General features: G+C 42.9%; 2 protein-coding genes and 1 long non-coding RNA gene across 5 annotated transcripts; 2 read left to right on the top strand and 1 right to left on the bottom strand.

The window, feature by feature from the left end:
* Window positions 1–16,601: 16,601 nt before the first annotated feature.
* LOC117047766 lies at window positions 16,602–20,433 on the top strand. Its single transcript, XR_004426760.1, has 2 exons — window positions 16,602–16,737; window positions 20,294–20,433. It is a non-coding gene; the product is annotated as an uncharacterized LOC117047766 (long non-coding RNA).
* Window positions 20,434–64,254: 43,821 nt separating this feature from the next.
* PKN2 (protein kinase N2) lies at window positions 64,255–113,370 on the top strand. Of its 3 annotated transcripts, none has more exons than XM_033151652.1 (22): window positions 64,255–64,529; window positions 83,681–83,981; window positions 88,068–88,219; window positions 89,796–89,913; window positions 91,635–91,780; window positions 91,875–92,088; window positions 94,097–94,282; window positions 94,987–95,096; window positions 98,359–98,502; window positions 98,600–98,675; window positions 98,979–99,150; window positions 99,345–99,474; window positions 100,834–100,907; window positions 100,998–101,073; window positions 101,283–101,374; window positions 102,710–102,886; window positions 104,058–104,120; window positions 104,399–104,475; window positions 108,897–109,039; window positions 109,252–109,359; window positions 110,811–110,891; window positions 110,973–111,176. In XM_033151652.1, the coding sequence occupies exons 1-22, from the start codon at window positions 64,479–64,481 to the stop codon at window positions 111,174–111,176; spliced, it is 2,895 nt and encodes a 964-aa protein (XP_033007543.1). In that variant the 5' UTR covers window positions 64,255–64,478. The 3 variants fall into 3 exon arrangements, with proteins under 3 accessions (XP_033007543.1, XP_033007541.1, XP_033007542.1); XM_033151650.1 differs by having other exon boundaries at window positions 64,256–64,529; window positions 100,750–100,907; window positions 110,973–113,370; XM_033151651.1 differs by having other exon boundaries at window positions 64,256–64,529; window positions 100,777–100,907.
* Window positions 113,371–116,069: 2,699 nt separating this feature from the next.
* Window positions 116,070–141,979, bottom strand: GTF2B (general transcription factor IIB). Its single transcript, XM_033151649.1, has 7 exons — window positions 141,860–141,979; window positions 136,971–137,077; window positions 124,933–125,066; window positions 120,806–120,952; window positions 120,540–120,669; window positions 118,929–119,210; window positions 116,070–116,531 (listed from the first exon to the last, which is right to left on the bottom strand). The coding sequence occupies exons 1-7, from the start codon at window positions 141,874–141,876 to the stop codon at window positions 116,398–116,400; spliced, it is 951 nt and encodes a 316-aa protein (XP_033007540.1). The 5' UTR covers window positions 141,877–141,979; the 3' UTR covers window positions 116,070–116,397.
* Between the last annotated feature and the right edge of the window lie 2,200 nt (window positions 141,980–144,179).

The raw sequence follows: 144,179 nt of genomic DNA, 5'->3' as shown, positions 1-144,179 counted from the left end.
CCACAGTGGAAACATAAGGGCTCATCTCATCCTGTAATTTCTCTTCAACTATATATATATATATTGTGTACACACACACACACACACACACACACACACACACTTTAAAAAGAGTCCTGATCTATGTTTTCAGCCCACATGGAAATTAAACCTAGTTTCCTAGACCCTGAAAAGCTAATTATGCATTCAATTAGAGTTTCTTAATAAAGATTAAAACTCTGAAGTCTATTACGAGCCCATATTTAATTCAACTGCCATTTTATCCATGCCATGAAAGTGTGAGTGGTAACAATGAATATAAATTATAATACATGCCACCAAGTGAATGCTATTTGTCCAAGTACGTTACTATAAAGAATTAAATTTTGCTATCGGTTCCATAATCTAGTTAAAATTGGTATTCTTTATTTGGTCTTTCAATGTAGTCCAATTTCCCTACTTTGAAAAACAAATTCTAGGGACGAAAGAAAAGAGATTAATTTATCATTAAGACTCTGCCTAATTGAAGTCAATTCTGAACAAACTTGAATTCAATTTCTGCTCATTAAATTGAATGTGCTCTGCGTTTTCTCTCTGCATTGCTTTGAGCAAGCAGCTGAGAACAAGGGGCTAACATCAAAATTATTAAATTGAGGAGATTTTATTTGGTCTTCACATGCCAGGGCCGCTTTGATGAGGAGCTGTTTTGGCAGTGAAAAGGAAACGAGAGCAGCTGGAGGGAAAATCAAATGAAACTAAGCCTTGGAAAATTGAAGAAAACGCAAGCTTAATAATATTTAATAATTAAATTTCCACAAACAATAGCGGCAAATGAAGTAATCTGCAAAGTCTGTGAACTCATTTGCATAATTGATGCCGGTCCCCTGTAAATGAATAATGAAGATAATAAAAGATGTTGCTAAAAATGGGCACAATAACAGCAAAATTTCATCAAGCCGCGCTCTCTGATTAATCTGCTCTTGCAAATCAGCCGCGAAAGGGGAACGCGTGATTAACCGCGCTGAGGACTGCGGCAGGCGGCAAGCTGCCCTTTCTCTGTGTGTCTCTGGGTACCACGGCTCAACCCTCTCCCCTGCTCTGCCTGCCTGCGTGATGCTGTTGCCAGTGAAGAAACAGGCACAGCCTGAGCACACACAAACACCACCACCACCACAAAGCCAGCTTCCGTTCCAGGAGCCATTGCCTTTTACTCATTAACCATGTTGCTGCTGTCTTCCAGATTGGCCCTGCCCAGGCAAAGAAAATGGCGTTTCCCCCTTCATCGTAGGAAGCTGCCTTATAATCGAGCCCATGCCTCTAGCTCAGCACTGTCAACACTGACTGACAGCTGCTGTCCAGGATTTCAGGTGTGTGGGGGGGTGTCTTTCCTAGACCTACCCAGAGATGCAAGAGATTGAGCCTGAAACCTTTGGCATGGCAAACAGCAGTGACTAGGGGGACCAGGTTACTCTGCTAAAATATCCCAGTATTAATGTATCAAAGCCTGGAGCCTCCTTTCCGATGCCCGAGAAGCTTCTGCCTGGCACAGGGAGGAAGAAGAAGAAGAGTTTGGGTTTGATATCCCAAAGGAGTCTCAAAGCGGCTAACATTCTCCTTTCCCTTCCTCCCCCACAACAAACACTCTGTGAGGTGAGTGGGGCTGAGAGACTTCAAAGAAGTGTGACTAGCCAAGGTCACCCAGCAGATGCATGTGGAGGAGCGGAGACACGAACCTGGTTCACCAGATTATGAGTCTACCGCTCTTAACCACTACACCACACTGGGAGGGAGGTGCGATGCTCCGGCAGGGTCCAAGAGCCCTTCTCCACCTTCCCAAAGCCTTGGGGAAGGATACAGGAGGGCTGTAGCATCCTGTCAGAGGCCTGGTACCTCCTTCCCAAAGCCTGGGAAGTTTCTGCCCAGCTTAGGGGTGGAGGCACGATGCTCATGTGCACGAAATCACACGCATGTCCATCGCCCTCACTGCTCCCTCCACTGGCTTCTCTAGCCCTAACTGCTCCCCAAAGAAAAAATTCACTGTACACCACTGCCAAGCAGAAGACGCACTACTGAGCTAAAGGTGGTGCTGTGGTCTAAACCACTGAGCCTCTTGGTCTTGCTGATCAGAAGGTTAGCAGTTCAAATCCCCCCAATGGGGTGAGCTCCCGTTGCTCTGTCCCAGCTCCTGCCAACCTAGTAGTTCAAAAGCACACCAGTGCAAGCAGATATATAGGTACCACTGCGACGGGAAGGCAAACAGCATTTCTATGCGCTCTGGTTTCTGTCACGGTGTCCCATTGGGCCAGAAGCGGTTTAGTCATGCTGGCCACATGACCCAGAAAGCTGTCTGTGGACAAACACCGGCTCCCTTGGCCTGAAGTAAGATGAGCGCCACACCCCATATTCGCCTTTCACTGGACTTAACCATCCAGGGGTCCTTTACCTTTTACTTTACCACTGAGCTACTATTGCTGCTGGCTGCCAGCAGGGGGAAGGGCCAGAATGAAGAGTGTGTGGATGGGACCAGATGGAGTAGGGGAAGAGTAGAGCATCTGCTTTGCAGGCAGAAGGTCCCAGGCTCGATGCCCGGCATCTCCAGGCAGGGATTGGAGAGAACCCTGGCTGAAACCCTAAAGAGATGCTACCAGGCAGTGTAGGAAATAGGGAGCCAGATGGACTAATGGGCAAACTCAGCTTCCTGTGTTCTTAGAACAAGCCACAGCGGCCATGTTCTCCCTCTTCTGTCAGAGGCAGTGTGCCTCTGAAGAGCAGCGATGCCTGGACTCACAAGCGGAAAAAGCCCTTCCGCACTCATGTCCAGCTAGCAGGCTTCCCACCGAGGAAGGCTATAATTCCTCATGACCCCCTCTCCACACACTGAATGAATTGTGCAAGGGCTGCTCTGCTCTGTGCATGTATGAGCTCCCCATGGTACATTCTGAATGCACAAACTCTTTTCGCAGAATGGACATTCATCAGGGAATGTGGCAGCAGTAAACAGCCATGGTGGTGGGTGGGATTAGTCCCCCTCCCCACGTATTTGTTCAACATATAGTGGGATTCAGATGGAACTTCCTAAGTGTGAGCAAAGTTTTGAGGAAGTGATGATGTCAAAGTCATAATCTAGGTCTCGTCCTCGAACTGGAACGAACGACTAGCCGGTTCTCTAAGGCTGGAATCCTTACAGATTGGTTGGTAAGTTTGGGAGCAAGGATGAAAGCAAGTTGCATTAAAACTAGTGGGGGGGGGAGACAAGGTGCATTAAAACTGCAAGGGCACATGAATAAGATTAGGTTGCAGGACTAACCTGTGCAAGACCAAGTCATGCTAATGTAGCTTTTGACATGATCTTCAGATGCTTCCTTGCTATTAGCATCAGGGAGATGTGGGTAACAATTCATGACTCAAGAAAATATTCATCATTTGACAACTTTGGGGGCAGTTTAGGCTATCAGACTGTTTAGTTGTTCAATGATGTTGTAAGCTGACAGCTGAATTGTAAAAAATAAAAGGCCAGCATATTGCATAATAACATTGTGTAGTTATTTCTAAATTAGAATGACATCATTCATTCTGCAGGAACCAGGGATATATATTAACATGTGTCCCATATAACTCCATTTTGTTCCAGAGCTTTATAACTCAGCAATACAAATTAGCTTCAGGCAGTAATGTGGCAAGTAAGGTCTCAGCCTGGGACTTAATTATTTTGATTAATTTGGGAGGAAAATAATAGTCCAATAATTTTTTAATGATATACAGAGAACTGAAAGGAAGTCACTGTGTATTCCTCTGCTTATATAACAGAGCTATATTAAACAAGGAAGCATTTAGCTCCAAACGCCCTATGAGGTTGACCCAAATATACTGTTGTATACAAAGAGGTTCTTACACAAGTCCCTTTTAATAGTGCGGGGCCAGGGGTGTGTGTGCAGCAGCCATGCTTGAAGGGTTGTAGCCATGGTAACCATTTCCATCATTTCATGTGGTGGTTCTCCAAATAAAGAACTGGGCCTGCATATGAAGATGATGGGTGGCTTTGCATGTTTTCCCACAGAAACTGAGAGAAGAGTATCATCATCACTGTGAAGTTCTGCCAAGTTTATTCCCTTAAGAACTTACACTCAGGGAAGGGTTGCCATATGTCTGGACATAACCAGAATACAGCAATCAAAAGCAGTGTCTGGGCAAAAATCGCTGAAATGTCTGGGGAAATCCCTGGCAGAAGTCTAGAATTTGGCTCAACAACTTCGCCAAAAAAAATCCCTGTAACTCAGGGTCTCACAGGACTCTTCCTTGGCTCCTATCTTAGCACTTTGCTAGCATTAACAACAGATAGCAAGTGTTTGTTTTTGCTTTCCCAGTTGTAGCAGGTATATTAGCAGAACCGGCCCTGTCATTAGGCAAAGTGAGGCAACCACCTGAGGTGGCAGATGCTGAGCATGGAGGGCAGCAGCAGACCTCTACTGTTCTTCCCAAGTTCCCCAGCCATTCGGATCTGTTGCCACATGGTCTGTTGCCTCTGATGTGGTGAAGGATGCTATCCTGCTGCCAGTGTTGAAATAGGACTGAACTGCCAATCTGGTTGGCTTCTGCACATGAAATGGGAGTGCGGTGCCTTCTTGCCCTTTGTCTCTTGCCGTAAATTTTGGGGAGCCAGCCTTGCACATAAGTGAGGATGAGTTTTACATCTCCACCGCCCCTCTACTCAAAGAGGAGGAGGAGGAGGAGGAGGAGGAGGAGGAGGAGGAGGAGTTTGGATTTGATATCCCGCTTTATCACTACCCAAAGGAGTCTCAAAGCAGCTAACATTCTCCTTTCCCTTCCTCCCCCACAACAAACACTCTGTGAGGTGAGTGAGGCTGAGAGACTTCAGAGAAGTGTGACTAGCCCAAGCAGCTGCATGTGAAGGAGTGGAGACCCGAACCCGGTTCCCCAGATTATGAGTCCACCGCTCTTAACCACTACACCACACTGGCTCTCTCAAAGAAGTTGGGTGTCAGAAAAGCAGTTGATCTAAAATCCTGAGGGCTGCAACCCTATGCACATTTATCTAGAAGGAAGTCCTGTTGAACTCAGTGAGATCCACCTCTAAGTCAACATGCATAGGATTGGGTACTATTTTGTTCTCTGTTCCCATGTCCACTCATAATTGCCTTGTGGACCCTCAAAATGATGGGAATCGCTCAGCTTCACTTACCTGCAGAAGAGCCAGTTGTTCTTGCAAAGCTTATCACGTTCCCTTTCTTGATCAGTTAGATGGTTTGGAAACCCTTGAGGAAGGAGCATGCATTTTGTAGTGACATGAGGTTGGCCAACTTCTAGGTAATACAGAACACTCAGATATGATAGGCAGATAGATTAGCCAGGTCCGGCTGCCGTAACCAATCTCCCAAGAGTTGGCTTGGCATTGATGGAAACGTTTTCCTGCAGCAAACACATTCAGTGATAGAGCCCATGCTTTGCATGTATAATGGTCTCCATTGGGCCCCAAACATCTCCAACAAGAAAGATCTCAAGTGCTGGGAAGGAGCTAGCCTAAGACCCTGGTGAGCCATTACCTGTCAGAACAGGATAACCATCAGCGAGATGGACCAATAGTATCAGACAGCTTTATATGTTCAATTGTAACCTAAGCTTGCCTGAACATTTATCATTGTGTTAGAAAGAAGATGCAGCCGATTCTTCCATCGACTCTGCCAGCCTAAGCCTCCATCAAAATGTAATTAAATTACTTAAGCACTTTCAATTTTACCCAAAGGCCTTAAATTGTGAGCATATTAATAATATTATACATGCAGAAAGATTGCCAGAGCCATTCTTTCATAGAGTCACACTTTCTGTCCCCTTTGATTTCATGGCTCTTTATTTGTTCAAGAATAAGTGATATCCTTTAGAATGAGAGACATTTGAGAGCCATGGTGACAGCCTTGAATAATACCTTTCTGAGAAGAGCGGTACTCAGAGTGAGCAATAAAGTTATCCTTAGCTGAGAAGGGGAGAACGCTTGAAAACTTCACTAACTTGAGAATCCGGAAAGACGACTGTGAATGGTATTTATTATGAAATGTGTGCAAGATTTTATTTCATTTTTTGATTGAGCTATACTCAATATTGATCCGTTATGGAAGTATAATTCTCTCTCACACACACTTCAATTTTTCTGTTCCTTTTAGGGCCAAACCACATTGTGCATTCTGTGTGTTCGGGTTTTTTGTTGTTGTTTGCAACTTTGGAAAATAGCAGCCATGGAGTGGGGCCTGAGCCACACACAGAGGATTAACCCATTCCCTCATACCACATTCCCAGCAAATCATCCCCATCCTGCTATTCTTCCCCCATGCCAGCAATGGTGTGCTTTCAAACTGCTAGGCTGAGCTCACCCCGTCACAGGGATTCGAACCACTGACCTTCCGATCAGCAAGCCCAAGAGGCTCAGTGGTTTGCACCACAGCGCCACCCGCACCACCCACTCAGAGTAGGCAATACTGAGGTAGATGGTCTGACTCAGGATAAGGCATCTTCCTATGTTTCTGTTGCCTCCCTTCTGCAGAAGCTGGCAACAGCAATCACAAGGTGGTGATGATAGCCTGCAAACTACATGGAGAACAGCCAGCGGGGTGCTTCCAGTGGCTCAAAAAAGCACATATCGGAGTTGGGAATTTGGATTTGAGATGATCTGAGCAATGCAAATGGTTGTTAAGGCCTCTCGAAGTAAAAGCTGGTATTTTAGGAGCTGCTCAGCAAATGCAGCCAAAGCCTTTCACAAACAGATATGGGCAGTGTCCAAACTAGTGAAGTCGTATCCGTTCTTTCGCACCCTGCTGTCGTCTTATCACCCAGCTGCCAAGTTCCGTGCTGTAATCATAGGCAACTTATCACTTTAATTGCTAGGAAGCAGGCTTGCTTTTTTGTGACCATTCCAACCTCTTGGGTTCGCAGCGACTTCACATCGTGCAAGATAGCCTTGCTGTGGCGTCTGCTCCCAGAGATTACTGGGATTGTAGTATCATATACTTCACGATGCCACCGAAAACAACCCTGTAAAAATGTGGCTATGCAGCATATTTATTTGAAGTCTGTGCTCTGTTATGTAGAGCACGGGGTGGCAGCCCGAGATAAAAGGTCGTAGGGAAAGTCTCCGTTCTGGGCATTTGGGGAATTTCCACAAGGGAGGAAAGCCCAGTTGCCTTTTGCCCTCTTGCCTGCACGACGTCCCTGCAGCTAGAAGAGTTTCTGGACACCCAGAAACTGTGACGCCGCAGCACAGACCTTCCAAGAGTCCCTGTTTTCCAGGGACAGTCCCAGATTTACAGAAGCCATCCCAGTTTCTGATTTGATCCCAGAATGTTCTGCTTTTCCTTAGGATGTTCCTGTTATCATCAGAGAAATATTGGAGGGTATGGAGTTATGCGACCCCCGAGGCAAGGAGATAAGCAAATATACAGCCTTCAGAAGACCTGTGTAGAGATGTTTTTAAAAAAATAGGACTTCCCTATTCCTTAATAGGCATAGTGGGCTGGGAGGCCATGATCCTAGGTGCAAAATTCTGAGAGTGCACTATCAGGCACACTCACGCAGACACTGGCTTCCACGGGGATCCCCATCCTGCCCTGGTAAAGGTGGCAGAGCAGCTCAGGCCCACGCTGAACAGGCATGGGGGGAGGGGGGAGGGAAGGAGGGAGGCAAACGGTGACCCCAGGACAGGCTGGACCAGTGCTATACGGACATTGGGGGGATTCACCTGCCAAGAGCCACATCGGCTGGTTGAGCTCCCCGCTGCGTGGGCAGACAGGCGGTACAGCACAGCCCCACGGCTCCAGTTGGGGGCACTCTGGTGGCATCAGCTGCTTGTCTGCCCCGTGCACCAGCAACCCACGCTACGCTGCTTCATCCAAACTTCTTTTTGTGCCACCTTTCTAGGCAGAGTCCAGGCTCTCCAGGTTTGTGTCCACAGTGCAATTTTATAGAAAAAGAGGTTCCAGAACTCAGTGGTGGAGCTTCGTGCTCCGGCACTGGGGGTGGAGAGCAGGCAAGGGCGTGGTGCACGTCCTGGGTGTGTGGAGCCCAGCGTGCACAGGGGCAGCCGCAATGGCACCCCACAGGGATCATGGTGCCAGGGGCAGTGCACTCCCCCCGGCCCCCTCTTCTTCCGCCAGTGCCAGAACTCACCATGAACACTTCCCTCATTTTCTAAAATGGCAATGGTGCCCACCTGGAAAGGTACAAGAACTGAGCTCCAGCAAAATCTGACTGAAAAAAAGCCCTGTATATCGGAGCAGTTTTGTTTGTTTGTTTGTTTGTTTGTTTGTCCTGGTGCTTTCCCCAGGAAAACCCATGTTTTACCACTGAATCACAATGGCAATTGGATTTTCCACCTGGAAAATCCAAAGTTAAGGTAAGTGGGGATGAGCATTTGCTCACTATAAAGTGCAAGGTTGTAGATTACATTTCTCATTCAGCTTCATTTGTGTCTCAAAGATACTTTCCATGTGGCATCCTCAAAGGTAAAAATATTAACTGACATGCTTTCTACCTTGCATGAAAAGAATGAATGAAAAAATTGAAGATCTTGACCATGAAATAACCTCATGGGTAAAGCAGTGTAGAAAGCTTTTGTCAGCACAAAGGTTAATTTAACTCCAAATTGGCCGGCTCTTTTATTTGTCCACTGATGGTTTTCCTGTTTATTTTACTTCTGTCCCAAAGAGATAAACATACCATTGGGAATATTATCCCACTCCCTGATTATTTACATCGTATACATTTCTTTTTCAAAGCAACAGTAAACAATTTGTCCACTTTTTATCCATCTACAAAAGTTCAACCGTTTAGAAAGAGAACCAACAAAAGCCAAATACTAAATCTTAAGATATATATAACCTAAGGAGCATTTGCTCTTCTTCAAGGACATATGCTTTATGACATCAGCTTTCAACAGAACATTGAGAACTGGATTTGTCCCTTATGGAACGAGACAAATTTAGTAAACACTACCTCAGCATTGTTAATTAATCTTAAAATAATTACGATGGGAGAAGCAGATTTTTGCAGCCATGCTAGCTGTTTAAAATGCCCTAAGGCATCTCCGTGCCCAGTGTAAAACATTAAAATCCCACTTCCCTAAAAATGTGTGGCTTCTCTTCAGCTATGCTAGCTAACCTTGTGAATTCAATAGACTTGCGAAAGATCATCTCTATCCAAGGTCAGCTGTTGAACTTCAACAGATCTGATGCACCCAAGCCACTTGGCAATGGTGTTGTTCTTGATCTCCAAAAATACCCCCCTCATCAGATGTCAGAGCTCTGGTGCCTTTAGAACAGGGGCGTCCAAAACCTATAACTTCTGGATCTTGTTGGGTTCCAACTCTCATCTATCACAGCCAGTTTGGTCAGATATGATGGGAGCTACAGTCCACCAACATCGATTCATGCATGTGCAAAATGAATAACAATTCACATAGCACAATTCGTGCAGGAGGATGCAATGAAAACATCATCTGCAAAAGGCTGAGGTAGGTATGGATGCCCCTATGAAGCAGGTTTCTGAGGAGAGGGTATTTCACATATTCAATGGATGTTCTCATTGTGCAATGCCCTACTGCACATTAGGATGGACGTCTGGATTTGATGGGGAAGTGTTTTGCTCACTGCTATAGTTAAATCTTTGACTGTGACTTCTTTCAGCATACAGAAGCCATAATTATGGGTTGGCTCCAGACATAACATAAGGGTTCCTTCCATGCATAGATGGGATTCCAATCTAGTGAAGGCTCCTGCTTTATGAACTAGAGACTCTCACAGGCAAAACGGGGTGAAGCTGATATCCAGTACTCCCCTCTCTTTCCCCTGAAATTCCCTTAAAAATCTTCCCCCATGCTGTTACCCCAATTCTCTGGTGCAGGTCTGAGGGCAAGCCACCCAAAATCACATCCTCCCCTTCCACCTGCCAGGGCATCCAAATCATTAAATTATTTTCTTGCACTTAGAATATTGGAATATAATGGAACCCAAGGGGTCTGCACATGGGTCACCCAGCCACCTAGTGAGCAGATCCAAACTTCTGCAAGGCTGTGGTCTCATTGGTCTTCAGACATACCCTAGGAATGGAGTTCCACTGGAGAAAAGTCTGGATCCAACTCTATGTAAACAACATCAACTTCACAAGGAATGGAAGATTTTAGTTTTTTATTATTATTATTTATTGTGTCGTATCTCCCCATATAATTCATCCTGGAACAGCCTTTAGCTAAATGCTTTGTGTATTAGTTTCCCTGTGGTATTAACTTTTGAAAAACAGGGCAGTCGTTCAAGGGCACTTTATAAACACAGAACTATAGATTCTATACCAAATTAAAACTCATATAAAATCTGCGCTCCGTACTACAAATTAACATATTTAATTTCAATATTACCTGCAAACCTGATTTTTTTTTTTCCTTTACCAGCATGGCTCTAATTAGTCATATAAAATCAAGTCAGAATACTGTAAGCAATTATTATACTAAAAACAGGAAAGGGAGCTGAATTAAAAATGGCGTAAGAAAATGCCGTATGGAAATTAACGCACCCATTAGCATCAAGAAATATGCACTGTAGTTTAATGTTATTAAAAATTCAAAAAAAAAGCTGTAACTTAAGGTCGTAAAAGCAAACACTTGTCTTTTAAAATACTTATTAATGTGCTCCGAGATTGGCAAGTGTATCGTTTCTGAGGAACACCTTGGCAGAGTTGACAGCACAGGATTCTTCTTCCTTTGAATATTGGCTCTTGCTAGAGTTGAATATCCAAACTATTATGAATGTTCCTCACTTGACTCTTCCTTAAGATCACAAATGTCCACTCTAGCATTCTACAAAAGCTTTTCAATGCATCTGTGATTACACTTCCCTGTTGCTAAGTAGCTCCTGTTCTCAGCAACATATAAGCTGACTATGAGAAAGTCATTTCTTCCGACCACCACACTGTCCTGATGGAGCTGCCTTCAGAACGCATGGGGAAATATTAGCTACAAACAATGAGGATTTTCTCTATATTTGTCTGCATATACCCTCCAACATTTCTCCAATGAAAATAGGGACATTATTATTATTATTATTATTATTATTATTATTATTATTACCCCGCCCATCTGACTGGGTTGCCCCAACCACTCTGGGCAGCTTCCAATATTTATAAAAACATCATAAAACATTAGCATTAAAAAACTTCCCTATACAGGGCTGCCTTCAGATGTCTTCTAAAGGTTGTATAGTTATTTATCTCCTTGATTAAGGGCTCCATACCCTCCGATGAAAATAGAGACGTCCTATCACATCCTCCAACATTTCTCTGATGAAAATGGGGGTGTCCTAAAGCAGGGCATTCCAGGATCAAAACAGAAACTGGGAACAGCTTCTGTAAATCCAGGGCTGACCCCGGGAAATAGGGACACTTGGGGGGAGGGAGTCTGTGTGTGAGAGTGAATGTGATGTTACCTTTCGAGTAATAATCTTTTTTATATATAAAAAAAATCTGTGCTTCTAAAAAGGCAGTTCCAAGTTCACATACCCATAACCTTTTATATCTTACTGTTGTTCTTTTTTGTTGAAAAAAGAAGGAAGAATCAAAGTATACGACATAATGTTACAATACAGTTACAAATATGAGAAAATATAGTTTGTTATTAAGACTCTTAAAGGCCTCTGATCTTTGCATCTTTGTTGTGGTCTTTTTTCTTCATCTTTCCTTGTTTTTCTTTTTCTTTTAATAAATCCAGGGGCCACAAGGGTACAATTTCTGGACGAGAAAATTGCAGAATGACTATTTAAGAAAAAGGAGAGAGAAAGAGTGACTAACAGCATCCTAAATTAATTGTGTTTGGTCTGCCTCCAGCTCAGGATTTGGGCGACAGGAGATTTTTGCTTTTGACGCAGAAATGTTGGTATCTGGGCTTACTGTTTTACTATCCAGGCTCCCTTAACCAAATTAAAATACTTAACTTTTGAGATAAAAGTATATATTATTGCCCTCTACTGGAAAGCAACAGACTTTGCCAAATAATTGTGACATGATTGCTCTCTCTTTTCCGTGGATTTTTCTCTCTGTCTCTGTCTCTCTCTACCCCATGCCTTCCATTAATTAAACCAGTGGATGGAAGGAAAAGATTAGAGGCAAAGGGACAGATCTGTCCACCCTTAGGGATGCTTTCACATATGATGCTTAAGAAAACACTTCTGCAAAATAGCATCGGAGCCATGAAACCTTTCTCCTGTTTTCCCTTTCAATTATCAACCATTGCATGCTTTCAAAAGGTTGCTTGCACATTCCAGAGTTTGACCAGGAGGGATCATATAACATTAATCGTTAAAGAACTGTGTTGGCTCCCTATACGCATTCAATCCCAGTTCAAGCTGCTGGTGTTATCTGAAGTCCTAAATGGCCTGGAACCCAAATGCCTCTTCCTCTATCAGCCTTTGCCTTAAGATTCCCGGAAGTGGTTCTTCTTCACATTCCACTGTTGGGGGAATCTCATCAGGTGGCAAAGTGGAATAGAGTCCATTTTTGAAAGGCCCCGATATTGTCAGATGCAGATTAGGGCGAAGCGACTGCTTCTGTCGCACTGGGCACAGAGCCTTAGGGGTGCAGCAGGGGGGCCCCACAACTATGATGTCCTTGGCTGGGGGGGGGACTCCATACCCTCCAACATTTCTCTGATGAAAATAGGGACGTCCTAAGGAAATGTGGGACATTCTGGGATCAAATCAGAAACCACGATGACTTCTGCAAATCCGGGACTGTCCCTGGAAAATAGGAACACTTGGAGGGTCTGCGATATTTCGTAGTAATAATTTAAAATTCATTTAATGTTGTTCTCCACCCTGGCATCAGTACTGGTGAAAGCTGACTTAACAATCTTTTAAAGTAACGAAGCAAATACTGTACAAAGGGATTGCTCCTCTGAAAGCCACAGGAAGTGAAATGGTGGTTCTGCAAGACACTTAATGTAGTGCTATATTTCCAGTAATAATTCCTGGAGTACAGACAAGGAAGATCCCCAAACATGTTTGATCAGTAGGGAAAGCAAGTGTCTCCTTTCTCCACCCCAGAGGCATAGAAAACTTCATGAAATGTCACAAGCATCCACCTAGGTATGTAGTACTGTAGAAGTGGGTCCAACATTTTACAAGTTTTCATAACAATACCAAGACACTTGAACATGAACGGCACAAATATACATATGCTTGCTATTCGTATGAGTAGCAGGTGTCCTTGGACTCTTCGCTCCCAGCACTGCTGTCTGTACTGGTTTGTAAATGCAGCTAGACACGGTCAGGCCATCTGATTAAGCAAACTTCATTGCAGGCACCTTTTCGAAAGCATAATGGCAAGAACAAAGCTCAACAAGACACCTGTCAGCTGATACGCATTATCAGAATCAGATACCACTCTTGGGCGAACGGGTGGGTCCCATTATGCTGTTGAGTTCGATTGACTTATCCGCATCTCATCTCAAGCAACTTACAGCTTCAACCTGCCTTAACCTTGAAAGAGATAGGCTTTCCAACCATGAGATACGTCGGTGCAGGGTGTTGGAACTACAGCTGCGCAAGGGTTAAATTTGAAGATGCAAGATCAAGGTGTAGTACTTGAAGAAAATAGACGTGTGGCCCACCAAGTGTTGAATTAAATGAACCCATTAAGCTAGGTTTCTCTTACAGCCTATACATAAAAGTGGTTGTTGTTGTTGTTGTTTCCAAACCACAACTAGAAATAAACAGCTGGGGATTAACTGTGTGTCATATATTTTCAGGCGTTATGAATGCAAAGTATCATTTTCTTGCGCAAGGAAGGACTCGTGTAGTTCAAATATCATGCATGCACTTTGTCTCCACTTTAGGTATGCCTACCTGGCTGTCGGACACGACTGAACGACTGAACAACAACAACCTGGCTGTTTTCTAAAACTTGTTCAGCTGTAATTCAGAAGGCCATAGGGACATACAGAACCAGGGGTATCATACGCCCCTCATTCAGTTTGAGGGGGGAAGTAGGCAGAGTCCTGTGAGCAAGAATACCCAGTGGTGGGCCCTACGGTCAAAGCCACTTGCTCCAGATAGACAGCCTGAAGCGGGCAGGAAGTTTGCATACCAAATGCATTTTGCTCTCCTGCACCAAGTTACAGCAGCTGAGCTCTGCAACATATGGAAGAACTTGCCTACTGCCCCCTTCCCCACAGAACCTGCTTCTGATCTTCCTGCCTTCACCTGGGCTGCCTGCCACTCCACAGACTGCAGACTGACCTGCTCCCTGTTCTGGATACCAATGCCTACATATGTGCTAGGAGTTAGCAGCCCAGGGCTGATGAATCACTGCTGGCATCTAGGCCAATGGCCCAAGAGCCCCGTGTCCCAGAGAAAGGCTTGTTCCTTCTCAGTGCTATTTTTCTACAAAAAGAAATGCCGGAGCTCACCGTGAGCTTCTCCCTTGTTCTCTTAGAACAGCAATGGCGCCCACCTGAGAAGTTTTGGTGAGCTCTGGCGGGGGGGGGGGAATAAAGCCCTGGTCCTTCTTGACATAGGGGTGTGTTTTCTAAGTATACCATTCATACCCTGCTAATGAAACTTGGAATGACAGAGGTTTAAATATACTGTACTAGGCTTAACCCTTTTGGAAAGATAACTTAAGGCAACATTAGTTATCTGCTTTTTACCTACTAGGTTTTGTGTCTGCCGGGATCCTCCTACATGGAGATAGCTGTAGACTATGGGGCATGCTTGCCTGAGAAGATCACAGGAGAAGAAGCTAATGATGTTCCACTCTTAGCAATCTGGAGTTCCCAGTGGCTTCTGCATCAAAGTGCCACAAAGGTTGTGGGGCAGAGGTGGTCCAAGCGGAACATAGGTCCATCTACTATCTACAGTGACCAGCAGCAGTTTTTTTCTTGCCCTATCTAGAAATGCCATAGATGGAAGATGGAACCCTCTAAGTAGAAAAAGACCTTGCAAGAGGCCCTAGACAACAGCTGAATGGTTCTATCAGTGACCTTCAAACTATCTACATTTCCACTCTGCCATGTGAAGTTTTCTAAGTTGCACGTTCTATTAATTCAGGGCAGTAACCGATCCTGTGAGCCCTTTCCATGACCTTTTGAGAAGGTGTGTGCTTTACCTATAAATCACTCCCTTGAAACTATGCATTATAGTGGAAAGCTCAATAGTGCTGGACAACTTATAATATGGGGGGGGGGGCTGAATGGAAACCTCAGGATTTGTCAGAAGTGCTAAGACTGTAGTTTGAAAACAGCTGCTTTGAGTTATGTCGTTGTCTAACACCTGCCCAGTCTAGAAAGCCAAGCACATCCAGCAAGTTATATAGGAGAGAGTGCATATTAGGTCACCTTTAGGTCACCTTGCTTCTTGACTCAGTTGATTAGTCTCACTCTCATGATGGTGATTCTGTCTCATCAATTTATTTCAGTGTTCCCCAAACTTGCGTCTCCAGCTGTTTTTGGACTACAATTCCCATCGGCCTTGACCACTGGTCCTGCTAGCTAGGGATGATGGCAGATGTAGTCCAAAAACAGCCGGAGGCCCAGGTTTTGGAAACACTGATATATTATATCCTGCAGTTCTGATCAGCTGATGGGAACAGGGGACAAGGTTCAAAACCCAAGCTGCCTACAAGTCCAACCATGCTAAGTTAGAATGTAGCATTCTTTTCAATATATATCACATTGTTTCTGCAACCGGAGTCTTGTGCTTGCAAAGCAATGTGTCAGAGGAGATGTAAGCAGCTTGAATGCCCATCGGAAGGCATTAAAATGCATCCTGGTTGCCCAAAATCCACAGTACGGCCGGACTCTGGCTTCGGCACCTGAGGCCTTGCTTGGATAGCTGCCCCCAATCATCTGTCCTCCACCCCTGGTGCGAACCACAGGAATAGCTGCACGTCTTTTACATAGAAGGGTATCTACATTGCTTCCATTCTTCCTGCTGGCTGGTTATTGCTGCACCTGTGACTTCTTAAATTAGCCACAGCTGGACTAGCTGAGACCTCTTGGCTGCCAGGCCTCAAGAGCTGCGCACAGCCGCAGCCACGGGGAAACAGCGAATGATGTGCATAAGCCAAGGAACATTACGGGCGTCATAAGCCAAGGAGCATTACGGAGGCTCAAGAAGAGCAGAGGCAAAGTCTATGTACATGCACGACAGCAAAGATTCCTTCCTTTATAACTGGAAGCTCCCAAGTACGACAAATTAATCTGGGTTGCAATTGGAGCAAGGATATTAAAATGCCAACTGAAGTCTCTCTTCTTGGGGGTTATGATTTTAAAAAAGAATCTTGTTCTTAAAAGCATTGCAAATCTGAGCATGGCAATAAAAGAGGAGCATTCACAGGCAGCTGCATTCAAAGATATGGAGGCTCTGTGCCAGGGATTTTCACGTGTGCGAGATACTCAGTCTCCCCGAGTCAAGCCATTTGAGTGGAATTTATTAGAAAACAAATACAGCAGCAGGTAGAACTCAGTTTCATGCCACCCCAGGCACAAATGCCACAGCTCACGTGATTGGCTAGGGATTGGGGGGGGGGAGATGCCCAGCATTATGACATCATGCACGGTTTGTAGGAGACATAACAATGGATTGGTAGCTGCTCAGTGTCTCTCATGGCTTTTAGTTCCATCCTCAAAAGCTGCAGGAGGAAAGGCGGAGCAAAACTTGAAACTCAGAAGAAATGAGTTGCTGACAGTGCAATCACATGTATGTCCACTCAGAAGTGAAACTGATTTGTAAAAATGTTACTTGGAAAAAAATACAAGAGAGAGACATTGCACATACTTTTGTGAATCAAGAAAATCTTTAATAATAAAAAAACACAATTAAATATAGAAGTGAGTGCTGCTATGTTTGTAAAGGCTTACTGTCTAATGGCTGGTATAACAGGGATGGCCAACATGGTGCCTCCAGGCGTTCTTGGATAACATTTCCCATCGGCCCCAGCCAGCCTGGCCAATGGTTCGGGGACAACTGGTGCTGTGGTCCAGCAACATCTGGAGAGTGTTAATGTTGGTTCTCTTTGGGTTCAGAGCTGCAGCCTGAATTAGGTTTCCAGGGGTCTGGGGAGGGCAGCAAACCAGCAGCCTGAATTACTCTTTTGCCCAGAAGATTATCGAAAGTCAAACAAATTTTGTATAAGGGGGGAGGGTGTTGAACAAAAGCGGGGAAAGGTGTAATAAAGTATGTAAAGCAAGAGAAGTAATGCTCAGCTGTTTAATGTGGCATAATTTAGGCAGGTTGCAGAATTCAGTTTTCTTAGGCCAAGATGCTCATTATCATTTTAGATTGCATAGCTCAGTTGGCTAGAGCATGGTGCTGATAACGCCAGGGTTGCAGGTTCAGTCCCCATATGGGACAGCTGCATATTCCTGCATTGCAGGGGGTTGGACTAGATGAACCTCAGGGTCCCTTCCAGCTCTACAATTTTACCGTCCTATTATTCTAAGCTCTCTCCATAGCTGCTGCCACCACCTGTTTTATCAAACACGACTATACTTAGTTACCAGAGTACATTGGCTTCCAATTAGCCACCCTTTGCTTTTTTTTTTCCTTCCTGTAGCCAGCTGCTTCCACTTCCGCTCCATTGCATAGTTCTCTGCTTCCCTCCTCTCCACAACTTCCATTATTCAATGGTTTTCATCAGCCGGCTAATAACGTTGCTAATTTGGGAGTCACTGGATCGTGCTCTTTGTCACTTCTTGCCTTCTGTGCTCCTACAAGTGAGAAGGGAAACAATGTATTTAGAGCCTCACCCCCCAAATTGCTGGTTGGGGGAGGACAAGACATAGAACCATATGCAGTCAGGTACTCCATGAAAGGGTTACTTTCTCTGCTTGAATGTCTTTTATGAAAGGGGGGAGAATCCAGATCACATTTCACGCTCACCAGAATAGCGCTTGTGAGACATTCCAGCTGCCTTCAGCCCTAACCTCAGTTTAGAATGTTACATCCTAAATTACAAGGTATGGATATATGTGTGTGTATATCCTGACATACACACACACACATACACAAAACCATTTAACAGGGTATGATGAAATAAGAACCAGCGATAAGTTGCCACTTGGCCTCAAATTACCCATTGAATGGTGGCTTCCAGAATTGTTAGAAGGTAGCCTTCAAATGGGAACAGGCCTGAAATCTCCCAGCACAATGGGACAACATGCAGACAGTAGGTTCCATCCACCAAACAGTGTCTTCTTCAAGTTTTCTTACCAGCTTAGCTGCCAGTTACTCAGGGTTACTAGGGAGGGAGAAAAAAAATGTTTATGAGTTTTCCACAACACAGTGCGGTACCAGCTCCTACTCTGATCCCAAATCTCTGGCCCGTGGCATGTCTTGGAGGAAATGACCCAGGCCTGGAAGAACAGCCAGATGCCAGCCCCTTTTCCTGGTGGACTTCTTTGCTTAGGTTGCTGCTGCTCTCACAGCTTCTGGGGGCTGGTGCAAAAGGCAGAAGTGTTTGCAAACCTCTCCTCAGTCCCCATATATTTCAACAGTGCACATGTCCGTGGCACGGTGCTGACAGGGAAGGGCAAGAGTTCCGCCTTACATGGAGATTGTAAAGCAATTCAATTCGGTTTCCATTTAAAGAACTTTCTCACTTCCCAAAATAACGCCCCATTTGAAATCTGTACTTCTCTGGAGTTCTTTCGTCAGGCAATGTGCCCAAAACGCACCGAGTTGGGTTCAGTGTGGATAAAATGCATCTATTTGTGAAAACAACATACCAATAACGCATTATATTAGAGAAAATGGTTTGCCAAAAAAAATGAATATTCATTTTTTTAAAAAAAAAAGACTTGCATCCATTCAGAGGAATTAATACTAAAATGCTGATGAATTCTCATTAGGGCCTTTTTTAAAGGGGGGGGGGACCCGCACAAACTGATGTGGAAATGAACTGAGCATAACAATGGAAAAATGAAGAACCAAAATTGACTGATTTCACTATACCTCGGGTATGTCCAAAGTCTGTTTTGTGGGCGTAATCTGGCCCGCTGGTCGGTTTAATCCAGCCCCTGTGGCAGTTTATTTCCTGGGGTAAAATCCAAAAGAAAGGTTAACAACTTTGGTCAGCCCTTTGGTCGGGCCTCCACTTCATCAAATCTGGCCCTCGTTGAAAAAAGTTTGGAGTCTGGACACCACGGCAAGCCTTAGGCACGCCATATTCTGATGAAATTGTGAGCTTGGATAGCAAACAGGTGGCCAGAAAGGTGCACCTTGGGTATATGAGGTAAAGGTAAAGGGACCCCTGACCATTAGGTCCAGTTGCGGACAACTCTGGGGTTGCGGCGCTCATCTTGCTTTACTGGCTGAGGGAGCTGGCGTACAGCTTCTGGGTCATGTGGCCAGCATGACTAAGCCACTTCTGGCGAACCAGAGCAGCGCACGGAAATGCTATTTACCTTCCCACTGGAGCGGTACCTATTTATCTACTTGCACTTTGTGCTTTCGAACTGCTAGGTGGGCAGGAGCTGGGACCGAACAACGGGAGCTCACCCCATCGCGGGGATTCGAACCGCCGACCTTCTGATCGGCAAGCCCTAGGCTCTGTGGTTTAACCATATGAATGAGCCCCTAAATCTTGATGCATTGGAGAGGCAGGCCAGGATGCAAAATGTCATGTGCGCCTGGGAGCCTTTCACTCCTGCCACCCTACTAATGCACTCATGCAGCTTTCCATATCCCCTAAAAAGCCGCTTTTGGAAGCTGGGGGAGCCAGCAGGGTGGCATTATATGAGGCACAAGGTGATGCTGCTGGGAAAGTCAATAAGCAATATGCACCCCCAATGTTTATGGAGAAGGCATGGGCCACTCTGGACTCCTGCTTCTCCTTGCCTCGTGTTAGTTTTATGTACAACCACCAGTGCCAGATATTAGTTGCAGCTCAAGAGGGCATAGCTAGAAGGCCTTGGCCATGAGACCGAGGTCTGTGCCCCTGTGGGCACAGGCGCATAGTGTGCAGGCCCCTAATGGCTGCTTAGCAAGGAGTAAAGCATGAGCGATGATTACAGACCTAAGTATATTTTTGCCCATGCTTTCTCCCCCCCCCCCCCCCGGCAGTTTAAAAACTTTATAGCAACACACGTTTTTCGTAGGTTCCGCTTTCTCTCGTTAAAACTCAAAGCCTCAAATGAACTCCTCTTAAAATGAAGCATCAACAATATACAGGCCACAGGAAGAATTAATGTGTGTGGAGATTGCCAAAGATGCTCTGGATATTGTGAAATCAGCTGAGCATCATCTCTTTTTATTTTTTATTTTCCTCCTAGGGTGATACCTAGAGACAGAGACAGAGCTGACAATGCCAGAAGATGTCAATGCCATGCAGAGAGAAGATAAATTTAGAGTGAATGATTTCCCAGTTATGCAGGGACCAACAGAGAGTTTATAATAAAACAATTTAAACACAGTTTGGAATATGACAATGGCAATTTTTCTTTGTGTAGAAAACAAACCATTACAGATCTGTGTTTGTGGCCCAGCAGGGCGTTTTGTAATATAGACCTTCTTCCGCATTTGCCGAGCAGAAGATATTTATGTCCAACTTCTCATGCAGCCTGTGATATTCTACATTATTATTTCATTTGTCTCTTTGTTATAACTTCATCTCAAATGCTGGAGGAGATGGATCATCCAAGAAGTTGTTGGGGGTGTCAGTTGCTTCCTTAGCTTCTTATATTTTGAAAATCTGCTTTTCAGATGTGTTCATTGTTGGCTTTGTATTCCTGAGGAATAGAGAACCTCAGTCCAGGCCCTCCAGGCCTCTCTAAATGGTACTCCGCCCCACCCCATGCCCCCCACCCCAGGCTATGCATCTCAATGGTCTTGCTCTGCACCCTCCTCCCTACCTAGAAAAACCAAGAACTGAACCTTCTGCATGAAAAATGTGTGCTCCAGCACTACTTTCCCACCATATGTAGAATTTCTCATTCAGATCTCCCCACTCCCGCATAATGCACCCCTGCTGGACCTCTGGCAATGCTGGATGCTACTGGTACCACATATGCCAATTCCTCCAAGATGCTCAGCTCCAAATCTCACCAGTGCTTCTCTGAAAGCTGCTAGGGACACTATCTGCATGCACTCTGCCTTTTCACACTCTTTGGCTCCTTCATCCACCTCTGTTTCCTACTCAAATTTTCTTTCTTCTTTTCTTCCTCAGGCAGCCTCCAGCTAGACAAATTCCCCACCTTCCCACAGTTGCCTAAGTCTCCTCCTCCCCTGGGTCCTTCCCAAACAATCTGAGACTACGCTGGTGTAACTGTCTTTGCTCCTCCCTCTTCGTACCACTTCTGGTTCTGGGAGACTGGGGGAAGGAAACTGGTTGCAGCAGGAGGGGGGAAACCCCTGGCTTCTTCACTAGCCTGACTCATCTCTGCCTCTGGGCCTCCCTCCCCTCCAGCCTCTACTTCTGCCTCTGATTCTGGACTGCTCTCTGCCACAGACTCTCCCTGCTCACTAAACCCTGTTACCTCCTCTCCCCAGTCTTCTCCCTCTGACCACTGATGGTCGTCCCACCACCACTCTGAGCCTTCTTCTCTTGGTAGACAGAACTACCACAGGTACATTCTGGGTTGCCTGGGAGCACGACTTCAAAAATAGGGGTGCTCCCTACACAATGTGTGGTCCTTGTTACAGCAGCAAACTGCACTGAGATCAATAGCAAAGCTGCAGCCTAAAGAGTTGCTGAAAATAAATAACTAAGGAACCATAAACGATCGCCCACTGTTAGATTTAATTCCCCCAGTCTCCTTGATAAAACCTTGGAAGGGGATGATTCAATCTGCATAGCAGACGTTATAAAAGCGTGCAAGTTGTCTGAAATATTCCCCCCCCTTTTTCCCCTTTTTATCTCTGAGTCATAATAAAACAGGCAATTTCCTTAAAAACCAGAATACAGCGTTGTTTATACATTATGGCGAGGTCTTTATTATCATTACTCTGCTTCTGCATATTAACAGAAACCTTAAACTCCAGAAGTAAACATTGTGACAGTTGCCTTTTTAAAAATGTATTTCTTTTTTTAGGCGACCTATGCAAATCTACTTTTTAAACCTAAATGACAGCAATCAATTATTCAATTTGAAATATATCGAGGAGAATCCTGTGGCCTTCCTGCGTACGCCTTCATTTACAGATCCGTTTTTGTTTTGTGTTTTAATTATCAGCTCAAATGAAAGAGGCTGTTTTTGAGTTATTCAGTTGCGAAATAATACATGTGGATCAAATACAGGACAAGATAAGCAGGTTCAGCGTTAGGACAATCTGCCCGACAGGAGCAGCTTTTGATACAATTTTAATCAGTCCTCTGGCCCCCGAAATGTCAGGGAGCTTCATGCAAAATGAAATTATCCTTTTCCCTTTGCTTGTTTCCCGTTCCAGCTAATCCCCCTCTCTCTTTATTAAACATATCTTTACCATCTGCACCGGCCAAAACGTTCGACACCTTACTGGAGAACTGTGGCCGAGCCATTTTTTTATGGGCAACACGATCGGAGCTTTAGGCACATCCTTCGGATTATCCCAAGGACAAAAGAGGATGAATAATCCATTAACTGTAATAAGCAAGCACATGTATCAATGTAACTGGAGCAAGGTTTTGGTTTCAAATGCAGAAGCCGAATCGGAGAACCAGCACATCGTCAAATGCTTACAGTTCAGCATCTCTTCCCTCACCCCACCCCGTACCGCGCCAACGTCACAATACAAGATCATTTTCATGTCCACATGCTTCACTAAACAGTACATCTGGAAGCGATGTTTCAGCCACTGCTTATCAGCCTTTTCCAGTACAGAGATGTCATTCCCAAATCTGCTACAGCCAAAACAAATGGTCCTTTGGGAGAAAAACATAAGATGTGCCTTCCTGGATCAAATCAAAGATCCGTCTGGTCTAGCGTTCTAGTTCCAACAGTGGTCTTTCCCATGCGTCTGGGAAGCTCACCAATCGGGTCAAGGGTGCCAGCTTGAATAAAATATTGCCGGGAGGGGGGCGAGGTTACAAATGCACCATTTGAATGGCAATGCCCATAAACTTTGGGAGAGCCTCAAATATTTTACTCATTGAAAAGACCAGTAAAACCACCAGCTAGGAATAGTTACTTCCCAGCGTCCAAGAAGATGAATTTCTCAAAGTGAAACTATGTGTGTTTTCAAAAGTCACTATGGGTGATATCCAACTCATTGATTTCAGTGGCTCAACAGTCTGGAAGCACCCTCAGGTGGAATCTACACACATTAAAAACACTGTGAAAATGCTTTTTTTACAAAACGTTTTTAAAAATACATTGAATTTGGCATAGCTCACTCTCACCATCTAGTGTCACATTTGTATATTGCACTTTACAACACATTTAAAATGTTTTATTTGCAGCTCTATAGCTGAGTCCTCAGTTGCTGCTCCTTGGCTCCCTGACACACCTAAATTTCTGTGGTTCCTTCATACCTTCAGTTATTTGCAGGCTGCAGGGGGAAAAACACATCTCAATCTCTGGGAAGAGAGAGGCCTGCCAATCTGCTGCCTTAGGCGGCCACCTAGGGGCAAGGCTTGACCTATCTATACCAGCGGAAGATCAAGCCTTTATATCAGTTCAGCCAAGATAGAGTTGATTCCCTTCAATCCATAAACATGTGCATAATTTAAACTCAAATACCACCCAGATGGCCTAATGCAGACATGCAGGTTAACTGTGAAATTAAAATGTATTTGAACTACTGCCCAAACTTTTCTGACTGATTGCTTTGCATTGATGAAATGCACACAGTCCCTGGGTGTTACAATTTTCAGGGGCGTCACACTGTCCTCCTGCCACTAAACAGCGCCCAAATTTGTGAGTGTACACTGCCAATTAATTCCGAGTAGCCTGCCTGAGGACCGCCTGATAAAAACTGAGCCCATGAATATTCTGAACAGTCACCAAACATCTGGCTCACGACACTTTGCACTAAATTAAAAAATGAAAATATCTGTCGGAGAATAATTTCTCCTCCATCGCGCTTGAGGCACCTAACATGTTTGCACACTGATCTGTGTTCAGATCAACAACAGGTGTGGTGCAGGGCATCAGGGACAGAGGACCAAGGGGAGTCCATTAACAACAGTCCATTTTAAAAACGTAACACCATGAAGTCTACCTGTGACCATCAAAAAACACATAAAATTGATTTCACTTAGATAACCCGCTTTCAGCCAGATTAGCCAGACAAAGAGCATCTGGTTTAAGTAAAGACCACCATGTGCCCATCTGTAGTAATGTCACATAAGGATTAGCCTCATCTGACATTTTAAATGAATACATGCAAGAGGAGGGGGAGAGAGAGTCAAGTGGAAGAGTGCAAAATAGCCCCAAATGATGGAGAATTGTTGTCAGGAGAAGGCTTTGAGGCAAGTCATGGGCTACAGTTGGCTCCAGGAATCAACCCCAATGCATGATGTAGGAACATAGGAAGCTTCCTTATAGCATAAATAAGACCATTGGTCCATCTGCCACAGTGTTGTCTACACTAACTGGTAGCAGATCTCTGTGGTTTCAGGCTTAGGGTTTTTCTAAGTTCTCCCTGGAGATAATGGGTGCCTTCTGCAGGAAAAGCAGATGTCCCACCTCTGAGCTACAGCTCATCCCGGATATGTCATGAAGTTCCCATGCATGTCCAACCCTTATTTGCAGAATAATCTCCCAGGAACCCATTTAGAAAACCAAACCAGCACCAGAATTCTAGGCTGCAGTCTTGCGGACAAAGATTATCAGCTGTCTGGGACGTAGTAGAATTTGGCAAGTTATGCAGGATTCTAAGCTGGGAAACAGATCATTTTCCAGGGTAGCAGGTAGAAAGTGGAGAGACAGGTGAGCAAGGGGGACCTGGAGACATCAACCAGCTGCCTGCCTGCCTGCCTTCCCAAAAGGACTTATCCATCTGATGCGGAGCCCACTGGGATTTCCCATAACTTTTTGGATAGCCATCATTGCCAGACCAATTAAAGATGGGACAGAAGCAGTAAAACAGAGGTGGGGGAACTCAAATGGAGGAGGCAAATGCAGCCCTCCAGACCTCTCTATCTGGTCCTATCTCCTCAGGCCACACCCACCCCTGGCCACGCCCCTCACTAGCCCTGGTTGAAGTCTGAAACTGGAGGGCAAAGGGGTGGGTGCAAGTGGGTGCTATTGTAGATAAAGGATAAAATATGCATTAGTGGCCCAGCCCACTTTTGCCTCTAGGCCTGCACATCATTGACATGTGGCCCTCAGAAAGTTGCTCGGAAAGGAACGTGGCTCTCAGGCAGAAAATAAGTTCCCTACCTCTGCATTCAAACAAGGCTAGAGAAATTACACAATATGGGGTTGGAACCTGACGAGCGTTAATAAAATTATATTTGAAATAAAGTGATTTATTATAAACATGGCATGCACTCACATACCCTCCAACATTTCTCCAATGAAAATAGGGACATCCCATCACATAATGATAATTTTACTAGTTACCAGTATATGCAACACATCTTACTGGGTTGCCCCAGCTACTCTGGGCAGCTTCCAACATACAGTGGTACCTCGACTTACGAATTACTCGACATACGAATTTTTCGACTTACGAATGGACATCCGTTGGCGGTTTTAGATGGGGTTTACCGGTACTCGACTTACGAATTTTAGATGCGGTTTACTCGACTTACGAATTTTTTTGAATTTTTCGTTTCCAATGCATTCCTATGGGGAAATCGCTTTTTTGACTTACGAATTTTTCAACCTACGAATGTGCATTCGGAACGGATTAAATTCGTAAGTCGAGGTACCACTATATATAAAAACATAATAAAACATTATTAAAAATAAAAGAAACCTTCCCTATACAGGATTGCCTTCAGACGGCTCAGGGATCAGATAACTCCACACCCTCCAACATTTCTTCAATGAAAATAAGGGCACCCTAAGGAAAAGCGGGACATTCCAGGATCAAATCAGAAATGGGGCGGCTTCTCTAAATCAGAGATGTCCTTTCAAAATAGGGACACTTGGAGGGTCTGTACTGAGTGTGCATGAAACCCATTGGAGGACTCTAATTTGACTTCTATACCTAACTAGACTATTATAAAAGGCTATTTAAGATACTTCTCCATTCAAAGACAAACCCAGCAGCGCTTTCTCCTGATCCTGGCACATGCTCAAAGCAAACACAAAATGTTCCTATAGACTGTGAGCATATGAGGGATGAACACAACATAAGCATTTTCTTCCAACATGACTTTCTAGGTTTTGGACTAAAAATAATAACACTTGCTGAGACTATGGTCTAGTGAGATTTGCCTGAATAAAGACAAAAGTTTGAACACTGCCAAATGCAAAACAAAGACTGCTTGCTCAGCTACATAGCACAGCACAGCGCGCACCCCCCCATTGTAACTAGGGTGAGGCGTAGGAGGAAGTGCCAGAAGGAGGGCAAAATCAAGGGACGTAGCTCAGAAAGAAAGAAGGAGATAAAAGAGTAAAAGAGATAAAAGAGTAAAAAGAAAAGAAAAAACCCAGAACAGTCCTCAATTTCCAATTTTAGAGTTTCCGTTCCAACTGAACTGTTTTCTCTCCCCCAGGTCCTTATTACCTCTCCCAGACTGCACCCCATTGTGCAAAAAGTTGAGGTCCTCAAAGTGTCAGCCCACAAACCGGGAGCCAGGCCCTTGTAGCACTGGAGGGGTCAGAGGTGTCTGGAGCTGTAGGACTTGGCATCTCAGGAAAGTGGGTCTATGGTTCTGGTTCACTTGGTTATTGGAGTCTGGGAGCTTCAGTAAAAAGGTAAAGGGACCCCTGACCATTAGGTCCAGTCGCGGACAACTCTGGGGTTGCGGCACTCATTTCGCTTTACTGGCTGAGGGAGCCGGTGTACAGCTTCTGGGTCATGTGGCCAGCATGACTAAGCCGCTTCTGGCAAACCAGAGCAGCGCACAGAAACGCCGTTTACCTTCCCGCTGGAGCGGTACCTATTTATCTATTTGCACTCTGACATGCTTTCGAACTGCTAGGTTGGCAGGAGCAGGGACCGAGCAACGAGCCCACCCTGTTGCGGGGATTCGAACTGCCGACCTTCTGATCAGCAAGCCCTAGGCTCTATGGTTTAACCCACAGCGCCATCTGTGGCACTGGGAGCTCCAGTATTGGGCATAATATCAAGTACTGGGTCTTAGGAACATAGGAAACAGCCTTATAATAAGTCAGACCATTGGTACATCTAGCTAAGCATTGCCTGTGCGGATTGGTAGCTGTTCTCCATATTTTCTGACTCTCCCAGCTCTGCCTGGAGAGGCTAGGAGATTGACCTTGGGACCTTCTGCATCCAAAGCACATATTCTTTTAATAAACCAAGGCCTCTCTCTAAGAAGTCTTTGCCAATGGCATGAGCAGCATGGACTCATCCTCTGTATCGAAATCACAACTGGGGTCATGACAACTGCAGTTGCCATGTCAATTATGCTTAGGGCTGGGCGATATTTGGTTTCCAGCTAAACATCACAATAAACCAATATATCACAATGTCTGAAATAAGGATGGAACTATGTAGAGGTGAATGGGGTAACATCCAGGTAACTGCTACTACTTAGGGGTCTAGAAGTGATGCATTTTTACTTACTTTTAACATATTGTTACAACTGTTAGTTTATAGTGCAGGGCAACAGAGGCAGCAGGAATCATGAGAGAAGTGATGACCAGCTTCACAGTTTTTATCATATCATGATTTCTTACCAAAAACACACACACACACACACACACACACACACACACACATTGTTATTTGCGATATATCGCTATGTCAAATGTAGGAGCCAACTCCGAGGGGCTGAGGTCTCCTCAGTCCCCTCCCGTAATAAAATATTTGAGGGGGCCAAGCCCAAGTTGATGGAGCATTTCCATACACCCCCATCGTTCAGCCTGGACACTGAGGTCCAGCACCGAGGGCCTTCTGGCAGCTCCTTCACTGCGAGAAGTTGAGCTACAGGGAACCAGGCGGAGGGTCTTCTCAGTAGTGGCGCACGCCCTGTGGAATGCCCTCCCATCAGATGTCAAGGAAATAAACAACTATCTGACTTTTAGAAGACATCTGAATGCAGCCCTGTTTAGGGAAGTTTTAAATGTTTGATGTTTTATCACATTATTATTATTATTATTATTATTATTATTATTATTATTATTATTATTATTATTATTATTATTTTGGGAGCTACCCAGAGTGGCTGGGGAAACCCAGCCAGGCGAGCGGGGTATAAATAATATATTATTATTATTATTATTATTATTATTATTATTATTATTATTATTATTATTATTTCCATTCAAATGGTATGTGTGCTGCAGCATACGATCAATTAGGCAGCTGGGGCTTACCTCCACCCCCACCCCCATATTTTACTCAAGTTGGCACCCCTGGTGTCAAAGATTATGAAACTGTTATCACGATGTGAACTTCAAAAGTGATTTTGGATGATGGATCAGTACATTACCCCAACCTAATCATGGTCTCGATTCATCATTGTGGGACAATTGACTGGCTTTACCCAGCGGTTTTGCCCTGCTTTCGATACAAACATATATATATGTAGGATCTACCCTAAATAATTTAATGCATCCCTTAGGAGTGGTTTCGCTCTGTGATAAGGTATAGCACATCTCGGTACAGAAAACCCATCACACATTTTAATGCCATCACGTTCCTGTTACCAGGCAGAATGACACTAATGACTACATTTTTTAAATGTGTGTGAAGCATCTTTTATAGCACATGCTGTGTTGGCACCGATGCCCAACACTGAGATGCAATTACTTTTTGTAGTTGTTGTTGCTGAGGGCCAAACTCTAACAAATTAAATTTAGAGAAGGGAAATAGGCTTATATGCAAATGGAATTAAATGCTGACACAAGGATAAAACAACACAGGATTTAAGCAGAGTGGTTCTAACCAATTGCTAAATTTAAAATTGAGGTGACAGATTCATCCGTGCAATTTCATTGCCATCCACGGAGTTAACAAAAGTTGGCCCAGTATGTTTTTTAATAGTCTTGATGCAATGAAATTAAGCAGATAATCAAAGCAAATTAAAAAAATAAATCATATATTAAAAGCCCTGCATCAAGGAAATGACTTATTAGCGTGCAAGAGATAGGGGAGGGAAACAGACACTTGTGCCAAATGTTGATCACTGACCACATGTTGCAGGCCCCCAAATCCAAAGCTGTGCCAACCCATAAGTGTATTGTCTGTAAATGCAGATCCCACATGGGACTTTGCAGACCAAGAATAAGCTATGGAATAAGCCTTAATAGTAATAATACTTAGCATTTACATATTGATTTGCCACTGAAAGATGCTGCAATCCTGCTTTCGTGGAGGTCACCTACACTGAACTCAATAGAACTTGGTTTTGATGACGCATGTATTGCACGATGAAGGGGTTTGCATCAATTATCTCAGGCTCTTCCCCCCCAAAAGCATCTATTAAAATGACTATTACGCCACCTTTCTAACAAATTTTCCAGTGGCGCTACATACATACAACAGCAATTAAAACCACACAGCAGCGTTAACCCACCCACCCCCCAATGGTCCCTCAATAAAACAGGAGAGTCAGTCGTGAGATAAATTCCAGGATAAAAATGTTTCCAAACATTGTATTTAAAAAACAGGGAGAAAAGGGGACTGTTGGATTTCTCTGGGGAGATAATTCAGTAACCAGTACCACCACCAAAAAGACCCTTTCCCTAGTGCCCACCCATCAGGTCCATCCATCAGGTGAAATGTAGCATTAAGAGGAGGCTGTGCAGATGATGTATCACCAACGTGAACTTCAAAAGGGGGTAGATCACTGCCAGTTTTTAACTCTGTGAACAGATCGCAGTCTCTTGGGAGTTGGGCACCCCTGCTCTAAACAGACATAACATCAGGGACGTGACATACTCAGGCAACTGCTGAGACCCTGGAGTTCCCACAGGGCCCTCCACTGTGCTCCCAACTAGCTGGATTTATTGTGTTGGGCAGCTGGGTCCAAGTGTCACCACTTGAATTTCCCGCAATGTCTCACAGTGATGCTATGCCAGGGACACAGTAGAACATTAAAATAATAGTTCTTCCACAGCTACATGATGTTGATAGCAGTGCTGCTGTTTTCCACCACTTCCTCTCAGGTAAGCATGTAGTTGCATACCCTCCCAACATTTCTCCAGTGGAAATAGGGACATCCTATTCCATATGCTCCAACATTTCTCCAGTGGAAATAGGGACATCCTATTCCATACGCTCCAACATTTCTCCAGTGGAAATAGGGACATCCTATTCCATATGCTCCAACATTTCTCTGAAGGAAATAGGGACATCTTATTCCATACGCTCCAACATTTCTCCAAAGAAAATAGGGACATCCTAAGTAAAAGCAGGACATTCCGGGATCAAATCAGAAACCAGGACAGCTTCTGTAAATCCAGAACTGTCCCTGGAAAATTAGGACACTTGGAGGGTCTGAGTTGGGGGTCCCTGCAGTAAGGGGAAACCCACCAGAGGGCCTTCTACCGAAGGACCCTCAAACCTGGCTCTGATCCAGGAATGGCCTATGTGGCATCTTCCTGGTGTTGTAGACTACAACATACCCTTGATCGTTGCTTGTGCTGGCTGGGGCTAATGAGAGGTGTAGTTCAATGACCTAGGAAGGGTACCATGTTGGCGCCCCTGATCTAATCTTTACAGATAGAAAACCTACATGTCAGGGAATGTGTTTAGGCAATAAACTTTCTCCCCAGTATCTAGTACTCTATGTGGAAAGAATGTTTTGTATGGAGAAGCATTCAAGCATGTGAGCATCCTGATTTGGTGCAGTCCAGACCTAGGATTGACTGAGAACTAGGCCCCAGGAGGTGCCCTAAGGGAACTCCTTCAGTTTATTCCATGTGTTAATTTTAGGATCAGTGGTGTAGCAAGGTCAGGTGGTACCCGGTGCAGAAAATTTCTTGTCACCTCCCCCTCCCCCCACATTGAAATTATTAAGAGGGGAAAATAAGATACAGTCGCAAGTGTTGCTTTTTGGTTTATTTGCTGAACATTGTGAGCCTAAGCAGCTTTGGCTTAGTGGCCCAGGAGGTCGTCTGCGGCACCCGCACATCCCAGAACCCAACAGCTGTTGGCAGCTGCCTTGGCCTCCGCAGGCTGCCTCAGGCGGCCTCAGCCCCTGTGGCCTCTGCAGGCAGCCTTTGCCTCAGTGGGCAGCTTCTGCACGCCACTACAGTGGCCCAAAAAACCCAACCACTGCTAGCAGCGGAATAAGGAAGTCAGCCTCAGCAGCATCGGGAATTCGGCCTCAGCAGCATCAGCCCTTGCCTTGCCTTCGCCCCGCCCACAGCCTGCAGCCGATTGGTCAGCTGGGTTGGGGGCGGGTTGATGGTCCCAAGGCAAGGAGGGTGGCATCAAGGACCCAGGAAGTTCCGCCCATCTCACGGAGAGAAGCTTCAATAAGTTAATTTTTTTAATACTTATTTTTTTCCCAGTTTGTCACCCCCCTCAGTGGTGATACCTGGGGCGGCCCACCCTTAACGCACCCCCCTCCCTCCGCCACTGTTTAGGGTTGCTATATTTCAAAAAGGGGAAATCTGTCGGGACACAAAAAAGTTATTGAGTCTTTGTAGAAGCTTCCCATACATCTGGATTTTCCCAGAACTTTCAGCACTTTCCACCCAGACGCAGTTACCAATGGCCGAATCCCAGCTATGTCTGGAAAATTCCAGACATATGGCAACCCTAGTTTATTTAGTACTGACAATTAATATTGCTATAGGACACAGTGAGAAGAAACCCTGCACCACTGCCACCTCCAGCCTACCCACTAGGATGGGTATTTTGCTAGTAATTAGAGAATAATCATCGGGGCCATCCCCTACAATTAGGCAAAATGCAGAGCCGTCTTAAGGGGATCTGCCGCCCTGGCGCGGCTATCCCTCCGGCGCCCCCGCCATGCCGCCTCTCCGCCGCCTCCCTCCCGCGCTTGCCGCCCCTTGGGAGGGGGGTGGGCGAGCGGGGGGTGAGGGGCGTGGCGCTGGAGCGGCGCGGGGCTCTGCGCGCCCTTCCAGCGCTTCCGGGATGGGAGGCGAGGGCGGCCGGCTCGCGCTCCGCGCGCAGCTGGACGGCGCGGCGCTGCTGGGCAGCTCGCGCTGCATCGGGCGGGCGGCCGGCTGCGCGCGGGAGCGCGAGCCGGCCGCCCTCGCCTCCCAGAGCCCCAGCTGGAGTGCTGGAAGGTCGCGCAAAGCCCCGCGCCGCTCCAGCGCTCCAGCTGGGGCTCTGGGAGGCGAGGGCGGGCGGCTTACAGCCCGCCCGCCGGCGCGCGAGTGCCCGCCTGCCCGTGGGGGCGGGGGCGGGTTGGGGAGGAGGAGCCCGGTATGCCGGCGGGCTCGCGGGGGCGCCCCTGGGGCGCCCAGCGCCCTGGCGCACCGCGCCACCAGCTTCTATGGATGAGACGGCTCTGGCAAAATGAGGCAACTGTCTCAAGAGGCAGGTGCTGGGGGGCGGGGAGTGGTGGTGAGGCGCTGGAGGGCAATGTTGTACCTGCGGGGAGGATGCTGTCTCATTACCAACACTGAATTCAACTGATGTTCCAATTCACTTCCGTATGTGAAATTGGTGGAACGGGGGGGCATCTTGTTCTCCGCCTCGGGCAATCATGTATTAACTCACTCCAGCTGCAATTTCATTTCATTTGTTCATACCTGCTCATCCATAAAATTATAATTCCTTCTTTCCCCAAAGTTCTTCCAGTGTGGTGTAGTAGTTAACAGTGGTAGACTTGTAATCTGGTGAACCAGGTTTGCATCTCCACTCCTCCACATGCAGCTGCTGGGTGACTTTGAGGTAGTCACACTTCTTTGAAGTCTCTCAGTCCCACTCACCTCACAGAGTGTTTGTTGTGGGGGAGGAAGGGAAAGAAGAATGTTAGCCGCTTTGAGACTGCTTCGGGTAGTGATAAAGCGAGATATCAAATCCAAACTCTTCTCTTCTTCTTCTTCCTGACTGTCAAGATAGCATTCTGTTCTTCAGTGAGACCTCGGAGCACTTTGTCTGTAGTATAAAGACTGTTGTTGCTTTTTCTCGGGGCTAACAAGAGCGTTGAGGGGGGCACTCAGCAAGGTGTTCTCTGGTGAGCCCTTACCTATGTCCGCGACCACCCCTCTCAGCCATGGGCTTACTTAGCTGCAATGACTGGCAGGGCCGGCGCATCCATTTAGGTGAACCAGGCAATTACCTAGGACGCCAAAATGGAGGAGGCGCTGGCCAGGCTTGGGCGGGACGGGCTTGCCAGCCCCGTCTCATCCATTGGGGCTGGTGGTGCGCCGTGCCAGGGCACCGCCCCCCCCCCAGAGGCGCCCCTGCGAACCCGCCGGGCGCCCACGGGCGGGCACTCACTCGCCGGCGGCACAGTTGCTGCCACCCATGCTGCTTCCAGGCGGGCTGCGAGCCGGCCGCCCAGCCCCATCTTCGAGCGCAGTGAGCGGGGGAAGCCGGGCGGCCCCGCCGGTGGCCTCCCCCCGCCCCCATGGGCGGCTGGGTCCTTGCGCTGCCCGCGCTCTCCCCCAGACGCATGGGGGCACCAAAAGGATCGCAACACCATGACGGCAGATGTGCCTGAGACGGCCCTGGAGCTAGCAGCAGCTTCTCCGCTGTAGCGGAAAGGTGCTGCTTGCCCCCTACACCACCACCCCAGCTCCCGCTAAAGCAGGCTTTGGTGGGGGGCGGGCGGCGGGACGGGCAAGCAGCAGCTTCTCCGCTACAGTGGAGAAACTGCTGCTTGCCTCTCCACCCCCCCACCTGCTGCTAAAGCAGGCTTTGGCGGGGGGGGGGGGGCAGAAGGTGGTTCGCCTAGGGCGCAAGAAGCCCTAGCGCCGGTCCTGATGGCTGGCATACTCTCCAACATTTCTCCAGTGAAAATAGGGAATTCCTATTCCATAATGATAATTTTACTATTTATATCCCACCATAGCTGTCAACCTTCCCCTTTTTTTGCGGGAAATTCCCCTATCAGTACTATACTATAGACTATAGTACTGAAAGGGGAATTTCCCGAAAAAGAAAGGGGAAGGTTGACAGCTATGTATCCCACACATCTTATTGGGTTGCCCCGGCTACTCTGAACAGCATCCAAAATATATAAAAACATTAAACATTTTTTTAAAAAAAACCACTTCCCTATACAGGGTTGCTTTCAGTCAGCTCAGGGCTTGGATAACTCTGTACCCTCCAACATTTATCCGATGAAAACAGGGACGTCTTAAGAAAAAGCAGGACATTCCGGGATCAAATCAGAAACCGGGGCGGCTTCTCTAAATCAGGGACATCCCTGGAAAATAGGGACACTTGAGAGGTTCTGGGCTGGCAACTTCAAGCAGCCATTTTAATGCGCCACAGTGCCTCAAAGCAATGCCAAGTCAGAGGTGTGGTGGGAAATTAAAGAAAGCATCTCACAGACACAGCTCCCTGGCGCAGGGGGGCCCCAGGTTGTGGTCAGCACATGTGAGGGCCCTAGCAGCTACTACAGAGTTTTGTGTGGTGATACTGAGGCCTGTTCTCTCTGGTCTCATTCAGATACAACAAAAAACCATCAAGGTTTGTTGTTATTAGAGCAAGCTGGAAGGAGCTTTGGGCTCATGGGATCCCTTTTCTCCTTCCACACAAAGGGAGGAGATTTAAAGCTTCTGTTCCTTGTCTCTTCTAAACCCCAGTTTCCTGAGTTCAGAAGAAATGGGAAGCTGTGGTTTAGAACAAATGAAGCACAGAAATCTGGAGAGAGAGAGAGAGAGAGAGAGAGAGAGAGAGAGAGAGAGAGAAGGGGGCACGTGAGTCTGCTAACTTTTGCTCCTAAGAAAGAAGAAACCCTCTTTCTCGCTGGCTATTTTTGCTGTTTCTATACTACCCTTTTCTTCATAGATATGGAAACACCTTGTAATGCAAAGGAGGAACTGATGGCACTCTGTTCCAAAATCCACAACATTTTGAAGCCCAGAAAAAGTCGTTTGTGTGATATCCAGTATCTAATGGACTCCCTTTGCAATGGAAATTAAATTCACACCATCCAGGAACTGACCGGGATTTGGCAAAAAGCAATATACTTGTGGATAACATATTTCCATAGAAGTGAGCTAATTATAATTTGGAATCCTAATATATGGTCCAGCTGGCTGTTCCTCCTGCTGTCTGAAAGCAACAACCCCCTACTTTCGCACAATGAAAAATCATATTTTCCCCGGGTTTGCTGATTTTTGTGGGGGGGGGGGTTGTTTTTTAATTGTGACTAGTAGCACGTCAGCCTGTCAAAAAGCTTCTGATTGCTTTCCAAATGAGAATTGTGGGGCAGAGGGGAGAGGAAACAAGAAGAAAATGGCTTAATGTATATGCATTTCAGCTCTGCCAACCTTTCTCTTTTTCCCATTTTAAGGGCTGCTCCAACGCAAGTGAGGGGAACGAAAATCGGTCAAGCAAGGGTTTTGTGACTCACACGGCCCTGTGCAATTAAGAGGCCATTGTCAATTTTAAGATTGTCATAAATCCATTGGAGAATTTGAGACAATTCACAAAACAATTATGATAGAATGAAAAGTGGAGATTGCCCAATCTGCTGAAATGAAACCCAGCTCACTGAAATAAAACACTAGGAGAGAGTGAGGGGGGGGAGAAAACACCCCTGAAATATGTTGGGAGAATAAAAGGCATATGGAACAGATTGATTGTGAAGTCGCGGTCTTTTAATAATAAAGGTTATTTGGCAGGAAAGTAGAGGGATTTGCCTAGCTCTGAGTGACATTTGGCTAAGTGCAATAGGTCCTTTTTGCATCCAATTATAGGGTAAATGGGGAAACCTACCCAGATGCTCTGGGAGAACAGCTGTATTGTTTTGCCAACTATACCTGTAGCATAGCAGCAAATAAGCAAAATCTCTGCGTTTTAATTATTGGGCTGTCTGCTTTGAAACAGGATCGGAGTCGCTCTGCACCTGCAAGGACAAATAAATCTGTATAATTCACATTGCAATTTGATGTACAATATTTCAGCGGCTTCCAGGAATCGGAGCATATTGCACATGCATTTATTTCAGAAGGATAGCAAGCTTTTTGGACGAAGGAATAAATTAGCGACAATAGGCCAATTTCTGGTTCCAAATGCAGCCGTTGTTAAATCAAGTGCGGCTAACACAAACCACTGAGACAATCAGCAATTTTGGCGGAAACAAGTTGGTTCTGGAAAACCTTTGTGCGCATGTGGGAAGTGTTAGACCGATAATAACAGTTATTTCTGGGGTTTAATTCGCATAACAAGGGAGGGTTACCAGGCTAGCATTTAGAACTGCATAGCACATTCTTAAGCATGCTTACTCCAAACTAAGTCCCACCGAGTTCAGTGGAGCCTACTGCCAAGTAAATGTGCACAGAATCAGATCCTTATGGCCTTCATCTGCATCCCATTGGAGAACAGTCTTACTTAAGGTCTCAACGCTCAATGAACACCACAGCATTCTTGGTACTTAACTGGAGCCAGAGTACAACACAGCTTTGTCACAGAATTAACATAAGGACACAGCCTCTGGCCTCCTTCAGGAGGAAGGGTGGGGTACGCATTGAATAAATAACAATGAAAACAGATTATTGATACATCGCAATGTGCATCATTTACAGTTTCACATCATTTACAGTTTCACAGAATAGAAACTACACAGACCCTCCAAGTGTCCTTATTTTCCAGGGATTTGTTGTTGTTCAGTCGTTCAGTCGTGTCCGACTCTTTGTGACCCCATGGACCAGAGCACGCCAGGCACGCCTATCCTTCACTGCCTCCCGCAGTTTGGCCAAACTCATGTTAGTAGCTTCGAGAACACTGTCCAACCATCTCATCCTCTGTCGTCACCTTCTTCTTGTGCCCTCCATCTTTCCCAATATTAGGGTCTTTTCCAGGGAGTCTTCTCTTCTCATGAGGTGGCCAAAGTACTGGAGCCTCAACTTCAGGATCTGTCCTGGGATAGTCATGGTTTCCAGGGATAGCCCTGGTTTATTGCCTTAGCACATTCCCTGACATATAGGTTTTCTATGCATAAATATTAGATCAGGGGGTGCCAACATGGTATTCTTCCTAGGTCATTGAACTACATCTCTCATTAGCCCCAGCCAGCATGAGCAACGATCAAGAGTATATTGTAGTCTGCAACATAAGGAAGATGTCATATAGGCCATTCCTTCATCAGAGCCAAGTTTGAGGGTCCCTTGGCAGAATGCCCTGTGGTGGGTTCCCCCTTACAGCAGGGACACCCAACTCAGACCCTCCAAGTGTCCTCATTTTCCAGGGACAGTTCCGGATTTACAGAAGCTGTCCTGGTTTCTGATTTGATCCCAGAATACATTCCCTTCGGACGTCCCTATTTCCATTGGAGAAATGCCGGAGGGTATGACTACATGTCACTTAGGGGGCACATAATACATCTTCAGCCTCATATACATCTATCACTTGATGCTTCTAGACTAGATGTTTGTTCTGAAATTATCATTTTTGTTCGCTCACTTTTCACAGGGCTTCTACAGAAATCGTTCTCCTATGCTTTCCCTGTGTCCAAGCCAGCAGACCACAGGGGTGGCAGCTGGTCTTTCTAGATCCCCAGGGCTTGCCCTACCATTAGGCAGAGTGAGCTAACCCCCTCAGACAGCAGAACCCTTGGCGGCAACCCTCTGTTGGAAGGCTGAGCTCTGTGCACAACGTAGCGTTTCCTGCACCTCCATAATTAGTATGCATCCTCATGTGCAGCAGAGGACACTTTCCGAAAATAAGGTTCTACTGTCAGCCCAGCCAGCTCCTGTACATTGAATGATGTGTTGAACCCACTGCTTTATGGTAGTGAGATATGGGCAACTTACACCTACCAGGAACAATGCCTCAATGCCTTCCACGTGCACTGTGTCATGAAGATTTGGGGCTTCACATGGCAGGACAGAGTCTCAAAGATGTGCTCTGCCAAGCCCACATTCCCAGCTTGTTCCCACTCCTGTCTCAGCAACATCTATGTTGGCTTTACCATGGCAACAGAATGGAAGATGGCAGGATCCCCAAGGACATGCTCTACGGGGAGCTGGCTTCAGGCACCAGGACCGTTGGCAAACCAACTCTGTGTTACAAAGATGTCAAAACATGAAGAAGAAGAAGAAGAAGAAGAAGAAGAAGAAGAAGAAGAAGAAGAAGAAGAAGAAGAAGAAGAAGAAGAAGAAGGGTTTGGATTTGATATCTCGCTTTATCACTACCCTAAGGAGTCTCAAAGCGGCTAACATTCTCCTTTCCCTTCCTCCCCCACAACAAACACTCTGTGAGGTGAGTGGGGCTGAGAGACTTCAAAGAAGTGTGACTGGCCCAAGGTCACCCAGCAGCTGCATGTGGAGGAGCGGAGACGTGAACCCGGTTCAGCAGATTATGAGTCCACCGCTCTTAACCACTATACCACGGAGGCTGGCGATATTAACCCCGCCATGTGGGAATCCCTTGCAGATAACCACAGCGCCTTGAGATAAATCAGTCAGGTTGTATATCCACAGCAGTGGCCAGAGGAGGAATGACCACAGAGAGAAGAAACGCCATGGTGCATCTGCAGCAGCACAACCAGACACCTTCATCTGCCCCACCTGCAACAAAACATGTCTCTCCTGTATCGGTCTCTACAGCCGCGGCACGAGCTGTTTGACTTCACCCACAGAGGCTCACTCCTCCATTGTCTCCCAAGACAGACAGATGCCAACCATCAAGCATATGCCATTTCACAGAATGATCAGAAGGCTATCTGTGCTAGATCTGTGCTGAGAGTAACAAAGTTTTACATGGGAATGTGAAGCAACAGTACCAAATTCTGTAAAGTTAAAGAAAATTCAGGATAGGCTATGTGGGCACAGACATCCCATCAGGTACCCATATAAAATCTAAATGCTATTGACTTTCAGTCACGTTAAGAATCAATTGACCATGGAGATGCCATTGAGTCCTCCTGCATCTGCCAAGGGAGAAATATAATTATGACAGCAAAATATTCATCACACTCACTGCAGTAACACAGACTGAGATTTTCAGGGGGCATTTCTCCCAGAATAACTGAAGACACTTGAAATCCAAGCAGTTTTCCAGATAATATTTTTTTTTTTTACCCCATACTTTCCCCCCTTATATTTGTTCCTATGGTTTATCCAATTTCCCCAGCAGAGATCACATTTTATGGACGGCTACTGAATTGGAAGAACAGGAACCACACAGGAAGAATCCAATAACAGAATGATTTGAAGGGTAAAGTAGAGAATTGTTTAACGTGGCGAGGTGAAATTCAAAAGAAATAAGTGCTTAACCCTGTAAAAGGAGAAGTTGCCACAGGGGGAAAACTAGCAAACTTAAACAACAATACCTGTACATGCAGACTCAGCTCAGGCATGATGGTAAGCCATAGTTTAGTGTCACAGAAATGAGCCTGCTTGTGCTTCTCCCCTTATCCTCCAACATGACCATGACCATGAGAGAAAGATAATAAATTTGTTCTTGCATCCTAAGTAGGCCAAACTGTGCTTAGTTTTTTTTTAAATAACTTATTGAAACAAGCCAGGTTCAGACCATGGTTTCTGATGCTGGCTTCCTTCAATAAACCATAGTTTAAACTAAACACAGTTCCTGGCTCGAATATAACAGCAAACTATAGTTTGTTGTTGTGACATTAGAGGAAGAAGTGGGAGTGCTCATGTCCAAGCTTGAACAAGTTTGTTTCCCTAATTCTAAACTATGGTTTAGCATTATGCCAAAAGTGAGCCATTGTCTCGGCAATTTCAATTACATCTCTCCCTCCCCCTGCACAAAGCAACTTCACTAACAGACATGTGGGTTGGCAAACAGTGCTGTAATTTTCCAATGTGATCCTAAATCTGATACCTGATGAGTCAAAAGTACTTAAAGTTGCGAGGAAAAAATATGCATAAAATATTGATTTCATTAAAAATGTTAAGGACTACTTAATCCAACAGCATTTTATATGTGTGCATATTTATTTCCATATTTGCATATCTGTTTGCATATATCTTGTAATGATGGATGTTAATTATACTTTTAAAATCATTTATAAATTGTAACCAAGCCTGTTGTATGAATTTGGGGCCGGGGGGCAAGGGGGGAAGAACGCATTCAAGTGCCATTAATTAGAAACTGCCATTTAAGGCACGATGAAGCAGCAAACCTCATATCAGGAAAATATTGAACTCTTGACAAATAAAAAAAAACCCAGCAAGAATTATTAACTTGGCTAGCTCATTAAGTGGAATCTCGCAAGCAAAGCAAAGCACTAGGCATTTTTAAGTACCCTTCACTGTGCTCAACAAAGACTGTGGAGAGTCAATACTGACCACCAAAAACGTTCAACTTTGCTGTGGGTTCACCTTGATGGGGGGCGTCTTTTGTAAATAAACTGGGGGAGGGCACTGGGAATTTGGAATAATCCACAAGGGCACCCTTCTTGGGAAAGTTTAATGGCAACCGCTGCCAAATGATGTGAGCTGAATTACACGACAATTGGATTTGAAAAGAGTCTCCAAGCAATTTTAATAAGAAGCATTAATACGGTGTCATATCTGAAGTTGTTTCCAAAGGAGCACTAAGAGAAGCAATTGGTGACAGGCAATCACAGCATTTGATTTGTTTTGTTTCTCTATCGTCCACAATAACTGTAAGCATCAAACAAAAGTAATGAATTTGGATGCAATCCTATGAGGGCAGTGGGGCTTTAAGTAGGGTTGCCGTATGCCCAGATTTTCCTGGGCGTATCTGGAATACGGTGGCTAGCAACAGTGTCCGGGTGAAAATCGGACAAATGTCCAGGAAAATATCCATTTATGGCAGTGCTGTTTTTCCATAAAAAGCTCAACAACTTTGGTCAAAACTTTAAAAAGCTCAACAACTTTTCTTTCTGGATTTTCAGGATAAGGCAAATCCAGCATACATCTCTCCCAGTTTGCAGAAAGCAAACATCCTTGAAGGAAGAGACCAGAAGCTGCTGCTATGCTCCTCGTATCTAAAGCATAGTTTGGTTTCGCGTGATGTGTAAACCCAGGTTGGTGGTTTTCTCCCCAAACAAACCATGAGTGTTAAACCAAGAACAAACCTTGGCTACAGCTAGGAATGGAAGCAAGTGTCATTTTCTGTTCTGCCCTGTATTAATCCCATGCAGCACTGTTTCCCTTCTGCTGCAATTCGTCTTCCTCCAAAACATATGTATGTTTGCCTCACTGTCTGATGTGGTGAAATTGTCTCAATTCACCACGTGATTGGTCCATTCCAGGCAATAACCTTCCTCTACAAACACGCAGGTAGTTGCTTCTGTCATTGAACTCCTGTTACCATTAAGGCATTTGTCTTGATGTTCGACCAAAATCTACCCTCCTGCAACATTAGCCCATGAGATCTAGCCCTGACTTCTGAGTTGGCAGAGATCAAGTCTTTGCCCTTCAAGCATTCAAGGTATCACTGTACTACCTAAGAGGAATCATAGAAGTGAATGAAAGGTCTGGATTCGGGAAGCTGGGAATGGGATAACAACCCTCTTTCCTCCTATTGTAGTTACAGCCACTGTACATTTGCATTCTAACAGCAGCTCCGAATGCTTCTGTGGTGTCTCTGCAGATTTGCAACAAGCTGCATTGCTGCTGTCAGCTTATAGTGTAGCGGAGACATAATGTCATGGTTAAGGAGTCCCTATACACCTGTAATGAAATGATGTTGTTCTCATGCCGTATCTTAGGAAACAGTATCCCAGCGCTAGTTTAGCACTTGACATATCGGAATGACACCATGCTGACATTTCATTTCAATGCACAGAGGGGTTCCCGGACCATGCGCTCGAGACAAACACTGGCAGGTTTCGGAAGGGAGCAAAAACCGAAGGCAACTTGCCGTGGCTACTTGGTTCAAGCGGGCCTAAACCATGAGTGTGAAATAGGGGTCCCTACTCCCGAACCAAATATATCACTTTGTGTTTTAACAGCACTGCAGTGGCAATCCTTTTGGCCACTCTCCACTCACACCTGTGGCAGACCCTCCAAGTGACCCTTTTTTCCAAGGACAGTCCTGGATTTATAGATGCCTCCCCAGTTTCTGATTTGATCCCAAAATGTCTTGCTTTTCGGTAGGATGTCTCTATTTCCATTGGAGAAATGTTGGGGGTTATGGAGTGTGCTGGTCCTGTGGGTTACCCGAGAGGCGAGGTCCAAGTCCGGTCTGTGGTCAAAGGTGCAACGTAGAGGCAGTCCGTAGTAGCTGAAACTGGGTGCAGGGCAGGGAGTTGGGCAAAGTCAGGAACAGGTATGCAGGCAGGGAACCAGGGCGGGTCAGGAGCTCAGGCAGGAAAACAGGACGGGATTCAAGCAGGAACTGGTCGCCAACAATGTTGCTCCTGCAACTTGGGGCTGGGGCTGGCCGGCTTTTATCTGCCCTGAGGCATAGGGCGGCCCCAATCCTCCGGTGGCTCACCTCTCCTGGCCTGGAGGCGAGCATTCCTCCTGCGGGAACTTAGTTCCCTTTGCCTCTCTGCCCTGAGCCTCTGCAGCTCAGGAGAGGCTGGAGGGTTACCGGACCCAGAGGCAACCTCAGCTTCCCTTGACAGGGCTGAGAGTGCAGCACCTGCAGGCAATGGGTCTTCCATCCCATCAGGAGCCAGAGCAGACTCAGCAGATGCCTGCACCCGAGGATCCAGCACAGGTGAGGACCCTTCAGACTCAAGCCCTAGCCCCGGCTCTGCTGGTTCTGGAGGCGGGAAATCCTGTGCAGGCTGGGATCCCTCAGGTTCAGCATCTGAGTCTGAATCCCAGGCCATCACATGGAGTTACCTGACTCCCAAGCCATCTGAAGACAGCCCTGTATGGGAAAGTTTTTATGTTTAATGTCTCTCTCTCTCTCTCTCTCTCTCTCTATATATATATATATATATATATATATATATATATATATATTGGAAGCCACCCAGGATGGCTGGGGTAACCTAGTCAGATGGGTGGACTACAATAATAATAATAATAATAATAATAATAATAATAATAATAATAATAATAATAATAATAATAATTGAAATGTTGGGGGATAGGCCAGGGCGAAGGCCTCTTATATACCTGCTGGGATTGACAAGGCATCTGACCCTCACCTGACCCTCACAACTCTCCTGACAGGTGATTTGGTCTGCAGCCACAGTGTGGAAATAAAGGATGAGATTGCCCACCAGATACCAGGCACTCTACTATTCAAATTAGGCCCCAGTGTTTTTGTTACAATCCCCTTCTCAATTAAGCAATCAATTTTAATCTAGAATTTAAATTCTCAAAGCTTTCTTATTTGTTAATTTGAGCAAGTAAACTACTGCTCTCACTTCATTACAAACAGTATTTCTACCTGCAACACACTTGAGCAAACCTGCTCCTCTTCCTTTCACAGATATTTTGTTGCCATTTGCAACTGTAGCTGCCTCTGATTAGTTATCATTTAACTCTTTGGGAAAATAATTAGCATCACACGTCATGTGCATGGAAGTTGCCGAACCAATTAACCAACTAGGATTACTGTTAATAGCACCAGTTTTCCTATAACGATATTGCTGGATAGTTTTGATGAACTGCAAAAGCATTTTTATTTGCTGCTGTTCTGGGCTTCTGGTGCACCAGGGTTTACACCAGCATAATAGAGTTGGCTAGGATGCCAGAAGGGATACAATTTATGAGCTTTCTCCATTATCTGCACAGCAGGGGGTGTTCAGTCAACAGTGCAAAGGCTGAGCTGAAGCATTCCCTGCTGGTTACCTGCTTTCAGCAATAGGGGGTCACTGTTTGGTAGTACCCAATTGGTTAGCTGTCAGATTCTAGAGCTCCCTATTGGTGGCTCTTAGGTAATTCACAAAATACAAAGTCCATTCATAAAACACAGTGTTCATTCATAAAGCAGTAACATAAGTCTCCATTGCTACACATTGGGTGTATATTTCAGCAGTTGAACGTACAGGTTTATGGCCATGCTGTAGTGTAGTACTTATGTGACTGTGAATAAAAGGTGGCTGGGCTCATTGTTTCGGGGTTTGGGGGAAGGACAGTTGACAAAACTGATTTCCAATAAGGCGCCCCCCTTTATTTCCATAACAAGTCCTTGAGTCTGTACTCTGAATAGTGACACCAGGGGCTTAGAAAGTGCAGGGCTTGTCAGTCCAACCCCTGCACAGTCTCATCAGGGCTGACCTTAAGGCAATTGGAGCAATTTGGCCAAATTGGGCCCCGCATGCCACTCCTGAGGGGGGGCCCACACCAGGGCAATCTACATGGATTTTATTTATATCTATAAGATTTTGCAGACTTTGGCTGTGAATTGGGGCCCTACAAAAAAAATCAAGTTGTGCCCCACTGCTTCAAGTTGTGCCCCACTGGCTAGCCCTGAGTCTCATAGTTGCTGGGCCTTAGTTGCCCTGCCCTTGCATGAAGTATTGGGTTTGAAATTTTGGGAGAGGGGAGACTGCGGCACTGGGGAGCGGGCAGGCTGGTGAGGCCCCCTAGATTTAGAGGCCCCAGGCTTTAGCCTACTTAGCCTATACATAAATCCGGCACTGGGGACCAACAGTTCCCTATCCCCACTCTAGCACCTTAGGCCTTGCAAGACCAGGGTTGTGTGTACTGTATTTCACAAGCTTTGCCACATGGACTGTGTTCTTCAGGGGCTCTCTTCAGGCTGCAATAACCACCTGCAATGCAGGAATATTTTGCCAAATACGGGGCTCAAACCCACAACCCTGAGATTAAGAGTCACATGCTCTACTCACCCAGCTATCCCAGATGGGTGACTAAAGTAGACAGTCACCTTTCCACCACAGAACTCGATTACCATCTTGCCTTGTGCTTGGTAGAATATACACAACACAAACTCTAACCTGGGCTGGAACCTTTGGGCAAAGGGAATATGGTATATTATTTCATAAAAGCTTATTTCAAATGACACTTAATTTTATGGGGGGGAAGCTATCAGTATTCTAAAATGCCTCAAAGAGTGAAGGAGACCATTTTGCACCTTCATTATATCTCTCAAACCACAATATTAAAGAGACATTTGCTTGGTAGTTTTAATCATCCATCAAGCATGAAAGTGGATATTATCCACTTCATAATGATTTGTGATGGTTCTGAATCAACCAATATACCAAGAACATGCAAATTAGATGAGCCATAGATTAAAGTTTTGGATATGTAATGGAAGAAATCAGAGCAAAACAGTAAAGTAATAGCATGAGATATATGGGGAAAATAATGAACCAATGAAATACAAGTGTGTTCTATAAAATTCCATTTAACGATCTTTCCAGCAACATCTGCAAGTATGAGAGAAATGTTATATGAGAACAGTAATAGATTAAAGCCTCATAGAATCAAAGAGCTGGGGGGCCAAACAGAGTTGGAATCATGGGGGCACAGGACCATAGAGTTGGAGGAGCACAGAGGCCAACCCTCTGCTCATTCAGGAAACCCAGAGCTACAGCATATCCAATGGATAGAAATCCAACCTCTGTTTGAAGCCTTCCAGTGAGGGACAGCCCAAAGCACAAACATTGGTACTAGTGTTGAAATGTACTCTTACCACAAAGTAGTGTCTACTAAAGTTAAATGGTGGTCTACCCTCCTGTAATTTACACCCATTAAATCTAGTCCTGCCCTCTGAGGCAGCAGACTTTGCCTTCTTCTATGTGACATCCTTAGTGCCATCATTATTTCCCCTCTGTTTTCTCTTCTGTATGCTGAACCTACCCATTTTCTACAACCTTTCCTCACAGCCTGCTGCAGCTGTTATCTGCTTGACGTCACCACAAGTTGCGTCGTGACATAATCATGTGTAGAAAAAAATGAGACTTGCATGAACTGATTGAAGGCAGATGTGGTGGACAGCCTTGTATCCCTGTGCACATCTGTGCTACAAATATGAAGTGGAGAAGGTCCATAACTCAGCAGTAGAGCATCTGCCATGTTCACAGGAGTCAGGTTTAATATCCGCTATCTACAAATAAGGTTGGAGAGGTCCCCTGTTTAAATACTGGAGAACCACAGGTCAGGGTGGACAATACTGATTCTGAATAAGGCTGCTTCCTATATTCCTAAAGGAATCAATTATCAGGGCTTCTAAGTATAAAACCTCTGGATTTATCATAGAATGGCTCCAATTAGAGCAAGCGCTCCAGTTGGAGAACAGCTTTTACCAAAGGTGTCATGGACTTTGAAAGAGCACGAATTCAGGGCAATAAGGAGAAACATGCTAAGAGGAAGGCACACTTGGCAAACCCTCACCATGTTCAACTCCTGCCCGGAAATCTATATCCCCACTGTGGAAGGACGTGTGGATTCAGAATTGGCCTACACAGTCACTTATGGACTCACTGTTAAGACCAAGTTCATGGAAGACAATCTTGCTTGGCTACAAGTGACTGCCAAAGAGAAAGAAAATGCTGTATAATGGCTCCAACTAAAAATGCCCAGGATGTACACACACAAAAATGAAATCCTCTGCAGTCAGAAGTGGTATAACCCATTTTACATCAAGACTCTACCATTTTATTCTTCTGTCTGTGAATATGAAGCTACACAGTAGGGGGGAAGACACAGAACCCAGTTGCACCTCTCTGCTTAAGAAAGAGGAAATACTCCAATCAAGCCCTTTAAAGTTAACAATTGGAAAATACTCTTGGTGTGGCTGCTGTGCTCTGAACATCTGCTGGAAAACTCTAATATCAGTACAGTGCTGACGGCATCAATCAGGTGTCTTCAGAGATGCTTCATTTGATTGTTTAGAGAGATGAAAAAGTAAACAAAGTTAGCAGACTAAGCAATTTCAGATATGTACAGTACATTAATCAATGTAGAATGAACAGCTTTTGACTTGGGGTGTAATGGGTTAGATGACACACTCTAAAGAAATTGACAACAAAGGCCATCCTGTAATGATGAACCAAATATCACAACTGCTATATTAAAAGCAGTGTTGGAATTTTTTAAAAGCTAGTATCTTCTTGTAAGGAGGGGGAACTGTCTACAAATTTGAATTGGTTGTGAGGAAAAACTCACGGAAAGCATATATATATATATATATATATATATATATATATATATATGACCTTGAATGTGACAAAACTTCACGGAAGGGTCAGGTTTATGAAAGAGCTTCCATTTAAAGTTATCTGAGTATTGCCTAAACTGGTTTTCAGAATGAAATACTAGCTGAAGTTTGTATTTACTTCATACACAATCACTTTAACCTTGCCATTTGCACAGCAGATGTCTTCTTTCACAAGACTACGGAAGCTATGGGCTATAAATCTTTATAAGATAAGCTGTTCATTCCTTGTTTGTCAAAATGCTGCAAGGAACTGCATCAAAGAAAACAATTGCCAACTCGAGGCAAATACTAAGTGCTGATCGCGCAGTCCTCACTCGGATGCAGCGAGTTTTGCCTGAAAGAAATATCGTGCATTGGGGAATGCTGTAAGAAAGCCTCAACTTCATTCAGTCATCAAGGTAGCACATTCCCTTACTGGAGGAATAGGGGACATGTCCAGGAGTTGTTGAACTCCAATTCCCATCACCAGCCCCAGCCAGCATGGGATAATTGGGGGGTGGGGGTGGGTTAGGGCCACGGTTTCCCATCTGCATTTCTGGGCCAGTACACACAAATGCAACACACCATTGATTACCATTGTGCGTAAGGTGGAAATTGTGTTTTTGCTATTTGAAGTGGGTTAGCTCATTCACACATACAAAACAGCACCCCTAGATGCTGCAGTCAAAGTCCTGGAGGTTCATGTGTGAACCTGGGGCCAAACGGCTTTCTGCTGGACTACATAGGACAGCACTTTGTTTGGGGAGCTGTAATCTCGTATAATTTTGGGGTGTTTTTCCTAAAGATATTGACCTTATTAGGGAACAGAGAGCTGCTGAGATATACTCTGCCTTTCTATAAGCAACTACCTATTCGAATGTAAATCCAACCTGGAACATCTAAGATTAAAATGGAATTGAAAAGTGGAGTTCCACGCTGAAGTCCACATGAAACTGCTAGATTTATGACTTAGTAGCAATGCATGTGGTGCGGCAGAGTTGCAGACCCTCCAAGTGCCCCATGGACGGAGTTACAGAAGCCGTCCCGGTTTCTGGTTTGGTCCCAGACTGCCCTGCTTTCCCTTTGGATGTCCCTATTTTCATTAGAGAAATATTGGAAGGGAGGGAATAGTACACCCCTCTTTCATCAGAGAAACGTTGGAGGGGATGGAGCTGTGGCACTGCCCTTCTGATGCTGGCATCACTGCTGCTTACAGAGTCAGGGCTCGGGTGGGGAAGGAGCACACAGTTGCTCTGATGGGAGTAATGCGGCCAATCTGGTGCTCCCATGAGTGCAACCACATGCCCCTCTCTAGGCAAGCAGCAATCCCAGCACTGATGCAGGAAAGTGACTCTGCCTCACCACACAAATTTTTACTGGGCTTATTAACAACAACAACAAACAACAACAACAACAACAACAGGCTTCAGTGAGTCTGTTGGATGCTAAGCAGATTTGGATTACTGTAATGTGCTCTACATGGGGCTACTTTTGAAGGTGACTCGGAAACTACAACTAATCCAGAATGCGGCAGCCAGACTGGTGACTGGGAGTAGCCGCCGAGACCATATAACACCAGTCCTGAAAGACCTCCATTGGCTCCCAGTACGTTTCCGAACACAATTCAAACTGTTGATGCTGACCTTTAAAGCCCTAAATGGCCTCGGCCCAGTATACCTGAAGGAGCGTCTCCATCCCCCATTGTTCCGCCCGGACACTGAGGTCCTCCTCAGAGGGCCTTCTGGCGTTTCTCTCACTGCGAGAAGTGAGGTTACAGGGAATCAGGCAGAGGGCCTTCTCGGTAGTGGCACCCGCCCTGTGGAACGCCTTCCCACAAGAGGTCAAGGAAATAAACAACTATCTGACTTTTAGAAGACATCTGAAGGCAGCCCTGTTTAGGGAAGTTTTTAATGTTTGATCTTTTATCATGTTTTTTGTATTCTGTTGGGAGCCGCCCAGAGTGGCTGGGGAAACCCAGCCAGATGGGTGGGGTATAAATAATGAATTGTTGTTGTTGTTGTTGTTGTCAAAATTGAAGTATTCAGGCATACAAACTGTTGGGGGTGTAAGGTCACTGAAGCCAGTTTAATAGCATGATCAGGAACTGTTTGGTAGTGACTTCATTTGGCAGAATGTAGAAAGGTAGAAAAAACAACCAGTTATATTTACAGGATGCCAGATGACATGACACCCCAGCTCCTTTGCCATCCTTGGTTATTTTGCCAGCACACAATTGGCCTGAGATAAATGCACATAATCAGGGCTACAAAGAGACATTCTAGCCTCTGCAGAAGTTGACAGATTTAATTTATCGAGTCCTTGGCTGCTCTGTTGTTTCGCAGTGTTTTTAGATAGTTTTAAACGTTGCTGTCAGTTGTTGTTGTTTTTAATTGGAAAATTTATTAGTATTAAAAGACAGTATAGATTTTTTTAAAAAAAGCGGGGGGATTCAATGTGGTAGTCACGAGATGTGTTCAAAGCATGGAAAGCCGTAACCTTGCCTACAACAGAATAGCAATGTGTTAGAACTAGCCTTTCCTTCCTTGGTGCCCAGCTTTTAACATATGAGTGTTTTATCATTGGAGCATCTAGCCCAGCAGCCAATAAGCCAGAGGTTCAAATCTCACCGCAGTTTGATCTTTTATGAAAGATAGCAAATACAGTGGTACCTCTGGTCACGTACTTAATTCGTTCCGGAGGTCCGTTCTTAACCTGAAACTGTTCTTAACCTGAAACACCACTTTAGCTAATGGGGCCTCCCACTGCCGCTGCGCCGCCAGAGCACGATTTCTGTTCTTATTCTGAAGCAAAGTTCTTAACCTGAAGTGTTTTTTTTCTGGGTTAGCGGAGTCTGTAACCTGAAGCGTCTGTAACCCGAGGTACCACTATAGCCAGAAATTTGGGAGAGGGATAGTTCATCATTACCAAAATTCTCCACCCACCAACTGTTCCCATCTCTGAAGTTTACTCTATATGAGTTTTGTGCCTCAAAGGGAAACACTTGGAAAAGTTCTCTGGTTTTCCTACTCGGGTCAATACATCTAACCAAGAATTATGTGCCTTATCTGAAATCAAGGCTATATCTACCTTCCTCTCCATAGCTAAGCAGTTGGTTATTTTATCAAAAAGTGTCATTAGATTAGTTTGAAGGAATTGATTGTCGGCTTGACATGAATGATTGAATGAACAGACAGTGTTACTTATCACACAGTTCTTTGCAAGTGGACAGCAGCTGGCTTTCTAATTAGGTGGCCTGAGTGCTATGCTTGGAATTGAAGTTGAACTGATTCGAAGATAATTTAGTGGTGCTCCTTTGTTTTATGCATTAAACCTGCTCTCCATTTTAATCCCTTGCAGGGTGGAGAAGCATCTCTTTCCCCCCCCCCCAGCCCTCTAAGACAGTTTTGTTTTCCCGTGATTGTTATTACTAATGGGCATCGACTGTTGGAAGATTCCATTCCACCTTTAGTTGCAGACATGGGATTGTTACATGTCACATGTCTGTTTACATTCCAGCACAGTTTGCTGGTGTAAGCGGAACTTCTGCTGTATTGCTTTTGTTTTGTCTCTCCCAGAAGACGGCAAGGAGAGGCGACATGTTTCTTTGTGTTGATTTATGTTTAATAAATCCGTAGTTCTTAGAACAGTGATACCTTGGGTTACATACTTAATTGTCTCCGGGGTGCTGTTCGTAACCCGAAAAGTACGTAACCCAAACAGCGATATCGCTCATGCACAAAAGTGCGATGTTGTGCTTTGCGCATGCACAGACTGTGCAGACCGCTTCTGCGCATGTGTGGAACACACGTGGGGTGAAAAACACCTCCGGGTTACCGGAGTATGTAACCCGAAGCAGACGTAACCCGAGGTACAACTGTATGTATCCACAGGCCTCAGCTTCTTCTGTTTGTGCTCAAGTCTGGGAGGCTTGAGTCACTGATTTATGTCGGAGCCAGAGGTCGATGGATCTTTGCAGCGGCATGGCTGAGAAGGAGACGATCCAGCTGGGAGCTAGCAAGCTGGCCTTTCGACCCCCGGACAACAGTATTCTGTGAAGAGTATAGGCACATTCTCAAACCTTTCCTGTTGTGAAATAAATGTATCTACTAAATTAATTGAAACAAAACAATGCAGAAAGCTCTCCCAATGAGCGCAATATCCTCAACACCACTATCTAAACCAGGGTTTCCTAAACTTGGGTCTCCAGCTGTTTTTCGGCTACAATTCCCATCATCCCTGACCACTGGTCCTGCTAGCTAGGGATTGGGAGTTGTAGTACAACACCTGGAGACCCCCCATTTGAGAAACCCTAGTATAAACTTAGTAGTGCTGTTCCACAGCTTTCTCATGCACATTTATCAAAAGCAACAGATGCCATGACCCAGGACCTTGCAGCTGAGGACTCAGATGAGAACAAGCTTCAGACTACTTCCTGAGGGAGAATAACCACCAGGACCCCCCCCCCAAGCAGGACACAGTCCTGTCACCATCCTCTGCCTCAAAAGACGAGTCCTTTGCAGTACCTCTGGTCCCAAAGTCTTATCAAAGATAAACCTTGCAAAATAAGGGAAGGTCCCTTTAATCAGCCAGCCAACTCTTTCAGAGAGGCGGAGCCTACCACAACTCAAGCCTTGTTAGCCAACAAAAGGCTTCAGACAAGCCTAGCACCCCGCAGAGACAACTTTCCTGCTGCCTTAGTAGGGCTCCTTGGAGCTCTCCAAGGTCCTGATTTTGGCTTGTGACTGGACATTGCCTGCTTCCTCTGTTGGGCTTCAGGTGCCCACAGAACTGGACAAGAGGCAGTGAACAGCATGATCCTATGCATGTCTACTCAGAAGTAAGATCCACTGAGTTGTGCGTGTAGATAATGGTGACCTCAGGCTGCAAACTGGAATGCTTTTCTTAGTGGGAAAGCACCATCGAACATAGAGGGATTTCTGCATGGGGCTGCCTTTATTAAAAACTGTTTGAAAACTTTGATTAGTGCACAATGAAGGGGGCAGAGTTTTGACTGCCCCTGCTCACTCAAACTACATTGTCAGGTTCCCACCCCCCAAAAAATAAACCTTCACTAGTTGTTCATTTCCAAGCCCAGCCCAAAGCCCCAAACAGTTTGGAAGCCAGAAGGTGCATCTCTCTTTATATTATACTGCTGGGATAGCTCAGTTGGTAAAAGCAGGAGACACTTAATCTGAAGGCTGTGGGTTCGAGCCCCATGTTGGGCAAAAGATTCCTGCATTTCAGGGAGTTGGACTAGATGACCCCCGTGGTCCCTTCCAACTCTGCAAGTCTATGACTCTATGATTCTCGCTAGATCAGTGCTTTAAGATCAGTGGAAGGGGCTCTGCACTTAGGTGAGGCTCGTTTGGTGGTGACATGTGATGGAGCCTTCTCTTCTCTGTTGTGCCTTCCTATTTGCTCCCCTTACTGCAGGAGCAAGCAACCTTTCCCAGCCCAACGGCTGCAGTCCCTGGTGGGCAGTCTTCTAAGAACTGTAGGTCAATAGTGGGTGTGGCCAAGGACATACACTGGTTGCAGCTCGTGAGGTTCTTCCTTCTGGGCCACAAATTCTCTTCAGAGGCATCACACACACCAAGGAAACAATTTGTGTGGCTTATGTTGGAACAAAGGAAGCTGCCTTTTACCAAATCAGACTGTTGGTCCATGTAGCTCAGTATTGTCTACACTGACTGGCAGCAGTTTTTCAGGGTTCCAGACAGGGACATTCCCAGTCCTACCTGTAGATGACAGGGGCTGAACCTGGAACTAAATAGCTGTCCTGCCTCTGCACTGCAAGTCTTCCCCAACTATAGAACTAGAAACATCCCTGAATAAGCACACTGTGGTTTTTAACAACAACAATATAGATTGCTTTACTGTAAAGATCTTAAACGTTGCGGATATGATATCGCTGAAGTAAAATAAAGTCGTACCCCAGAAGTTGAATAGAATCCGTTCCGGAAGTCTGTTCGACTTTTAAAACGTTCGGAAACCAAGGCGTGGCTTCCGATTGGCTGCAGGAAGCTCCTGCAGCCAATCGGAAGCCACAGAATACGTGTTGAACGTTCGGGTTCCAAAGAACGTTCGCAAACCGGAACACTCACTTCCAGATCTGCGGCAAAACGTTCAACTTGCAAGGTGTTCGACTTCCGAGGTACGGCTGTGCAGTGGACGCTCGGGTTGCGGACGTAATCCGTGACGGAGGCACGTCCGCAACCCGCAGTGTTCGTATCCCACAGCGCCGCGTCTGCACATGTGCGTGATGGAATTTGGTGCTTCTGTGCATGTGCGAAGGGTGATTTAGCGTTACTGTGCATGCACGAGCGCCGAAACCTGGAAGTAACCCATTCCGGTACTTCCGGGTTCGGCGCGGAGTGCAACCCAAAAGAACATAACCCGCAACATTCGCAACCTGAGGTATGACTGTATTATGAAGTCATGTTCTTTTTAACAGGTCATATTTAAGCACATGGTTATGCCTCCTTCTGAAATAAGTGCTTATCTCTGACTGCATGCACACCATACACTTAAAGCACATCCTCCCTGCAAAGGATTCTGGGAACTGTGCTTTGTAAAGGGTGCCGGGAATTGTAGCTCTATGAGGGTAAACGACCATTCCCATTATTCTAGGGGAGGTACTTTAAATGTAATATATTTTATGGTGGGTACACAACCTTTGTTTTGATGGGGTTTTTTTTCATTTAGGCATGATGGACATTACATTTTAAAAAAAGTAAGTATGAAGTTGATGGGTTTTGTACAGAAAACAATTCTGCATTCACAAGAAATATGAATGAATGACATCTATAACAGGCCTTCTACTAATTAAGTAGACTAGAAATAAGTTTTCTACTTATTCTGGTCAGCTATCCCAAACTCATACATACCCACACACCCCACTGGCTTATAACAAAAAAACAAATCTCAAAGCTGCTAATGAGAAGAATAAAAACAATTAAATTATAAGTACAATCAATTAAAAGCAACTTTTAAAATCAACAACATGCTAAAAAAAACCAGATTAAAACACCTGTCAACAATCTGCATATCTGGATAGGCTTTTTCTTAGCGAGATATAAACATACCAAAGAAATTATGAATGAGTGTGGCAATCATACTAGTTCTGTGTCTTTAGGATTACTATATAACTGGAGTAAAATTCACACATTTACCAGCTGACCACTAGATGGAGCAATTTCATGTAATAAGTAAAATCTTCAGCATTTCAAACCTGAACACTCTCCCAGTACTAATTTTTCCCATTTAAACCACAGAACATTGCGAAATGTCTGTCCTTACAGTACAAGGAACTAAGAAGTCAACATAAACAAACTACATTATATAATGCCGAAGTGGTTTGTTTGTTTGTCCGTTTGTCACTGTCAACACAGCAACAGGAACAGCAAGAAAAGATAGATTTTAAAGTACTCTCATTAATAATAATAATAATAATAATCATAATAATAATAAAGTGATTTCCCCATTTGATTTAGCTTCAAATGGGTTTGTGTACCTACATGTTTCATAAATTTAACAAGACCAAAGCCAATAACCAATGTTTTCAATGTTGTTACATACCCGCTGATATCAGATTATCCAACTGCCTTTTAAGTCACAACCACTTTATTCCTACAAACCCCCACATATTGTCTTATTTCTGCTAAATATCTTGCTTCGGAGATTTCTACTTCTTTTAAAAAATTGCATTCACATTTCTACCCAGCTTTTCACACTATACCTTCCCCTTCTCTATTTCCACCATCAAGCAGAGGACTCAAAACGTCTACTGTTGCCCTTTATGGCTCTCTCTTTTTAAATTAATTAATAAATTTATATTAAATTTTACATTTTATATTCAACATATGAATCATATGAAAGAAAATGCAATAAAACCTACCCCATGACTTCCCTCAACTTCCCCTTCTGGTTCTTTAACTATTTGCTACTTCTGCTTACTGTAATTTTATCTTATTTTTCATCTTTTAGCTGAATGCTCTTATATTCTTAGCATTTTTATACCAAATTTCCTTCCAATTACATCTTACATTTAATTAATTTCCATATTGTTATCTCTTAAACTTTACTCTTGTTTTCTTAGTTGTACTCAAACCCTGCTAGTGAGTCCATTTCTTTACAATATTTCTGTAGCTATAACATGCCATTTGTAGCTCATCTGAGCCGATCTGGGTCAGAAGACTCACAGCAACCATCCCTGGAAGATCTGGAAGACTCTTTGGTTCTGGCCCTTTTGGTCTTCAGTTGCCACCACTGATACAGCAAAGCTCTTTTTTGTTAGATCCTAACAAACTCCCTTCTCTGGTGACAGCTCCTGAGCTGATCTGAGTGAGCTGCTCCCTCCTTTGAAAAGGAACACGATGCTCACACGAATGGTGGCATGGTACCTGAAATTTGCAACATGATAATCGCAGAGGTCTGGGTATCAAAAACGCTGAGCCCCCCCCAATCTATTTTTAATATATATTTATGATTTTCATTTTACAAACAAACAAACAAACAAACAAACACAAAAAGGAACAAATTATTAGATATATAATCATGTTTCAACTTCCCTCCCCCTCTTTCTGCAGTTCCTTATAGTTATAATGCTTTACTGCATTTCAAAATTAAACCAATTTATTATTCATCCCATATGATCAGTATATATTTTATACCACTGCATGTTTTTACGTTAATCCTGCTAATGATTTAAACTGTTTACAAAAAAATTGCAAATATTCAATAAACGTTTTCCACTCTGTATTTAAAAACTTTACTGTCTTGGCTTCTTATTCTTCCAGTAAGTTTTGCCATGTCTGCATACTCCAATAGTTTTTGTTTCCACTCTTCTTTAGTCGGGATATGGTCTTCTTTCCATCTTTGGGCAAATGTGGAATGAGCAGCCGTGGCTGCATACATAAATAAAGTTTTATATTGTTTAGGTAACTCTGGTCTCATAATCCCCAAAAGAGCCTCCCCAGCTAAAAGAATGAGAGTTTGCTGGTTCTCCAGTTGCTCAGAAGCTCCAGGTTCAGAGGCATTCTACCACAGAATTCCAACTGCTAGAAGGCACATAACAGGAGTGGGCTACTAACCTCCTGCATTGTGTGCTTCTGAGCTTCCTGTAGACATCTGATTGGCTCACTGAGGTAGACGGGCCTTTGCTCTCTGATCCAGAAAAGTATCAAAGTGTTAAAAGAAGACTCAGTGGAAGAATGTTGGGGAGTAGAGGAGTGTGATAGAGTCTTGCACATGATTGGCAGACAGGCGACCGTGTCTGTTGGGAATGAAAGTTGGAGAGATGAAAAATGGAGAGGAAATGAAGAATCAGAGAGAGGGAATGAGAAACGGGAGGGGAAAATGAAGAACAAGGAAATAGCTTAATGGAGAACTCTTAAGGAGGATAGTCATCCAGGTTAAATTAGGTTATTAGAAACTCGTTTTAATTTAATGAATCACCTACCACAGAAGACTTAAGGCAGCTTCCAAACATATCCATAAGAACAACTAAACATAGCTAAGATAAAACAATACCAGAAAAACAACAACTAAAGACATGTTTAAAAACAACACACAGTAAGTTTCTAAAGCATAAACCTTTTCAACCCAGCTGGAAAAGCTTGTCGAAACGAAAATGTCTTCCGTTGTTTTCAGAGAGTATGAAGAGCGGGCACCGCTAGGAATTCTGTTCCACAGAAAAGTGGCAGCCTCACTGAAAGTCCTGCTCTGAATTACTGCGCAGCAGGCTTCAGATATTTTAGAGACTTCTGCAGAACTTAGAGACCCACTGGGTATATAACAGATAAAGCAGCCTCTCAAGTAAAGCCTAATACTGTATGTTCATACCAATCCTTGAGTTTGGCCCCATAACAGATTAGCAGCCAGTTCACATCCTGCAGACAATTTTTAAGAATTCTGTTTAAAGCGACTACTGCTTCTAAGTATTATTTTCCAAAAATAAATGTTTTAGCTAAATCTGTTCTGGTTTGGGTACATTATACCAATAGTACATCTCACTCCACGTGCCTTGGGTAGTTATACACCTGTGTTGTAAAGCACTTACAGTTTTGGTTGGGATATAGGGCGTGAATAAATTGACCAAACAAATAAAATCTATATATATAAAACCCAAGTGTCTCTGCGTCCAGTCCCTGTGTCTCTGGGTTTGCGCTACTGAGCATGTGCCCCACGGACACAGGGATTGGAGCAGAGAGACAATCGGGCCGGGAGCAGCGGTGGCAGTTGAAGCGGCGGTTGAAACAGAACACTGGCGCTCCAAAGGACAAGAGTAGGCTGGGAAGCCCGGTTGCCCTGCTCGACGCCATGAGTCCATCCAGCACCCGCCGCCGTCTCCGCAACATGGCGCGCCGTATCTTCAAACTTTGCCTGTGCGATGAGAAGGTGGGAGGGAGGGAGGAAGGAAGGGTGGCGGAGGCAGAAGCCGCTTCCCCTTCTCCTCCCCACCCACCTCCCCCACGGCAGAGGGAGAGCACGGTCAGTCTGCGCGCTGGGCTGCAGGGGTGGGAAGGGGCCGGGGCTGGAGGGGCGGGCTGGGGGGGCAGGATAGGCCCAATGGGCGGCGGAGGCAGAAGCCGCTTCCCCCTCTCCCCACACACCTCCCCCGCAGCGGAGGGAGAGCGCGGTCAGTCTGCGCACTGGGCTGCAGGGGTGGGAAGGGGCCGGGGCCGGTGGGGGGAGCGGCCTTCTGTTGCTAGGGCCGCAGAGTTGGGTAGCAACGGCGAGGAGAGGCTGGAGGGCGTGCGCCCCGCGTAGCAAACGCGGGGTGTGCTGGGAGCTTGCCGGGGCCTCCTCTACTCCACGCCTCTCCTGGCCTTGTGGGGGCAGCGGCCATGCAGGGCTCCATGGTCCTTCGCACGCAGAAGCTGCTGGGGCGAGTGATCCAGAAGCCGCCCCTCACGGAGCGCCTTCTCAGCAAGCCCCCCTTCCGATACCTGCACGACGTGATCGGGGAGGTCAGCCTGGGCTCTAAAAGGGGGGCACAGAACGGGGGGGACCCGCGGAGGTAACATTAAGAAAACAAGTGAGTTTTACAAAAAAAATTACCACATATGTTCTAGCGCCCGTTATTTTAACGGGCTTAAACCACTAGTACTTGAATAAGAATATACCGAGGGAGAAGACCACAGCTATCTGTACCTCAATAAGGACTGGCAGTGGCTATCTCCACAACTATTAAAGGAATTCTGGTTGGTCTGCCCAAGGAAAGGTTGGAGTACACCTTTTGAGGCAGAGTTCTAACATCTGATAATGGACATAAAAAGCATATACTAATGGGGGGGAAACATGAAAAGGGCATTGTATTGGGGGAAACGGCTTGCAAAAATGTGTACATTAGTCAAAACTGCATCAAAAATATGCTTATTGGGAGAAAATTGCACCGGCGAAAAAGGCTGGAGGATTTTCACGAGGATCACAAATGGATGTGGAAAAGTGGAGAACTGAATTCAAGAATGGAAAAAATGAATAACTTAAGAGAACTGAAACTAACAGAATTCTCTGTCCCTAGCTCAGAAAAAAAATCCCTTGCACCCACTGTGATCATCTTTGAGCACAGAGAAGAACAGAGCAGCACCAGCCCTTCTCTAGCCAAAACAATTGTGTGGGTGAACTTGAACACAGCACACCCCTTGGAGAGGGCTTGGTCTGAACCTAGTCCTGTGATGATGTGATATATTGAAGGAGGCTGAGTAGAATTCGCCTGCCACTGAGACAATTTTTTTTGGGGGGAGGGTATTTTCCCCTTCTTATTGCCCACTGCTTTTATTATTATTGCAGGTTACCGCTTGTCTAAACAACATAGTGCAACAGAAGAAATTATGTCCCAAAATAAAACCAGTAAGCTAAAAGTGCTTGGCACAAAATCTGAAGCCAATGCTGTGTTTATTACCCATAACTCAAAACACACTGTCTTTTGCAAGCAGAGTGCTTGGGTTTCTGCAGTTTGCTGTGTCATCCCCTTCTGCCACTGCCTCACCAAAACAAGTTTCCCTCTTGCGTTCCAAACCTATCAGAGCTTCCTGGTTGAACTGACCAGAGTGCCAAATTTCCACTGGCTCAGCCCTGCCAGAAATTTGCCCACTGCCTTAGTCTGAAAACACTTTCAACACAGAATAGCTCTCTTGATTTTGAAGGAGCTCCCAGGAGAGCTGAAGACGTTGATTTCAAATTCCTTATTAAAACCTACTTCTTCATGAACTCTCTCTGTGTGTGTGTGTGTTTATACATGGCAGCACCTAATTTTTCCATCTTTTAAAAAGCATTTAGCTATGCCTTTTTCATGTTTCCCTCCTAAATATAACCGCTTCCAAAATGCGTTAAGAGTTTGAATGCCACGGCCACTTTACTCGTGGAAAGTTAGTAAAAACTCAGATCTTTGCAGAAAATAGCCTTCCTTTAAAATATTTCCATTATCAACATTTGCCTCAGACTATTCTTCAATGAAGGTAAATTAAGAAGATTAAAAAAAAAAAAAGATTCGGGGGGGGGGGGTATGGTGTTGAGTCAACATCCTCCACCCTGTTTTCCATACCTAGTGAGCATGCTCCAGCTGACTGGTTTTCAACTCAATTTCTACAGCACCGTCAGCTTCAAAAGACAACCATGGGAGTGAAGGCTGCAGAATGGAACCTCTGGAATCAAGGTACCTCGAGAAGGAATAAACACTTAATTTATCTGAAGGTAAAAGTTTATTGTTCTTCACTAGATAACATGTTGTTTTCCCGTCTTTTTAAGAACTATTCTGTTGAAATGGCACTTCTTTTCTCTGTGTTATTTCCCATTCTAGCCAATATCCAGTGCGGGAGGGCAGTGAATCTTTTTGCCAGCAGTTAGTATTTCTGACATGTTAGCCCAGGGATCAGCAAACTTTTTCAACAGGGGGCCGGTCCACTGTCCCTCAGACCTTGTGGGGGGCCGGACTATTTCGGGGGGGGAAGGGGGGGAATGAACAAATTCCTCTGCCCCACAAATAACCCAGTGATGCATTTTAAATAAAAGCACATATTCTGTTCATGTAAAAACACCAGGCAGGCCCCACAAATAACCCAGAGATGCATTTTAAATAAAAGGACACATTCTACTCATGTAAAAACACGCTGATTCCCGGACCGTCTGTGGGCCGGATTTAGAAGGCAACTGGGCCGGATGTGGCCCCTGGGCCTTAGTTTGCCTACCCATGTGTTAGCCCCATCCTTGAAAAGGATTCAGTAGCATCAGGCGAAATGGCCAAGAGAAGCCCACTGAAACTATCAGAAACTGTGTGATAGGAAAAGAGCTTCAGGTGACAAGCGACTAATAAGTCTAATAAATGAAATGAATTGTAAAGAGCTGTGATAGCAGGGCATCTGTCTTGCATGCAGAAAGTTCTAGGTTAAATCCCTGGCGTCTCCACATAGGGCTGGGAGAGACCTTTGTCTCAAACTCTGGAGAGCTAAAACAAAATAAAAAAATAAAAAAATTCCTTCCAGTAGCACCTTAGAGACCAACTAAGTTGGTATGAGCTTTCGTGTGCATGCACAATTCTTCAGATACACACGAAAGCTCATACCAAGAACAAACATAGTTGGTCTCTAAGGTGCTACTGGAAGGAATTTTTATTATTATTATTATTTTGTTTTGACTGTGGCAGACCAACACGGCTACCTACCTGTAACTGGAACTCTGGAGAGCTAGATAGACCAATGGTGTATGACACCTTCCTATGTTCCTGAAATCTCCAAGGCCTTGGAGAATCCTATCTGAAGGATATTAAAGGCTGGAAAAGGTTAGGAGAGGTGCACAGGGGTTGGGGGGCATGCTCCCCCATGGTGGCCTTTCTCTTGTTGGCTGTAGTAGCAGGTGGAAAAATCTACAGCAGCATATTTCAGGAGTGAAGCACTTTGTGACTTTGAATTCCGCGAGGGGCCTCATCCTCAGGTCCTTCATTGACATCAGTCTGAAACTGGTGAAGTTACAGGAAGAAGAAGAAGAAGAAGAAGAAGAAGAAGAAGAAGAAGAAGAAGAAGAAGAAGAAGAAGAAGAAGAAGAAGAATGGAAGAGGGGTCATGTGCCATCAGATAAAGATTGGTTGCCTTTTGCTCATGCAACCATTGCACACAACCCAGAATTTTGGTATTCATCATCTCTGGAAACAGACTAAAGCCATTATTTGCATTAAAAAATATTTTATTGTTCAGCCGAATCCAATGCAGCTTTACTAGAAACTGAGTTCAGTAGGGCATTCAGATGTTGATTGTTGGATTTCAGCTCCCATAGCCAGCATTTCAAGCCCCTGGATCCTTATTTTTATTTAAATGGTACTACATTTTCCTGTCCTTGGGCAGAAAGGCCAATCTTAGGGATGTTCCATATTTTTTGTTTGAAGATCAGTAGTTTCACATTTGAGTTCTTTAGGAGTGGGTGGATTTGCCATTTGTCCAGGTAGATGCCATGTGGACCTGATGATGTGTTGTTGTTTTTTTAATGTGGTGGATTCTAATGCCTTTAAATGTAACTTATTTATCATTTACTTGAGTCAGAGGCTTCCTCCTAATTATCCAGATGGGTTCTTTGCTATCTTAATATTCGTATTACTTACTTAAGAAGTTCAACACACACTAAATGCAGATCTCAGTCTTAAATTTAAATATGCAGTAAGTGCATAACAGTAATATAGTGATAATATAATGAGGTTATCTTGGTTGACTTTAATATGTAACTACATGGGAACTGTAGTTCAACAACATCTGGAGGACACATTTGGTTTCTCCTGGATTATAGCCTAAGCTCAGTTTGGGTTTATTCTGTGCTGTAAACTAATCAATGCTGTTGAAATAATAATGAATTAGTTTTGATTAAGCATTGGTGGAGAACTTATGGTTCCCAGACATTGCAGGACTAATATCAGCTCTGACCATTGGCCATACTGGCCAAGTCTGATGGGAATTGAGAGTACAACAACATCTTGGCAGGTGTATATTCCCCGCCCTGTTACAAAGCTGATCGTTACAATATATATATTATTTATTCAGCCTGAGAAACCAGCTGACAGGGTGTGAAGGTTTTGCTTTTTAAAAAAAGAGTTATTATTTAACAGTTATCCAAATATTAAGGTATTTGTGTCGGATGTCAACAGATGTGAAAAGGTAACCTTTTTCAATGAGACACTGAGGTGAAGCAATTAAAAATCTGTATCATCATCCAGGGCATTGGCAAACAGGGGGAAAGCGAAGATAAGTTTTATGTGAACAACATTGCTATGGCTGTAATAGTGTCTTTCAATTCACGAAGGTGAGCAGCAGCAACAGCAAAATAGCAAGTTGAAAATTGTGGTGGATTTGGTCATTGCTTTGTTCTTCTGGGAAAAAAAGTTTTGTCATTTTATAAGCTGGAATTTTGTGCCAAAAGGAGAATCATGAACTGGTTGTTATGTATGGATTGTGACTAAATTTATAATTGCTCAACACTGAAACATATCAGCAGCCAAACACAGGATAATGGTTTCTTAAGAACTGGGATGTTGCCAGAATGATGAAACTGACCTATTACCTTGAAGAGGAAATGTTTTGATAAATTTTATGCTAAATTTATCCTTTACTGGAAGAGCAGAGGCAGTACATTTTTAAAAATTTCTGAGCATTGTAATGTTTTTAAACTTAAATTTAGGTTACATTTTTTCTGATTAATTTTTTTATGAATTGTGCTATTACCTGTTTCCTGATTATATATATATATATATATATATATAGAGAGAGAGAGAGAGAGAGAGTTGCATATTAAAGTCAACTAAGATAACCTCATTATATTATCACTATAGAGGAACAAGAAAAATAAGTATGGCTTGTGCAAAGGGAGGTCCTGTCTATTCTAGAGTTTAGCACGTGGATAAAGACTTAGCATGTGGATAATGGCAATGTAGACGACTTATAATTCCCAAAAGCTTCTCTCCACCCCACCCCACCCCCCAGGTCATGGGATAAGAGAAGGGCTGGTTTTAGGTTTGATGAGGTCCTAAGCTACTGAAGGTAATGGGGCCCTTTATATGTCCAGCTGTCTTTTTTCAACAAACTGTTGCTGTTTTTTTGTGTTGAATATACAGTATGCTATATGGCAAGTTGTGGACCTAATAGGTATCTAAAGCCATTTGCACATGTTGCCATGCCACCAGTCCATGCAGCATGTAGGCACCCTATATATAGAAATGAGCAAACCAGTGATATTTTAGGGAGCAGGCTAGCAGTCGGGGGTCCATTACTTACATCATAGGAGCCAACACAACACAAAACACTGTTGCTGCATGTAGGTTTTATTTGTTTTTTATCTTGTATTTTGGAAATGTACATCCAGGCAGCCCTGTTTAGGGAAGCTTTTAATGTGTGATATTTTTGTATTTGATTTTTGTTGGAAGCCGCCCAGAGTGGCTGGGGAAATCCAGCCAGATGGGCGGGGTACAAATAATAAATATTGTTGTTGTTAATTATCCAGTGGGTTTTTTCCCTTTAAATTTCTTGGGGGCCCCACAAGTGAGGGGGGCCCTAAGCTATAGCTTGTTTAGCTTATACAGTACGTAAATCCGGCACTGTTGCAAGTCCGTTTGGGGACACGCGCTTTTTTGAACTGAGAGCATCAGCTGTGAGGTCGGAGCGGAGTTTGACGTGCCGGGGTGGAAACCCTGCTATGTGACACCGGCTCCCCGAGGGCAGGGAGGGAGAAGCGTGCGACTGGACTGCCTTGTGTGGGAACCATAGCGAGAGAGCGCGAGCACCGAGTCGCCTCCCTTTCCAGGCGAGAAGTCTTCCGCTCCTTTCTCAGAACGCGCCCCGCCCCCGCCCGCCCCCGGGCTAGTCACGTGCTGCGAGCGGCCGCCAAGCAGCGCCGCTTTTTACGACAGGGTGACAGCCAAAGGGTGCGACGACGACGACGAGGAGGAGGAGGAGGGGGAGCGGCGGTGGAGGCGCAGGAGGGAGGAGAAGGAGGAGGAACCACCACCACCCTCTGGAGGGGTGTGTGGGAGGGTCGGGAACGGGAGGGCGGCGCGCGCACGGGCGGGAGCGAGCGCGAGACGCCCGTCCGTCCGTCCCGACGCGAAACGACACCCACCCCCTGTCCCCGTCCCTCCCCGTCCCCTCATGGGAATGTGAGGAGAGGGGGTTGACGCCCCCCCCTCAACCCTCGCCTCCGCCCCTGCTGCCGCCGCCGCCGCCTGAGTCGCGAGCGAGCGAGCGCCCCCCTCGGCCCAGACCCGCCTTCCCACCGGCGGCGGCGCCCAGGTGCGGAGTCCAGAGCCAGCGCACAGCAATGGCGTCCAACGCGGCCGAGAGGGAGATTTTCCTCACAGACCTGCAGCAGGTAAAAGAGAGAAAGTGGTGGTGGTGGTGGCGGCGGCGGCGGCCGACACTCTTTCCGTCGTCCCTTCCTTCCTTCTCTCCTCACGGCCAGGAAAAGCTCTTCTTCCTTCCTTGCCGCCCTTTCCTCTCCCCCCCCCCATCTCCTTTCAGCCTGGGGCCTCCTGGCCGCGGAGGTGGAGCCGCCCCCCTCCAGGCCTCCTTCCTCGGCGAGGCACACTCTGCCTCCCCGTGTCATAATCTCCTTTGCTGCTGGAGCCGCTTCTCTCTCTGGGTTCAGGCCACCTTGAGGTGGGTGGACCCCAGGAGTTTTCCTTTCCCCTTTTCTCCATCCCCTGCACACACGCCTTCCTTTTCCCGGTTTCTTTAACTTAAAGTAAAACTTGTCGTGTGTAAAGCACACACACCTCCTCTTCTTTCTTTAAAGCTCTTTCCTTCGTCAGCTTTTTAAGCTGGAGGGGTGTGTGTGAAGGAATCTTCTAACAGGAATTGCGAGTTAACTGTGCACTGGGAACAGCCCCTTTCTCCCCTTGCTGGTGCCCACAGTTGTGTTTCTTTCTCTTTCTGACACACACACTCTCCCACTTTGTGCTTACTGGTAGAGAGTGGGGAACCACTATCTAGTAACTGGGCAGTGGGAGAAAATATGAGCAGGTTTGCTTGCTTCCTTATGTACCTTCCATAGCTTCCTGACTAATCCTGTATAGAGTTGGGGTGCATTTCCTGGTTTTGTATAGGACTGGCTTGTTCATCACAGTGAATGAACCTCTCAACCTTTATTCTCCACAAAATTAGTTTCTGCAGATCTCTCTTGAATACAAGATGACAGCTCTCCCACATTTATAGGACCTTGGCATACGTTATCCATTTAATGGTAAATTTTGGTACGTTGTACACTCCTTGTATGTTGGAGTTATATTACTTACAAGTTCTATAAACTAGCAGCATGTATCCAATATTTCACATCCATGGTCAATTGGGAAATGAACGGCTCACCAGAAATTCTGTTACTGCCTAAGTGTTTATATGAAAAAGTACTGTAACATAATTGGTATAGTTGTAGATGTATCCAAATATTTGCCACTAACTGTCAAACTGAATGTACAATGGGTGGATGTCATGTGTTCTTCCATTCCTAAATATGCTGTAGAGTGTGAAAGTGACTGGAGGGCAAGGCCTAGCCTGAAAAGTACTGTATAGTGTAATCACTGCCACAGGCTGTGAAAGAAACATTGTGGACTATTTTAAACTAGCGTGGAAAACTGTTGATACAGTAGCAGCATCACCTATATTTATTTTAGAAGATTTATAACTTGCCTCTTGGCTCCAAGAGGCTTCACAGTAGCTTTACAATATAATTGAAAAAACACCTCTGATAAAACAGCAGTAATATCACAATAAGTGAGAGTTGAGCAGCAGTAAACCAACTGTAGCAGCAGCCTGCACAGTTAGAAGGGCATTCTGCAACCATAGAATCATAAGCACTTGATACTTCTATTGAGAAGGTCCTGTGTCCCTACCAACCATGCCTCTGAAGGCAAAGGAATATGAAGCTAGTCCTCTATTTACCATTATGAAAGGTGAAAGGGTGCATGAGGAAGGATGCAATCCTCAACTATTCTGACCGTTTAGGACTTTATTGGTAATCACCAGCACCTGAAATTGTAAAGGTTTGCAGTTGTACGCCAGTTGCAACTGTTAACACCAGGAAATTCTTTCCAGTAGCACCTTAGAGACCAACTGAGTTTGTTCTTGGTATGAGCTTTCGTGTGCATGCACACTTCTTCAGATACCACTGTTAACACCAGGGTTATATGTTCCATGAAGCAGGTTTCAGCCAGCATTCTGGCTGCTGCATTTTGTGCTAGCTGAAGTTTCCCAACACTTTTTAAATGAAACCCAATGTAGAGCATGTTACAATAAATTCATCCTAGAAGTAACCAAAGCATGTGCAACAGTGGCCAGACCTGCCTTTTTCCAGGAAAAGGCATGGCTGATGCATTTACCCAAGCTTTGCAACAGCATTCCTGGTCACAGTAGTAACCTAAGTATCCTAGAGCAAATTTAGGTCAAGGAGAACCCCCAGGATACGAACCTGGAATACAGGTTCTGTTCAGACTAGGTGGTACCCCGAGGCTTGGAATAGCTTCTCTATTAATTAGCAGCACCCTGTCTTTGCCAGGCTTAGCTTCAATTTATGTACCTGTACAGTTGTACCTCGGGTTACGTACTTAATTGGTTCCAGGTTGCTGTATATAACCCGAAACGTACGTAACCCGAACAACGCGTTTTGCGCATGCGCAATGTGCACAGAACGCTTCTGCGCATGCGCGGAGGGTTACACTTCCGGGTTACGGGAGTACGTAACCCGAAACGTACGTAACCCGAGGTACGACTGTACTCACATCTGATCCATAACTGCTCAAGCAATGTTTAACAACTTCTGCAGCCTCCCTGGCATTTGATGAAAAGGATAGTGCTTGGGTTCATCTGTATATTGGCAGCATCTAGTCCAAATCCCTAAACGTCTCTCCAGCAGTTTCATTTTCATGTAAATGTTGAACAGCATGAGGACAAAATATAATGCTGGGGCATCCTAGAAGCCAAAGGCCAAGAAGGCATGCAGAAATCTCAACACTGTTTTCTAGGACCTGCCCTACCAATAAGACCTTAAATCTTTGCGAAACTGCTTCCAAGCCCTAAGGTAAAGGTAAAGGGACCCCTAACCATTAGGATTGTGGGAACCAGTATTTTCCAAAAATGTCTATAGATTTGTAACACTCTCCCTTGGCCAGTAAAGCGAGATGAGCGCCGCAACCTGAGATTCGTTTGCGACTGGACCTAATGGTCAGGAGTCCCTTTACCTTTACCTTTACACCTTTCCTAAGAATGGTAGGTAGGCTAGTAATTATCCAAAGATGTCGGGTCGAAGAAATGTTTTTTCAGCAGTGGCAGAACTGATGGCATATCTCTCTCTCTCTCTCTCTCTCTCTCTCTCTCTCTCTCTCTTAAAGAAGCATTCACTACCTCTGCCAGCCATTTAGATGGTTCCCTTTGGTCAAGAGGGCATGTAGTCAGTCTCAAACCTCCAAGCAACCTGTCCACATGCTCAGGCAGAAGCAACTCAAACATATTCATCAATTGGAAAGCAGATACTGTGGATACATCCATAGTTTCTGTTCCTGAAGATGTGCAGATGTAATGGGCAGGTGTGAATGATTTCATCTGCAAAGTGTTGTGCAGATTTGTCACAGTAGGCCACTGAGGGGCTACCAAGGGTTCTTCTTTGAGGACTTGGATTTAACAGGCTCTTCACCACTTGGAACAGCTCTGCTGGATGACACTGTACTGATGAGTTGCGGTGGAAAAGTAAAATTTTGTGAGTGATCATGTCAACTGCTCAGGTCATTTCCCCATTCCATATCTATGACATGATAGTCAGTCATGTTAGCTAGAAACTACCCAAGAGCAGTCAGGAATTAATTTGGATCCATCAGTCTCCATGGGCAGACCATCCTGATAGTTTTACAGAAGGTATGAAACAATCTACAAGAGGTAGTGAACTCCTTTGTTATGGACAGTTACCTCAAAGCCTCCCAGCAGCAGTGTGTCCAGTCCAGCAGTGTGTGCATGTAGATAGGCCCATAGTTGTCATGGAGGCCATGAATTCCTGACCACCACAGATGAGGGTGCATAGTACTTGTGGTTTAATGGTCTTGATAATATTAAATCCCCCCTCTCCAATGCCATTGGCTATTACTTCCAAGAGTTAAAGTGCATGTTGATACCAGCCTCATGACAGACTTTTTGTATTGCTTTCATAGTTTTGTCTTCTTTTTTTGTTTTTCCTATGGAAAAAGTCAAAATATTTTCTGCCAATTTTCTTGATAACACATGGTGTTGCAAAAAGAAGCATACTGTGTATTTTACACATTCTGTTTCCAGAATTTGCTAGTGTACAGAAGGTAGAAAGAGAAAGGAAGCAGCAAAAAGCCAAGAGCGGGATCGAAAAAATTCATACATATGGTCACACAAGCTCCTAAAAATATGATAGCAGCTCCCAGGATTTTAAAATAGTTTTCCATAACTGATTGAGAGAGACGTGACTTTGTAGTGACATGGGTGCTGCTGTTAAAGCAAATCCAGCTGAGGTGTCCAATGTGACATTTGTTATTTCCATATGATGTGAATTAATGATTGCATGCCCTCTGGACCCCTGCCCTTTTTGACTGGTTAAAGCCAGCTGGTGTGACTGGGTAGATGAGGAAGTGCTAGCTGCTCTTAAAGAGTTGGTGATGTGACTGCACCTTTAAAAACCCACCCTGTGCCCAATGGTGTGTAAGAACTACCAGCCAGTTACCAATGCCCCATTCTAGGAGAAGGTGGTAGAGAGGGTGGTGGCAGAGCAACTGCAAGTGTTCCTGTATGACACTGATTATCTGGCTCCACTTTAATCTGGGTTTAGTCCTGGTTTCAGTGCTGAATCGGCTTTCATTGCTCTAATGGATGACCGGTATCGGGACAGGAGGAGTGCATCCCTGTTACAATTACTCTCTCAGCAAATTTTGATACCATTGACCATGGTATCTTCCTAGATGCAGGATGGGTATTGGAGTCCCAGAGTAGCATCGGGGGAGTACTCTTTGACTTCCTGGCACCAGTGCTATGTGGTTCTGCAGGGTATTGTTTTGTTTCCAGTGCTATTTAACATCTATATCAGGCATAGGCAAACTCCAGCCCTCCAGATGTTTGGGACTACAATTCCCACCATCCCTAGCTAACAGGACCAGTGGTCAGGGATGATGGGAATTGTAGTCCCAAACATCTGGAGAGCCAGAGTTTGCCTATGCCTGATCTATATGAAGCCACTGGGAGTGGTCATTAGGAGTTTTGGAGCGAAGTGCCATCGGTATGCTGATTACACCCAGCTGTACATCTCCATAGCATCTGAATTTGGAGAGGCTGTGCAATCTATGGACTAGTTTCTGTTCTGGATGAGGTTGCTTAGGGAAATGTAGCTGGGGGGGGGGCGTTACTCCTGGAAATGTCTTTGTCATTAGGCCAAAGTGATCTTAGTGGCTAGAAGTGCTTTTTACCTGCTTTGTCTGGTACAGCAGTTACATCTGTACCTGGACCAAGATAACTTGGGCACTGTAGTCCACACATTGCTAACCTCAAAACTGGATGTCTGAAGAACACTTTTCCAGCTGAGATTCAGCAAGCATCCTCCCTTTGGGCTTTCAGGAGTCTCTTGAAGACTTTTTTATGCTGACAAGATTTCTGATTTTTTTCCTGAATTGACTCTGTTTTTAAAAGGAACTTTGCTCTTTAAAAATTTAGCACCAATCATGAAGATAAGAAAAATTGTATACCTCTTTACAAGTAGTAAAAAGTTTAGAGAGAACTAGCACTATTCATGCTCAGCTGAGAACTGGTGGACAAGAAAATGGATCTATTATTCCTTTGGGAGACTCTCACTATCATGACAATTTTATAATTGTGAGCAGAGGTCACTGATTGCACCCTTCAGTTTACTGTAATACTAATACAAATTTGTCAAAATAGGATGGAAGTCCACATTGTACGGGTCCTGATTTAGTGATTTTATGTCTTTTGTTTAATGCCAGCATTTGATTAAGTCACAAATGATGGTTAACTTTTCAAAGTGGGTATTATTCAGAAAGCATATTTACAATAGTGGGAATATGCATCACAGCAGATGTAATGCAACCTGTATTCCTTAACAACAGATAGGAGATTGGGAGCACCCTGTGGACTTAAACATTTCTCCCTCATATATTTACCCGCTTGTGCAGGCATTCATCATTCTCTAGCCATTTTAGACATAGCTGTGATTATGACTATACCATCATTTTGCTAATCAAAGTTGGTGCCAACCACAATTTGCACCCATGGTTATAAATATCCAGCTCCTAAGGTGGAGTGGAGAAGCCAAGGTGTATTCGCTGTGTGCTGGCTGTATGCTCTGGGCACCTGGCTAGCATAGAGTCAAAGCAAGCTTCAAAACTCTTCCCTGTGTCCATTTAGAGCAGGGTAGAAGTTTGCTGTGGTTTGTCTCCCATTCACCTCCAGTCCCAGCTCCAAGTTTGGAGCTCCAGAGAGGAGATTGGGTTTATCTTTGACTTTGAGCTATGTTGTGTGAGGTCTGGGCAAGACCCCACCCATTATGGGAAGAGCATGGTTCTTGCAACCACAAATGTTTGGGTTGGCCAAAGGATGCCAAAATTTGTGGACCCCTTGAGCCAGGCAATATTGCTGCAGCAATATTAATAACTTTAATCTTATTTCCTGAGCACCTGGTTTACAAACCTAAGAGCAGGAAGTCTCAGAGACTTTATCCTGGTTAGAGGAAACATGGCTGCATAGCAGCATAAAGGCCAATCTGAGTGGATCTGTCCCAGGTGAAAGGAAAGCTCAATATAGAGGAGGAAGAGTTGGACGTTTGAACTTAGACATTCACCTATGACTGGCTATGGCTGACAGTCTTGATATCAGGAAATACATAAGAAAAATATAATTACTGTTACTTCATATCGCATTCCCTGTGAGGGGCAAATAATGTTATGTTTGTGTGCTGGTTGAATTATATTAAATAGAATGAAAACGTTGTAGAGGCCTATGTGTTGAGCCAGTATGTTACTTTGATCTCTTAATACCAACACTTGAGTATTTGGTAGTAATGACTATGTGGCAACTAAACCCTGGTCAGCTGAGATGAGCAGGACTTGCATAATCATGATATTTGCTACATGTAGGAGTGTAAAATGGGTGGACAAATCTCAGGCGCATTATCTTCCTTAGACTGTTTAAACATGATGTTGATGTCAAGCAATTTGAGATTGAAAATACAGTAAAGCCCTTAGAACTCTGGACAAGATTTAGATAGTGGCAGCAGCTGTAGGTTACCTGCTTCTACTTTGTCTAACATAATTTGTTCTTCCAAAATTAGTTCTTGTGCTGCATTCATTGTCATTTCTGAAGTTTCCCTGAGATTGAGTGGATACCTTGTTTGGTGTTGCGGCATGGCTTTTTTTCTTACGAATGTGATTAAAAAGTTCTACACATACCAAGTTGTATCATGCGTTTTTCAATTGGGACAGTATTCAGTTCAAGAATAAAAATACTACTTTAGAGCACGGTTTGGGAGCCTCAAGCCTGAATCAAATGCAGCTGTACAGGCCTATCTCACTGCTCCTTGGGATTCTCCCAGCTCATGCCTCTTCACTAGGCCACACCTCTTACCAGCCCTGTTCTGAGGCCTCTGAAGAGCTTTTGCCCAGATGTAGGTATAGAAACCTTGGGCATTTGTGTGGCTAGAATGTGGCTACTGTACAAAAGAAAGAGTTTCATCCATTGTTCCACCCACTGTTTCCCCTGGCCCCACCTTCCACACACTGGGAATGCAGTCTCTGAAAGGTTTTCCATAATGGAATGTAGCCTTTCTACTGAAAGGATGCCCCAGCCCTGCATTAGAGTGTATTACAGCTTTTTTGTGGATTACTATGTCTAGATTACATGTTTTTTGTTTTTTTGTTTCTATTGGTTGATTTGATATGGTTGTATTTTATAAGTTTGAAATTAAATAAAGCTATTTTTAAACTAAAAAAAGAGTGTATTACAGTTTTGAGAGAACATGCAGTTGCAGTTGCTCTGCACGCACTTGGTCCAACCAACAATGGTTGTTGTTGTTGTTGTTATTTTATTTGTACTCTGCCCATCTGGCTGGGTCCTCCCAGCCACTCTGGGCGGCTTCCAACAAATATTAAATACATTAATATTAAATACATTGTTGACCCATAGGCAGCTTCCCCACCTCCCCTTCTCTTCTACTTTCTCCATCATGCCAGAATACTCTTGGGATTTATTAAACTAAGCTTTCCTGTTGTATCCAAACTGCTAAACTGTGAAAACAAAATAAAATAAAAAATTCCTTCCACTAGCACCTTAGAGACCAACTAAGTTTGTTCTTGGTATGAGCTTTCGCGTGCATGCACACTTCTTCAGATACCAAGAACAAACTTAGTTGGTCTCTAAGGTGCTAGTGGAAGGAATTTTTTATTTTATTTTGTTTTGACTATGGCAGACCAACACGGCTACCTACCTGTAACTGCTAAACTGTGGTTTGATCTCAGTCTAAAAGCTGAAAGTCTGAGATTAAACCATAGTTTCCTGATTCAGATGAAAATGGAACCTCTGGTTTAATAAATCGTGAAAATACTGAATTGCAAAATGGAGAGAGTGTCTGAAATCATTATGTTTGAACTAGCCCTGAAACTGGATTCAGTATTTCATGTTTGATTATAAGTGACTCATAGGTCTGAAAATATTGAAGATGCGGGTGGCGTTGTGGGTTAAACCACAGAGCCTAGGGCTTGCCGATCAGAAGGTCGGCGGTTTGAATCCCCACGACAGGGTGAGCGCCCGTTGCTCGGTCCCAGCTCCTGCCCACCTAGCAGTTCGAAAGCACGTCAAAAGTGCAAGTAGATAAATAGGTACCACTCCGGCAGGAAGGTAAACCGCATTTCCGTGCGCTGCTCTGGTTCACCAGAAGCGGCTTTGTCATGCTGGCCACATGACCCAGAAGCTGTACGCCGGCTCCATCGGCCAGTAAAGCGAGATGAGCGCCGCAACCCCAGAGTCGGACACGACTGGACCTAATGGTCAGGGGTCCCTTTACCTTTACCTTTACTGATCTAACACTATATCACAGTGGAAACAATGGAGAGTACTCTTTTATTCCTTAAAAAAGGCAACAGAAATCATGAGAGAGACGATAGGTCACCCCACCTGAAAGGAAGTTAAACGTTGAAGTTTTTTTTTAATGAATTACTTCTGACAGTTAACATAAACACAGCAAGATGAATGTGAGTCAAACTGAAAAGCAAAAAATGAACATTAGGCACATTATAGAAGGGCTGGAGAGAGCACAGTCCACACATATTTGATTTAGTCCCTTGCACAACTAATTTTATTTCATGTGAAGCAATTTATAGAATAAACTGATATTTTAAAAACTTACATTGACTTCTGGATATGTTCTAAAGTTAGAAGCATCCCTGGAAAAGTAAAAGAAGTGTAAGTCAAATATGCCTGACTACTGCTGCAGCATTCTTGAACTGCTGCCCATGTAGAGCTCTGTAATCTCCTTTAATGGAGACGTGTTTTCTTTGATAGCAAAGTTTGTTTGTTTGGTGGGGTGAATTTTAGCCCTCAGATGATTCTCCTTTGGTGATTCTCCTTTCCAATTTTATTATTTTGGAAATTTGCAGCGGTTGGAAAAATTATATTAGCTTTACTCATCTTCTGATCTTAATGCTAGGATTTAATCTACTGAATTCATTTCTGATGCTGAATATTTTAAATCAAGAATAAGTTGCTATGCTATTTTAAGCCCAAAGATTGTGAATGAGCACTAATATGGAAAGTTTCTCAGGAAGCATTTACTGTATGGATTCCGGAAGGCCTCATTAGGGAAGTAAATAAATAATTTTCTATGATTGGTCAATATTTTCTGGCAGGTACTGTCAATCTTCTGAAAGCCAAATTAGGTTACCACCTTTTAATAGCTCTCATTAATTGGATCTCTGAATTGGAAAGCACTCTATACAGCTATCTGTAATAGAACTCTTAGGCTGCAATCTTATATATCAGGTTGGAAACATTTTTCAGGCAAAGCAGAGTCCACATTGCCTCATGGTCAACTTTCTTGTCAACCTATCAGGCAGGCAGAAGAAAAAGTGGGTAGAACAGTAGATCTCATCCTTTCTCCATTCAGGCAAGCAAGAGGCATTATCTCAGAAGAAGGACACATTCCAGTCAGTGGCGGAGCTTCATGCTCTGGCACTAAGGGGCGGAGAGCAGGCGAGGTGGGTCTGGCGCGTGTCCGGAGGGCGTGGCATGCCACCCACAGGGGCGTGGTGGGCATCCTGGGGGTGTGGCACGCTGCTGGGGGCATAGCAAAAAGCAATCAAATTAGATCTAGTTAGGGCCTTTGAGGAACATCCTTAGGGTTGGTAGAAAACCCACAGACATTGGCCAGAAGTTCTCCACCCTTGCTTTAGTGTGGTGTAGTGGTTAAGAGCGGTAGACTCGTTATCTGGGGAACCGGGTTCGCGTCTCCACTCCTCCACATGCAGCTGCTGGGTGACCTTGGGCTAGTCACACTTCTCTGAAGTCTCTCAGCCCCACTCACCTCACAGAGTGTTTGTTGTGGGGGAGGAAGGGAAAGGAGAATGTTAGCCGCTTTGAGACTCCTTCGGGTAGTGAAAAGCGGGATATCAAATCCAAACTCTTCTTCTTCTTCTTCTTCTTATACAAAAATTAAATCAATAGTTTTTATATGTATTGATTATTTTGTATCTTTTGATTACTCCCATGAAGATCTGTTAGCCTTTAAAACACAATTTGTGTTTAATCTACAGAAGAATTGTTAATGCAATTCTCTGCTAGTTGGGTGATAGAGTCAAAGACTGCCTTCCATTGCCAACATGCAATCAGGAGGACACTTCATGGCTCCCAAGTGTGCATAGGCACATTAGATATCTGCCCCGCACCTGACTCCCCATGTCATGTCAGTTGTGAGGCTTGTGGGTGTGGTTTAGGAAAAACTACCTTTCCAAGCCAATCTGACAGGCCGGAGGTTGTAGAGGATAGAAGATGTAAGTAGTCCCTAGTAAAAACCAGCTAGAACTTTAAGGTGAAATAAATCAGATAAGCAAAATAAGAGTTGTTTGGTCTAGTGGAGTGAGTGTGTGAACCATTTAAGAATGGGAAAAAAGGAAATTCTGCTAATAAATTTCAGAAAGGTTTTGGGTAGGTTGCGGTTAATAAAAACAAAAAAATGCTTTTGAGACCTTGTGATGCAACGACTTAGGCGAATGAAACCAGTTGTGGGTTGTCCAGTGTTGAAATGGATCTCACATTTTTTTAAAGTAATGACAATCTACAAGAGGCCCAAACAGCACCAGTTTTGATTCAGGAAGTAAGTAGGGCAACTACTGAGATACTACCAAATTGACCACTTGTTAACAAAGCAGAAATGAAATGCCTTACTAAGAAGCAAAGTCTTATTATTTGAAAGTATGCTACTAGTCCACCAGAAATGGTGTATGTTGAGCTCTCATCTGCCTTTGACCTCATTGAATGATTATTGAAAAATCTGGCAATTACTTGAGTGGATAACTGCTGTTTCCTATGCAGTACTCTAATACTGATGTTAATATTCAAACTGGACTCATGGGCTCTCAGATTCAGTATTTACAAGGTTTGACGTCACTATGTAATACAGTTGTACCCTGGTTCGTGAACACCTTACGAGTCGAACGTTTTGCCTCCTGAATGCCGCAAACCCGGAAGTGAGTGTTCCAGTTTGCAAACGTTCTTTGGAACCTGAACGGCTAATGTGGCTTCTGCAGCTTCTGATTGGCTGCAGGACCAATCAGCCGTGTCTTGGTTTCCAAACATTTTGGAAGTTGAATGGACTTCTGCAACGGATTCCATTCACCTTCCAAAGTACTACTGTATGTTGTTTATTTATTAAATTTGTATATTGTCCTTCATTTGAGGATCACAGGACAGTTTACAATTAAAATACAGAGCATAGTAACAAACAAAGAAATACCCATCAAGTAATGTGAAGGAGTCGGACGCGGGTGGTGCTGTGGTCTAAACCACAGAGCCTAGGACTCAGAATGTCAGCGGTTCGAATCCCTGTGACGGGGTGAGCTCCCGTTGCTCGGTCCCAGCTCCTGCCCACATAACAGTTCGAAAGCACTTCAAAGTGCAAGTAGATAAATACCGGCAGGAAGGTAAATGGTGTTTCCATGTGCTGCTCTAGTTCGTCAGAAGCAGCTTAGTCATGCTGGCCACATGACCCGGAAGCTGTCTGCGGACAAACGGCCTATAGAGGAGATGAGTGTACAACCCCAGAGTCATCTGTGACTGGACCTAATAGTCAGGGGTACCTTTACCTTTACTTTTAATGGGAAGGAGAGAAAGAAGCCTAATTTTTAAGTTTTAAGCTGTGCACAGGACAGGTCTCTCTCAGGCAATGCCTACAAAAACAAAAGCAAAACAAAAAACCTTGGGCTCTGTGCCCCTATTCCCAGCTGACAAGCAGGGCTTTAAATCTTGTTTTAGCTGTGATCACCTGTTTCCTGCTGGGAACAGGTGTGCTCAGTCAAGGCAGAATTGAACCTTGCCCTCCAGCTGATGTCACGGGCCAGAGATTCCCCACCCGTTGTACATAAAGGATGCAGTGCAGGAGTTCTGTTCTCCATACCTACGCACGCCCACAATTGGTAATCAAGAATTTCCAGCGCTTCTTACACAGGTGGCATGGCTCATTTCCTTTCCCCAAGGAGGTATGAGAAGATTACCTTCCAAATCTGGAGCTTCTTGCAAGCAGAAATATGGTGCTTGCCCAAGGATGGTCATATAATTGATCAGTGTTGTTCATTTTCATTTCATAATTTTCTGGAAGATCAATCAGATGATTTCAACATTAGATTGTTGCTGGCCAAGACAAGTTTGTTATCTACAGCAAGTTTGTTAGCAGCAAGAAAGTTACTCACCTACTTTTTTGACCCTAAAGAGGGTTGAGAGCCAGGCTGCCATGAGAATTTTAAAATGATATGAGGAACTATTAAATTCTGGCAATTTGTATTCCTGAATATGTTTAACTTACTCTTGAAGTGTCTTGTCTTTGTGTGTTGCATTCTAATGTGTAGTAGCTGAAAACAATTTTTAAAAATCATATTGATTTGGAGGCAAGCAATGATGTTATGTCTATCCCTTCTTTGACTTGCACAAAGTGTGGGCACATATACAGTGGTACCTCTGGTTACGAACGGGATCCGTTTTGGAGCCCCATCCGTAACCCGTGACGTGTGCAACCTGAAGCGCCGCGTATGCGCGATGCAATTCGGCACTTTTGCGCATGCGCGACGCGGCAAACCCGGGAGTAACCCATTCCATTACTTCCGGGTCACTACGGTGCGTATCCTGAATGTACACATCCTGAAGCGTTTGTAACTAGAGGTTTGACTGTACCTGGTCTGGTCTGCTAACACTCCCCCATAATGTTTGCCATCTTTTACAATCCTGATACTAAGGTATCTGCTCAAGTGCTAAACTGCTGGAGCTCTCTTTATTTCTACTTTTATCTGGTACCTGTATGTAGTGGTATAAATATCAGTCTGAGTCATGCAAACTTGCTTAACTAGCCATACCACTATTGTAAATAATACTTGCCCCATATATACATTTGCTGATTCACTTGTGCACTGGGATTTTCCTGTTACAAGATGATGTCTGTATATGACATAAAAGATGATAAGAGATCTGCATAAGCATTGACCCTTACTTCAAAATTATTTGCCTTGTCTTTGGTCATTTTTGGACATTGGAGATCCCTGTGAATTAGAAATTTAAGCACTGATAAATATTTCAGTTGCATGTAGTCTACTGGTATATGCTGGAATGATTCCTCACTTTTTCATGTTTATCCCTCTCATGTTGTAGCTGGTCATGAATCAAGGGATGTGGCCCAGTGTAAATGTAGTGCTTAACCATGGCAAAGTGCAATGTAAATGAGCTTGCTCAAGCATTGGGCTCATGTAGTCCTCCCTGTTTTCCTCAGGCGTGCACTAAAGGAGGAGGTTGAATATACCTTCTTCTGAATTTAAACTACGTGAAGTTTGTGATTACAGTAGACAAATTGTGATTAGTTTAAAGTGTAATTTATTAATATAACTATGATCCAGTCATATTTGGACTGGACCCATTGGGTCTACTTTGTAGGCATGATGAAAACTAAAGGTGACCAAATGGTTGGGTTGAAATTGTTCAGTTTCCCATTTTGCAAAGCTTCCTGAACAAGAGCAATTCAGAAGTGAATCCCAGATTGAGGATTCTGACAGTATTGGGTAAATAGAAACCAATGTAGAATCCTTTCAGTAAGGATCTACAGAAAACTTAAATTTCTGAGGTTTCTTTTCCTTTCATTCCCCTGCCAGCTCTAGCACCGGGGTAGGTGGCAGTATTACCACGGTTCATTCCAAGGTGCATATAGGTCTTGTAAGCCTATGTTGACACTGCAGCATGGGATGATGGCAATGTTGAAAAACCTGATAATTTCTAAATCAGCTAGTCCAAAAATCTTATTCCCTCTCTCTGTGGCAAATTCTAATCTACTTTTGTACCAAAGGAATCAATACCTTTATTTAAAATCAATATAATCAAGACCTTTCTTAAAATCATACCGCATGTGGTAGAAAACATTCCGTACTGCAAGGATCTTGTAAGATGAAAATATCCCCTTTGAGGGATATTTGCAAAAAGAAGTGCAACATAGTTTTCTGATTTACCAAGATTCAGTCAGTGTTTAAGAGATTTGCAAACAGCACTCTACAGATAGGTTTACTGAAAGGTTGTGTTTGTTTATCAGTCTTTGGAATATGAAAAATCAAGATAAGGAATACAGTATCTTCATTGTATCAATTATTTTCATTGATAGAAGTTGCTTTTGTAAATTTCAATTATAAATTATGGATGGCAGCTAACAGGGTCATCTCACTTATACAATGGGACTTTTCCTACCCCTTCCACAGCTCTGATGTGTCCTCTTAACCTCTGGAGTGTTGTGGTATCCTCTGGAGCAGATTTTAGTAGTGCGGAGAGAGAGCTTCAAGGGGATAAGAAGTGGTGAAAGTCCTGAAGTAACTTTGGATATAAATATGATTTTATGTTACGATGTTTATATTCTTGCAATTTCATAAGAATAACATTTTAAGCATCTAAAAATGAACATTGCAAGAAAGCATCTAAAGAAAGACTCCACAGAAAATAATATGGCTACCTTCCACAAGAGAGATGCTTGTGGAAATTCAGTGTGATTGCCCGAGTGTACTGGAAATTTTGACTTGTTTTCCAACAAGAGGCTCTCTCCCATCAACTTTTGTCAGTTTTGAAAGTAGTTTTCAATGTGGTGGGCAAAGGGATAACACTTCTTCAAGACACGTAAATCTAAAGCCCATCTGAATGTATGGACTTAGTCATGTAGTGCTCTTATCCCTAAAGCTCTAGGTTCTGTAGTAAGGTAACTGCTTACACAGTCAGAATTCTGCAAATGTAAGCATATGTGGATAGCTTTTATAACTTACAGTATTTGTCTGAATTTGAAATTTTCACGGTTCCCATTTTGCACAGTGGATGTCATAAAGCATATCGTTTCTCTGCTAGACTGTTCCCTGCAATGAATAAATTGGATAAACAGTGCAGATAGAATAGTTATCAAAGCAGTCACTCTGCTGCATTCTGTAGGATCAATTTAGGACTGCAGGGTTTATGTAGTCTTGCTAGCAGGTGGAAAATTTGAGATTCTCATTTTAAATGAAGGTTGGTTCAATTTAGTGCTGCAGTTTTGGAATCCTGATGCTTTCAATTCCATGGTAGTCTTTCTTCATCCTAGGAAGTACCACAGACTTTGATCTCGCTTCTCCTGTTCATTTTGCACTGTATATAAGCTAACACATTCTGCTTGTAAATGACTCATGTATGTGGTTCGGGGCAGGGGGGGTGTGATAGAGGATCTTGTGCTTGCAGATATCTTCCAACACTTCTTATAAGAGAGGTATAAAATATTTGGAAGGGCAAAAGAATACTAGATCTCTAGCAGATTGCTAAATGTTTAGCTTTACTTTCTGAATATATGCAGCACGGTTTCTTCTGAATTTAATAGTCATTTCAGACAATAGTATAAAATCCTACCTGAACAAAGATAAATAAAGGGATAAGTAAAATGTGATGGATATTAGAAGATGCCATCTGAACAGCCAAACCATTCAAACAATTATGGCCATTGCTCTGTATCTTGAGGCAACTGTACTTTGCAAATGATGGAGCATCTTGCTGCTCGAGTTTGGGGACAGGAGGGAGAAGAGGAAGATGATGCCCAACCAAGAGGTTTAAGGACCACAGCTAGTCTATCTGGCTCTCATGTCACTGTAGCAGTGCAAGAACGAATGTGATGTCCACCTCTCTGCAGAAAGCAGAGTTAAGATTGGCACTGCAGTCAAGATAAGTCACTAGAGTGAACAGTCACATAACATTCAGAAGCAGTTATAAACCACTTTGCTTTTACATTTGGAAGCTCAAGTCACTGTTTGGGTTCTGTGGTCAGAATAACGGATGTGAGATTACTGCTAGGGTAATCTTTTCTATATTTACTTACAGTTGCCTTTTGAACCTTGAGAATTTTATGGCTCTTGCTATATATAGTACTGCACCAAACATTCATGTTCTGTATGTTAACCAACTGTGTTGCTTTAGAAGTGACATGGGGAATAAATATAATGTTGCATTCTTGCAGCTTTCTCCAGGGTAGGTCACCATGAGAACTCTAGGCTTGTAATGGATTGTGTAAGTCTTAGGTTGACTAATTATATCAGACTTCTAGCATTTTTTGTGCAGAATGAAAAATAATAGTTGGTATTCTTTGAGAACATTGTTGGATACCTGAAACCTATGGAGACAGATAACTTTTTTTTAAGTAAATGAGACAATATATTATATTGCCAAAATATATCACCAAAATTGGCTGTTTGTGACTTCCTACATTATCTATAAACTATACTGAGGAAAGGAGGGAACATCTATGGGTGAAATTCGTTGGTTATTTGGTGAAGAGGAGAAATTTCTCTCAAACATAGTTTAATTTGAGTAATTTTTCACCAAACAAAGACATTTAGAATAAGCATTCTGAATATTACATATACTTGTATTATTTGCTACTGAACCACTCAATCATTTGGTAACACTGTGCTAGTTAATACTATGATTGTTATGCAGGACATACAGTTAGCACGTGTTTAATCTTTGAAATACTACATTAATTTGCCTGAATATATTCAGGGTCCCCCCCTCCCCAAGTTTGTTCATCTTGGATTTTATATTAAGAAAAACATTTTTATTCTAACAAACTTTTTTTAATTTAGAAATTTTTAAAAATGATATAGAAAGAAGTTGCGGTATAAGTAATTGAGATATTAAGAACATTTTTTAAATTCCACCTACCACATTTTTCACACCATAAAGCGCACCTGACCATAAGGCTCACCTAGTTTTCAGAGCAGGAAAACAAGAAAAAAAATATATTCTGAATCACAGCCTCCTCGGGAGGAGAGCAATCCCCAAAGAGGCTTGGGAGGGAAGCTGGCAGGGTGCAGCTTCAATCCTAAGCCTCTGCAGGGATCACTCTCCTCCCGCGGAGGCTTAGGAGGCTTTCCTTCTCCCCACTTTTTTCTCCCCCTCCCCAAGCTGCATAGGTCCCTTTTCCAGCCTCCTCCTCTCCATCCCTCTCACCCAAACTCCTCAGGCAACGCCTGCAATTTCTCCCCTTCACTACTGCCTCTCCCCCCCCCCCTAAAAGAGCAGACCTGGGCTCCAGGGGACAGAGGAGGCTGCTGGCAGAGCAGCGTGGCTCCGCCCCCCATCCCCCAAAGAGCATCCCAGGAGCCTTCCCTGGGCTTCAGGGAACAGAGGAGACTGCTGGCAGAGCAGCGTGGCTCCACCCCCCCCACCCCCAAAGAGCAGCCCAGGAGTACGGGGCAACGGCGCACAGCCTGCCCACTGCTGTTAAACCTTCCTGGGGCTTCAGGGGAAAGGGGAGGCTGCCGGCAACCCAGGAGGGCAGGGCAACGGCGCCTGCCCCACTCCGGCAATTTGGCTCCAGGGACCACACATTTGCTCCATAAGACGCACAGACATTTCCCCTTACTTTTTGGGAGGAAAAAAGTGTGTCTTATGGAGCGAAAAATATGGAACTTTATTGACTGGGCTCCTATACATTTCATTGCCCCCACTCCCCTGCGCCCAAATATTTGGAAATATGAGATCTCTTTTAACCCTCCTGTCATGATGAAATGTGTATTACTAATTTATAATAGCCAGCATTCAGAATGTGACAAGCCTTCAAAGATTGGATTGGCTACTCCTCTCCAAATGAAATGTGCACAAACACTTTCCTAGTAATTGATGCATGTAGTTGCTTTATAGGTTTTGCAGTGTAAGACCTAGGATAGTACAAGATTGCATGTGATCATCTTTATCTAATAAGACTCTCGTATTTACTAACAGTATGACTTTATTTATATTTACTTAACTGGGATTTGGACTCTAGCTTTTTGTGTAATAGCTGATTGTGTATGTATGACGCATTTCTACAGGAAAACACTTATTAAATGCCTAGGTTCTATGCATGTAGCACCTGAAAAGATTGCAGCATTAATCTAAGGACTTGTTTACACATTTAGTAATACTGGACTAACACCTCAGCACTTTTCAAACCTAATTTGTGCTCTGTGTTGAGAGAGTGGTTGAAGCAAGTTGAAATAAGGAAGGAGTCTTTGGAAAAATAGGGGACTCTTACTCATTTTCTGTCATCCTAGTGATAATGTGATTATGCCATTTCTGATATACATATATGGGGTGCCTGCAAAAAAACCCCACAATTAATAGTTAAATGTCTCAGGGTGGTGAAGGCATATGATTATATTATAGCATGGTGACTAAAATACCTTGTTTTTTTGATGGGATAACCAGAGACAAACCTCATACATACATGCCTCACAGATTCAGTTCTGTGAAAATAATGCTTTTTAATCTTTCTGTTTCATCATGGGACATATCTGCTAAATATGCACAAATACATCATTGTTACTTGGATTAATAATTGTCCAAATTCGCCTTTGAAACAGTGAAATCTACAAGTATAAGGTGGCAATCTTGTGCATACTTATGTGGGAGGATGTCTCTTTGAACTCAGTGAGACATCTGAGACATGCCTAGGATTGCTGTGTTAGACTATTAGTTTTCAAGAATATCTGAACAGAGTCTGAATGTTTTGCAAATCCAGTGGAACTTAAATTTGACTTCTGTTAAAAATAGGTACATGAAAGGTGTTGTGAAACTTAAACCTGTTACTTTTAAGTGTTGTCAGTCAACATATAACACTGTCATTGCCCCTGTAGTGCATTTTCAAACAAGTGGTTAGTAAAAGGCCTCTTAAAATTAATTTTACAGAGTATTGTGGGCAAAGTCGTTAATTAACTCTTGTGCTTTTTATTCTTCCTGTAGGGAGATGTGCGAAATATTCTTGTCTCTGAGAGCGTGAGCATTGGACAAAAAGTGGACTATTCGGACACGATGGTACAGCAGAAGTTGGATGAAGTAAAGGACCAAATAAAACGGGAAATAAGGAAGGAACTTAAAATTAAAGAAGGAGCAGAAAACCTCAGGAAGGTCACTACAGATAAAAAAAACCTGGCTTATGTAGACAATATTTTGAAAAAATCAAACAAGAAACTAGAAGAATTGCATCATAAATTACAGGAATTAAATGCTCATATTGTTGTAACAGAACCTGAAGATGTTACAGGTAAGCGAGTGGTGTTTTTTTAAATGGAGGTACTTAAAATCATCCTCAACATTTAACCTATAAGAGTTAGCAGTTAATTTTGTGATGCCATCCTTCACATACTTTTGGTCTGCTTTTTAAATAGTGAGAGTTATATCAGAATTCACAAAGTTCTACCTACAGATACATGCGCGTAAAGAGCAGCCACCCCCACTTTTGTTTAACGTAGGAAAGCAGCATTAGGAATCTCAGTCCATTGCTCATAATTATATTGCTTCTGCATCTTATTCCTCTAAGATGTTGCATAGTAATATGGAAATGAAGTAATTTGTAGCCGCAAATCATAGAAAATACGCTTCTTGTGACACTGCTCAGACTGTGAAATTCCAGTGAAACATTAGGTGAAACAAGAAAGGAAAATTCCTCTTGTGCTAATTCCAGTTTTCTTCTACACCTTAGTCAGTGAAAAGGAGTGCTTGGATTGAACTTCAGAGAGCCAGTATGGCGTAATGGTTAGAGTGTTGAACTAGGACCTGGGAGAGCGGGGTTTGAATCCCTACTCAGCCATGAAGCTCACTGGGTAACCTTGGGCCAGTTACCATCTCTTAGCCTATCCTACTTCACAGGGTTGTTGTGAGGATGAAATGGGGAGAAGGAGAACCATGTACACCACCTTGAGATCCTTTCACGGGAAGATACTGCTCGTGTTCCTTCTAGCCACTCATTTTACAGGTGTTTTGAACAAAATCAAGCAGAGATTAATGGGTCTAAGTACAGTGTCTCTCAGGGACATAAAGTCTCATTAAAGAACAATGTGTTTTTGCATAGACTGAAAGCTCGGCTTTGTAGCTTTCCTATTTTGTGCAGATGCAGCAGGGGGAAAGGCAAGGTATAAATAAATTTCTCCTCCTCCTCCTCATGGCCATGAGGGGGTTAGTTCTTACTCCCTGCTTTCATTGCCGTATTCTTTATCATCCCTGGTTCTCCATTGTACTTGGGCAGAGCACCTAGTGATACCTAGGTTTCTGGCTTGTACATGCTCCCCAATTTTGTTTTAGGACCTGCTCTCTTGGGAGCATAAGAAGGTATCCCCAGGACAATGACAGTGAGGCTACTTGGTGCTTCCTCAATCCCAGCAGCTGTGTTGTCAGCTGGGTGTCTTGGGCATGGAACCTCTCCATTCCTTGCTTCAGCAGAGATGAGAGGATGGCTGTCTGTTTCCCAGGCAACCAGGTCATCCCACTTCACCCCATCCACCTCTGTAGGCTCTGTTTCCTTTGTGTCCAAGCCAGCTCTTTGTTCACAACATAATGATCTAGGGACAGTTCTGCCATCACCTTTTAAGAATGCTGCTGTTTTCTTCAGGTACAAACACTGCCATCAGCTAATGGCAGTTATTATGTTTAGTTAGTGAACTCACAATCAACCCAGTGGCAGGTCTTTGGCCATTTGAGGGTTTTCTCTTGGTTGGTACACACATGAAGACTACTATCAAGTCTGCCATTCAGTAGACCTGGTTAGGATTGCAACCCAAATGTCCCCTTCAAGCCATACAGATTACTAACATATATATCTTTATATTGGTAATTACTGAGATGCATTTATAAGGAAGGACTTTGGGAAACTATTGTTCTTTTGGAGAGTGCTAGGTGAGAAAATCTACAAACCTGTTATATTTTGGTTTCTCAACTGTAACAATAACAATTTGAGAAGCTAATGTTTATATCATTTGCCAACTTTGTAGCACTTTGAATCATAGCATTAGGCTTCTGTCTTTAAATGAGCACTCCTGTTAAAAGTGCTATAGAGAATGTAGTATTTGCTGTAACTAATTCATTTTGTTAGTAAGCTGCTGAATATAATCCATATCTGAAATGCTTGTCAAAGCATATAGTCATGTTTGAAGAGTTTTACCTTGGTTACAATCCTGTCCTAATTTTCTAGGAACCTATTTCAGCAGCTATTTGAAGAGGAAGATTAGAGGAAGGATTGGCATTTAAGTCTCAGTCATGAGGTAGTTTGCTCAAAAGTGGCAGTATTGAATCAGCCATTAGGTTCAACAAGTTTTCTGTGGAGATTGAAATTCAACAACATGAAATAAATGTTCTTTCCATGTTAGCATTGCCCAAGACTTTTTAGTCAGCTCTCTGTTTTATGTAAATTTGGACTATTCTGTTGGACAGAGAAAGTGTTTTTCATATATTGTAAGTGTATATTTCTGAAAAGAACAGTTGAATAACACAAAGTACAATAAATAGTGTGGTTGTAACCAGATATCTGGTCATTCTTTGTTGGAACCTATGTTGTTGTTGTTTAGTTCTATGTCCAATATCAAACACATGCAGACATGTTTTCCAAGAAATATTTGTATTTCTTTCATGCTTCTGAGAATCAGTGGAGAAAATATACTGGTAGCAGTAGCGTGCATCCGAGAGAACAAAGTGCTTCATATTTTGTGTTTTATTTATCTCTGGATATTTGCTTGATGCGTGTCTGTGTGCACATGTATGCGTACAGTGAGAAATGGAAAGGAATAACTGGAGAGGATGTTAAAGAACAAATTTTTGGGGAAGGAATGGTAAAAGGAGGTATAGCAAATGTGAGATCAAAACAACATGGGCTAATGGATTGTATCTAAGTCATACTCTGTGTACCTCATTGAAATGAATGGATGTATGGTAATGACAAAGTCCATTCATTTCAGTGGGACTTAGAGACATCAATGTTTGGGAAATAGTTCTCTGTTTCACTCTGAATTTAAAGTGGTAAAGCTGAGGAAAAGTGAGCCAAGAGAATAGTTTCAAAACACTTTTTCCCTGGCCACAGCATTCCTTCTATGTTGATAGTATCTCTAGATGTGTGGAAGCTTTTTCAAGGTGCTCCCTGTAGTGGACATAATGATGGACACAGTTTTTGTTGGAATGGGAAACTAGTTAATGTTCAGTAAATACATAATCAGTAAACATAAGATTAAGCAAATTGTCACTGGCACCAAAATTATTGTAAAGCAACTAGACAGTTTGTTGATGCAATCCATGGATGGTTTTATAACTATAAAAGCCACAGTTAGTTCTGCTTTTTGATTACTTTATAGTAATCCCTGTGGTAGTTACTACTAATAAAAAAAAGTTTTTTAATTAGACATTCAGGCTCGCTCATGTCAACCATTCATTCCTTTTCATCAACAGTCACTTAAACAATACAGGCACTACTTTTTTTCTTGGATAGCTCTGGAGTTCTTGGCATAAGAAATGAATTACTTAAGCGTTAGGCACTGTAACCTACGGTACAACAAATAGTAACTTGTGCTTACCCATTGTAAGTATGTAGAACATAAAGGAGATTAACTGAATCAACATCCTGTAAAGAGAGAGGGGGAGAGGATTGGATACACAAATAGAAGGGATATTTTTGTTAATGGAAGTGTTTTGGATTCAGCAGGTGCTTTCATGGCCGGAAGTCTGGCAGGGCAGGAGGGGATGGGTAGTCATCATGCCAGTGGTTCTATAGTAGTGGTTCTACAGATTCCCGCAGCCCCCCAGAGCAGACGTTCTTGGGGATTTTCGATGGGAGAGTTTCATGAGCAGAATTCTGGAACTGAGCCATTATTTATTGCAGTTGACCTTATTCTCAGCTTTTACTGGAAATGCTTTTCCATTATATTTGAAATATATTTGTGAAATATACTATTTGATAAGATCTCTTAGAACTGTTATTAGTGAATGGTTTCATTTTGTCCAAGAACTTTTTTCTTAGATTATCAGTTCTCAGTTGGAGTGGAAAAGCTATATACCAGTCACCCAAGACAAGATAGGAAACATGATAGTTTGTGCCTCAGTGAGAAACCATCACCGCACTTTGACATGGACACCAGTTTGTGCAAAATACTGAAAGGTTATTACAATAGGAAGCATGGTAGATATCAGGTGTAATCTTTGGCAAAGATATAAAAGATTTCTTAATAGAAGTACTGTGTGCTTACTGAAATAATTTGGCTGACTGAAATAATTTTATATTAATCTTAATACTTTGACATTTTGCTATTTTAATCTAGCATAGATCCATTTAGAATAATTGTTGTTTGGCTTGATTATATGTAATACACAGATTGCCCCAGAACTCCAGATACACCGAACAGTGACCCTCGTTTTCCAACTAACAACAGGCTGATGGCCTTAAAAAAACAGTTGGATATAGAACTGAAAGTAAAACAAGGTGCAGAGAATATGATCCACATGTATTCAAATGGTTCATCAAAGGTAAGACTTAAGAAAAGCCAGTTAAATTTACCATCTTTCCAGTTTGCATGCAAATGGCAATTTTTTTCCCCCAGTTGAGGAAGCCACCCAGAGTGGCTGGGGAAACTCAGCCAGATGGGCAGGGTAGAAATATTTTATTATTATTATTATTATTATTATTATTATTATTATTATTATGGATCTTGGGTAAACCAGACAGTTTTAAAGAAATGCATACTTCTATAAAGAGTGCTGTGGTCATTTAGAAGTAATTCATGTTTGATCCCAATAGGCTATCATACGTGCATTACATTATTTGAAAAACAAAAAATGTTGGGGGAGTCTGCTACATTGTGAAAACCTGATATATCACTTATCTGATATGGGTAGTGTGACAAAATGCCTTGTAGGAAAATCCATCATATGCTGCATTAAAACGAAGTTTCTAAAGGCATTTTGTTGCCAAGCAAGGCATGAATCTTTTGTTCGCTGCTTGAGTACCTGCTTCTTTTGAGAAGATGTGCCAGCTGAACATCTTCTTGGATTATGGTGTAGCTTTTTATTTAAAAAAACAAAACCAGCCTTCGCCCATCCCATTCTTACACTTTGGAAGTGCTACATCTGTCCCAAGCCCAGGAATAGTGCTCATCAGCCCTAACTTGGAACCAGGATGTTGGCATGTGGGGAAAGAACAAAAGAAATGCAGATTACTATAAGTGATCTGAATGGATTGCAGAGACTGAGAGTTGGCAGTTTGAATTGCTTCCTGATGGCTCCCTGACCTTTTTGAAACTCAATTTGTAGCTTTCCAAGCACTGTTTCAGTTATACATGTTAAATTACACTGTTAATCTTACTACAGCACTTCTAACATGGAGGGAAGCTGTTTCTTCCAAGCTCCTTTCCATTACTTCGAATATTTAAAAGCGTTGTTTTCCCTTATAAGCTCTACCAGTATGTGTGTGGATAGTTTTGTCATATATTATTTGCAGAAACATCTTCCACATTCTCTACTGGCAAACAAATGCAAATGACATTATGGTGCAAGTCCTTAACTTTGGGGATCAGTGCTGATAACAATTTCAAGGGCTTGCAGAAATTCCAGTCATAAGTTTATACGGTCCACGTGACATTACAATCAGTACAGGCGCCCTTTGATGATAAGCAATGTGTTGCAGAGTACAGTAGTGCAACATTTTAGTTTTGCTTTCTGTGTGAACTTTGAATTGTTCCGCAGTACAGCAGTTCTGCATGTTGAAAGCTTCCACTCAAGTCTCTTGGGTTGCTGGGGTCTACTTTCCTATTAAAATTTATTTTTAATACTCTGCCATCTTCTGCAAGTGTCTGTGATAGGTTTAAATATATAGCAGGAAGAAATAAATTTAAAGAGGCAGTAATAGAGTATTTGATGCAAAGTTCTGACAAGTGGATAAAACATAAATTGAGGGGGGAATACAATGGAGGAGGGAAACAGCAAAACTATATGATTTCTGAATCGCCTTGAATTTGTAACAAAAAAAAAAAGACAACACAAGCTGCTGTTACTTGGGTGTCCCTCCAGAATTCATACTTTAAGAGCATCTTTATTTTCTTTTTAGGATAGAAAGCTTCTTGCGACAGCTCAACAGATGCTTCAGGACAGCAAGACAAAAATTGAAGTTATAAGGATGCAGATACTTCAGGCAGTCCAGACTAATGAATTGGCTTTTGATAATGGTGAAGCATTCAAGAGAAGAACATTCTCTAAACTGTTGATAGAATCTTGGATAGGATCTTGCCTTCCCCCTCAACCCTGGGGGAAATTCTAAATCCCCATGGTTGGCAATCCAGCCCCACTTTGTGGGAACTTCTCTGGCTTCCCCAACTCTGTCAAAAGTGGGTGTGGGATAGTGCATGCTGCTCTACATCTATATTGTTTCATCTCTCCCCAGATCTATACAGGACTCTTGCCACATGGAAAGCCCCAAATTGTAAGCTTTTCACAAATGCCTAGTCACATTTTAAGTGCCCTTCCCAGATGTACTGGCTCATTCACATGTAAGGTTAGAAAGCTAGCCATTAATAGCCTGGCTGAGTGGTGCCTTTGGCCTGCTGTACAATGGGTCATTGCACATGGTAAATTAAATTAAAATGTGACCAGGCATGCATGGTGCACTAGTAAAGGCTTTCTGCATGGCCCGTGTCCTTCATAAATCTTGTGTTAGAAGCTTGTAATGGAATATGGGCACCAGATTTCCCATCATCTGCAGCTAGACAGAATTGAAGAAGCCCTCAGTGTGTGAATTGCTGGGAGAGTGGGTCTTGTATTTTCTCCATAAGGGAGTGTAAATGAAAGGGCAGAGGATATAATTCAAAGAAGAAAAGGAGGATGGATGGATGGATGGATGGATGGATGGGGAAATGGGAGTCAAGAGATATCCATGCTGGGCCACAGACAGAAGAGTGCTAAGGAGTACAGAGAGAAGTAGTGGAGAGATACCATGAGAGTGAGCAACTGTTGAGATAGTAAGCAAACCTATGATGGTTGAGAAAGGTGATACCGTGCATAGAAAATAGAAATGGGGCTCGTGGAATAAGCTGCAGAGCAAACCAAGTTGATTGTAACAATTCGAATAAAATAGCAGTGTGGCCCACTTCACTTAATAAAAATGTAAAAGACCCTCAGAGTGAAATGAGTTGTGCACTCAGTTCAGTAGCACTAATAGAAATGTTGCAACTCCTGCCCTTTTTGCTGAGAAAATTGTGAGCGTGAGCTAAAGGTTTGAGAAGGAAATCAAGTATAAGAACTTATATGGCTGCATTAGGTAACAAACACTCAGTCATGGTTTTGCCTTACATTCACAGGCTGGAAAGAGGCTGACTGAAGTCTCAGGCTTGCATGCTCTCCTCTCTTCCAGTGTGGGCGGGAGAAGACCTTGCCAGTGTTTTGATTCAGATTCCCCTAATCTTGACTTGTCCTTGCGTGCAAGCTAGGGATTTTGAGTTTATCACAAATTCTGGCCATTTTCAAAACAAGCCAATTTCAAAGCATGGTCTACGAAGCTGCATTGTTTAACCAACACCAGCCACGTGCCAATTTGGAGATTATCCAGCAAGGTGGATATTGTCTCAACAGCCTTCATGATGAGTTGGAATCCCATGACACCATGCAGCTACCCTAAAAAATATGCTGCAGCACTAATAGTTGTTGCATGTAAAAGAACCATTTGGTCTCAGGACCACAGGTATTCCTGAGGTCTTCACATTGACAAATGATATGTTTTTGGGAATTGTAACCTAAACTTCAACATCTCACTTCTTTCACCAACTAGGCTAGGAGTTTTAATTATTTCTGGTTGTTCTGGTCAAAATGTTTAGCAGTTCTGTGTATTAAGATAACCATATTAAAAAGCTAGTTGAATGCATACTAATATCTGTGTGTGTATTTTTACCTGCAGCAAAGCCTGTTATAAGCCCTCTTGAGCTCCGAATGGAGGAACTGCGACATCATTTTAGGATAGAATATGCAGTAGCAGAAGGGGCAAAAAATGTTATGAAGTTGCTCGGATCTGGAAAAGTTACTGACAGAAAAGCACTCTCAGAGGTAATTTTAAGGGAATAAATAAAATCTGAATTTAAACAATTCTATTTCAATAATTTTCTTAGCGGATTTCTTTTCTTATTTTTTCATGAACAAGGCTCAAGCAAGATTTAATGAATCAAGCCAGAAGTTGGACCTCTTAAAGTATTCACTAGAACAGAGACTTAATGAACTCCCTAAAAACCACCCCAAAAGCAGTATTATTATAGAAGAACTTTCACTTGTTTCGTCACCAACACTAAGTCCACGTCAAAGTATGATCTCTACACAGAATCAATATAGTACACTATCCAAGCCAGCAGCTTTAACAGGTTTGTTGTGCTGTGATGTTCTTTTTTTCTGGAAATGTTTGTTTTTGTTTCTGTTTGCACTAATTGCTTAATTGTTGAGTATTCCAGTTGCTGACTAACCTCAAACTTCTGAGTAGTGGTTTGCATTTATGTTGGTTAAGAAGATTCTTGTGGTTGGTGCTTTTAAGAGGCGGGTCTTGCTATTCTAGCACAGCAAAACCCAAAGTATTTTTGTAATCGGAATTGGCAAATTAATTAATATTGGAGACTTTTAGAGTTGTGTCCAACTCTGTGTGTGCAGTGGTCTGCTTGCACAACAGGACTTCTCCTTTCTCCCCAGGAACTCCAAAATCTGCTCCAGAGCTTCCCCCAACCCTCTGGGACATACTTTGAGGGTGCAGGAGGTGGGGCACAGGGGAGAGGAGAGAGTGGGGAAGTTGCGTTGCTCTGTTGCATGAGACTTGTGGATTGCCAAGCATTGGATACAACCCCTTGTCGCAACATCTGACCAGGCAAAGGATTTCAGCCCCCCCCCCACACACACACACCCTAAGCCAATTCCTGGGACCCACAAACTCCTACTATCCACTAGTAGAGTCTAACACAGAATTTAGAAGCCCTTGATATGATGCTTTTAATACCCCCAAATGCTTTGAGAACATCTGCTCCGTTATTCCTCGCGTTACACTTTTAGGTGACGTGGGGGGTTGTGGGCTCTCACCGGTCAACCATCAGACGTGGCAGTAGAGATAAAGTATGGTCATAATCACATGCAACTGAGTTGTGATGGAAATTAAGTTTTTCCTAAAGGGAGATTTCTACAAAGCATTAAGACTTTGCTAATAACGTGAAGAGAGAATTTCAAATAGCAGCAATGTATAAAAATGCATCTCCCATTTACTTGTGCTAATGGGTTTTCTAGATTAAAGTAATTAAATATAAGAAATTTAAGAGTTAGTATTCCACAAGAATAAACGTCTGCACAGGGGTTATGGAAGTTGAGACTATATAGTCCAACAGTTCCTCTTGACAGCCTGTGTGCGTGTCTGTAATTGCAGCACTTCATAAAGAAAATAAATTCCAAGATATTTCGTATGCTTAATGAAGATCTTAAATACATCCCTGCAGATTTTATTTGCTAACTTGAAGCAGGTGTTGAATAAAAACTCTGTTCCTAATATGTTGTTTACTAAATTATTTAATAAACAACCAAATTAGAAGCACGAGCACAGCTGTTAGCTTGTGTTTCCCAAAATGACTTTAGTTTTTAAACTGAACTTGTAGCAGAACTAGCTCGTTACATACGTAGTCCTGCGCATACAATCTGTCCCTTGCCAAATGAATTCACGTTGAAAGTTCACATGTAAGTCAAAGTTGAAATGGTAAAAGTTTATTTGCATTTTTCTTACAAAATTAATGTTCCTTTTTACTGTATATGTGTTAAAAGTATAATGGGTGGTATTCAGCTAATTTTTACTCAGTGTAGGCCTATTGAAATTAATGGGTTTAGCTTAATCATGTTAATTTATTTCAGTGGGTCTATTCTGAGTAACACTTGGTTGACTATCCCCCAGTGTGTAAGGTAGCATTTCCCAAACTGTTGCCCTCTAGAAATTTTGGACTCCAATTCCCATCAACCCAAGCCAGCATAGCCATTGGCCAAGGATTTATGGGAGTTATATCCAGCAACATCTAGAAGGCCTCACATTGAGAGAGGTGATATATGAAAACAAGTGTATGTTTCGAAATGCATGGATAGTGCTGCAAAACTTGTGAAGGTGTGCCAGGGAAACACTTGATCAGGGCATCCTGCCACCCGTATATATGTATGCTTATTTTTCATGGACATTGTGTTAAGCAGCTCTTACATTGTGGCTAGCTAAAAAATAAGGTTTGTGCTATTAGATCGTCTACACAAGACTGAAAGCGTTTGAGTTATCTGTCCTGCTACCATTCATGAGTTATTTGTATTTGCTGAAGCTGGTGTTTTGCTAGGAATATGAGCCAAAGCAATCTGATCTCATTTTAGGTACTTTGGAAGTTAGGCTCATGGGCTGCCAAGATATTTTGGAGAATGTCCCCGGTCGATCAAAAGCCACATCCATTACTCTACCTGGATGGAGTCCAAGTGAAGCCAGATCATCTTTCATGAGCCGAACAAGCAAAAGTAAAAGTGGGAGTAGCCGGAACCTCCTGAAAACTGATGATTTGTCCAGTTCAGTACATTTTACCTTTGTTTTTATCTTCAGAAAACACTTTCATGAAGCCTTTTAGTAAGAGTAGATACATGTAAAATTGGGTTATTAGTAGTACTTCTTAACAGGGGTATACTCAAGCACATCAGATCATTCAGGCTGAGGTCTTGAACAAGTTTCCTGTTTCGGAACAGGACCATGAATGCTAAAAAATATTAAGCAGGTCGAAAAGTACACTGGCTTGGGAACCCCGAGAACCTGTTTTTCAGGGGTGCTGCCACGTAAGACACTGCTGAAGCACCCCAGAGCATAGCAGGAGCCCTGGTGCCAGCTTCCATCACCACTGCCAGGCACATTGGTGAGGAAAGATGGAGGGAGGCTGCAACAGCAGCAGGGAATACTGTCACCAGTGTCAAGTCCTTTATCAGCGAAGGGTTGAACCCCACTCACAATGGATTGGGAAACTTCAACTGGTGGGAGTTTCAACTGGGAGAGTGTGTCAACATACACCATTATTTAGCAAGGGTAAAAGAAGCAAAGACATTAAACATAAGACGTTTAAAATAATCGTAAACTTAACAGTGGCCATAGATTCTTGCAGCTCATAATGTTTGTATTTGTTTTTCCATTCCAGACATATAACCAGTCCTTGCATGTTTTGCTTGTTTTACTTCTTGAAAATCCTCTTAAAGTTCTAAGCTGAGTTTGTGTAATTTTCTTACAGACGAAATCTGTGCTGTTTTGAAGTTGGACAATACGGTGGTTGATCAAACTAGCTGGAAGCCTATTTCCAATCAGTCATGGGATCAGAAATTTACACTGGAGCTAGACCGAGTAAGGACCTCTTTATTGTGTTAACAGTGATTACCAACTTGGTAATTTTACGTCTATTTGTCTGTATATATACACGGAGAGGTCCTGGCTTGGATCTGAAGTTTTGTTTGTGGGGGATTTTTGCTGCCCTGCTCCTTCTGCTGGTCCTTGAAAATCCACTTCCGAGTTTTGGGGTATTACTTGAAACAGGATGTTATGAGGCACTGAAATCTGCAGCAAGGAGACTGGTGGAGGAGTCAGCAAAAATTTGAGAGGGCACTTACATAAGCAGAAGTGCATCCTATCCTATAGGATTCTAAGTCTCTGTATTTTGTAATAAATCCCCCACTATTGGTGATTTATGGCTCTTATCCGTCAGTTTCTTGAGGCTGAAGTTAAGAGCGAATGTAGACTTCAATGAGTGGTAAACAATATTTCCTCCGGTTACAGGTAGGTAGCCGTGTTGGTCTGCCATAGTCAAAACAAAATAATTTTTTTTTAAAAAATCCTTCCAGTAGCACCTTAGAGACCAACTAAGTTTGTTCTTGGTATGAGCTTTCGTGTGCATGCTAGATAAATAATTTCAATAGACCTGAAAGTAGATAGACTGGAAAACAACAAAGCTCTGAGATCTAGCTAATAAAGTTTTATAACAAGTCAAACAATTATTCTTAAAATAACAAAAACAACAAAATTCTTCATTTGCTATTTTCACAGCCTGACAGTTGTTTTAATGTGAGAGGGTGAAAGGAAACTAACATTTGGCCAATGAATAAGATTTCTTCCAAATTTAAATATATACCATATTCTTCCAGAATATTATTTTGAAAAATACAGCCCATTAATTATATATATAAAAAACATTAAATCAGTTGAACTGATTTTGAAGTTGATATCCCAACTACCGGTAATTCTTTCTTCGGTGAAGGAGATTTAAGCTAAAATGTGTGGGGTTCAATTATGGGCAATAGAAGTGTATTTTAAATTGCTTTGAAATCAGTGCTGTTTAAGCACTGAACTGAAGACTTGTTAATATTTTTTAACTTTCTGGAATGAATACGTGCCATGAAGGTGGTCTCGAGTGTTGGGGTAAATTCACACATGCAGACTATTTGTTTCCTTAGGCAGAAACAATGCAAGTTAGTAAATGGAGATGGCTTGAAGCACTGTGATAACAGAAAATTGGTCCATTTAATAGGATCCAATGATAGCAGGGGATTTTGTGGAGATTGGGAGAGCCCGTTTATATTTGTGAATTGAAACAGAAGAATTACCTGTGTCTGGTTCTCCTTCATTGGTGGTGGTGGTGGTGGTTGTTGTCAATAAACACTGACAGAAATGCCTAAAAATTTCTAAGCGGTGTACAATTATTTAAAATAAAAGCCTACATGTTCACAGTATGATAGACATGATGCAAAAGGGAAAAGCAAGGCTGATGGATGGGGCCATGTTGGTCCTTACCATGTTCTTGAGAGGCAAGAGGTGCAGCCTCCCAGTAGCCCAAAGCTTCCCTTGAGCTTTGTGGTCCCAGAGCAATTGACGTGTGGAGCCAAGTGCTCATTCTGGCAGGGAGGAGGGAATCTAGCTCCCTTCAGCTGTTCCTTCTCTGACTGATGGATGGGCACAGGCTCAACTCCCCCTCTGCATGCTGTTCTTCCTGGGAGGCAGGAGGAGCAACCTCTCGGTGACCCTTGGTCCCTGACCGACAGCAGAGGCCAGTGTGTTCTTCCCTTCGGCACTGTCGTCCAGGCTATATATTACAGAAGTTGCAGGAGTTTCCTTTTATCCGCCCCTGTGACTGCCAGTAGTAAATCATTCCATTTCAGCCTACCTAGTGCCACACTGAATTAAGCTACCTGTAGTGTTTGTTCTGCATGTATGGGTATTGTATCAAGTGGTTATGCAAGGCAAGAATTTCGCCTTGTAAAAATATATATATTTTCACGGCTCATCTTTCATAACATGGACTGGATTAGAATAAATGTTGTTGACTCTGTATGCGGGTATTTTGATAGTAGCCATTTTAAATAGGAACGCGTTTTACAAAGGGCCTTGTAATAAAACCCTAGGTTCACCCTGAGCACTGTTGCAGTTGAGGGGGGGGGGCGTGGTACAGCGGTGGTAGAACACAGGTTCGGTTTCCAGTATCTTGAGGAGGGGCTTGGATCGATCCCTGCCTGAAACCCTGTATGTCCACGGCCAGTCAAATGTAGAGAAAACTGATTTGGACAGGTTAATGGTCTGACACAGGGGTCAGCAACCTAAGGCCCATGGGCCACAAGCAGCCCATGGGGGTCGTATAACCGGCCCATGGTCCTCTGCTGCCTGCTCGGGCACCCCCACCACCCGCCCGGTTGGCTCCTGTGCACTGCGCTAAACTGGTGCGGAGCAGAGCGGGGCCGCCTTCCCATTAGCTACAGGAAGCTCCTGCAGTCAATGGGAAGCTGTGCATGCCTCATCCACGCCAGAAATAGTGTTTGCGCATGCGTGCGTGCACACACACACTCTCCAGCCCACCACGGCATCTGCGGGACCGTGAACCAGCCCAAGCCACAAAAAAACTTTGCCAGCCCTTGGTCTGATATGGTATAAGGTAGCTTTCTGTGTTCCTATGGAATGCTTCTGGTCACTTGTTAATGCCCATTCTTTTATTGGCATGTCTCCCTGGCCAGTTCATATGAAATAAGTGAAACATGTATACAAGGTCAACAGTGTGCTTTCCCTCCCATGCTAGAGTCACCAGCTCCCATGGTGAGGTGGTGCTGGGGAGGGAATGTGTACACCATTCACTTGTATGGAATGTAGCACCAAGAAACTACAGTGGTACCTGGAGTTCCGTTCTTAAGCTGAAACTGTTCTTAACCTGAAGCACCACTTTAGCTAATGGGACCTCCCACTGCTGCTGCACTGCCAGAGCACAATTTCTGTTCTTAACCTGAAGCAAAGTTCTTAACCTGAAGTGTTATTTCTGAGTTAGCGGAGTATGTAACCTGAAGCATATGCAACCCGAGGTATCACTGTAATCTGGTTAGTGCAAGGATTTACACTTGTGCGGCGGATTTCCCCTTTCTTCTTCCCCCATGCCCCCACCCCCACCCAAATCTTTTTTGGGGTTTTGCCCAATCCTCCAGATTTGGGAAGGGAATGGAGAGGGGTTACGGGGGAATTTCCATTGCACAAGCATAAACACTTGCACTTACGGAATGAGTGTGTTGGATACAATCTTTAGAATTATAGCAGCTGCACAAATTAATATTGTCTCGTCCTCCTTAAATCCCTTCAGTCACGTGAATTAGAAATTTCTGTTTATTGGCGCGATTGGAGATCTCTCTGTGCGGTGAAGTTTCTGAGGTTAGAAGATTTCTTAGACAACCAGCGACATGGAATGTGTCTCTATCTTGAACCCCAGGGTACTCTATTTGCAGAGGTAAGTGCTAACATTTTTTAAAGAAAATTATTAAAGGCCATGAATAATTTCCAAGATTCATTGTTTTGCATTTTAACACAACTTGTCTGAATTGCAGGTTACATTTTTTAATCCAGTTATTGAAAGAAGACCAAAACTTCAAAGGCAAAAGAAAATTTTCTCCAAGCAGCAAGGTAACAGATTTGATCAAATCGGTGCTGTATCTTAATCTTAGGCTTATATTCTCGAAAGTTAACTGAAAAGGATGCTGGTGCTAAACATCAGGATTTCGTGTAAAAATATTTGTTTAGAAATTGTAGATAGGGCTTTCAATAGTGAAATCTATTTGTAAAAAAAAAAGCAGGAAAATATGGAATATGTGACATGTTCAGTTTATTCATCACAAATAATAAACTAATGAATATGAATTCTCTTTTAATTATAGCTTTTGGTGATAAGTGAAAAGATTACTTGTGCTCTGTTTTCTTTATCCACAGGCAAAACATTTCTCAGAGCTCCCCAAATGAATATTAATATTGCCACTTGGGGAAGGCTTGTGAGAAGAGCTATTCCTACAGTAAATCATACTGGCACCTTCAGCCCTCAAGCTGTGCCTGCTGCAGTTACAGGAGTTGATGCACACATTCCTGAATTAAGATCACCAACTAGGTAAGTGGCTGAGATGCTTAAGCAGGCTTATATGGCAAAACTCCTGTGATGTAGAAGGAAACACAAGCTTATTTACTCCTCTTGAATTTCCTTCTTCCGGTTTTAAAAATAGAAAAGTATCAATCAGCATGAAGTATTTTTTAAATTTTCCTAAATTGTCGCCATGCTCACCAAGTGAATTGCTTTCTTTTAAGTGACTCCCCTGTAGCCAAACTGGTGTTTGAACTTGAACCCGAACCCCCACATACTCCTCCACGTGCGTCTTCCCTTGGAGAAATTAGCGAACCTTCACCTGAGCCAAAGGCTCCACCTACACCCACTCAGGCAAGACTTCTAATATAGATTTAAAACAATAGCACAAATTGTTGTGTCTAGGTTTGTGAGAAATGTGACCTACAAATAGCACAGGTTGTATTCTTGATTTGTTGTTGTGTTATCGACGTCTTTACTTTTTAATAATTGGTTGCTATGCAAAACGTTCTGCAGCTGATCTTTCTGTGTGCAATTTTCTCCACCGAGTTGCATAATAGCTTAAAGTGTTCTTATAATCGGGTCATGACCTCTCCTTTTAAATAATTGCTGAACTGCAAAAACTTGTTTGCACCATACTAGCATTTGAGGTAGTACTTGACCAAAGAAGTATTTGAAGTTAGAACTTAACCAGAGAACTGTCAACAAGCATTTAATGATCAACAAGTCTCACAGGTTTTGAAAACCCTGCCAAACCAATAAACATTTGTTAAGACTTCTTAAAAGAAGCAGGGATGGACACTGACATGTTTCACTGAGAAGGCCTTGCTCCTTGTGTTTCTTTCCTCCCTCTAAACATGGCATTCTAAACAGAGTTCCCCTAAGTCCCTGGCACATTGCTTGGGATTGTTCAAATACAGAAAGAAGTAGTCTTGTCTCCTAATAAAGAATCTTACGGTCGTTTTCAAGCACTTGAAGATCAAAGCTGTGAGACTTTTGTGGGTGAGCAGAGAGTTTGCTTGGACCCTGGGCGAGAACCCGGAGGTTGAGTGTTAAAAGGAAAACGAATGGATATTGATTTGTATATCTTAGCAACTTTGTGTTAATGTAACATTTTATATGTAACTGTGCGTTTTTGTAATATTTTGTTTAACTTGTTTGTTGTTGCTTCAGTTTTTTTTAATACCGCATAAAGATACTTGTAACATACTAAGCGGTATATCAATTAAACAATCAAAATCAAAATGTGTTCTTAAACCAGTTTTAGAAATACTCGTATGCCAGGTTGTCTTTGGCTAGGAATAATTGATTGCAGGTGTCCCAGCAATACATGGAAGAGGTTTTATTTATTTTTCTTCAACTTCATTTATGTGAGAAACATGAATATGAGTAAGGTAGCTTGTATGATAGCAGTTCTTAAACCAGTTCTTAGACCAGGTTCCTGTGTGCTGTCTCTGCAAGTCCTATCCAAACAGTGCAAGAGGTTTAGCAAATAGATATAGTTTCCCGAGGGCTCTTTTAGAAGGCATTTGAATCAACCTTGAATTCCGCAATTCTAAATTTAAGACCTACTGCTGTAACATTACTCTTCTCCAATTTCTAGCAACTTTTGTTTTTTTAAATCTTCAGATTTTTTTTCTTCTACACATTTCACAGGATGCAGAAACATTTGATTTTGAGAATGACAGAAATAATTTTGTCCCCAAACTTCAGCCGGAAATTATTTGCGAGACTCAAAATTCAAATTCTGATATAGAATATAATACACGAGAGCCCGAAGATAGAAGGTAAGTCCTCTTTTATGTTAACATGATGTATAACTCCACCCAATATTGAGTAGAAATTGTCGTTTACTTTTTAAAATTGCTGTATTTCAGAATACAACAGAGATTTCAATTCAATTTGCAAGACTTCCGGTGTTGTGCTGTACTGGGCAGAGGACACTTTGGAAAGGTATGTTTGACAGCTTCCCCCCCCTTCCTTCCTCTTAGCCCACTTCCCTTTGCAGCTGCCTGTTGCATATCACTATGTGCTCAGTAATATGCTTGTTGATTTATCACAGCTTTGAAGCAAGCTTTTTAAACGTATACACAACAGTTGCGGGTTTGGAATATAAAAATGTAATGGAAAGCATGCAAATTGAGTATTATATTGTGTTTCAGGTCCTGTTGGCTGAATATAAGAATACAAACGAAATGTTTGCCATTAAAGCCTTAAAGAAAGGAGACATTGTTGCTCGTGATGAAGTAGACAGGTCAGTGTGAAGGACAGGTGTCATTAAATCTGAATGTGCCCTAAATCCACGAACTATTGTATTTTAATATTCTGTTGAAAGCTGCCCAGAGTGGCTGGGGGAACCCAGCCAGATGGGCGGGGTATAATTTTTTTAATTATTATTATTATTATTACTACTACTACTACTACTACCACCACCACCAAGACTACTACTTTGAGTGGGGCCAAGGGCTTGTATTTTTAACATTTTTGCATAATTTATTTCAGGTCTGCAGAAACTAATTTCATTTCATAAAAAAAAGAAAATACTCGTTAAGAGGGACAGTTTTTATAACAGGGCATGTTACGATCCTGCCATATAACCCAAAAGCAGTTTTCCATGTTTCGTGTCTTAGAAGATGGTGCCACTGTTCAGAACTCAAACTCAAAGCCCCATTGATGTATAAGACTAGTTGTGCAGCTCTTTAGATCTTGATCATGAGCTGCTCTAATTGCCAGATTTTGAAACCTGATTCTTAAACACACATACTTGGAAGCATCTCCAGTAGAACATAAATTACAAGTAAATGTAGGATGACAGTGAGTGCTTGGGTCAGTAAGAAATAGTGCCCAGCCTGTCCTTGGGTTTTATGCCTTCTCTCTCTCTCTTTCTCTCTACACGAGGGCATGCACATATTGTGTAGTTGTTCGTCATTCATTGTTAAGCTGCTGTGCTTTAAAATATATATATATCATATTAGTATCATACCCCTTGCAAGAACTCAGCACTATTTCATTTATCACATATTACCAAAAAGTCCTGATGGCCTTGTGTGCTCTTGCTACCTGTGGGTCACTGTCATTACAGTGGACCCTCTGGTTACGAATTGAATTTGTTTTGGGGGGTCTGTGCACACCCTGAAAAATCCGTAACCAGAGGCGCCGCTTCTGTGCACACACGTGGCACGATAGAGCAGTTCTGCGTATGTGTGAGTGGCGAAACCCAGAATACACTTCTGGGTTTGCCGCTTTTGCAACCCAAAGATTACGTATCCAGAGCGGTAAGTAACCTGAAGGTCCACTGTATTAATTGCAGTAAGTTCAGTACTTCTGCTGGAAGCCTGCAGTTACAGTGGCCTCATTTTAGTTAGGCTTTTGTCTTGCGGGTTAGAGCATGGTGCTGATAGAGACAAGGACTTGGGTTTGATCCCCGTTTGGGTGTGTATTCCTTCATGGCAGGGGGGGTTAGACTAGATGACCCATGGGGCCACTTCCAACTCTTACAATTTTTGTGCATGTATCCCTTCTTGGAGCTGTCACCCGTGTAATGAAGATAAATAGTTGATCCAGCCTCATAAAACATTTCTGCTTTCAGCCTCATGTGTGAAAAGCGAATTTTCGAAACTGTGAACAGCGTAAGGCATCCCTTTCTGGTGAACCTCTTTGCTTGTTTCCAAACCAACGATCATGTGTGCTTTGTAATGGAGTATGCAGCTGGAGGAGACCTCATGATGCATATACACACGGATGTCTTTTCTGAACCAAGAGCAGTGTAAGTAACGAAAGGGAAATTTTCAGGCTGTGGCGTAAATAAGTTGGGTTTGGTGCTTGCCGTATGAGAGAATACTCTGCAGGGCCAATAAGAAATAGTAACACTGTTCCCCTGCCAAATGGTTGGGAGCCACCTCATGTTTCAGAACTTGGTTTAAAGGAAACCCTAGTTAGTCTTAACTGTGGTTAATCTCATGCACCCTAGCTGCAAGGGAGAGGAAATTTTGCTGCTGAGAAGATGTGCCTGCATAAAGCCACACCAGCTTATAAATGTTGTATCGTACGTCCCTTAGGCACACAGCATGCAGCTGCTGCATCCAGTTGACTTATGCTAGTGAAATCTGTGTAGAGCTAATGGAAGCCGGCAGAGCTTAGGTTGGGCTTGTACGGCATCCTGGTGGATTTAGGCCTAGGCAATTCCCGTCTGACTGCAGGGGGGGGGCGTAATTGGCTACAACAGGACTTTCAGTTGACAGGCAGTATCCTAACACACACACCTGCTTCATCAAGGGAGCTTCTATAGATGTATCAGCAGATGCTGCTTTAGCTTGCTGATAGCTGCCAGGTAGAGGTTCATGACATAGATGCCGGTATTACACTTTTTGAGGAGTACAGTGGTAACACGGGCATGCTTAACTCAAACACGCCCCCCCCCAACCCAAATCCCGGAAGTAGCGCGATTTGAGAGCTTCTGCGCATGTGCAAAGTGCGCAGAAGCGTTCTGTGCATTCAGGGGTCGCGCGCACTCCGGAAACACTTCTGGGTTGCAGGCATTCTTAACTTGAACGTCCGCAACCCGGGGTATGACTGTACAGGCAGCAACCTTTATAGCTGGTCAGACTGTCCTGTTTAACCCAGTATGGTCCACTGGGTCACAGGCCTTTCCCACTGCCTGCTGTCTACCTGTTCCTTGTGAACTGGAGAACCACAGATTGAGCCTGTGACCTGCTGCATACAAACATGTCCTCTGCTACTGAGGTGTGGGTGCTCTTTTTAATTAAAAACTTAGAAACCCATATTCAAAATAAAGTAGCCTGAAAAGACTCATCTGGTGGTACTGAACGTTGCTCTGAAGTTTTTCTGGTCGCCTGTTTTTCAAAAGTTAACCTTTGTAGGAATATAAAAAATGCAACATGTCAGTTCTCGCCTCTTTTATATTTATTTACAAACAGGTTTTATGCTGCATGTGTGGTTCTTGGACTGCAATATTTACATGAGCACAAGATAGTTTATCGGTAAGTTTGCATAAGATTTAGATTATTGTTTCATTTCACATTCTTACACGTTTGCCTTATATACCATGTTTGCTCGGATACATTAACAATATTGCCTCCTCTTTGCATGTGGCAAAGAGGAGGACAGTTGCATTGGGTGTTTACACAAACCTGCATGCCGCTTCCAAACATCTTAAATTCAGAAAGGATAACAATTTTGAGTATTTGCAGCTAATACTTTCCCCGTATAGTTTGTCTCCATTCATGATTGGAATGAGTTTTTAATTTCTTTTCTGCAGAGATTTAAAGCTAGACAACTTGTTGCTGGATACAGAAGGTTTTGTGAAAATAGCGGACTTTGGCCTCTGCAAAGAGGGTAAGCTTTTTCAACAGTATTTCTCAGTGGCTTATAATAGTGTCGGGAATTTGCAACCCACTTTTGTCAATTACTGCTTCAGATTAAAAGAGGTAGCCCCCACCTCTCCCCTCCCTGTCTCATTCTGAGTGCTGCACAGATTGTGGATTAGAGACATCTCTGCTCTCTTCCATATGGTGTTGGGGGAGGCACTGTTAATGAACATGTGAATTTCCCCCCTCTTTAAATCAATTAAACAAATCACAGATTTAGAGTAGCTCTTTGCCATGGCCTCTGGGCAGTCCCCGAAAAAAAGAGTACTGTGCCTGCACTGAGCAACATTTGGAACCTTCTGGTAAAAACCACAAAATGTGGGTTTTCGTCAATAAGGGTGCAGTCCTACTCACAATAACCTCAGAGTAAGTCCCATTAAACACAGTGGAACTTATATGTCAGTAGGCATGTATCGGATTGCATGGTAAAAAGCCTATTGTAATTTTAAAAGAATTTATTGCAAAAGAAATGAAAGATGACATGTCTTTCAAAACAGAGTTTTAAAAACTAACACTTTTTTGTGGCATCAGTTTTCATTGGCTAAAGTTACTCTCATAAACAACTTTCCAGCTAGATCAATAAAACATTCTGTCCAAAGCATTTAGAACAGCTATACTCAGTGGTTTGCCAGTGTGGTGTAGTGGTTAGGAGCGGTAGACTCGTAATCTGGGGAACCGGGTTCGTGTCCCCACTCCTCCACATGCAGCTGCTGGGTGACCTTGGGCTAGTCACACTTCTTTGAAGTCTCTCAGCCTCACTCACCTCACAGAGTGTTTGTTGTGGGGGAGGAAGGGAAAGGAGAATGTTAGCCGCTTTGAGACTCCTTTGGGTAGTGAAAAGCGGGATATCAAATCCAAACTCTTCTTCTTGTTTTTATTGTATATTCCTTTTTCTTTATTTTTGGTGGGTTCATTTTTTGAATATCACCTGCCCTTCACCCAAAGGTCCCAGCATATCATCATAGGACCCTCAGAATGACCCAGAAAGTCTTACTGAGAAAAATAAAAGATTTTTGTCACAAAGCGTAGGGTGGGCAAGGAGGGAAATCTACTGTATACCAATTACATTATTTCCAACTGTTCTGTAAACTAAGTCTACAGCACACTTACATGGGAGTAAGCTCTACTGAACTCCATGGGGCCCAACTTAGGGTCAGGCTGCAAAAAACATTGGGGATTTGCTTCACAAAGGCTCACCTGCTGGCTGCAATGCAATCTTTGCATTTTTAATGACAAGACACATGATCTTAAGAAGAGCTATTAGCATTTCAAAATGCTTGCACTTGTTTGCTAAAGTTAGAAACTGCTGGTTTGTCCTAGGAACCCCATCAGAGAAAATGGGGGGGGGGTATATAGCTCTGCTTTATCTGATCCTGTTTTCTGTGCTTTCTTATTTATATCTGTTTATTTTTTGGTATTTGGCTTAATTCGAAACATTTGAATTGGAAGTATTTGTTTTTATGTGCAATAAAAAACAGGAAGGAAATACAATTTAAGCTGTGTGCCCATCCCCTTCCCCTTTGTTGTTAGTCTGGATCCCTGCTTGCTCTGAGTAACAAAGATAAGATAGTATGTCCCATCACCAAAGAAGAGTTATTCACTCAGCTTCCTTTGGGCTGTATCTAATGCTGTCCCTCCATGAACTGCTACTTCTATTGAGGAGCAGAGTTCTGCTTATGAAAGGACTCCTTCCATGAGTGCACATGAAGGAATGAGTTAATGGAAGTTCCATTCTGAAATATACTCAGAGAAAAGCCGTCGGTTTCATGTAGTTTATTTCAGTGTTCACAGATAAAACAGTCAGTCATCGGGTGTGTCCAGCCTGCAGACCCCTCCAAGACCCAGGCTATATATCCTGTAATCATACCCTAGGTCACACCTGATAGGCTAGTTTAAACTTCCCTTCTGGAGTAGGATTGGACGGCTCCAACAGCCAATCAGATGCTACATTCTAAAACCCACCGTGCCTATTATTCCAGGATCCAAACTCCAGCCATAACACATTCACAAGTGAAAATATTGACTACGACCCTACATCTCCACATTTTAGAATTCACCCAAACCAGCTTAAGATCTGCCTGGACCTTTCATTTTATCAATTCATTCGAGTCAGGAAGGTGGGAAGAGACAATTGCCAGAGCAGAGAGGAGGAGTCGCCATAGTGTCCTGCTTTTATGAATTGGCAGGAGGAAAAGAATGGCTTCTCAGGTGGTTTCATCTGCATAAGCAACATTTGGTTCTCAATTATAAGTGGTATTCCACTATAGAAAGGAACCGTAAAAGAATTGTTCCAGTTATATCCCAAGTTGACAGCATCAAGAGTCAGTCTGTCCACATTGCCAACATGTAAATGATTTTCCTTATGCTGATTTTCCCATGGCTGCAAACCATGTAAAGAGTTCAGGGTTATTTTATCATCTCATTCCTGCCAGTATATAAAGAATTTTGCTTAAGCTGCTGATTAGGTGAGATAACCCAGGGGTTGCACCACCCCTGTAGTCTTCCAATCCTGAGCCAGGGAAACTTGAGTTTGTTTCTGGAAGTCCTTGGGATTTGCAAAGACAAGAGCCAAACAGTCCTTTAGAGCTGCAAGCCCACAATTTCCTCAGTTGCATATAACCAAGCAGCCAGGTACCAGATTCAAAGCCAAGCTTAAATCAGGAAGCCACACAAGGAATAAATGCTATACTTTATTTGGGAGTTTATAAACAGAGAATAAGAACCCTTTACCACTAAAACAGTTAAGAAAGACTAACCATGTGAAGACACTTCTGGGAATTTGAACACAGAACAAAAAAACCCATTTGAGTCATTGACCCCCCACGAGCAAGTTGCATCTAGGAATACATTATTGTTGCCATACACAACCCTCCATCCAAATGCCATTAGACCCAGGTGGCATATTTCCAAGAACTAGATGGTAGATACTCAGTGGATTTCTGCACGGACTTTGTGACCTTGATGCAGTCTTGCATCAGACACAGGTGCAGTGTTCAAAACTCCCACTGTTCTAGGCGCATTTTGTGACATACAATTTCATTAGGGCGAGCAATTTCTGAGCTCTGGGCGCAGTAAGATTTTAGATTAAAACTGCAGTGGAAGGAAAGGAGGACCTTTTTCTGCCTCCCCACTAACAGCCACTCTCTGAAGACTGGAGGAGATACCCTCTAAGAATATTGGGGAGGTGGGCAGGGGAAGGACTAGACCGTGTGAAAAATGAACATAAGATTTTAGCTGCAGTTCATACATTTTTCAGCTTTGTATTTTTGTTATAAAAAAAGCAGGCCTAGACGTTGTTGTGCCCATAAGGTGCCATTTAGCTCTTAGCTTTCATATCTGAGTTTCTAACACTGTACAGTTGGCAAGATGGAGCAAATAAATGGGATTTTTGCCATAGGAAAACTGCATCAAGAATCCTTTATTTAAAGGCAATTGCAGGTTCTTCACACTTGATAGTGTGTATGTTTCGAGTGCTAGTGCCAGTGTACGAAATGTAATGTGTGCTGCTGCTCAGAGAGAGAGGGACAAATTTTTACAACTAATTAGAGCGCCAAGGTTTGTTTCTTACCACTTGGAAATTCAAATTCGACTTGCCTACAGACAACCTAGTTTCACCAATGAAAAATGCAAGGGGGAAAAATATGCATGCCCTTTGTGTACTATCAAAATACTTCCTTATTAACAATCCAGAAGTTCTTGAATACCTGCTTCCTCTTGCCCTTCTGTAAAATTTGGCACAGAATTCACATCACACCCTTCTTAAATGAGTTGTTGCTACTGGCAAAAATTCTGTCTAGCGTATGTAAATGACATTAAGCTGTTGGCTTTTTTTAAGGGTTGAATACATACCTTGGCTTCACTGTGCTTAAGAAGGAAATCTTTAAAAGAAAAGTCATATTTCATAGTTTGCTTATTTTAGAGGCAAAACGAAATGCCTAGCATTTTATAGTGTTGGATAAGAAAATAAACATTTTCTGTAAATGCTTTCGAGTGCAAACTTATACAAGTCTACTCAGAAGTAGGCCTTATGTTCTATAGGACTTAATCTCAGGTAAGTGAGCCTAGAATTCCAATCTTAATAAATCTTTATATCTTCTCTGTCTTTCTGCAAGACCATTGTTGTTTTAAAAAAAACACCACTACAATGTTACCAGTTGTAAATAATTGGCTGAGCATTTGGAGTTCAAAACCATCAACTCTACTTTGCAATAAAAAGTGTCTATCCTTATTCAGCTTTCAGAATTTGGATGGAGTTGGCAGAACAGGCAAAAATATGCAGTGTTGTTCATGTCATTCTATACGGTTCTTGTTGTGTTAAATCCCACCAGTTTAAAAATGGAAAGGTGAAAGGCTCATAGTCGAAAAACTAAACATGTGTAATTGTTGCAGGAATGGGTTTTGGTGACAGGACAAGTACATTCTGTGGCACTCCAGAATTTCTTGCTCCAGAAGTGTTGACAGAAACTTCATATACAAGAGCTGTAGACTGGTGGGGTCTTGGTGTGCTCATCTATGAAATGCTGGTTGGTGAGGTAAGCTTCACAAAATGTAAAACGGTTTCCTTTATTCATCTGTGAAGAGCAAATAAATTTGAAAAGAGCTGCTGGGTGTAGGTTTCTGTTGAATCCCTCACTCTTTTCACTTCTTATTTGGTTAAATTTGAATAATTTTATTAAGAGAATGTATCAATGAAAATTCAGTTTCTGGAATTTATTCTTATCGCTATTTCTCCCACACCCTCCAGTCTCCCTTCCCAGGAGATGATGAAGAAGAGGTTTTTGACAGTATTGTAAATGATGAAGTAAGATATCCTCGGTTCCTTTCTACAGAAGCCATCTCAATAATGAGAAGGGTAAGATGGTACTTTTCGCAGGCTTGTTTCATTCCTTCTTAATTTGTTTAGCCACGTGTGTAAGGGAAAGCAAGGTGTTTTAAGGTCCACGTTTTTATTTGCTACGTACGTTTCTCAAGTTCACTTTACATCAAATGCTGTTTAGTTCCCAAATGAAAGTGTGGCTTGCTGATACCAGTAATATCCTAGCCTCCCCAGAAGACCCACAGTCACTCCATGGGCGACTAAACTTGCCAAGTTTCTCTGCAACTCCCACCCACCTGTCCGCCAGCATGGCTAGTGGTCAGGGATGATGGGTTTTGTAGCCCAGCAACATCCATCTTGGAGGGTCACTGGTGAGCCACCCAGGTTTACTCACTGCTAGGACTGGCACTACTTATGAGTCAGGAGGACTTTGGTGTTTTTTTACTGGAGCACCTGAGAAAGCAATCACAGCTATATAAAAAGTTAACACACCAGCTTATGATGTCCCTGGAGATAAGCAAAGCAGCAGCGAGGATTCTTTTAATTTTGTAGCAGGAACAAAATAAAAATTAAAAAAAATTCCTTCCAGTAGCACCTTAGAGACCAACTAAGTTTGTTATTGGTATGAGCTTTCAGTGTATCTGAAGAAGGGTGCATGCACACGGAAGCTCATACCAATAACAAACTTGGTTGGTTTCTAAGGGGCTACTGGAAGGAATTTTTTTATTTTTTATTTTGTTTCAACTATGGCAAACCAACACAGCTACCTAGGAGAAAGTGGTAGTTGGACTCAGTAGAGACCCTACATTCTAGATCATGGAAACCCTAGAACTTGAGCTCCTACCTCTCCTTTGACAAAACAATTGGAGACTCTTTTTTGTGTATTGGCTCTTCTCTGGGAGTGGGGATTGATTGCATGGGAGATGATGTCATTAGTCTGCTCCTGTTAGTGAGTGGTTGTATTACTAGCCATCTCTTGCAAGGGAAACTGAAAATAGTGCATGGTTTCATGCCTTGTCTTTTTAAAGAGGGCAAGTTGTTTTTTCCTGGGGTTTGCCATTGTGCTTTTTTTGCTTGTTTGTTTTATTCAGATTATTTTTGTTATTTAATTTGTTCTTCTGTAAACTGCCTTGGGACTTTTTTATGCTGCTAAAAACGGGTGGAAACCAATTATGTCATTCTTGTCATGACAGTAGCTTTGCTTGAAATATAACTTGGTCAGAACCACTGTTTGGGCCTCGGCAAACCAGCAAGAATTTTAAATTTATGAACTAATAAAAGCAAAGGCAACCATTTTGCTTTCTTCTATTAAGTCCCCAGTGCTATTTGCTGTCCTAACTAGGGAACCTGATGCGCTTTTTTTTTTAATGACTATCCTTCATATTTATATCATGCTTTTTCAAAGAACTCACATGGCTCAGGAAATTGTTAACAGGAACGCTGTGCTCCAGCAGGCTACTGACATAAAGTTCTTGATACCGTTTCAGCTTCTGAGGAGAAACCCAGAGCGGCGCCTCGGCGCTGGTGAGAAAGATGCTGAAGATGTCAAGAGGCATCACTTTTTCAGGGTGAGTGCGAAGTGAAAAGCCTGGGTGCAACCTGGGAGCAGCCAGAAGCAGGGACTTTAACTAGGTGCTTTTGTTTTGCAGTTGATCGATTGGAATGCGTTGCTTGCCAAGAAAATGAAGCCTCCTTTTGTCCCGATCATAAGAGGAAGAGAAGACGTCAGCAATTTTGATGACGAATTTACCTCAGAAGCACCTATTCTCACTCCACCCCGGGAGCCAAGGATACTTTCAGAAGACCAGCAGGAAATGTTCAGAGACTTTGACTACATTGCTGATTGGTGTTAATTCTTTTGAGACACTGTGAAATCCTAGCAGACTGGCTCATCAGAACAGCGTTCTCCCCACTCCTTCCCTCCTTTTGAGAATACCAGCTGTTGGATTGTTCTCTGTGCTGCCTGTAGCTTCCGACTTTTTTGAATCACATGAAGATTTTGGAAAAAGGACCGTTTTTATTACACGTGAGGTGTGACCTCGTTTTTGTATATCTTTTTTTTTTTTAAAGAAAAAAAATATTGAGCACTGGAAAGCGATTCTGTGCAGCTCTTTAAGCTTGACCTGGCAGGTATAGGCTGTGTTCCACTCTCACATGGGCACACTTGTACTGTATCTTTTCTCTTCTGCAGCAGAAAACATTGCAAAAGACCTGCCTTAAGCAGGATTAGCAACCAGATACTGAGCTAGACTGATAACCATCTACTCAGCAATTAGAGGGAAGGAAGGCAAAATGTGTCTATCCTTAAAAAAAAAGAAGTTATAATAATCTCCAAAAAAACATAGACCTGATAACTGTTAAGCACACTGTTGTCTTGATATTTTTAAGGGGGGAATGAGGATTAAGAACTGATGCCTTGTTTTGTAAACTTTCTATGGTATTTATTAGGGGGGGATGTTTAAAAGCCTTACCTATAGGAGAACAGTATAAGTGCTTCCATTCTTAAAAAGAGAAGATCGGTCCTAAGAAGTTTACCAAAGCATTTGCCAAACCATTTTTGCCTTTTAACTTCTATAACCAGCAGATATGAAGAATGTAATGAGTAAGAATGTCTCTGCAGTCTTAAATCAGGAACATTTCTAATGGGTGCATTCCCCCAGATGCAATCACTGTTTTGTACTCTTGGAAGTCATGTCTTTTCCACACTAACTCCATTGATATGTTATTTTAGCTAATCTGTGCGTCTAGCTATCTCGTTCATCTTACATTTGCTGATGCCATATCATCTTTAAAAAATGAGGATCTTCAGTGTATACATGCTGTGTTCATGTATATTTGGAAGTTATAGTATATTTTTGTTTCAAGCGTATAAATTAACTTTACCACTTCCTTTAGCATTGTCCAGTGGCTAGGTGAATGTATTGTTAAATCCAGATTTAATGGGGGGAAACATTTCAAGGCCACTGAATTCCAGAATCTTCATTGACAATTACTGAGAATAAGGGTTAAAGCAATATGTTTTAAGAGAATGTATAAATATTTTTGATAAAACTTGTATATTTTAAGCCTCTTAACACTATGCTGTACCTTGAAAAGTTAAAATGTCTTTGACCAGATACTGTGTGTGCTCCTTTCAGACTTACGTAGTTTTCTAAAAGGTTAAGTCTGTTTGTGGAAAACAACGTTTCACTTTCCTTAGCTTATTAAAATTGGTTTGTCATCAGGCTCATACTCAGCTTGCCCAATATAAAAAATTTGTTGTGTGATGTTTAAATCCACACAGACTTACTGCTCTGAAATCTGGTTTCATGAGAGATAAATGGCAACCACATAACCATGTGGGTTGGAGTGAAGACAGTGCTACCCCAAGGCATTGCCTGAACTTTGAAGCATATGTAACGGGTTCATTAGAATAATGTACATGTGTGTCCACAAAGAACAATGGTAAAAGACTAAACAAAAAATCAAATCATGAAATGTCTAATCTGTAATTCTTTTCAAAAAAACAACAACCAACAAATAGCAAATTAGCATCTTGGTAAAAAATGCTATTTCTCTTCCACTTCAAATAGCTGTATCACAATTAAATACAAAACACTACACACCTGAAGTTGAGTCGGCTATTCATTTATACTCCCAAATTAGAGCTACAGACAGCTGGGCCCAAAAGGGTGATTCAAATTTAAAGTCCTACAGAAATAACCCTTTTCCTCTTTTTTTGTAAGTACATATTGTACAGAAATGTTTTGTAATCTAAGTAAATCACTTAAATTTTTAGAGGCAGGATATGTTCACGCAGTTAAGCTGAAAGAAAGCACTAATTTTATTTAGTTTTTTAAAAAATATTTAGGCAAATTAAGATTTTAAACTCTAGATTGTAAATATATTTTGCTATACTTGTATGTGGCTGCTGAAGCACTTTGTAAAGAAATTAGGTTATTTTAGAATGGTACACTATGCATTAAAATGAAATGTGCCTTTAACAATGTCATACTACAAACTGTCTTGTAGTTAACTATCAAATTAAAGTTTAAATAGTGAAATTTGTATATGAAAACATGATTTACTGATTTGAATCCTATAATCTTGCTTTTTGGTCTTTAGATAAAAATTGTGTTTAGAACTTGGTTTGAATTACCCTTTTCTTTCAGGGGTGCATAAAAAGTCTCGTTTTCTGTTCCTCTGTCAGTAACCTTGTGGTACCATAGCGTCAAAGCAACCCACACAACTGCATATATAATCATTTAACAGTTGTACTGGTAGTTAGAGGGTGTGTTTTTTGCTTTAAATGTTGGCTTGGTTTCTTACACACACACCCTTAAGTGACAAATGGAGAGGGGGATTTCATTCAAGCATTGGAGCTCAAATTCAGCTGTTAATTCCAGTTTTACTTGCCTACGAAGGTTAATGCAGAAGTTGAAGTAATCAAAGCATCCCAAAGTTCTAACACAAGCCCACTCTTGATAGTGCAGTCCTTCAGGGAGGGTATGACACAGACCCACACTGCCCAGTTTGTCTGCATGGTTCTTTAAAAAAGCATGGAATGTATTCATGGACTGCTGCAAGGCAACCCCTTTAAATAAGTTGCAGCTATTACGCACCAATGTGCCCTGATCCCAAAATCTCCCTTCCCCCTCAACGTGAAAAGCAAAGGGCTCTATAGGAGTTCTTGTGGACTTCAACTGATTAGTCATGTCCAAGACAGGCAGACTGCTATTCATGGTGGTAGGAAGAGGAGTAACAACTTTTTCTGCATCTGTAAGAATGGACAGTCAAAGTACAGCACCTTAGAGCCTACAAGGCAGGCATAGGCAAACTCTGCCCTCCAGATGTTTTGGGACTACAACTCCCATCATCCCTAGCTAACAAGATCCTTCCTGACAGGATGATGGGAATTGTAGTTTCAAAACATCTGGAGGGCAGAGTTTGCCTGTGCCTGCTACAAGGCAACTACTATTGTAGTGCTCAAGCAGGATTTAACTGATATTGCAGAAGGGCTTCCTGGAGGATTTCACCTATGAAAAACCCATGCTAGGCAAGAGAACATAGTAGCAATGGACTTAGAAACATCTTTCTGACAGATGTTGTGATGGAGCAGATTGTATTAACATTTCTGATGAGGCTGGTATCATCTAAGACACTGGTTGTTGTGGATTGGATTTCCCTGCCCATTCCACAGCAGAGGCAGGGAAAGCTATGTGATGCCCCTAAGGTGACAGTCAAGATTCCAGCCTTACCGCATCAACATCAGAACCTTGTTCTAAGAATCCAGTTAAGGCTGCATACCAAGATTAAGATTTGAGATGTTTGTTTTGTTTTTTCAATGTACAGAGGCAAGGCTTGATGTTGAGCTGATCCAAGATCTACATAAACTTGTACTTCTCACCAGCTCCTCCCCTCATACTATTATGGCTTAAGAATGCTGCTGGAGCAGTGAGGGAACAAAAATAGCCCTGACCTAGCAGCCTGCAAAATCAGACTGATGGTTTCAAGGGACAAAAAGGCCCTATTTTTAATTTGCATCAGTCTATGTTTAGGCCTGGAAAGGGCAGAACTGCTAAAAGTTCTGTTCCTCATCGTCTTGAGTGGTCGGTTCTGTACTTCACACAAACATTTACTCATAACCAGGTTAACTTGAAACTTTTAAGTAGTCTTCACTGCTAACCTATTTACAAGCAGGGGTGGGGAACCCGTGGGTCGTACTACAATTTCCATAATCCCTGACTCTTGGCTGGAGCTGAGCCACAGCTGTGAGAATTTTCCCACCACCCTGTATTTCATACAGTAAGCCTGCAACTTACACAGGGCTTATGTTCTGGGGAATCCACCACACCTAAAGCCAAAATAGTGTATAGTCAAAACCCATTGAGTTCAATGGCAGGTGGGATTGCCAAAATAATGTTTCCCAGAATCCCACCCGCTTTCTGCCTTTTAATTTCTTTCCATAAATCTGAATGTACACAAGTTAAATGCCCACAAACTCTGGGCTTATGGTATGCATTGCCAATGCACACCCCTATTTAACATTTTATCATGTTTCTCAGCTGATTACATTGTGCCCCACCTTGGTAATACTAACTGGAAAAAAGTCTTGAATTAAAGTCATTCCTTGATTCTGTTTTATATGCATTACAAGATTGATACCATTGCATCTACAGATGTCAGGATGACAGTAGTAGCCTCGTGTGACCAGACTGTCCTTCCTATATTCTGTAGTAGTGCATTAGTATGCCTGGAAGTCTAGGCCACAGCCAAGGGAACAAGGAGGGTGAATCAATTTGAATTCCTCTGGCTGCTCCCTAGTTCCCAGACTGGCAAGGGTCCCTTTTAAAGTGGCTTGTTCGTAGGGTTACTGGGCTAGTCCTGTTTTAACTACTGTACTAGAGTTCAGTTAGTTATTAACAGGACAACATACCTGGGTCGTGGCAACAAGGATGGCGGAGACCGGTCTTCAGAAATCTTCCTCCTATCAGAGACTAACAGCATCCAGACCACCACAAGCAGGAGCAGCAGAAATCAAATCAGGTGAGTCATAGCTCAAATGATTGCGGAAATGTTACGCATATCATATGTTCACTCTGGATTGAAACTTCCCACAATATACCTTGCATTTAACCAAAATAATAGTTCTTCGGCAACAATCTAAAAATGCTTCAATAGGAACCGAAGCATTTCAAAAGATGATGTATTCTACAAGTTGATATTTATTTAAGACAGACACACACAGTGAAACTTGCAGAACAGTATAGGTTTTTGGAAAACAGTTTATTCAGGAATTACAATCTGAAATATTTTCCAAAAAAAACAACAACCAAGATCTCTATGAAAGAAATCTAAGTACATACAATAGGAAATTGATGGCTGTTAAATAATTACTTTCACTAATATATACATAAAAAATGCCACAAAATTGTTTTGTTTACACCTGGAATGTGTGCTCTGACTCTTCAGTTAGGCTTTTTCACATAGTTTTACCAGTTCCGCAACTTGAAGGCTCAACAGTACCGTTTTTATACATATCACTTTTAAGTCAAAATCAAAACCTCTGTGGGATATAGACGTACCCATGGAAATTCACAGCTGTGGCAGTTTGTCCACTGGGGTATCAAATTTGAAATCGGCTGGGAAAAGATCAGGAGCCCGTGGATAAATCAACCTATATGACTGCCTGATTGTAACATCAGCTACTCCGGCAATGTCTCCAATTTCTGAAATGAAACCCAAGGCAGACAAGCTGAGTTACAAGGCTGGAGCGTTTCCAAAAAAACAACCTGTAGTTTCACCAATTCTTCCTGGTGCTCAGCTTCAGACAGTGTAAAGCAAACAAACAACCTTTAAAAGTCTGCTTTCAGTAAAAATTTCAAAGCTGTTCAGGAGCAATGTAGTACTACAATAGAAAGATGGGAGAATATGATTTTGTCGGGGCAGCCAATCAGAGCTCACACTGCACTTGCACTTAGATATGGTCATTTATTACCAATCAAACCTGGGTTGAATTCAAAGTGCAGATGTTCATCTCTTAAGGCAGGCATAGGCAAACTCGGCCCTCCAGCTGTTTTGGGACTACAACTCCCATCATCCCTAGCTAACAGGACCAGTGGTCAGGGATGATGGGAATTGTAGTCTCAAAACATCTGGAGGGCCGAGTTTGCCTATGCCTTTCTTAAGACCTTAAATCAGGGATGGGTAACCAGATGTCACTGGACCTTAATGCCCGATTATGCGTCAGGTTGGCTGGAGCTGAATGGGGCCAAAGGTCCTCCATCCCTATCTTAAGCAAGCCGCATCCTGAATACCTGAAGATGCACCTTCCAACCCACAATACCCTCTCATTGGGACTGGACTTCATCAAATGGGATTTTACTCCAGGTGCCGTTGCCTTGAGTGGTGGGTGTGTGGGTGAACAACTTGCTTTCAATAAAGAGGTTCATGTAGCAATTTAGGTTAGCAGAGCAAAACATCCCTGGCTTTGGTTGACTGGACCTGCTGTTCTGTTTGTATTAGATAAAGGTAAAGGACCCCTTGGCAGCTCAGTCCAGTCAAAGGCGACTTGAGTGTGGCGCTCATCTCACTTTTCGGGCCGAGGGAGCTTTCCGGCTAGCATGACTAAATTGCTTCTGGCGCAACGGAACACCGTGACGGAAACCAGAGCGCACGGAAATGCTGTTAACCTCCCTGCCACAGCGGTACCTATTTATCTACTTGCACTGGTGTGCTATCAAACTGCTAGGTCAGGCATAGGCAAACTCGCCCCTCCAGATGTTTTGGGACTACAACTCCCATCACCCCTAGCTAACAGGACCAGTGGTCAGGGATGATGGGAATTATAGTTCCAAAACATCTGGAGGGGCGAGTTTGCCTATGCCTGTGCTAGGTTTTAAGAAGCTGGGACAGAGCAACAGGAGCTCACTCTGTCACTTGGATTCGATCCGCCGACCTTCCGATCAGCAAGTCCAAGAGGCTCAGTGGTTTAGACCACAGCGCCAGCCACGTCCCCCATCTGTTTGTATTAACTGAAGTCTGTCATCAACTGATTTTTTTTTAGCACTTCAATTATTGTTAGCTGTTTCAAAAGCCCTTGACTGATTGGTAAGGCATGAATTCAGCTCTTACAGTTTTTCATGCCCAGATGAGAGGAATCTTTACTCCAAGGATCTGCAGAGAGCTTTGGCCTTCCATGTCGTTAGAACTGAATCAGTCCACATATAAGCATTTCCATCCTTTCCCTATTTAAGGGATGTACCAATGGCTAGACAGAACTGAACACCTTACTAAAAGGGGCGATGGCAGACTTTAGAGAGGATTACAATTTAGACCACTTAATAAGGTATGTTCCTAACGCTGCATGACAACACACATATTCTGAATGTGTGTTTTTTGGGGGGGACACTTGTTACGAGTTTTAATTTTGTTTTAAATGTATTGCTTTTGTGTTTTTTATTATTTTATGTGTAAATTGCCTTGAGACCATGGTTTAGAAGGCAATTAATTATTACTATTAATTTGTATACCACCCTATACCCGCAGGTCTCAACACAAAATCACAATATAAAAACACAAAATATCTAATAAAAATTAAAACAACCCAACAATCCTCTGCCCCCCCCCCCATTTTAAAAGGGCATTGGATGCCATTCAGCCAAAGTCTTGGTTAAAGAGGGACGTTTTTGCCTAGTGCATAAAGCTGTATAATGAAGGTAGCAGCATAATAATAATTAAAAGCTCACTAAGTGTGCCTAGCTATTACAATTGTATCCTACCTTTCTTCCAGAGGTCTCAAGACAACACAGATCTGCCCCGCTATCCTGTAAAGTAGATTAGGCCAAGAGATACTTGAGTGGCCCAGCATTACCCAGCAAGCTTTATGGCTAGGTAGAGATTTGAACTTGGCCCTCTCCAGTCCTCATTCAACATTAACCAGACTGGCTCCTTAGCCTGGCAATTACTCACGTGGCTTATTACTGAGTTACTTATACACCCCAAATCATGGCAAAAGGGGGATCCTTATAGTGCTTTCTGCATCAGTGGTTACTCTTTTTCTTTCCGAAGAAATGACTTAACAGAGCTAGAATTTAACAGGGGAGGGGGGGAAATGGAAATGTTACCTTTCTGGGTTCTCTTCTCTGCGGAGGCTTGTGAAGCCATATAAATAGCTGCAGCTGCAACCGAGATGGGACTCCTCCCAGGAACCAAGTCTAATTCCACAGCTTTACGGGCAATGTGTGTTGCTGCCATCTGGACTTGCTTAGGAAGACCCAGGTTTGAACAAAATCTGGACATGAAATCTCCAGTTGTGATCAAATCCACACTCGTTTCCAAAGCTTTCAAGATGAGCTTAAAACACCGGCCTATTTCTTTTTTGGAAATTCTGGAGACAGCACATATTTCTGAAACGAGAAAACAGCAACACAAAAACCACCCAAGACATTAATGCTGGAACAGGATTACAATAAGTTAAGGATAATAATGCTCACAGTCCCTTCTCCCTGCTACCAATTAAAGCTTAACCCTCCATTTAAGTTTTCACAGCGCAAATATGTAACTCAGTCTATGTAGCCAACAAAACTGGCATCCACTTTTAAGAGAAAAGAGCTATGTTTACCAATAGTTTTCCAATGCAGGGAATAACTGCAGGTTCTGAGCACCATGGAAATAAAACTCTTTATTTGCATACACCTGCCCTTTCATGAATCTCCCAGCCCCTTCACACTATGTGTTAGCTAGTATTTCTCTTCCCACAAGAAAAAGAGAGAGAGAAACCCACAAAACAAGTTTCACTGGAATAGTATGCACATTAAAGTCAATTTGCTTTGCTGCATGTGTTTAATTATTTAAATTACATCATTAACGTATATTAGGATGCAATGCTAATCATATTCTCCACAATCCTAAACCTGCTTGCCTTTCTCACTTTAAAATTTGTGGGCCAGTTTCATCTTGGGTGGAAATTATGGTAACCACGCATCAACATTCTGCAGGGCAGATGGAAATGGCTTAGGGAGGCAGTCCTGTAAGGACATGGACACATGCCAGGCGCTGTCCAACATACAGCTATTCAAAAAATGATAATAATCAAATCAAGGAAAGAGGTGTATGATAACTATAGGCTCCCATGAAGCACAGATGTTATACTCAGTAACTCGGTGCAGTTACAGCTACCATACAGTCAGCCATATGGTTGTGTGGCTCTTAGACGGCAGTTTCTACGTTAACTCCTCCCTTTGGACTGGGCTCAGGGAAAAGAAGGTGCCCCATTTCTATACCTCAGTGTCAGGCACATGCCCCAAAACCCCACAGCCAAATGCTCAAAAACATTCTGCGAAAAGTCTTTTAATCAGTAGGGCACATGCCACAAAAAGTTGTTTTCTTCGTTTATTCTACAAATTATTGGTTTTCCTTCACTGTAGAACTGTGTGTGCTGTCTTGCACTGAACAGCCCTGATACAACATGAGCACCTCAGCACTCTTAAGCCATGTCACACAGTAACTTGTTGATAGTAACAATAATCGCCCGACTGCCCCCTTCCCAAACAGTTTGCAGGTAATTTGCACAAGTGATTAAAAGGCAAGTAAGATACAAAACACGAAGCCCACTCCTGGGAATGGCAGGTTTTGCTTCGCTGCTCTCAGATACTGAAGAACGAGGTGGCAGCTTGTGCTAGCCGAAGATACTTTGGATGATCCCGGATGAAGCCGACACTATGCTGCCCGCTTACCTTTGAATGTTCTCGGAACGCCCTCTTGCCTGCAGGCAATGTAGAGGCAAGCGGAGGCAATGGCATCGTTACTTCTCCCCTTCAGGCTCTTCTGCTCATAGACTTGCTTGAATAAATTATTTGTTCGATCCTTCAAAGCAAGCAGACAAAATTTAATTAACTCCAGGCCATTTAATTAGCAATAATATCAAAAATTCATGCGCTCATTATATTATGCTAAGTAAGTAAACGCCAGAACAATTTGAGAGAGGGAGGCATGAACTTACAACTATATTTCGGGGGAGGTTGATTCTGTCTGCCATGCTAGCGATTTCTTTGAACGCGTTCATCATCGCGCGGTCGGAGCTGCTCATGGTCCTCCGGTTTTGATACTTTGAATTCCCAAATTCATCAAAACTGGCTGCGCCCGTGCCCTGCAGAAGAAGGGTTTACAATGTGTCAGAGATAGCTGGAATTTGCACCAGATATACACAGTAAGACCACTTTTGCGCCTATGTAAGGATTCAGAGGCTACAATAAGCAACACCTATTACAACCGCTTAGTAATGAAGTCATTAGAAACAGATCACAATGCAGCCGCCTTCAGGTGGCTGTCACTATTTCCAAGTAGACTACAAACACGGTGGTCATAATGACCCTCTTTCATTCTCTAGATCAGGTTTTCCCAAACTTGGGCATCTAGCGATTTTTTTAGACTACAATTCCCATCATCCCTGACCACTGGCCCTACTAGCTAGGGGTGGTGGGAGTTGAAGTCCAACAAGAGCTGGAGACCCAAGTTTGGGAATTTCTGCTATAGATTAAAAGCACATTTGTAAAGGAACTTTTAGTGTGTTTTGCCATCCTTAGTTCAGTCGTTCTTCAAAAGCAAACATCACTCCAACTTCATGTAGTCTCATGGCGAAAGTAAGTCCCGGTTGCTTACATGGGAAGTCTCACATCAGGCCCAGGGAGGTCCAGCAAAAAAGCAACAACTTGCAGTTGTATCGAACTATGTTTTACCCCCTGGAATTAATGCACCCAAGTTAATCATGTCCATTTAGTTCAACCATTAATATAAATTTCTTTCAAAATTCAAAATGTTTCCACTGGTACAAAAAAAGGTTGGACAACCCCTGCTCTATTACGTAAATGCAAAGACTATATTGCTCGTTAGGCCAGCTGTTGCTCTCTATGAAAAACAGATGTAATATACACTGCACAACCTAGCAAAGTTCTGTTCAGCTCCGCACTTTCCAAGAATGGCTCAACGTAGGTTTTCAAACTGACTACAGTGGACTCACTTTATTCCCATTTCAGAAGCAAACACTAAATATTGTGGTCAGCAAACAGCAAGGAAATGGTGCAGAAAGAGGAAATGAGAGTCCTAACAAATCCACTGCTTCTTCCTGGGCAAACAACACAGCAAGCAAGAAGCTCACCAGAGGTGCATGTAGCAACAGAAAACGATATCTGGAAGCAGAGGAAAAAATGCTGCCCTAACCAACCTTGGTCCCCTTCCCAAACATTCCCAGATTTTGTGCATCTGGACACCAAACACTTATCTTCCATTTTCATATTGAAAGAGTTAAATACAGGGAGGGGGCAACCCTTAGCGAGGTGACTTCTGATTCCACTGCCCCTGGCGTTAGGTTTTTTCTCCTGCTGCAGGCAAGGTGGGGGGCTCTGACCCCTTGCCAAACTTGTGACCTTGACAGTCCTTTGTTGTTTGGGATCTCTTCTGTCTGCAGGGCTAGTCAGCTAAGCAGGTGACTGGTTGCCAGGCTTCCTGCGTCACCTGCTTAGCCAGCTCAGCAGAATTCAGCAGCCAGAAGCTGTACTGCAAAGTTTTCCAATATGTCTTTCACGGCCCATATTACCAAGCTGGCTGCTCTTGAGGTAAAGCCTCTATGGTACCTTCCCAACACAATAAAAGAGAGTAAGCTACTCACACAGCTTACAACTCTGCAGGAATCCTGCTTTTTTGAGGTCCACTCATCACCTACTGATACGAGAATGTTTAAGCCCTGGACAAAGCAGGAGTTAGACCTTTCCCGACTACTTTTCTTCACCACACAAGAATGAAATCTGGGCATAGCCTGCACTTTCATCTTCACTTTTGGGCAATACTATGAGGTGGTTTAAAAGGCTGGGGCTTCATGGAGTATTTGAACACAGCCATGTAGGCAGTCCACTAATGATTGCCAGACCAGTCTGCATTACAATCGTGAGAGCAAAGGAGTCCACATTTTCTCTAACATGAACATGGATTCTCACAGAAACGCTGAAGTCTATCACTGCACTACATGCCATCCTGTAAAACTCTGGCCTCTATTAGTACTAGTTAACCTTATAGCGTCCTGGTCATAGCTCAATCCTTGTTTGAAAAGACTGGGGAGATCATGGGAGAAATAAAAACGAACATAAAATGATACAAATAAAAAAATTCCTTCCAGTAGCACCTTAGAGACCAACTAAGTTTGTTATTGGTATGAGCTTTCGTGTACATGCACACTTCTTCAGAAGTATTTGAAGAAGTGTGCATGCACATGAAAGCTCATACCAATAACAAACTTAGTTGGTCTCTAAGGTGCTACTGGAAGGAATTTTTTAAATTTTGTTTCGACTATGGCAGACCAACACGGCTACCTACCTGTAATAAGATGATACACACACTTTACACAGAATAATATATAATCAGTTTTATGCTATTTTTATATACCATCTCCTGATACTACTAGTTCTTCCAGCTATGGAAACTGTTTGTGATCCGGAAAGGAAAACTAGTCAGCAACCCCCAAAATAGCAGTGACAAACATCTCAGTGATACAGAACATGCTTCAGTTCCTTTTTCCTTTCACCACACAGCTGGTACAACTCCATGTTCAAACAAGATAAAGTTGATGAGCCCTGAGGTTTACAAATCATGCCTTATGGATATGCAGGGAACATCAGTCCCTGGTAGTTGTGTGAACATGGATGTCAAGAAAGCATCGTTAGAAACTCAGCTGTATAAGCCACGGGTAGGCAAACTAAGGCCCGGGGGCGGGATCCAGCCCAATCACCATCTAAATCTGGCCCACGGACGGTCTGCGAATCAGTGTGTTTTTACATGAGTAGAATGTGTGCTTTTATTTAAAATGCATCTCTAGGTTATTTGTGAGGCATAGGAATTCGTTCATTCCCCCCCCCCCCAAAAAAAAATATATAGTCCGGCCCCCCACAAGGGCTTCAGTTATTGCTCTTGCTTCTTCCCCCACCTCACCCCTTCATCAGTGCCCCACCCGTAAACATTTTCTCCACTCTTAAATAGGTTTCTTTGGGAATGGCATAACTATTGCCATCGTTGCATAGGTTTTTAATTACAGTGTGCCCATCTTTCTCCCTTCCCCAGTTTAGTAACCTGTTAACTTTGTGTTGCGGTGGTATTAGCACAATGTATATGCTCCGTTTTTTGTTTTTTTATGTGTGTGTTTTATGTTCCTGATAAGTTAATTAAATAAGCCTGAGGGGTTACTTGGATGCTATTTGCTGGGCATCAGTTGGTTTACAGACTGGTTTATAGAGACAGATAACTTGGCTAAAGCCTGCAGATGCAACAAAAGCTCAAGACCAAATTCAGGAGGGCCATTGCCTCGTGAGCTAGGTCGAATACAGCAGTGCTAACTCCAGTGGAATAGTACTGCCTCCGGTATATCTTCAAGACCTGTGGTGGAAGCTGGTCCATTAGGGTGAATTGAGCAAGTGCCCCACCAACCTCAGTGGTTTCATTAAGCCCCACCTGCCTTTCGTCTGACAACCAGCCCAGGGGGTGGCATTGCCTGTCAGCTTCCTCCTCCTTAGTCTAAAACAGTGCTGCCCTTATAGAACTCAGCAGAGAAAATGGCAGCTCCACCTATCACAGAAGCTGTGACTTTGCAAAAAAGAAAGGTTTTCCCTAATGAGAGCCAGTGTGGTGAAGCGGTTAGAGTGTCTGTAGGACTAGGACCTGGGAGACCAAAGTTCGAATCCCCACTCAGCCATGAAGTTCAGTGGGTGTCATTGTCCTATATATGCCTCAATGTAAGTCCCTCTGTGCTCTCTGAACAACCTGTTTTGCTATACAACTCTCCCAATATCATAAATTGGGGGGGGGACCCAAATAAATTATCTACGAAAAAGTAAACAAAGAGCTGCTGCACTGGGGAGAAAAAAGGCAACTAGACATTTTGTTTTGGTGACCACAACCCAGGTCCCAAGAGCCATGTGGTGAATAGCTTTTCTATCCCAGTTTCTAACACTGTGCACGGCTTGTTTATCCCCAACTTTGCACTGCCACTTTAAGAGCAACAATATTCCAGTTTCTGCCAAAATCTCCCTGCTGCTGTACAGATCTTGTGCATTCATGCATTTCATGATTTAAACTATATATTACCTTGCCAATCATTGTAGTCAGATCACCATCACTCAGGAGAGGATTCTGGGTATCTCCAACTCGAGATGGGTCTTTGGTTGCTTTGTCATTGCTGAACGTTCGCCATTCTGACCCTACATCTATGACTCTGTCACCTGAGTATGCAAAAAGCATTTATTATCATTCTTTTGTTTTTGAAAAGTCTCAAGAGGTTCACAAATATGCATTCAGAATCATTTCGTTTACAACTGCAGCAACCAAATGGTAACATTTGGACAACATTCAGGTAATCGTTTTTAGTCGATAGTCGAGTTTTGGGTGTTGTTTCTGTTCACAAATTAGGAAGCGTGAGGCAGAACCTGTCTCAGACAATCTCTGTTCTAGCAACCCTAGTGACACTTTGTAGATGGCAAGTGAGTAATGAAGTTAACAGAAACACTTCCAAGAGTTCACAGTGGAACCAGCTCTCACTCAAGGATGCTCTCAGGGAGTGACTGCATCTGAGAGGTTAGATCAAGGGCATCCAATGTGGTACTCTCCAAATATTGTTTGCTTACAACTCCCATCATCACTGCCCAGAGGCTATGCTGCCGTGGGCCAATGCAAGTTGGCATCCAACAACATCTGAAGTGCACTTATGTTGGTTACCTCTGGGCTAGAACATGGGCAAATAACCTGCAGAGCACAGGCACTTTAGCTGGTCCAAACAAAGCTCTGTTGCACTTCAAGGCAACATTAACAAGGCTCTCTATAGCTCTGGTAAACACCTTATGGTCAGACTTACATTAACACCTGCTTATTCCTTGCTACTATTTGTTACTGGGTTCAGCAGACTGAAGGCAACACAAGGAACAGAGTTCAGGTGTCATAGAACCTCATGTACACATGAAACTTGTATCAACGGTAACCTGCAAATTAAGGTTGATATGCAACTAGAGATTTCCAGCAGCCTTATAAGAAGCTGCTGCAAGAGAAGGACTGAACAACATCACAGGAGGGGTGTTTCTCAGACTACAGTGAAACTGTGAAGCTCCCTTGTTATTTTTGCTATTGTATGCTGCATGTCGCTATTATATTTATAGTACTGAAATGTGGGTTTTTGTATATTATATTTTCGCTTTGCTATGTTATGAAAATGTCACTTATTGTTTTGCTATGTTGGGTTATTATGAAATTGTTTCATAGCGTTTGTTTGAAATGCATCCCTGTTTCTTTTTTGCTAGCTGATTTGAGCATGATTTTGTGTGTCGGAAAGTAGTTACAAATAAAATGAGGGAAGGCAGGAAGGAACCTAATTCAGCATTTAGGGACACTTCAACGATAACATGAACAGTAATGCTATAGCTAACTTGCCTATTTTGAGTTCACAGAACCAATAAAGCTGGCATGCTGTCTTTACAAAACTAGCAGATGCCCAGTTACAAGCTGTTAAACTACACCTCTATATATTGCAACAATATTCTTATTCCAAAACTGATACCCCCAAAACTTGGGACAGATCTTGGAAAACAAAACACTTGACAGCATGGCTCAAAATGAGAACATTGAAAAACAATGACCCCTTTTTGTTTATACAGTTTTTCTGCCTCCACATCTTCAAGTCCTCCCCTGCAGTCACAGACAACAAGCTTAAGAAATAATATTGGCAATTGTGTCTTCATTTATTAGACCAAGATATGTATCTGCCTTTTGCCTGCTGCTAGAACCCCTTTGCTCCCCCCCCCTTTCCAAGCCACAGATAAGCCAGGAAACCTCTAATTAACCACAGTTTCCCATTTCATGTGAACTGGGGAACTATGGTTACAAGCTTTGGAACAAACCAGGATGTTAAACTAACTTCAAGCTGGTTGACCCTGGAGGATTCCAAAGCTAGTAACCAAAGTTTCCCTTCAGATAAATAATAAATGTTCCTTTTTAACCAGATTTGATTGACATCCTATGCCCTTTTAAAATGTTGGGGGGGGGGGTTATTGGGTTGTCATTTTTACTTTGATTATGTATTTTGTGGTTTTATATTCTGAGACCTGCGGGTATAGGGTGGTATATAAATTCAATAAATAATTTGTTGTTGTTCAGTCGTTCAGTCGTGTCCGACTCTTTGTGACCCCATGGACCAGAGCACGCCAGGCACGCCTATCCTTCATTGCCTCCCGCAGTTTGGCCAAACTCATGCTAGTAGCTCTGAGAACAATGTCCAACCATCTCATCCTCTGTCGTCCCCTTCTCCTTGTGCCCTCCATCTTTCCCAACATAAGGGTCTTTTCTAGGGAGTCTTCTCTTCTCATGAGGTGGCCAAAGTACTGGAGCCTCAACTTCAGGATCTGTCCTTCTAGTGAGCATTCAGGGCTGATTTCTTTGAGAATGGATAGGTTTGATCTTCTTGCAGTCCATGGGACTCTCAAGAGTCTCCTCCAGCACCATAATTCAAAAGCATCAATTCTTCGGCGATCAGCCTTCTTGATGGTCCAGCTCTCACTTCCGTACATTACTACTGGGAAAACCAGTAGTATAATAGTATAGTTAATTAAGAGGTGTGCTTGGTAGATTGAGCAGACTGAGGTGAACAGAAAGGGCTGTGTGGTTGAGACACCCTCCAAAAGTTGCCCAAATTAAGGGTGGAATTCAACACTTTCCTCATTGTTCCATCTGCACAAGCATTCCAGACAGAATGATTCCCCCCTCCCCTCTTTTCACACTGTTCCAGGGATTCTCTAAAACCCCTCAGAACCAATTTGGGGGCCAGGCAAGGGGTAGGGCCAGGTGATATCTGGTTTTCAACATCGTGTTAAATCACCTACTAAACATTGCTATATACTGACATATCACGATGCCTGAAATAAGGATGGAGTTATGTGGAAACACTGGCTGGCTTCACCATTTCCTCCACATTGTGATTTTTGCCGGCACCTGCTCTTGTGATTCGCTGTCCCTACAGGAGGCAGGAGAGAGCTGAGCTGGCAGTTAACAGGTGCTGCAGGAATCGAGAGAAGCATTGGCTGGCTTCACGGTTTCCCCCACACTGTGATTTTTGTGTAGTGCAGATACGTAATGATTCACAATATATTGCCAGGTCAAAAAAAAATTAAACTGATATCACAACATGGTTTTGAATGATATAGTGATGTATCTCTCACCCTTAGTGGAGGGAGCCGAGGTGGGAAAGCCCTGGCTGAGCTGGTTGGGGAAATTCCACCCTAAGAATGCATTGCTTATATTTTGAGAATATAATGAGTGTGATATGAAAATAAATTAATTTGTTTTATTAATCAACTAGCAGTAGATTTGTTTATTGAAGTGTTACCTTAGCCTATGTATCCTTCAGTATTTAAAAACGGAATTTTAGGGGTTTGGCAATGAGGAAATAGATTTAAACTAAGGTTGCCTTTTAACAGAGCGTCAATTAAAACCAGTAGGCAGGTTTTGTTTTTTCATAAGTACTGAATATGGTTTTAAAATATTAGAACCCTTCAGATGCAATTTTTCACTAATCAAAAATAATCTGAGCTAAGACTCCATTTTAAAGTACTTTTATATCATACTGTTTCTGGTATAGCTAGGGTTATGCTCCATTTTGATACTATACAGATTTTGGGATTTCAGAAGAAAAGCTTAAGAAGATTTCAAGCCGAGATGAGCTTCAAAGTAAACTTTTACAACAATATCTCCTACAAAGTATTTAAATAAAGAAGTTATATATGCAAATGGAGAGAACATTCTGGCTGCACCACAAATTCCCAATGTATTTTTTAAAAAATCTGCTTAGCATAAACTGTGAAGACTGATTTGCTGCTAATGAAGTGTACTCAGATATTCAGCTGCTGGCTTGTTATCAAGACTGTAGCAAAGGGAAATAATCAGTCATTAGAAAAGAATCCAGATATAGTCGTGATTTCATAAGCCGTAAGTATGCCAAAGCAACAAGCTTCATGAAGTAGCAGCTATTTTCCAAATTATGACTCAGAAAGGGCTTCCCCTAGAAGATGAGACTTTAGAGGAACAATTAACTACTGAAACTGATCATACTGGTTGCTTACAGTGTCATTAAGGAGATGTATACTTTATGATCTCTGTCCAAGGGAGGCCTGAATACTATGATAGCAGATTGACTACACAGAGCAATATGAAGGTAGCCAAGCAGTTTCTCCTGTTAATAGTTTGAGATGGGAAATCTTAGACATGTACCAACCCTTATGTTACAGAAGCTGCACATTAGAGCCACACAGCTGAGAATGTTTATGGGCAATTAGAATAAAGAGAACACTGTTATTTTTTTGATCCCCCAAAGTGTATAAAATCTAGTACAGAGGTGCTCAACTTAATGCTTAAAACTTGAGCACAAAGTTTCCAAAGGATAACAGCTGCAAATATTTGAGAACACAAATTAAATAACTATTGATTGTCAAGAGGGTATTATTTTGAACCTGGAGCAGAAACATAATGACAGAGAAAGCTGTAAAAGAGGATCAATGGGATAGGAATGGGGAGGAGGGAAATAGTGCAACTCTTGAACCATACTTGAGATGTTATTCTTTGCTCTTACGTGTCTGCAGAGGATTTTTTTTTTTTAAGGATCAATCAGGAGTAAGATTATCTTTTTAAAAAGTGAACACAGCATGTATGGCAATGAAGGCAGGGAGACATTATTCCCCCATATAAGTTTAAAATAGGAGAAAGCATTTTCCTCTTTTGGCCTCTATGTAAATATTTGATTAAGCATTGTTCCTTCTAAGGCCTAGCAGTCTGGTTACTGTTTACTGCACCTAAAAAAAGCAAAATGTACTTGAAATTCTGGTGTTGTATAAATAGAACAGTGAGCACAGCAATGATGTAATATTTTTCCACACAAGTGGGAATGACCTATATGACTCACTAAAGGGATCTGCCCTCTTGTGAATTATGCACCATTCCTGCTTTAATGACAAGACTGTTTTGTCGCTGCCAACTCTGGCAAAGGGGGGGGGGGGGAATGTATCCCCGAGATGGCAACGGAAGTTAAACAGAAAACTATTCAGTGTCATATACCAAATATATTTAGGCAGCACACTATTGGTTCAATTTTTTTTATCGTGGTAGAGAAAATTATCTGCGTGATTCTAGAAAGAAATGAAAACACAGTTACAACAGAAAGTGTGCATTCTATCTAAAAGGGCATCACCTACAAAATTAACTACAAAGCCCATCAGTTCATTGCAGTTGTCCCAACTATTGCTGCTGGTGGGTATTCTTCAGGGATTTTTTGAATATTGTTAAATCTTTATTTTTTTACTGATGGTATTTCTTTAAAAAAAGAAACTATGATTGAAGAGACTAAAGGCCATATAGGTGCCACATAAACTGCATAGTACCCCAAGCAGTAGAGACACAGAAATGGTTGTACAGTATGTCTTATGTTTCAAACCTAGACATAATGAGAGAGAAGAGCAGAAGAGCAAAGCTATGAAGAGGCATGGAAAACAAAAAAAGGTTGTAATGGTTCAAAGGAGAAGGGACCTTGCTGGAGAGAACTAATGGAGGTGTCAGAACGTTGATGCAGTCAGCAAGGCAGAAGCCTCCGAGAGGGGGAAGGAAATCCAAGTGTGATTAAAGGTGGCCAGAGAATAGGAAGTAGCAATAGCCAAGAAGAAAACAAAATGAAACACAGCATTAGAAGTAGAGATTGAAAGGACAGATATTGGCAATGCTGTTAAGAGAGAGGAGTTAGGGTTTGGCAATAAATGAATTCTGCAGGAAAGGGGGGAAAAGAACACAAGGCTAAGTGCCTGGGCAAAGAGGCTGGATAGTATTGATAGGAATGGGGGGGGGGTGGAATATAGCCAAGACATTCTATTTTCAGCATGTTGATCTTGAAATGTCAGTGAGTCATCCAGGTTGAAGAGTCAGGGGCAATTTCAAATCAAGATTTTAATTTACTTTATAAAAGAGGATGGCACTCTTCCAGAGAGGAAAGAAACTGCTTTCACGGAGTTGCCCTTTTACTCATTTCCTTATACTGCTTAAGTTGTAATATGGAAATATATTTGGATTAAGTACAAATACAAGGAGCATCCCTGTGTCTTCAACACACACAAGATGCATATGGGGCAACATACAAAGTGGCAAATGTGGAGAAGAGTGCCTGTTTTTAGATGTGTGCTTGAAGTGCAGCAGTACAAAAAGCCACGATTGGCTTTATATTATTCTGTGGCTACTGCTACTTATTCCTTAGCTACTGGTGTTCTCTTGCTATAAGATGAAGACATAACCCCTCATGTACTACTTTTATCACTACTTTAGGATTCTTTGTTTAGAGAAGTATATGATTAATCTGTTCTCAGTCCTGAAAGTTTATTGACACCAGTAAGTGCTTTGAATAAAACACACTTCTATTAAAAACATCCTAGCATGTTCAAAGGAAAGTTAGCCTTGCTAATATTAATATTAAAATCAAAATCATATACACCTACAGCACCCAGCCACTCATCATACAAAACAAAAGGAACCATAACTTCTGAGATGCTGCTAGAGTTGCTTATTAAAAAAATACGATCTTAAACAGATTGTTAAATGAAGTATCTGAAGAAGTGTGCATGCACACGAAAGCTCATACCAAGAACAAACTTAGTTGGTCTCTAAGGTACTACTGGAAGGATTTTTTGATTTTTTATTTTGTTTAAATTTAGAAACAACTGTCATCATGGGCCATGACACAACTCCACCTTTTTTCAGTTTCTGCAAAGCATGTTCCAGTTTTCTTAATCTACTAGTAAGTTAGCAAGAATTTTATTTTATCTGTAGAAGGCTTTTGTATACCAAGAGGCCAAAACTTAAGTGATTATTAAGAAAACTTCACATGAACTGCAAATGAATATGTTAACAATATTTAGAACAGAAATCTGAAATCCTAAACCTAAAACCTGGAAACTGGGGGGGGGGGGCATTTTAAAATGCATGGCAGAAAAGAAAAACAAACCACATTTTCATGAATCTAGGTGATCACTGAAGAGAAATTTAGCTCTGAACAAAACTGTTATACAGAACAGAAAGAGTTGGATGGCCAGTTACTTCTGCAATTGTGAAGTTCAGTGAAACAGATACCAATTAGAGGACAGCATTAAGACAGCAAGTTAGAATTCTGTATTGTGGATTGATGTGTTGGCATTTTGTCTAACATTTTGCTACATAAACAGTGCACGAGGCTCTAGGAACATTTAAACAGGAGCACACAATCCAATGGAACTTGTCCAAATTGTTAATTAGGGAATGTGCTGCCATCTAGTGACTGGTGTAATGACCAGACCTCCTCTTCAAAAGTACAAGTTCTAAGACATCAACTTTACATTTTGGTTTGTTTCTAAAGTTTTATAATATTTCATTTAAATTTGCTAGTAACAATTACACAAACCATAAATGGTAAAGTTACATATAGTAAACAATAAAATGTTCTCTCTCTTTTGTTTCATTAGAGTTTTCTGCAAAGAAGTAACTGTCTACAGTGCAGTTTCACACCTCAAAGGTTTCTTTTAAAAGTTTCCCAGTTTGAACGTTGGCTCCTCTTTTTAGCCTTCCTTAGCTTTTGCCCCATGGACTGCAAAAAGATCAAACTTATCCATCCTTAAAGAAATCAGCCCTGGAAGGATAGGTCCTGAAGTTGAGGCCCCAGTACTTTGGCCACCTCATGAGAAGAGAAGACTCCCTGATGTTGGGAAAGATGGAGGGCACAAGGAGAAGGGGACGACAGAGGGTGAGATGGTTGGACAGTGTTCTCGAAGTGACTAGCATGTGTTTGGCCAAACTGCGGGAGGCAGTGGAGGATAGGGGTGCCTGGCGTGCTCTGGTCCATGGCGTCACAAAGAGTCGGACACGACTGAACGACTGAACAACAACAACAACAACAGCTTTTGCCCCAGCCACCCATCACAACCCAAACCAATAATCTGTTTCATAGGTGAGCACGTGAACAATTGCAAACAGCTTGTTGCTGCACCAGAGGATCTGCAGTCTGGAGTATGAATTCAACACTCGGATTAGAAAAAGAACAGAACATAATGCATCATTTTCTCTCACACACAAACCAACTACAAAAATGGAATTCTCAACCAGAAGAGGCAGCAGTTCCTTTTGAGCTTCTAACTTCCCAGAAGTGCACCCACACAAATCCAATGTTGGTATCTAGGCCAGAACCGAGTAATACAACTGAATGGGATAACTCAAGGTCTACCATCTAAATTTTATTTAACTGCAGATGCCAGAGACTTAACCCTGACCAGATATAAAGAATGTGCTCTACCATTACAGGGTGGCCTTTCCTTATGTACGTTACGTTGCTATGGTACTAATGCTTTAAGCATCTAAGAAATTGTGTTCACACAAAAGTTGAGAGGAAGAGCATTCCAAACTCTGCCATCTGTCAAGGGACTAAAGGCACTAGCAACTCCTCTAAGAAAGAACATAATGCCAAGAGGGAAAACTAGCCTGGCACTATCCATTGACCTAGGGAAGAAAAGCAGCAGGGTATACGCACAACAGCCAGAGGTAAAAGGGCTGCTGGGTCCCTTACAGCACATATATACAAGCAACAGAAGAACACCCCTGCTCCTCAATAGAAATAAATGCTTATTGAAATACAGCTTGTTCTGACATTGTTCTGTCCTCCCTCCTCTACCTTTTCCCTTGACTTCTGTTTAGTGTTGCATGTGTAGGTGTGTTTTGGTAAGCCTCACAGAAGGGCATGCCACACTGACTACCACCACTTTGGGATACAGTATTTCTCTGAAAAGTGAAATAAAAAATAATTTTAAAAAGCTAACAGAGGCCTGGATGAAACAGGCCAAACCCTACAGCAAAGGATAAATGGACATAAATCTGGTATCAGGAATCACAAGACAGAGAAACCAGTAGGAGAACACTTCAGTCTCCCAGGACATTCTATACAAGATCTCAAAGTAGCCGTCTTACTACAAAGGAATTTCAAAAATAGAATGGAAAGAGAAGTTGCTGAATTACAACTAATTACCAAACTTAAAACCATGGAGAGACCTGGTCTGAACAAAGACATTGGATTCTTATCTCATTATACATGACAAATCTATCTTTAGCCATCTCACCCCTTGCCTTCTCCTGTAAGACCAATTGCAGTCGTTAACAGTCGTCGACAGGTTTTCCACACCTATCAGCCAATCACCCATTCCCACCACCCTTCTGAGTAATACCCCTCCCAACTCTCTCACTATATATAAGGGTCTGTTGACTTCTGTTTCAGTGTATCTGAAGAAGTGTGCATGCACACGAAAGATCATACCAAGAACAAACTTAGTTGGTCTCTAAGGTGCTACTGGAAGGAATTTTTTTATTTTTTATTTTGTTTTGACTATGGCAGACCAACACGGCTACCTACCTGTAACTGCTGCTATTAAATAATAGAAAGTGCTGCAAAGCACACAGTTCTATCAGTAGATTCAAATCCACCTTTGGCATTCTCCTGCTTCAGAGTCTTCACAGCACTTCATATACATTCTCAGAAGTCCTGTATGACATGTCAGTGTTATCTCTTTACTGCAGGAAGAACAGTGCTTATAGCCACCCACTAAGTGATGGATATGGGATTTGATCCAGAGATTTGCCTGTTCAGACTCAACCACTGCATCATGGGTGGCTAACCAGGTGTCACTGGTACAATTCCCTGACCACTGGCCAAATCATCATCTGCAGGGCCACAGGTTAGCCATACCTGCACTACACTTTACCACAACTGGATGCCATGGCTAGGTCTGTGTAGGTCTCATAATTCCACATGCAGATTTGGTTCGGCAACCTGTATTTACAGGTGAGCACACAGGTGGTTATTAAATGCAGCAACCAATCAGAGCTCTACTAGCACAGCAAGCCATGCTCCCATTATCACCCTAAGAGTTACCACGTCAACTCCTTGCTTATATACTGAAGTAAACAACTACAATGTGGAATGCAAAAATGATCGTGATGTCATCTCCTAAAAATGCAGTGTAGGCGGAGTCACAGCCAAGCAAATTTAGTATAGCAACAGTTAAAATTGTTTCTAAGTACCATGCACTGCACACATGATTGGCAGCTACAGCTGCTCCTGGCCTGGGGTAGCCTGACACTCAGCACTGGTGAGCTACCACCTGGATTACTGTTACATGGGGCAGCCCTTGAAGGTCTGAAGGCTGCAGCTAGTGCAGAATGTTGCTGCTATAATAGGACCATGTGGATAACAGTTCTGTACTGGCTGATAGTTACCCACTGGGCCCAATTCAAGTGGTTAGTACTACATAGGTGAAGGTAAAGGTACCCCTGACTGTTAGGTCCAGTCGCTGACGTCTCTGGGGTTGCGCGCTCATCTCGCTCTATAGGCCAAGGGAGCCAGCATTTGTCTGCAGACAGCTTCCGGGCCATGTGGCCAGCATGACTAAGCCACTTCTGGCGAACCAGAGCAGCACATGGAAACACCGTTTACCTTCCCACTGGAGCGGTACCTATTTATCTACTTGCATTTGACGTGCTTTCGAACTGCTAGGTGGGCAGGAGTAGTACTACATACAAAGCCCTAAACAGCTCGGAAGCACCTAAAAGAGCATCTTCCTCCATACATCTCGAGCCTTATGGTAGGCAGGGAAGGCCCTATTAAAGGAGCACAACAGGCTGCTGCCCAGGTGGCATTGTCCCTTAACAGGGCCTTCCCAGTGGCAGTTCCTCATTTATGGAGTGTCCTCTCTGGTGAGCTTTGCCTCTCCACTTCATTATGTATGTTCAGGAGGAATTTAGAAACATCCCTGCTGATCCAGGCTTTTGATGGTTGAAAGATACTGTTCCTGGCAACCTTGGAATTATTAGCTGTAAAGGTATATAATTGTTTTTAGATGTTTAAAATGCTTTTTTAAAAAATTCAACTGCCTTTTTGTGTTTGTGACCCTGAGCAATTTTGGGAGGGCGGGCCAGATATAAATTTAAATAAATTAATATCTATTACTACTCACTAGTAGCAAGGGATTTATTCTTTTCTCATGAAGTTTAACTTATCAAACTTTTATCAGTTTCCTTCTTTAAGGAGAAACCTTGAGGAACAGCACACAGTCAATATTAAGAAACTAGAAGACTTTCAGAGCCGCATATACCATTTCTATATTAAAACAACACTTTAGAGAATAGAAAAAAATATATTAACTCATATTCTGTAGCCGCTTTCACCACCTTATTTCCAAGAGGTCTGATTCTGTGGAAACCCCAAATATATGCAAATTGGTAAAATTCATTCTAACTGGCAAATCCACTGCTTCAAACATTAAGCAGTGTCAGAATGTAGAGCACTGTTTTTGAAATTTGGCAAGGATGTTGTGCTCTACTGATTTCATGATGGCTCAAATCAAGATGTAGTTATCATTTCATTGTGTCTGGTTGGTTCACAGCAATCTGATTCTGCACCACCTAGAGCAGGAGTAACCAAATATTATGCCCTCCAGATGTTACTGGACTGTAATTCCTCCAGTCAGCATCGCCAGTGGTCAGTGATGGTGGGAGTTGGAGCTGAACAACACCTTTTTGTTTCTTAAAATATGATATCCATACCTGGAAACTCAAGAGGGAGCTTCTGAGGGCACCACAAAGAATGGCCTGTGAGGAACCACACCCCACACAACTGAGACATCAGTTAACACCTGACTGTTTCCAAAACTGTGCAGAGTCTGAGACTTTATGCTCGTAACAAAACAGGTCAGAAACTTTTGTGGCTAGTCCTTTTTTGGGTCAGTGTGCAAGAGGTGACACATGGGTAAAATATAGTGAAGTTCAGAATGTCTGCCACATTTTTGATAAACCAGGAAAAAAATGACAGGGCAGTTATCTACGGTGACTAAATAACAGGAAGCATCTGCATAAACATCTGTAGGTTACCAAGCTGTTAGTTTCTACATGGCAAAGACTTCTCAAATATTTGTTACAGACGTAAATGTGCTGACTGAAGCTTTTAATGCAATCTTTTGGCATTTAAGAGAAAAACTCTCATTTTAAATATAACAACATAAAATATTTAGAATAAGATATACAACTACTGTAAAATTGCTCACCTACGACTAGTCCACATTCTGGACAGATCATATCTCCAGCTCTGTAATCTTCCACCAAAATGGAATCTGGGTGGTTTGGACATGTCACTCTTGGCAGCACATCCACCCTTAAAAACAAATGTGATATTTTAGCTTTGTGTGACAACTCACATTAAAACCATGTTTATGAAAAGTTTGTAAGTGTAAGCCATTTGAAGCATATGGGAGAAACACTTCCAACTAAGTCACTGCCTTCAATGAGTCCTTTATTTTAAACAAATATGTATGCACATAGTTCACAGAAATAAAAATACACTTGAATAGGTGTAGACCACTTACCATTAAATTTTATGCAATTTAGAAAATGAGTTACATAAGGGGGAAATGCTAAAGGGAAGACAGGCATATGAAAACCTATTAGACCTCATTTTAACAAATTTGGAGGATTACAAAGTAACTGATAAGCAGCATTTATTTCAAGTGGAAAACATTATCCTAATTCATCTTGATCATGCAAAATATTTCAAGTTTTACTAATTTCTAGTGATCTTGTAAAAAGCGTTAGAATGCTTTTGGAGTTTTAAATGAAAGTCAAAATGTGACATGACAGGATATAATTTGCTGTATGTTATATATGCAATTACTTCCTTGGTGATTTGAAAGAAGCTGATAAACATGGCATGAAATTGGTGACGAATCTGTTTGCCTCAAAGACAGAAATAGCCCTGAAATTGATATCCCAACTATGCTTAGTAATACCAACTATTACAGCTAGCCATTCACCTTGACAAATCCGTTACCGGTAAGTGGTCAAATACCACTGTGGTCAACTTGTAACAAAAGCAACAGACCCCAACTTAAATATAAGTATCAGGATACCTCAGGGCTGTTTTTCTAGAAAAAGAGGTGCCAGAACTTGTCCTTTTTTAGGGGGGAGCACCCAGCCAAAGTTGTTGCATCTCCGGCACACAACACAGAGTGCTGTGCTGCCCGCAGCCTCTGTTGCAAAGCCCCAAGTGCCGTACTGCCGTGGCGCAAAACTACAGAGGTGCCAGAAAGCACCAAAGAGATGCCGAAACTCAGTTCCGGTGAATTCCAGCTGAAAAAAGCCCAGAAATACCTCCCTGTAATGATTATACCATCAAAAAATGCTAGTTCACCAGACAAGAAATCCAGATTGCTACAATGTGCCCAGTGGGATTTCTAAACTCTGAACAGAAGCTCCTCCACACAGAACCACATTCTCTGTTCTTAAAAATGGCTATCATGAAGTAGATGAGCACGAAGCAGGAATGCAACTATTATTTAAAACAAATATGCTAAATACACTCCCACTTAGCACGTGAGTGAGTCACATAGATGTCAAAACACGTTGAATATCCAATCCTCTGTATTATGAACTTAATGTGCTTTTAAGTTCATAAAGCACATTAGCAGGGTGTAAATTGGACTGGTCAATGTTAATACAGTATGAGCTATTTTACCTGAATGTATGTATACAGTACAATGGTGGTGCTTTTGTTGTTGCTTTTTTAAATTCAATAAGGGATAATTGGGCATTCTTGTCATGCCTGTGGTTGGCTTTAATGCTATATATTTGTTCTGAATATTGCCTTGTGATGGCCTACGGCTAAACAATACAAATATTGTATTATAACCAAAGATATGTTTTGTGGAAGGTATGGCTGCTGGTTGCATTTTAATTCCCTTCCAAAATAGATTCCAACTCAGATGTTTTCTTTTCTACATAGTTTAAAAATGGGTCAAGTTTTCAGATTAGTCCATAACAAATTTGTCATCTCAATGGCTCCCCAGCAAACTCTTGTTGCAATACAGCACTTAAGCATAGTCAATATTTATGCTACAGTGTCAATTTAGGAAATGTTTCATTCAAACATCTTTAAACAGTAGCCTACTTTCCTCAAGGTCAGACTGCTTCAATCTTACAGCTGCTATCATCTAAATTGTTTAACTAACCTAAACACAGCGTTTATCTTCTTTTGTGGTAGGTCTATAATAAGCTCAAAAATTATCTAAACAAGATGCTCTTTAGGAAGTGAGAAGGGAAGAAAGCAGTCTTACAGAAAGTCAATAAACAGAATTGTATGGTCCAAGGAAGACTTGAAGTAATTGGTTTGTTAAAGGGAGAAAACAGAAACCGTGGCATAAAACAATTAAGTCAGGAGCCTTCCTTGGTATCCCCAAGGCAACCAGGACACTGTCAAAGTGTTTGCTCAGACCTGTTGCCCGCCAGTCAGCTGGAAATGACAGAAGGCACAACTACTTTTCCCCTTCATTTTTAAGTCTGGCAGTGAGTTAAGGAGAAAAGGAAGGAGTGGCAAGAATATTTCAGCATACTCAGGCCTTTGTTGCTGGCGGACAGCTGGAACTAGCAGGAGGACCCTGCTCAGGGTCTTGGGTTAAAAAAAAAAAGTCTGATGTGGGGAGAGAAGCAGTGAGCATATCCCTGCAGCCAGGTGGGCCCTGCTCTAAGTTTTGGATTTCCTGCACTTACCTGTATCATCCACAATGCTTTGGAATTAGCACTAAAAAATGTAACAGCCTTCACGTTTCTAAGTTCATAATCACAAGTTGCATATACATCAGACAACAAACTGGTAGAGCAGGCACAGGAAAAAAGAGCCAACCCATTCTGCTAGAGGGAAAAATAACATTTGGCCACACCATTTAGTACTAGCTGTTGCAGATAGTGTCAACATGAGTAAATTAGTAAGCGAATTCCATGTACAAAATGATCTGTTTCACATTACTGGTCTAGGCCAATTGCAAATCACATTACTAAGCTAGACCAATTGCAAAACTGGAAAGAAAGTCTAAGTAGTCGGAATGTTGCCCAACAGAGAACATTCATGGGTGTGCAACTTAACAGTCTGTCCCCTGTCTCACAGAAGAGGGTTGCAAGGAGCCAGAAAGATCCTTATAAGTGTATCTGATGAGGCCAGCCTTCACTCCAAACACACTGGATTTTAAAATGTCAACCAGAACAAAATTAATAAAGCAATCCCAAACTTCCTCTCCTCATCCCTCCAAACCTTATCCAACTTCAAAACAAAGCATTACAATGCAGGATTACAATATGTACAATATAAACATCTCTTCTTACAAAACATTAGAAAAAATAAGAGCATTAGGATGTTACAAGAGTGGGAGACCCCAACGGACAGCATACAGACAGGACCGAAAACAGTTCTGCTCACACAACTGCTTCCCCAAAAAATGTATTATGAAAGCAACTTTAGATCCTAATGTTGCAACAAACATTTGCATATACTCTGCATATAGAAATACCCTGAGGGTGAATTTCCAGCTCTGCCAAAGAGCCCTCACCCAAACAAGCGATTTCCTCAACACAGAAACATGAGGCCTAGAAATCAGGTGCAGCCACCCAGAGCATGGCTTCAGCTGAAGCAAGGACTCTCTCTGAAGAGGCCAGCTGCTGTCCCTATGAATTGAGCTGCATATTAAAAATATTAGCAGGTTTATCTCCCAGTTCCTGCTCAACAAGCTGCAAGCTAAGGAGGCCCCATCCCAGGTCAGCTGGCTATCCTGGGAACTCCCCTTAGCAGGAGTGGCTAACCTATGACCTTCCAGACGTGAGTTGTAGCTCAGCAACACCTGGAGGACTAAGCATCAGCCTTGCTCCCAGCATGCCCACCAGATTTCCCCCAGGTCTACTGAGATGTGCCTGCCTGCCCGGCCCCGCAGATTTACTGCATCCTTCCCAGTACTGGCAATGAATCAGGGTGCCAACATGAGCGTAGCCAGGACTTTTGTTAGGGTGTGGGCAGAACCTCAGTTTGCTATGTATTTTACTGATGGGGGGGCAGCTGCCCCTCCCTGACCCATGGGCACAAACATATTTTTAAGAAAAATCTCAAAACGGTTTACAGCACATTAAAACATCAATAAAACAATCCAGAATTAAGCATTACTGAAGAAAGTCAAATATAATGTATACAGTAAAAACAACAATCAACAGGAAACTAAAATATTATCTTAAAGATTTCAAAATAAAACGTTACAAAGGAAGTCAACTACAGAATACATTTTAAACACAAAGTTAACAAAAAAACATTTCAAAAGAAAACATTGCTAAGTGGAGTCAAATATAAAACGCACAATTAATAAGAGAATAAAATATTATAAGCATGACATGACACACGCCCACCATTTGAATGGGAATGCCCATCAACTTTGGGGGAAGGGCCATTGCTGGGAAACCAGTTCTGGGGAGAAAACACAATTGTATAAAACTAAATTCAGCGGGGCAATGACAAAAATTAATTTGGATTGGTGTGGGGAGAGAGAAAAAAGAAGTGTGACGTAGCAATTTGCATGGCTTTGGAGGGGAAGTCAAAAGCTGCCTACACGCCATATGGAGGGGGTGGGGAAGAAATGTGTTCAGAGTGCTGGGATATGTAGCTCTGCGGTGGGCGAACTACAGTTCCCAGAATCCTTTGGGGGGGGGGTCAGGGAGATGCTTCCAACGCACCGCCCGTTTAAACGGAGTCGGGGAAGTAGCGCGGTTGGCCTAAGGCGTCCCAAGCCGCGTCCCTCCACCACCTGAGGCCACCGGGGCGTCTGGAAAGCGAGCAGCGTATCCTTGACGGCGAAGGCGGGAGCGGGCTGAGGAGGAAAAACCGAAGGCCCCGCGGAGAAGGCCGCCGCCAAAGCTGAGGCGGCCGGAGAGCGGCGAGCGAGGTAAAGGGTGACTGGATAGGGCAACTGGAGGCGACGGGCACCTCAGAGGAGCCCAAGCCGCGGCGAGGCAGCGACTTCTCAGGCCGCCTCCCCATCCCCCGCCGCTACCCCGAGCCCGGACGCACCCCTCTACCCTTTTCCCTGCTTTCCTATGTCTAGAGAAGCGCCCGACAACTTGTGCTACTGACCGGCTGGTGGACGCCATCTTCCTTCCTTTCCTTGCGCGCGGCTGGGCGGCCGGGGCGGGCCGACGGGCTTTTATGCTTTCGACGCCTCGGTAGGCGGGGCTTTGCCGAGGTCGCGGCTACGGGGAGCCTAGCGGGACATGTACGCGCTCGCTTTCGCGGCGAAGCTCAAAGGCGGGGGAGAGTATGTGAGTGGATCCTTACGATAGGAGGCGGTGATAGGTTTGCCATAGGTCCTCTTTTCCCAGGACAGGACTCCTCTTTTCCATGGGTAGAGTCGTCATTGCGATCCAGTTAAAAATAGGAGGCGGCAAACGTGTCCTCTTTTTTGCTCTTGGCAACGGGAAACAAGCCGAGGCTACCTGCTATGCTTTTCAGGGCGATCTCCTAACAACTTGGACGGGTGGTCCCCTAAAAGATGATCCTCTCCCCCTACTACCAAAAATCCTGGCTGCTCCCATGGAACGATGAACGGCAGCATCGCTTCCTCCGGACATGAGTTTTGTGCCTCGTGTGTTACATTTATTTTTCCTAAATTTTCCTCATTAATACATTCCCTTTTTTGTAAAAAACAAAAACAAAAACAAAACAAACAACCGCAGTTTTAACCCCACTCTAGCATGGGCGTAGCAAGATTGGGGAGGCAGAACCTCAGATTTGTATTGATTTTTATTGGCCCCCCTTGACTACGCCCATGCTAAAAATACTCCCTAAAATTTAAATTAATAAAACTCACCCTCAGGCTTGCAATGTGACACATAAGGAGAAAGGGGTAGGGCAGGAGGAAAAAGCAGGTGCAGGTACCACTTAGGAAGAATTTTTTTACTTTATAACCAGCAGCTGGGTTGGAAACAAACGCAGGTGAAATTTGGAGAGCATAGGGCGGCTCCTTTCTTAACAGAGGTGGTGGAGTAGGGCTAACTCAGAAGTGTGACCAACTTCCCCAGTCTGAAGTGGTGCAAGGCATTATTTCACCTGCGTACTTCACCATCTCTCAGCAATCTGGTTAGACCTGAGCTCATGCAACACTTGGAGGCAACATAAAATCACAATACAAAAACACAAAATATGTAATAAAAATAAAAACAAACAACCCAAAACAAGCCCTAACACATTTTGAACTATAATCTGACCATGGTGTCGCCTTCTTACTCCCGTAACTATTATTTCTGGATGTTTCGTAAGCTGCATTAGCAAAATCAGATGAATGACAAAACGCGTCTGTTCCAACTCTTTTGTCAAGTTCCCTGCCAACCGAAGTTGTCAAAAACAAACTCTTGTTGACCTTTTTCACTCTTCAACTGAAGTTACAAATTGTCAATTTGTAAAAAACGAAATGAAACAAAAAGATCCTTTCCTGAAATCAAATAACACATTTTCCTGCAAGGTTACAGTGGGTGACAGGGCTAGGAGAGCACTATTGTTAAATGCCTAATTTTATTTTATACTGTATTGCATACAATGTTTATTAACTGTCCTGTAACAAAATTTCTGATCAGCATTGCAGAATAAAATTAAGCAACTTTTTAAAAAAAAAATCAGTAAAGGTAGAAAAATTATTACATGGCATAAAATCAAGCTTACAAAACCATTTCAATCCATTTCAGTTTGTTTTGATAATCCAAAGTTTTAGAAATAAAACTCTCAAATTCTGAAATAAGGGATGGCTGACAGTTCTGTGCTTAGTTGAAATTATATGCAAGGCTCACCCAATGCAAATGCAATTGCAATGGGATTTACTGTCCAGTTCATCTTCTCCAGACTACAATACTACTCTGAGGCTAGAATCTTATGCACACGTATGAGATAAGTCTCAGGTAAGTATAGAATTAAAAGAAACATGCAGGATTTACCTGGGAGTAAACAACATGGAATACAGTGAGACTTACTTCTGAGTAAACAGGCATAGCCTCACTCCATAAGGTCTACAGTCCTATGAAGTTCAACTGAAATCCTTCCAAGCAAATATGCACACAATCAGGCTATAAACCTGTTTAAAGATTATCCCTATGAAGCTATCATTTCCAAATTTTCTTTATTAGTTCTTCTAATAAAGCAGGGAGAGGGGAGCAGAATCTGTTTCTGTAAAACTGTTTCTCTGGCAAGTTTAAGGAATACACTATTTGGCTTGTTTACAACATCAGTGAAAGCAAGCAGTCAAGGTTTATGACAAATTTTCACTTTTATTTATTTGTTAAATCAAATCATAGGACCTGAGCCAATGGCTTCAAGTTACAAGAAAGGAGATTCCGACTAAACATCAGGAATAACCTCGTAAGAGCTTTTTGACAGTGGAATTGACTCCTTGATTGTGGATGCTCCT

This window comes from Lacerta agilis, chromosome 6 (genome assembly GCF_009819535.1).
Source record: "Lacerta agilis isolate rLacAgi1 chromosome 6, rLacAgi1.pri, whole genome shotgun sequence".
NCBI classification, from domain to species: Eukaryota; Metazoa; Chordata; class Lepidosauria; order Squamata; family Lacertidae; genus Lacerta; species Lacerta agilis.
This window is presented reverse-complemented; position numbering and strand designations above follow the sequence as displayed.

Excerpts from the sequence above, each read along its gene's own strand:
- PKN2 (XM_033151650.1), top strand. The coding sequence starts at position 64,479 with ATGGCGTCCAACGCGGCCGAGAGGGAGATTTTCCTCACAGACCTGCAG. Across the intron at positions 98,676-98,978 it reads AATTTTCTCCAAGCAGCAAG|GCAAAACATTTCTCAGAGCT; the intron begins GTAACAGATTTG and ends CTTTATCCACAG. Across the intron at positions 104,121-104,398 it reads GAGCACAAGATAGTTTATCG|AGATTTAAAGCTAGACAACT; the intron begins GTAAGTTTGCAT and ends TCTTTTCTGCAG.
- GTF2B (XM_033151649.1), bottom strand. Across the intron at positions 120,953-124,932 it reads TGACTACAATGATTGGCAAG|GGCACGGGCGCAGCCAGTTT; the intron begins GTAATATATAGT and ends CTTCTTCTGCAG. Across the intron at positions 120,670-120,805 it reads ACCTCCCCCGAAATATAGTT|GATCGAACAAATAATTTATT; the intron begins GTAAGTTCATGC and ends CTTGCTTTGAAG.